The 144179-nt window shown below is 37.8% G+C and overlaps 3 protein-coding genes and 2 long non-coding RNA genes across 10 annotated transcripts; 3 read left to right on the top strand and 2 right to left on the bottom strand.

The window, feature by feature from the left end:
* Positions 1 to 10417: 10417 nt before the first annotated feature.
* Positions 10418 to 21238, top strand: ZNF639 (zinc finger protein 639). Of its 2 annotated transcripts, none has more exons than XM_043594864.1 (6): positions 10418 to 10517; positions 13663 to 13737; positions 14431 to 14499; positions 15500 to 15610; positions 17888 to 18022; positions 18155 to 21238. In XM_043594864.1, the coding sequence occupies exons 3-6, from the start codon at positions 14442 to 14444 to the stop codon at positions 19306 to 19308; spliced, it is 1458 nt and encodes a 485-aa protein (XP_043450799.1). In that variant the 5' UTR covers positions 10418 to 10517; positions 13663 to 13737; positions 14431 to 14441; the 3' UTR covers positions 19309 to 21238. The 2 variants fall into 2 exon arrangements, with proteins under 2 accessions (XP_043450799.1, XP_043450798.1); XM_043594863.1 differs by lacking the exon at positions 10418 to 10517 and adding an exon at positions 10605 to 10716.
* A 14038-nt stretch (positions 21239 to 35276) lies between these two features.
* MFN1 (mitofusin 1) lies at positions 35277 to 70232 on the top strand. Of its 3 annotated transcripts, none has more exons than XM_043594858.1 (18): positions 35277 to 35388; positions 36429 to 36547; positions 39144 to 39279; positions 40119 to 40281; positions 44513 to 44637; positions 45901 to 46009; positions 47447 to 47554; positions 50755 to 50908; positions 51024 to 51091; positions 57442 to 57563; positions 59234 to 59360; positions 59491 to 59595; positions 59872 to 59974; positions 60108 to 60337; positions 62199 to 62351; positions 63146 to 63342; positions 66166 to 66300; positions 68095 to 70232. In XM_043594858.1, exons 2-18 carry the CDS (start codon positions 36436 to 36438, stop codon positions 68174 to 68176), a joined length of 2229 nt encoding a protein of 742 aa, XP_043450793.1. In that variant the 5' UTR covers positions 35277 to 35388; positions 36429 to 36435; the 3' UTR covers positions 68177 to 70232. The 3 variants fall into 3 exon arrangements, with proteins under 3 accessions (XP_043450793.1, XP_043450792.1, XP_043450794.1); XM_043594857.1 differs by lacking the exon at positions 35277 to 35388 and adding an exon at positions 35595 to 35708; XM_043594859.1 differs by lacking the exons at positions 35277 to 35388; positions 39144 to 39279; positions 40119 to 40281 and having other exon boundaries at positions 36436 to 36547.
* Positions 70233 to 72985: 2753 nt separating this feature from the next.
* On the top strand, positions 72986 to 75083 carry LOC122491708. Its single transcript, XR_006299423.1, has 2 exons — positions 72986 to 74224; positions 74465 to 75083. It is a non-coding gene; the product is annotated as an uncharacterized LOC122491708 (long non-coding RNA).
* Positions 75009 to 133191, bottom strand: GNB4 (G protein subunit beta 4). 2 transcript variants are annotated; one of them, XM_043594862.1, is made up of 11 exons: positions 133071 to 133191; positions 131326 to 131684; positions 105042 to 105139; positions 95466 to 95504; positions 94662 to 94768; positions 91641 to 91704; positions 89218 to 89380; positions 88193 to 88259; positions 87884 to 88085; positions 78777 to 78993; positions 75009 to 75282 (listed from the first exon to the last, which is right to left on the bottom strand). In XM_043594862.1, exons 3-11 carry the CDS (start codon positions 105096 to 105098, stop codon positions 75176 to 75178), a joined length of 1023 nt encoding a protein of 340 aa, XP_043450797.1. In that variant the 5' UTR covers positions 105099 to 105139; positions 131326 to 131684; positions 133071 to 133191; the 3' UTR covers positions 75009 to 75175. The 2 variants fall into 2 exon arrangements, with proteins under 2 accessions (XP_043450797.1, XP_043450795.1); XM_043594860.1 differs by lacking the exon at positions 133071 to 133191 and having other exon boundaries at positions 131326 to 131761.
* Positions 133192 to 137225: 4034 nt separating this feature from the next.
* LOC122492377 lies at positions 137226 to 141845 on the bottom strand. 2 transcript variants are annotated; one of them, XR_006299600.1, is made up of 3 exons: positions 141793 to 141845; positions 138812 to 138870; positions 137226 to 137693 (listed from the first exon to the last, which is right to left on the bottom strand). It is a non-coding gene; the product is annotated as an uncharacterized LOC122492377 (long non-coding RNA). The 2 variants fall into 2 exon arrangements; XR_006299599.1 differs by lacking the exon at positions 141793 to 141845 and adding an exon at positions 140820 to 141085.
* Positions 141846 to 144179: the final 2334 nt, after the last annotated feature.

Raw genomic sequence — 144179 nt, 5'->3', positions numbered from 1 at the left:
TGGGTGGTGGTGGAGTGGGGGAGGGCTAACCCCCAAAGGGCTTCTCCATGACAGTGAGAAGGTGAGCTGGCTTAGCTATACATGCTAATAATTCTCTACCCTCTCATCCTTTTAACTTTTGTTTAACATTGGCACATGCCTTGCTCACTCCCAGGCTCAATGAGGGATCTCTGTGGAGGCTCAGGTAAGTAGGGAGCAACCAGGATAAAGGGGGCAGGGACCAGCCAGCCCAACTGCCCCTCCTTCCCTTCTTCATCCCCAACCTGGCCTCGTGCCACCCCTGCTCTTCCCAAGGGAGCAGCTTCCTCCTGTCTTGTGGGGCCTGCTCAGAACCATCTCACATTTGCAGAGAGAGAAGTGGGGTAGATAACCTGCTCTCCTGGATGTTATTTGAGAGGAGCTGAGGAGCTGAGGAGAAGGTGGTGGATGAGGGGAGGAGCCTCTTTCTCTCTCCTCGCCACTTTCTTCTCCTTCCCCATTCCCATCATTCCCCGAGGACAGGAGCCACCCTCCGTTCCCTCACTTCCTTTCTGTCCTGTTTATATCAGAGGTTCTCTACAATTAATTTCTTTGGCCTATTTAAGATGCATATTTATATAGTTCTTAATGGTTTATCTCTCTTATCATTCCCTCTCATTTTTAGAATCCCCAGGCCTCTCTCTGAGCCAAGAAAGTGGCAGGGGAGCCTGAATTTTATGAGGGGAAAGGGCAAAGCAAGACCCTCCTCCAGACCCCCTAGATCTTCCCCACTTCCCGCCCCTCCCCCAGCCCTGGCTCTCCAGATGCAAAGGTTGAAGGCCAGAAACTAGGGCAGCAAGTGAGGTCAGGAAGTCTGTTGCCTTAACGTCCCCTTCCCACAACCAATACACACCCTTGTCCACTCCCAGGTCTTCTTGCTGAAAGACATGGGGGTAAAGAATAAGGGAAAGAGGATTGTTTGGCTTTTGGTTTCTTTCCCCACCGACTTTTCTTTGATCCTTTCCCCACCCCCTACTCTGTCATGATCTCACTTAAGTGGAACACTATATCATAACCCAGAGATTTGTCCCAGCCATGGAGTCATACAGACCCTCTGGTCTCTCTATTCCTGCTGAAGAGTTGTGCTGGAGCCCAGGTGGAGGGAGGGGATATGGGGGTTCAGGCTGTAGGGAATCAAGGGCCCCCTATTCCAACCCCATCTTCCTACTCAACCCACCCCCACCCCCCACTGGGACATTCTCAACATTTTCACACCAAAAAGTGGGAAAATGTTATTTTTAGGTATATTTTATGAATAACTTTCATTATGAATATGGTTGGTAACCATTGTGTATGTTATTAAAGATACAAAATGTTGGGGGAAAAATGAATGCTGTACTTTGTTAGATGCTTTCTGGATCTATTGACAGGATCCTGTGGTTCTTTTCTTTTATTAATGTGGTGTATCACGTCTATTGATTTGTGAATATTGAACCACCCTTGCAACCCAGGAATAAACCCCCATTTGATTTTGGTGAATGATTCTTTTAATGTACTGTTGGATTTGATATGCCAGTATTTTGTTGAGAATTTTTACATCCATTTTCATCATGGATATTGGCCTGTAGTTCTCCTTTTTAGTGCAGTCTTTGTATGGTTTTTAAATCAAGGTAATGCTGGCACTGTAGAATAATTTGGGAAGTTTTCCTTCCATTTCTATTTTTCAGGACAGTTTAAGAAGAATGGGTATTAACTTTTTTAAATGTTTGATAGAATTCCCCTAGGAAGCCATCTGGCCCTGGACTTTTGTTTGTTGGGAGATTTTTTACTATTGATTCAATTTCTTTGCTGGTTTTCAGTCTGTTCAAATTTCCTATTTCTTCCTGTTTCAGTTTTGGTAGTTTATATGTTTCTAGCTTTATCCATTTCTTCCAGATTGCCACTGGACTTTTGTTTGTTGGGAGATTTTTTACTATTGATTCAATTTCTTTGCTGGTTTTCAGTCTGTTCAAATTTCCTATTTCTTCCTGTTTCAGTTTTGGTAGTTTATATGTTTCTAGGTTTATCCATTTCTTCCAGATTACTATTAGCATTAAAATTTTTTATAATATTCTAATTGTTTGTATTTCTGTAGTATTGGTTGTCATCTCTTCTGGGTCCTTTTATTTATTTGGGTCCTTTCTCTTTTCTTTTTGATAAGTCTGGATAGGGGGTTATCAACTTTATTAATTTTTTCAAAGAACCAGCTCCTAGTTTCATTGATCTGTTCTACTCGGTTTTTTGGGTTTTTTTTAAATTTATATATCATCTTTTTCTGCTGTAATATTTATTATTTCCCTTCTTCTGCTGGCTTTAGGCTTCATTTGCTGTTCTTTTTCTATTTCTTTTAAGTGTAAGGTTAGGTTGTATATTTCAGATTTTTCTTGCTTCTTCAGGTAGACCTGTATTGCCATATACTTCCCTCTTATGACTGCTTTTGCTGCATCTCAAAGGTTTTAGACTTGTCATGATTTCATATTTATGTGCTTCTATGTATTTTTTTTTTATTTCTTCTTTAGTTTTCTGGTTAACGCATTCATTCTTTACTAGGATGTTCTTCAACCTCCATGTATTTGTGGTCTTTCCAAACTTTTATTTTGTGTGTGTGGTTTTGACTTCAAAATTTCATTGTGGTTGGAAAATATGCATGGTATGATCTCAATCTTTCTGTATTTGTTGAGGTCTGGTTTGTGACCCAGTATGTGATCTATGCTTCAGAATATCCCATGTGCACATGAAAAGAATGTGTATTTTGCTGCGTTAGGATGAAATGCTCTGAATATCTGTTAAGTCCACCTGGTGAGTGTGTCATTCAAAGTCATTGTTTCCTTGTTGGTTTTCTGCTTAGATTATCTGTCCATTGATATAGGTGGGGTATTATAGTCCCCTACTATTATTGTATTATTATCAATTAATTTATTTGTTTATTAATCATTTTACATATTTAGCTATTCCAAGTTGGAGGCATAAATATTTACAATCGTTAGGTCTTCTTGTTGGATAAATACCTTTATTATGATAAAGTGGTCTTCTTCATCTCTTGTTACAGTCTTTGGTTTAAAATCTAGTTTATCTTGGGGCGCCTGGGTGGCTCAGTCAGTTAAGCGTCTGACTTCTGCTCAGGTCATGATCTCACAGTCCGTGGGTTCGAGCCCTGCGTCGGGCTCTGCTGACAGCTCAGAGCCTGGAGCCTGTTTCAGATTCTGTGTCTCCCTCTTTCTCTGACCCTCCTCTGTTCATGCTCTCTCTCTCTGTCTCAAAAATAAATAAACGTTAAAAAACAAATTTTAAATCTAGTTTATCTGATATAAGTATGGCTACTCCAGCTTTCTTTTGACATCCATTAGCATGATAAATTGTTCTCCATCCCCCCACTTTCAATCTACAGGTGTCTTTCGGTTGAAAATGAGTCTCTTGCAGGCAGCATATAGATACATCTTTCTTGCTTTTTTATCCATTCTGATACCCTATGTCTTTCAATTGGGGCATTTAGTCCATTTACATTCAGACTGATTCTTGCTAGATATAAATTTAGTGCCATCGTATTACCAGTAAAGTCAATGTTTCTGGAGATTTTCTCAGTTCCTTTCTAGTCTTTGTTGCTTTGGGTCTTTCTTTCCCACTTAAAGAGTCACCTATAATATTTCTTGCAGGGCTGATTTAGTGGTCATGAACTCTTTCAGTTTTTGCCTGGAAAACTCTTTATCTCTCCTATTCTGAATGATAGCCATGCTGGATTAAGTATTCTTGGCTGCATATTTTTCCCATTCGGCACACTGAATATATCATGCCACTTCCTTCTGGCCTGCCACATTTCCAAGTAGACATGTGCTTCTTCCCTTATAAGTTAGGGACTTCTTTTGCCTTGCTGCTTTTAGGATTTTTTTTTATCTCTGTATTTTGCAATTTTGATTACAATATGTCTTGGTGTTGGCCTGGTTTTGTTGATTTTGATGGCAGTTCTCTCTGCCTCCTGGATTTGGAAGTCTGTTTCCTTCCCCAGATTAGGGAAGTTTTCAGCTATAATTTCCTCAAATAAACTCCATTTTCTCTCTCTTCTTCTTCTGGGACTTCAATGATACCAATGTTATTACATTTCATGGAGTCACTAAGCTAAACTTGCTTCGATGTTACCCTCTCTTAAGGATCCATATCAATTTTTCTATTTCAGAATGAATTTCACATTTCAAAACACATTTTGGAGGAAAGCTTAAAGTGAGAAGGAATGGGACTAAGTAAATTTTTACTATTAAACATAGTTTGAACACACAAAATGAGCTAAACATTTTACCAATATTTACCTGTGGTACAGATTTCAGACATCCTTTCCTTTTTTCCTTCATTCACACAATAAATATTAAGTGATTACTCTGTGTCAACATTGTGCTAGGCTTCAGGATCTACATTCAACAAGGCAGACTCATTTCTTACCTTCACAAAGCATACAGTCCACTTGGGAAGATGCCACAGAGCTCCTATCCACCCCCTCCCAGAAGTGGTATTTTATGGTGATTAGCATTCATAATGAATAATTATGCATTCAATTTTTTGACTCCCATTGCCAACAAGGAAAACAATGCTATTCATTTTGGGCTAGTCAAAGTCTGAAATAGGTAAGTCATCTGGATATTCCCAATCATCAAAAGCAGCCCCCATGGTTATCATTTGGTATATGGCACCACTTGGTGTGAAATGTGAGAAGTGCTACATGAAAATACTACAAGAAAATTATAGTTCTAATAGATTTACATGGATTTTCAGTGTGACCTGGTAAGACTGCCATAAAAGTAATCAAAAACATAGTTTTGTTTTTTCCCCTCCACAGTGGCTACTATAGTTATCTTACAAATGGTAGGCTTTCATAAATGCTTGTTAATTGAATAAATAATTGAACTTAAAGTCCAAAGACACTCTAATGGAATACAGATTTTAATAGATTCTGTTCTTTGGCCTCAGACCACAATGAAGGGAATGTATAAATTCAGCCCGTATATCAGTCAGTGATTATTGATGAATTAGTGATTCTTCAATAACAATCCCAAAGCTTATCAATTTCATACAACAAAATTTCTTGTTCATGTCATGTCTGTTATGAGTGCTGATAGCTCTTCAGTCAGAGGAAGGGGAGGCTAGGGAAGCAAGTGCTAGAAATGAAATGCTTCCACCTAGAAGTAACACATAACACTTGTACAGACATCTCAATGGCCAATGCACATCATGTGGTTCTACCTAACTTTAAACAGGGCAGGGAGTTTAATCTCCTGTATGCCTGAAAGCAGAGAGCACCAGACATTGGATATTGTGCAACAATAGTAACACCTTCCACAAATCTATACAATCAATGAGTTTTCTTCCTAGGGACAACAAATATACCTATTTACTGGGAAAATGCTTCCTCTTTGTCATCTATTAATCTCAATCTCCCTTAATATGGTTCAGTCTTCAGATCTTTGCAGGTATATATGTCTGAATTTAAATCTATCAAATGGATACAACTCTTGACCTTCATTCCCAGATGCTGTAAAGTCAGTACTCTAGAAAATAAAAAGTGCTGTACAGTATACAAGTTATTATTAATATTATAATAAGGAAGTCTAGTCAGATTTTATCATTCATTAATTTGTTCATTCCATTAAGGAAAAAATAAAGACTAATAGCAGTTGAAGATTCAGCACTGAGTGGAAAAGTTTGATAGCCAAGCAGAGAACTTGATCCAGAATACAGTCTAGGTAGACTCTCAGTGATAAGGTTCAGGGAAGGGAAGATGGAGTGTCTTTTAAAGCTAAAAGACTGTCTCTGTTCCATTTTAAGGAAGCAGAGTGTGAGTGGGCTGACTACGTACATCTGGTTGCTGGTTTTGAAAGCATTGGGCTGGGGCGCCTGGATGGCTCAGTCAGTTGAGTGTCCAACTTCGGCTCAGGTCATGATCTCGTGGTTGGTGAATTCAGGCCTGGGTCGGGCTCTGTGCTGGCAGCTCAGAGCCTGGAACCTGCTTTGTGTTTCCCTCTCTCTCTGCCCCTCTCACACTAGCATTCTCTCTGTCTCTCAAAAATAAATAAACTTACACAAAAAAAGCACTGGACTGGCTGTTTAGAGGACCTCTGTCTCAGTGGTTCAAAATTATGGAGTCCAGTTGTCTCTATTGGGGATGTAAGGTCCCTGACACTAGGCTATGGCATACAGCTGCCTCATGTCTGAGTCATAAGTATGTCACTCGGTCAGGTCTGCACTAGGATCAGCAAGCTAGGTGTCCAGGACAATAAGTTGAATACCTAGATTCTCTACCTGCCCCATCCTTTTAGACCAAGTAAGGCAACCTGTCATATGGTCCCATAACATTTTTCACTTACTTTATATAAGTTATATGGTCCCATAACATTTTTCACTTACTTTATATATTAGTCATCACATTCTAGTGCCATCTAATTGCCTATCTTCCCTACTGTACTATAAAGAGCAGCAAGGCAAGCATTATGTCTATCCGGATCACACTGTATCCCTAGTACCTAGTATAGTGCTGGACCAAAGGTATATGTGCAGTGAATATTTTACCTAAAAAATGAATGAGTTGGGCACCGGGTGGCTTAGTCGGTTAAGCATTTGACTTCTGCTCAGGTCATGATCTCACAGTTCATGGGTTCATGCCCCACATTGGGCTCTGCATTGATGGTGCAGAGCCTGCTTCAGATTCTCTGTCTCCCTCTCTCTCTGGCCCTCCCTACTCTCTCAAAAATAAATAAATATTTAAAAAAAATTTTTTTAACATTTATTTATTTTTGAGAGACAGAGCATGAGCAGGGGAGAGGCAGAGAGAGACGGAGACACAATCCAAAGCAGGCCCTAGGCTTTGAGGTGTCAGCATTCAGCCCGATGCGGGGCTCGAACCCACAAACTGAGATCATGACCTGAGCCAACGTCAGATGCTTAACCGACTGAGCCACCCAGGCACCCCATAAATAAATATTTTTTAAAAAAGAAAACATTTACTTTATTTTTTAATTTAGATCCAAGCTAGTTAACATACAAAAATAAAACACTTTTTTTAATTAAAAATGAATAAGGGTCTATGCAAGACACTGCTAAGCAGGGAGATGGAGCAGACTAGAATATAATACAACCAGAATTCAAAGTCTGTGGAGAAACAATATGATAAACAGGGGTGAAGCCAATGTTTGTGAGAAAGGAAGTTTATGCAAATTGGGGGAGCCAAATTAAGAAAAAGAATATAAAATTATAAATACAAAATGTGATTTAATTTAAATACAAAATTACACAAGAATATAAAATTACAAATACCTCATTTTGGAAGAGGCTCGTGCAATTGAGGGGACTTGAGGCTTAAGCATTATTTCCTTCACAGTAAATGCATCTCTGGTGTAATTGGACCAATGTACCAAATACTGTTGAGTCTCTGAAGAGTGATAAGATATCCCTGCTAGGGAAAGTCAAAGATTTCACAGAATAGATAAACTGTGAGCTTGATCTTACAGACAGAAACAAGGTAAAGAAATTGCTGGTAGAAAAAACATGCTGAACCACACAGGCAAGAAAAGCTAGAGCCTGTCTGTGGAAGAGTGAAAAGCCTATTTGCTAGGATGGGGTTGGGTGGGGAAAGCCTTAGGATAGTGGCTCTCAAAGCATGATCCTAAGGTCAACAACATCAGCAGCACTCAGCTCCAGCCCAGATTTATCCAATGAGAAACTGGGGCTAGTGCACAGAAACTTATAGTATGACAAGACCTGCTAGTGATTCTGATGCAGTTAAAGTTTGAAAACCAATGCCTTAAGAAGTTAATTGAGCATCAGATGAAGCTACTCTTACAAATTTAATTTCAGTCTGCTATCCAAGATGGAGAGAAATGTGAAAAAAGTATTATGACAGAAAGAGGGTGAGAGAGTTCTCTTCATCTCACACCCCAAAATAAATTACAAACTAAAAAGCTAAAGTAAAAAATGCAACTAGATATTGGATAGAAGAAAAGTTTATTTCAGCATAAGGCCAATAATAGAATCTGTAAAGGAAAAGATTAATAGACACGATTTCACAAAAGTTTAAAACATTTGCACCATTAACAAAATTTAAAAGCAAACAACAAACTAGAAAGAAATATATGCAATATATATCTCAGGTAAAAGGCTAAAAATTTCCATTTTCTTTAAAAAGATAAATAGCCTATAAAAAAATGGACAAAGAATACCAACTGCAAATTCTCAAGAGAAATATAAATGGCCAATAAACACGAGAAAACATTCAAGTTCACAAAAAAATATATAAATTAAAATGGAATACTGTATTTTACTTAGCAAATTGGCAAGCATTTTTTAAAATAGAAACAACCTAACCATCCACTATTTAACTGTATGGTTGCTTATAGTAGAATTCCAAGGTGCCATTAACATTAATAGCGTAAAAAATATTCATGCCATATTTGAGTGGGGGGAAAAGCTATTATAGAATAACATAAACAATAATATCCAAATTTTTAAAAACAAATTCTAGATGGATACAGATTTTTTAAAAATGTACAGCTCTTGAGCAAAATGTTACCATTAGTTAGCTCTGGGTTGTAGGATTATGATATCTTTTCCTTTTGTTACTCATAGCTTTCTAATGTCTCTATTATGGAATAAAGATGTATGCCTTTTCTAATCAGGAAAAAATTAAGCTGTGCTACAAATGTGATTTTAAAAAGTTGGAAGAAAGGATGATTCAATAGCCCTTTAGTCAAAATTATAGATCGCAAACTCTACAACTTGGTACTTTTTTGAGATCTGAGGGTTTCATCCCTGCCGCCACCACCCTCCCTTTAAAAGGAAGGAGCGGAAAACGGAGAGGCAAAAAATGAAACTGGAATACATACTCCAGCTAATCAAAGAACATCAAGTAGCCTCTGCCTTGTGATTATGCTAAAGGACATGTAAACATTGTGATGCTCTTATTTACTTCTCTGGTTTAGGGAAAATCATGTGGGTTTGTTTGTTTTGTTTGTTTAAGTAATGCGCTGAAGTGGGGGGGTGGGGTTTTCTCGTACTGCAAAATGTTTTGAAATAAAACTTCAGCCTAAAATGTAATGATTTCGTTTGGCACGAGGCTAAGAGTGAGCAAAACAGTAACTTAAAATGGTCCCATACCACCCCCTTGTGGCTTCCACTGTGTCACATCCGGAAACAGCCCAGCCAGAGGAGAGAAGGAGGCATACTGTTCTTCATAAATTCAACAAACGTGTCCATTCCCTATTCGGTGGCAGGTACTAACTATACTAGGATTAAAAGATACCACTAAATATCTTCTTACTTTATTCAGGCCATGGCTGCATTCGTAAACATTCACTTATTTGGGCAGAGCATACACTTAAAAGTTGAGGTCATAAAAATTGAGCCTCACAAACTGTCTCTTTAAAATAAGGCTTTATCTTCTGGGATACAGCTGGAGGGATCGGAGTAAGGTCTGTGATTATTACTCTCTAGCGTTTGGTTGGGTAGCATGTGGTAATCAGAAAAAGCACAATGGCCATGGATGAAAAGACACAGATTGCGGCCCTAACTATCCGAGTGACCTTGAGCATGTGATAATCCACATGGGCCTCATTCATCTACTTAACAATTATTGTAACCCGGGTGCTGAGGTTACAAAAAGGAATAAAATCTAGTGTCTAGTCCTTTGCTAGACTAATTTGTAAATTGGGACTGACAACTTCAATTTACTATTAAAGATTAAACATATGACCACACTTATACAGAGATCATTTATGAAACCGTGTTCACAAATTTACTTATGCTTGTTCAATTTAATCCTCTCTACATCTGCTCCTAGAAGCTCACAGTCGGAAAAAGAATTAAATAATCAAATCCAATCCCCTATAATTTCACATTCATTCCACCGGGATTTCTCGAATCAAGGCTTCCCACTGAAGCCTAGTAACGACTCATCGATCTTCAAGATTTTCACCTTCTTGCCCTGGTAAACAGCATCACAGCCCTGCGTAGTTCTTTGAAGGGGCCTCGGTAAAACCGTGACTCTGCCGTCTCCCTTTACATACGCAGCAAGCATCTGCCACTCTGGGGGTTGAAATGCCATTTGCCACGCCTAACCCGTCCCAGACCACTCTAGCACGCCCCCTGGAGGAGCCGGGTGGGAAAGGGGCCGCTGGCAAGCTGCGCTTCTCCCACGTCTCTAGGGGCGGGAGAAGGGGCTGAAAGCCCGCCCGGGGCGGGGGGAGTCCCCTTGGTGGCCTCTTCGGGAGCAATTCTAGGGAGTGGAATCACCCGCTCCGCATGAGAGGGGCGGTACCCTGTCCGGAAGAAGCCTGCGGCGGCGCAGAGATGCCAGCAGGGGGCGCGGGCCGATGGGCCACCCCCGGGGCTAAAGGCCGGTGGTCCCTCCCAGGTCTGGAGTGCGGCGTGGCCTCGCAGCCGGATCCCCCCCCCCCCCAGCCCTCCCCCCTCTCACTCTCACCTAGTCACCTCCCCGCCTAGTCGGCGGGCCCCTGAGGTGCGCGGCGCAGGCGCGGAGCGAGGCGGTGAGTGCGGCAGCCAAGCCTGGGCCTGGGGCCTGGCGGGCCGGGCGTGAGGCGCGCGGGAGGGAGAGGGGCTGCCCTGCAGGAGCGCCCGGGAGCGCGAGGGCCACAGTGGCGCGGCCCCTCCTCCCGCGCTTGGGCGCCTTGGCCGCCGCCGCCTCGAAGCTGCGCCTGGGCTGGCCGGACAGGCCCTGGGGTCCCGGTGAGTGTGAGGGAAGAGCGGGCCGGCGGTGTGCGGGCGCAGCCTCCCACGCGAGAGGACATGGAAGACCGGACGGCGTCTTTTAACTGAAACCCTGCCTCCGTTTTATGGCGGGATGCCGGCCCCTCCCCCATCCCGAAGGCAGTTCCCCCTCCCGGGGAGGACGCCTAGGCCCCCTGCGGCTCTTTTCCTTATGGCGCCTTTGGGGCCGGGGTTTGGGAGTCCCCGCTGGTCACCCGGCCCCTGTGGGCCTGGCGCGTGGCACGGGCGTGGAGGCGGCTGGGTCCCGGAGGCTCCTGCGCGGCCCCTCCGACAGTCGTGTCCTACGGCGGCTGGGCTCCCGCCCCGGGTCGTGCGGGGCGGCTTCGAGACCCTCTGGCGGCGCATCCCTTGTTCGCCCCGAGCCACAGCCGCAGAAAGCAGGCGTTGGTTCTGGCGCTCCAGTCTCCGGGCGGTGGCCTCGGCCCCTCGTTAGGGTGCTTATACACCCCTTTGGTTTTCTTTTTCAGCATAACCTGGGACGCAAGTAATTTGAAGCAGTTTCTCTCTTTACAAAGAGATAAAAATTTGTATTTCAGGAAAGACTGACACTCAAGTTGGGCACACAGTTGGTTCTAGTTCAAAGACTCTCCCGAAACATTTTTATGTTTCAATTCTTTTAACATCTGGAGCGTATATACTTATTTTGAAATGAGGCTAGAAAAGAACTTGCTGTTAAAATGCTGTTGTAAAAATAGAGCTTTTGATTGTAAATACTTGCCTTATTTTTTGTATCTGCTAGAGAATATTTACACTGAGTGAAAGGCCTTAAATGTTGATCTTTTTGATACAGGTACTAACTGCCTGTTAATGTGGTGTTTTGTACATTCTTATTGAAAAAAAATGACAGGTGGAAAGAGGCTGATATGTATTTTGTAAGTTGCTTTTAAAAAAAATTGTTTCATGTGTCAAACATGAAACATATACATTTTTACAAAAATGTAAAATGTTTATATATACCTTAACATAGGGAAATGCCTAGATGTCTATACCCCAAAATGCTAATGGTTTTTCTGGGTGAATAGATTCTAGGTGATTTAATTAACTTGGTTTCTAAACCTTTTCTTAATTTTCCTGCAGTGACATGTATTACATGTGCAGTTTAAGTGGAGAAGAGGGAGTGAATGATAAGTTGCATGTGATTCAGAATCTTACCCGTGAGAGGAAGACTAGTGAGCAAATGTTTATGTGACATCTCTGAGTAAAAAGCCAAACTTCTTCATCAGGGTAGTTATGTATACAAAAAGTCCATAAGAATATTTGCTGAAATGAAGGATGGATAGCATTTTTGGTCTTGAGTAGGCATCTTAGCATCCTGCCAAAGCGGGGGAGTCTGATAAATGTTTGGATATTGTTCAGCCCTGAGTAGGAGTCAGACCTTTCCTGATCAGGATGATCCTCTTCCTCTCACCTGAATCCGTGCCAGCTTGCAACATCAATTTTAATGCTATGCTTGGTTTCCTTTCCTTACTTTTTCATTCTTCTGGTTGGAAAGAATTTGAAGTGTATTCTGAAATTGCAAGAAGATACTATAATGTTTGGCTGACAGTTTTAGAGCATTTACAACATGAAGTGTGATGCTCTGGGCTTTTTAAATTTTAGAAGCATACAGAAGAGGTATTAGGAATGAGTCTTGAAATTTTAGTTTATTACATAATCGGAAATTTTTGATTTTTTAAGGCACTTGACTGGGATGTTTGTGGTAGGTGAGGCATGATAGATAGATAGATATAATAGATAGATATTTCTATAAATCTCACTGTTGTCTGTTTCTTTGGGTGATTTCCTTCCCTTCCTCCCGTTGGTGGCTAAGAACTGGAACCAAGATGTAACTTACTGGTAATAGTGATTAGCAATGAAAATTACTTACACAGAGTTAGCTGTTCAGAACTCAGAAGGCATGCTTTTTCATCTCTGGTTCTGCAACTTAGATGACTTGACTTTCCCTGAATCTGTTTCCTCATCAGTAAAATAAGATAGAGAAATGTTCAGTAAACTAAAAAGCACTGTCTTAATACTGTGTTATCACATCACCTGTAGTGCTAATTAATACACCCAGAACCTAGTGAAGCAGCAGACAGCATGTACACTTATCATTAGAAATGAGATGGTCTCACTAATGGTACCAAGTTCTACCTGCTATATATATTGCTTTGATGGTAAGAAAAGCAGCATGTAAAGCTGGCAGAGAAAACTTCAATATCTTTTTCTGACATTCCTTACTTGCCCATTTCTACAGTGAAGGAACACTAACCTGAAATGGAAGAGGTAGTTGTGATTCTGACACTAATCTGTTACTTGAATTGGGGTGATCTCTTTATTTCCCTATTTGTTTTCAAAGCATGTGCTTTAAAATTTGATCTTTATTCAAATTCCAACTCTACCAGTTATTAAGAATTGTCTTTATTTAATCTTACTGTGCTTCAGTTTCCTCATCAATAACAAGGGGTAAATAATTTTGAGAGACTGTTGTACATTTATCATGTTATAGGATTAAATAAGATAAAGTAGGTGCACAACCTATTACGTGATTGGTGCTCAGTAAGTGGTCATTGTTCTTATATTGTTGGATAATCTATAAGGACTTAAACAGTTTGAAGTCTGATTTGGTTTGCTTTCATTCTATTTGCTTTCATTATGGCTGAATAAAGTAGGCTGATTTATATTCCTGTTTTGGTGTTAAAATATAGCTATAGCTTTAGAAGGTAAGTTTATTTCAGAGAAATATGACACATATATATTTATCAATTTTTAGTGTTTATACAGTATATCCAAAAGCTTATTTATACTTGAATTATTTCCATATAATTTTCCAGTTAATTAAAGACCTGGTGCCATTGTATTCTTGAGTCTCAGAAGTGAACTACATTTTTGCTTATATGACTTCTGTTGTGTATTTTGCTACAGGCTATTTTTTTTACCATCTGTGAAAACTTCCCTGTAATTCATTTCTCCTCACCACAGTATTAAGAATTATACCAAGTAAGTGGAATGTGGCAAAACCAATTAGTCAATTTTGTAACAGTCTGTGGAAATTCAATCACTTAATGATGATTTGATTAATTGTTTGAATAAATGATTAATCATTAAATGATTGCTACCTGTTTTGTTCTCAGTAGAGTGTTGAATGTGACCTTACAAGTAAGAAAAGGATTTTTTCTTGAAAATTGTATTCTGAGCTTCTATGTGATGAGTATATTTTTTGAAAGTCAGGAGATAAAGATTTGTGACAATATTTTTTGAAGGCATTATATCCACCTTTAGATTGAAAAGTGTATCAAAATATTCTCAGTTGTAAGAAATGGACTTATTTTATTCTTAACATGGTACCATAAGAGCAATTTTTTTTTAATAAAAGCTAAGAGTACGGCTTATTGTAATTGTCCAGTATTCACAGTTACATCAACATTTGAAATGGATTTCTCAACCTCACCAAGAGAAAAAAAAAAACAAAAAAAAAAACAACGCAGATATTGGTGTCCTACTTTTAAACTTGATCAGAAAAATAAATCCAAAATACAAATGGAGGCATTATTTAACATTTCTCTTAGGAAATAAATTTTCAAGTGGCACACACATTTCTTATTGCCAATAAATTCTTTGGTTAGGTGGAATTTTTATAAAATATTAACAGTCTTTATTTTTGATACTTTTGTTAAATTTTTCCATTTTCAGATTGAAAAGATATGAATGAATATCCTAAAAAAAGAAAAAGGAAGACATTACACCCTTCTCGTTACTCAGGTCAGTAGACTTTTAAAGTTGGGCCATGGATTAATTCCCATACAATTGTATTCTTACCCATTTTCTCATAAATGGATCAGATAACAGTTAAATATCTGGGTCCATTTTCAGGTAAGAGAAAACTTTAAATTCTCTGAATATACATTGTTCATTGTCTACCATGTGCTAGGCACACATCAGAACTTTACAAACATTATTTAATACAATTTAATGATTGATAGATACTTAAAATTAGATACCCAAGGTTGCATGCTTATACAGCATAATTGAGATTTGTCTGTGTGATTCCCAGACTTGTTCTTAAGGCACAACATTAACCTTGGTGGGAGATATTTTGCATGATTGCAGAAAAAAATGTTTTATCCTGTACGTTATTTTCAGAAATGTGAACTTCCATTTTGATTGTGTTATTTTAGATCTTTTGGTTGAGGTTGGCTCTGCTGTCTTGGCAGCAAGAGAGGTCTTAAGAAGAGAAGTCTTTGTGACCACATGTATTTGAGACAGTCTCTAGCATACCTGTTAACCCACCCAAGCTATACATTCTTCATATCTGAGGAAATTAAATCTAGTTCAGCGCTTGCCAGCTCATCCCAGACAAGACTTGAAATGACTCTTCAGAAGCCCTAACTGATCCTCAGACCATTTCCCCTATGCCTTGGGTTTTGTCTTTACTATATGGCAGATCTTGGTAGTTAATTCAATGTTTTTTGCAGTTAGTACATTATCACATATTTATAATTTGTGGAATTCTGACTGTAAGGCAAGTCTATTTTTGTGTGCTTCAAGGTGTTATATTGTAAATTGTGTAATTTGTGGTTCTTTCAAAGCTCAGTTCAGTATCAGGTCTGAAATGTAGAAGCTTTCAGAATTAAGGGAAATGTTAATACTTTATTACAAATATGAAAATTTCAAATATGAAAATATGTTGGATAATGGGATGGCTGTTATTAAGTGTATGTATGTTTACCTGGAATTTGTAAAATTTTGCTCTTATGTTCAGATTCCTCTGGAATAAGCAGAATTGCAGATGGATTCAATGGAATTTTTTCTGATCATTGTTACAGTGTTTGTTCTATGAGACAACCAGACTTAAAATATTTTGACAACAAAGGTATATCTAATATTTTCCAAAATATTCTTTAAGTTGCTTTTATGTATTTGTATTTCTTTGAAAATGTGGGTAAAAATGATGATTTCTAAGTGGGCAAGTGTTTAAATTTGTTTAAATGTAAGGAAACAATTTTTTGTAAGAAAACAAGTATGTGAATTTTTTATTTTTAATGTTATTTCAGACCTATAAATAAAAAGCACATTCTCCTAAGTCCATTTTAGGTGGCTAGGAGTTGATGGCAAAGTGAGACCAATCCAGAGTTGGGAGGATTTATGAAGAAAGGTTAAGAATAGTATTACATACAGTTCTTCCACTTAGCTGTAGTCTAGAGGGCTAATGGAAGGAAGAAACAGGGTGAATGATTTAGTGTTTTTCAATGTTGCATCTTCTATTGAGGCTTTTCTAGAGCATTGGGTAAATGATAACAACTTGCATTTGTTCTTTCTTTGCAACCATCAAAACTGCCAGTTTCCTTGAACTCCTCTCATAGACACAGAAACATAAATTTTTAAAAAACATGAGGCGTTGGAGACATCTGTGTGAACTCCTGTTTGGCTTAATAGAGACATAGATGGTTACATACAGAGATATTTATAGATATGTCTCTGTATATCTGGCAGTGTACACACATTTTTGGTCTGTTAGCTGAGAGGGCCGAAAAGAAATGACACCCCAGTAGGAGTGAGCACACCAGTGCCCAGATTTTGGTTTCTAAAACCATTCTCCAGTAAAAAGAACTGGTACTTAGAGAAATGGCTGATTCTAGTTCTGAAGCAGGAAATATATGAGACTGGAGCATTTTGTAGTGCCAGAAAATAAGGAGGTACTCAAAACACACATACACACACAATACAGGTATGTCAAAGGAACACAGGGGCTGACTGAAAGAGCTCCCAGCAGCCAAAGCTGAAACAATTAGAGAGGAAAAAAAAAAAATAATAATTATAACCCAAAGTATAAAATAAATACACATGAGTTCATACTGATATGACTGATATGACTAAGTAAATAAGAAATAAATCTTTTTTTTTAAGTTTATTTATTTATTTTAAAAGAGAAAGAGAGCATGCATGGGGAGGGGGAGAGAATCCCAAGCAGGCTCTGCACTGTCAGCACAGAGCCTGATGTAGGGCTCAAACTCAGGAACCATGAGTTCATGACCTGAGCTGAAATCAAGAGTCAGATGCTCAACCGACCAAGCCACCCAGGCACCCTCATGTAAGAAAGCAATCTATACAGAAGAATTCCAAGTTATTTATATGAACACTCCTCCCTCAAGGAGGTGGAGCATGATTTCCCACTCCTTAAGTAAGGACTGCAAACAGGGACTTCCTTCCAAAGTAAAAGAGTGACTTTACAGCAGAGAAACCTGCTAAATACTACTTCAACCAGGTAATCAGTCTATAGTAATAAATCATGTTAATAGTGTGTACCCTTTATATGATGTGGTAAAAATGGTAGTTTGCCTCTCTGGTCTACCTCCAGTAACCCATAATCCCAGTCTAATCATGAAAAAAAACAACATTTCATTAATGGGACATCCTACAAAATACCTGACTTGTACTCCTCAAAACTGTCATGATCATCAAAAACAAGGAAAGTCTGAGAAACTGCCACAGCTAACAGAGGCCTAGAGAGAGATGACAACTGAATGTAATGTGGAATCTTAGGATCTTGGAACAGAAAAAGGACATTAGGTAAAAACTAAGGAAATCTGGATAAGTATGGACTTTAGTTAATACCATCTTATCAGTATTGGTTATTAATTGGAACAAATGTACCATCTTTTTGTAAGAGAATAGAGAAACTGAATTCAGGTTATGTGGGAATTCTGCGTACAATCTTCTCAAATTTTTTTTCTGAGAACTTCTAAAAATTTCAAGTCTGTTAAAAACAACACTGACATGATGTTGAAGCCCAGCTTTTTCTATTGACCTGTATTTCAGTTTCCCCATGCTAACTTTAAAACATTGGGGCTGGGCTAAGGGAATAAAGGTTTATTCAAAGTCAGAAATTTAAACTTAAAATTCCTAAGTAACTTTAAAAAGTAGATTGTAGTACAAATGGGGCGCATGGAAGCAAAAGCAGTTGCTTGATTGGACAGATTTTTTGGGTATCTGTGGTATATGGATAACATCTCTTTTCCTGGCTAAATCTAAGTCCTTTAGTTCCTATCAGAATTCAAAATTATATTGAAAATGCTTAGTGCTTTAGTAATAATTAATATTTAATACTTTGGTATAAATAATAAGTATTTTTGCAAATCTCTTTCTACAGATGATGATTCTGATACAGAGACATCAAATGACTTGCCAAAATTTACAGATGGGATCAAGGCCAGAAATAGAAATCAGAACTACCTGGTTCCCAGTCCTGTACTTAGAATTCTAGACCACACTGCCTTTTCTACAGGTTAGGGAAACTAGTTAATCGCATTTATTTATTTTATATACATTAATAAAATGTGTAAAACAAATTTTGTACCAATTATTTATTTAATAGGTCTTATTTAATGATAATAATAGACTTATTACATTTTTTCAGAAAAATCTGCTGATATTGAAATTTGTGATGAAGAGTGTGACTCACCTGAATCAGTCAACCAACAAACTCAAGAAGAGAGTCCTATAGAAGTTCACACCGCTGAAGATGTTCCAATTGCTGCAGAAGTGCATGCAATTTCTGAAGATTATGATATAGAAACAGAAAACAATTCCTCTGAGAGTCTCCAAGACCAAACTGATGAGGAGCCGCCATCTAAACTTTGCAAAATTCTTGACAAGAGCCAAGCTTTGAATGTGACTGCCCAGCAGAAGTGGCCTTTACTGAGAGCTAATAGCAGTGGCCTCTATAAATGTGAACTTTGTGAGTTCAACAGCAAATATTTTTCTGACTTAAAGCAGCATATGATCCTGAAGCATAAGCGTACTGATTCAAATGTATGTCGAGTGTGCAAGGAAAGTTTCTCTACCAACGTGCTTCTGATCGAGCACGCCAAACTGCATGAAGAGGATCCCTACATTTGTAAATACTGTGATTATAAAACAGTGATTTTTGAGAACCTCAGCCAGCACATTGCAGACACCCATTTTAGTGACCACCTTTATTGGTGTGAGCAGTGTGATGTACAGTTCTCCTCAAGCAGTGAACTCTACCTACATTTCCAGGAGCACAGCTGTGATGAACAGTACTTGTGTCAGTTTTGTGAACATGAAACAAATGATCCAGAAGACTTGCATAGCCACGTGGTAAATGAACATGCGTGTAAATTAATTGAGTTAAGTGATAAGTATAACAATGGAGAACATGGACAGTATAGCCTCTTAAGCAAAATTACCTTTGACAAATGTAAAAACTTCTTTGTATGTCAAGTATGTGGTTTTCGGAGTAGACTTCATACAAATGTTAACAGGCATGTTGCTATTGAACATACTAAAATTTTTCCTCATGTTTGTGATGACTGTGGGAAAGGCTTTTCAAGTATGCTAGAATATTGCAAACATTTAAATTCACATTTATCTGAAGGGATCTATTTATGTCAATACTGTGAATATTCAACAGGACAAATTGAAGATCTTAAAATTCATCTAGATTTTAAGCATGCAGCTGACTTACCTCATAAATGTAGTGACTGCTTGATGAGGTTTGGAAATGAGAGGGAATTAATAAGTCACCTTCCAGTCCATGAGACAACTTGATTATTTTCTTTAACTGCCATAATATTAATGTAAAATAATAAATTTGACTTTTGGAGATGTTAAAATAGATGATTTTAAGCAACTTATGAGAATCGTCTTTAACAAGTAAGATTTTTTTTAATTGTCCCATTTTCTTAGCATTGCTACATTTTTCATTACATTTATAATGGTATCCTAAATGTGGTATTTTCAATGCAGGTAGTTCATAGTTTTAACCACTATTGGTGTCGTCTTGTTTCTTACATAAGCTCTGATTTCATGAATTGATGAGAAAGAGATATACTAAAGAAACTAGACCACAGTTTTCCTTCTGTAACCATGAGTGCTATTAACTTTTTTAAACTCAAGACAAGCTCAGTTTTTTATATATAAAGTCATTAAAATGCAACGTAACATACAATTAAGTCCACTGATACTCCCATTAATAAGAACCCAGACTCTCCCTCTTGCATGCCCCATCAGGAATTATCCTCAAGGCTGTCAGTAGACTCTCCATCTGTGTAATTCTTTTAATAACACTAGGAGGCAAATGTTACAATAGGAAGCGAAGATCCAGTTTTGTTGGCAGTCTTTATTTTATTCTGTTTCAACCCCTATCCATGAGTTAAATAATTTAAGATAGGAGTGAGGAGGAACTGGTAAGGGCATTGACAATAAAAAGTAACATTTTATAACTCACAACCTGTTCACAATTTATTTTAAGTTATGCAACAGCAAAGTCAGCCCAAACTTCCGATGTCAAATCATTTATTAACTGAGAAAACCCACTATAGTGGGTATATTAACACTGTAGTGTTAACATAGAATTACGAAGATCTGAGAGATAAGGTGTTCCTGTCCTTTCTTCTTGGCTTGTAGATGGTGGTCTTTATTCATGTGCTGTTCTCTTTGTGTACAAGTCTGTCTCCCAGATTTCCCCTTTTATAAGGTCACCAGTCATAACTGGATTAGTGCTAACGCTGATGATCTTATTTTAACCTAGTAAAGACCTTATCCCCAAATAAGCTCATATTTTGAGGTACTGGGGCTCAGGACTTCAACATATGAATTGGAGGATGGGAGGAAGAGACATAACAACTACAATTCAATAGCAGCTTCTTAAATAGCAGTATCACAAAAATAGAATTTTGTCTATCATTGGACTCTAATAAACACTGCTGCTAACAATATTCTTGTTCAGGAATATTGATACAGTTGAAGAGACCAATTTACAACATATGGTTCTCCCACTACAAGAACCATGGAAATGTAGCCTATTTTGAGAATGGTGGCAGCAACAAGTTTTTTAAAAACCATTTTTATCTCTACAATTGTCATATATTGTATAGTTATATTCCTAGAAACTCATCTGATTGGAACATTCCAGGTAGGGTTACCTGATAGAAATGTTTCTTAGAAGACTTAAAATCATAGTGGTTTAAACAGGCAGGGAATCTTAGAAACCATTTGGTGTAAACCCTCCAGTTTTCTATTGTAGAAATAGGCCAAGGTCACAACATCAGTTGTAGCAGACAGGAGTGGAATCCAAGTTATTTGGCTTCTAGTCTAGTGTTGTTTCCATTACACCATGTTACATTAAGATCTAAGGTTTGTCCTTGGTGTGTTTTCCATGACTACTTGACCTAGCCACTCGGCTACCTTCTTGGTAATTCTGTTTTTATGCTTTTTTGATATACATCCAGCTTCAGGAATTTTATTTTCAGGAAACAAACTTTAAATAAGTAATGCCTTGTTTGTTTGTTTTTTTCCTCAGTTCTGTATTTTACTGCTTTACATTTGATCACATTAGTAATCAAAGTGATTGTAAGGAAACCTCAGGAAATATTAATCCAAGTTTCAGAACCATATATAATTTTGTACTTTTTGATGAATCTGCAGCTTAAGGCCACATCTCACTGACAGTTTGTCCAATAAAAACTTTTTACTTTGACTCAGCTTTCAGATAAGTTGATGACACCACAAATTGCTTGGATAGCTGGTCTATATTTCTAGCTTAAAAAACTTCTTTGTAAAAACAACCCTACTTAAAAAGAAATTTTTCTCGTTACTCTGGGTTTTTTCTCCTCAGAAACAATTCCGCTAATCTCTTTTGTGACTTGAACCACATTTCAAGTCTAAGAATACATAACTGATAATGATGTTTATTAGCACTACAATAGAATTCTTGGCATCAAGAATTCTTGGCAGTAGTGTTGGGCCATTTTTTTTCTTGCTTTTTTTTTTGTCTTCACGTTACTATTAGTTATTACTTATGAAATTCCAAATTTCCCCTGTACTCCAAAATTTGGAAGTGATTGTGCACTACTCAAAAGCTTCTCTTTCTGCCTGCAAATTTGCCAGTTTTACCGTTTAAAATCACCTGTCTTCGGTTTCCTGAATACGTGTCATCACGTATTAACCAGTTTCTCCATTTCACAGGGCCTATAGCCTGTTAGGTGATTGCTGAGTTGTTGGCAGATGTAATATATACAAGTTTTTATTTTTTGGTTGTTGTTTTTTTTTTTTCCAATAGACTAACACTGTCCCTAATTTTTAAATCTGATTTGCAAAGCACTGTATTACTTAATTCCTGGCACTTTACCATTAACCTTACTTTGCTTGTTTTTGTCAGTATAACTACCTTTTGCAAGAAGTTTAATATATTTCCCAAACTACTATGATTAGTTTTTTAGTAGAATTTTTATGTCTAAAAGCACTACAAGCTATAATTTGAAAAAGCTAATAAAAATCAAATGGCCATGGGGTGCCTGAGTGGATCAGTCAGTTAAGCGTCCAACTCTTGATTTCGGCTCAGGTCATGAGTTTGTGAGTTCAAGCCTCGTGTTGGGCTGAGCATGGAGCCTGCTTGGGATATTCTCTGTCTCCCCTTCCCCCCTCCTCTCTCTGTTTCTCCCCCACTCATGTTCATTCTCTCTCTCTCTCTCAAAAAAAAAAAAAAAAAAAAGCCTTAAAAATAAATAAAAAATCAAATGGCCACATTCGGAAAGTAGATTGGCTTACCAAATATCAATACTCGTTAAGAATTTAGGTGAAAACAAGTAGTTAAGGCCAAATGTTAATCCCAGCGGAGAAGCAAATTTGGTTGGTCAGGTTTACCCTACAATTAGTAGTCTCATTCCTATAAATTAAAATAAAATTTGGGGAGGGGCGCCTGGGTGGCGCAGTCCAACTTCAGCCAGGTCACGATCTCACGGTCCGGGAGTTCGAGCCCCGCGTCAGGCTCTGGGCTGATGGCTCGGAGCCTAGAGCCTGTTTCCAATTCTGTGTCTCCCTCTCTCTCTGCCCCTCCTCCGTTCATGCTCTGTCTCTCTCTGTCCCAAAAATAAATAAAAACGTTGAAAAAAAAAATTTTTTTTAAATAAAATAAAATAAAATAAAATAAAATTTGGGGATATATATTTCTTTACCTGTAACTTTCAGTTCTGATGACCAAAGATAGAGTATTTACAAGAATTTTTAGACATGGTACTTCGGTTATGGATTTACATATACTCTTTATATTGGTTTAACTTTCCATAAATTAATCTTTTAAGACAACATTCAAATCTAAGAAGAATGTGTACATTTGTATTGTATAATATAAATTCACAAAGCTTAAAGTTGTCAGGTGCCTGGATGGCTCAGTCATTAAGCATCTGACTTCAACTCAAGTCATGATGTCCGGGTTCATGAGTTTGAGACACACATGGGATGAGCATGAACCCCGCTTCGGGTAAGTCCCGCCTCTCTCTCTCTCTCTCTCTCTCTCTCTCTTTTTCCCTCTTTTTCCCCTGTGGGATTCTCTCTCTCTCTCTCTCTCTCTCTGCTCCCCTTGGCCCCTTGCTCACTTGTGCTCTCTCAAAAAAAAAAAAAAAAAAAAAAACACTAAAAGTTATGATATGTAATTCACATTTATATGAAGTGATATGTTCAATTTGTAAATTTAAAAACTAAAAATTTTAAGAGTAACAGTTGTTTGAAGCCTACTTCCATACAAGTGATGGAAAAATAATTTTCCTGGATAAAGACTTTGCATTTTAAAGCATCAGTTACCACACTTCCTTAAGTTCATTCTCCTTAATAATCTTAGTGTTAAACAGGTAACTACTCAAACCCAAAATAAATCACATTTGTGAAGAGTAATTTCTTCTAAAAAGAAGAAATTTTCTCACTTTGCTACATAGGAATGTTATATTATCTACTAGTATTATTCCCACAGTTAAAGAAGGATGATTATTTAGACAGTTTTTGTTTTTTAAGTAGGCTCCATGCTCCAACACGGGGCTTGAACTCAAGAGATCAAGATCTAAGCTGAGATCAAGAGTGAGATGATTAACCGACTGAGCCACCCAGGCACCACTATTTACACAGTTTTTTTAAAGAATTTCTGTTACCAAAACCTTTAAAATTGTTACTTATTTTTGGTTTTAAAAAAGCAAATGAATATAACTTGGATAGGCTTTCTCTTGCTAAAAATATTGAGCTGAATGACTTATGCCCTGAAATTTTTAATAAAAAGTAGGTTTTGAATGAAAACTCAAAAGTTTTCTAGTTTTTAATCTTACCCAGATAGTGTCCACTACCAAAAAACATTATAGTTGAAACAATTGACACTTTTGTTGCCCTTCTTTTTCAGAGTAACCTGAGACCAAGAATTGGAATCATACCCATCAAATGTAATTTCTGGTGGGTAATTTTTTCTTCTTTAATTCTCTATTTAAAGGCCATTCACCATTCTGTTCTGAATTTTGATTGGCTGAAGTTTGAGAACATTAAATTCTCTTCTGCTGTCTACCCTGTTCGTTTTATTAGGGTTGCCTCTTCTTTTTATGGCCTTATTCCTGTTTCTGAAACATATTCCTCAGACAAAATCTATGGTTAATTACCCTCATCTTTGCAACTCTTACACATCTCCATTTGAGTCTCCAGAAGGTCTAAAAGAGTAAAGTTTTCCCAATGAACAAGGTGAGAGTAAATTTGTTTTCTTTAATTCTTCTATTCCCCTAACTTAAAATAAGTTACTTCCTTCATACCATATACCACATCACTTTTTTCTATACACTATAAATATTTTATATGTTCCAATCTAACAGCTGTTTGGCTGTACTGAATTTATAAATTTCAGCATATCTATCTTGGATTTTATGAAGCAGAATATCATGGCACAGATCTTAATAAATACTTCTTTATGGTTACAAGATTATAGTTAAGTTCCTTATGGCACTGATCAGTTTTGTTTACTGAATAATTAAAATGCTCAGGTAGAGGAACTAACCTAGAATGAAAGAATGTTAGTCTATCTGGGAGGGACCTCAGAGGTCATCTAATCCAAACTCAAAGTGCACAACATATAAACATAATTGTATGTGGTATAAGTTTTATTTTCATGGTTGTAAATTATATGTTAACTATCACATCAAATCTGATTATTAATATTTTTACTTAGGACAAAACTGATTTTTTAAGAAAAAAACAAATTGATTTGAAGAAAAATATGAAGTAAATAATAATGATACATGGGCATGGAAAAAGGAGTGTAGGTGATACATGAAAGACTAAAATTTGAGAATACAAAATCCTGATCTAAGCTTCTTGTTTATAGCTTAGAAAAATGGTTCTCTAATACCATTAGTCAAATGTTTTTTTAAGCTAGAATAAACAAAACTTCTAATTCCCCACTACACTTCAAAAAATTTTCTTTAGAAAAATAAAATGTGCCCTATTTGGGGGGCACTTGGGTGGCTCAGTTGGTTAAGCCTCCAACTTCAGCTCAGGTCATGATCTCATAGTTCATGAGTTCAAGCCCCATGTTGGGCTCTGTGCTGACAGCTCAGAGCCTGGAGCCTGGCTCAGATTCCGTGCCTCCCTCTTACTGACCCTCCCTAACTCATTCTCTCTCTCTCTCTCTGTCTCTCTCTCTCTCTTTCTGTCTCTCTCCTCTGTCCCAAAAAATTAATAAATATTTAAAAAAATTTTTTTAATGTGCCCATTTTTTTCACAAAATGTTATACCAGACACCTAAAGAGAGAAAATGACATATTAGAGAGTACTGGACCAAAGCATATGACTTTGATATTTGATCCCTGTTTGCTAACTATAATTGTGTGACTGTAACCACGGACAGTGGATATAATGTTACTAAATTTTTCTCAAACAGTTCATGGACTCTGCAGCTCCTTAAAAACGTCTATTTCAATACTCTTCAGTTTGACAAATAGCTATAGGATATTTACTATCAAGTTCAGGAATATAAGAATAAATAAACTACGGTTCTTGTCCTCAAAGAGATTTACCACATAAGGTAGAAAACGCTTCTCTGTCACCTTTCTGAAGTCAATTCAGTTAAATACCAAACTGAGTGACTTTTGCACTTCTAAGTATTTTTTTAATGCATGAGACTGTCATAACATTCTTTTATGTGTTGAAGTTTTTTGGGTTTGTTTTGGTTTTCTTTGGGGGTGTGTGGGTGGGTTGAGTTATATACATACACATAGTATACCTGTGATTGAAATACTTCCAAAATATTATCCAGAGTAGCTAAAGTTTATATTCCCATCAGCAGACCACATTTCCCTACATCCTCACCAAAAATTAGTATCATACCACTTTTTAATTTTCTGCAGATCGTAGGGGCATAAAGTAGTACATTATTTTTATTTGAGTTTGCATTATCTGATTGCTAACAAGATTGGAAATGTCCGTATGCTTATGAGACATTTTGGTTTCTTATTTTGTGGACTGCCTCTCCTGGTCGATTTTCAAAAGTTCTTTATAAATTGTAAATATCAGTCCTTTGTTTTCTATATACACTGCAAAAAAAATTCCCAGATTATTATGTTACTAATGTCTTTTGTTGAACAGAAATCTTTAATGTAGATAGATCCATTACATTTTCCCTTTACAAGTTATGCTTTCTGCATTTTGTTTACAGAATCTTCTCTAACCCCAGTGTCATAAAATTATTTTCCTACATTTTCCCCTAATAATTTTCTGGATATACCCTTCATGTCTACATCTGAGTTTCTTTGTGTGTTGGTATGATTCAGGTTGTTTGTTTTTTCATTCAAATGTGACAATTTCCCTAATACTATTTGTTAAATAATGCATCTTCCCCCAGTGATCATGATATCAATTTTATCATATATCAACTCCTCATGGGCATGACTGGTATATGAATCTTTGTACTTATTATATTCCTCTGTTCTAGCAACAGTGTCACAGGCTTTAACAGATACAGGATGCTTAAAATATTAGGGCTTTGCAATATGTCTTTTTTTTGTTGTTGTTATTTTTTATTTATTTATTTATTTATTTATTTATTTTATGAAATTTATTGACAAATTGGTTTCCATACAACACCCAGTGCTCATCCCTAAAGGTGCCCTCCTCAATACCCATCACCCACCCTCTCCTCCCTCCCACCCCCCATCAACCCTCAGTTTGTTCTCAGTTTTTAACAGTCTCTTATGCTTTGGCTCTCTCCCACTCTAACCTCTTTTTTTTTTTTTTTTTTTTTCATTCCCCTCCCCCATGGGTTCCTGTTAAGTTTCTCAGGATCCACATAAGAGTGAAACCATATGGTATCTGTCTTTCTCTGTATGGCTTATTTCACTTAGCATCACACTCTCCAGTTCCATCCACGTTGCTACAAAAGGCCATATTTCATTTTTTCTCATTGCCACGTAATATTCCATTGTGTATATAAACCACAATTTCTTTATCCATTCATCAGTTGATGGACATTTAGGCTCTTTCCATAATTTGGCTATTGTTGAGAGTGCTGCTATGAACATTGGGGTACAAGTGGCCCTATGCATCAGTACTCCTATATCCCTTGGATAAATTCCTAGCAGTGCTATTGCTGGGTCATAGGGTAGGTCTATTTTTAATTTTCTGAGGAACCTCCACACTGCTTTCCAGAGTGGCTGCACCAATTTGCATTCCCACCAACAGTGCAAGAGGGTTCCCGTTTCTCCACATCCTCGCCAGCATCTATAGTCTCCTGATTTGTTCATTTTGGCCACTCTGACTGGCGTGAGGTGATACCTGAGTGTGGTTTTGATTTGTATTTCCCTGATAAGGAGCGACGCTGAACATCTTTTCATGTGCCTGTTGGCCATCCGGATGTCTTCTTTAGAGAAGTGTCTATTCATGTTTTCTGCCCATTTCTTCACTGGGTTATTTGTTTTTCGGGTGTGGAGTTTGGTGAGCTCTTTATAGATTTTGGATACTAGCCCTTTGTCCGATATGTCATTTGAGAATATCTTTTCCCATTCCGTTGGTTGCCTTTTAGTTTTGTTGGTTGTTTCCTTTGCTGTGCAGAAGCTTTTTATCTTCATAAGGTCCCAGTAATTCACTTTTGCTTTTAATTCCCTTGCCTTTGGGGATGTGTCGAGTAAGAGATTGCTACAGCTGAGGTCAGAGAGGTCTTTTCCTGCTTTCTCCTCTAAGGTTTTGATGGTTTCCTGTCTCACATTTAGGTCCTTTATCCATTTTGAGTTTATTTTTGTGAATGGTGTGAGAAAGTGGTCTAGTTTCAACCTTCTGCATGTTGCTGTCCAGTTCTCCCAGCACCATTTGTTAAAGAGGCTGTCTTTTTTCCATTGGATGTTCTTTCCTGCTTTGTCAAAGATGAGTTGGCCATACGTTTGTGGGTCTAGTTCTGGGGTTTCTATTCTATTCCATTGGTCTATGTGTCTGTTTTTGTGCCATGCAATATGTCTTAACATCAGGTAGTGTGAACTTATGTCCTCTACTCTTTTTTTTTTTTTTAATAATCTCTAAACTCAACGTGGTGCTTGAACTCACAACCCCGACATCAAGAGTTGCATGCTCTTCTGACTGAGCCAGCCAAGTGCCCCTCCTCTACTATTCTTTTTGAGAACTTTTTAGTTATTGGTGGACTTTTTTCTTCTTCCGTGTAAATTTAGGATTAGTTCTAATTCCATCTAAAGTCTTGTTGTAATCACATGAAAATTATAAATCATTTTGGAGGGAATTAACATCTTTACAATGTTAAAATCTTTCCTTTTGTAAAAATTGTGTATTTCTCCTCTTATGTCTCTTTTTAACATTCTTTTCAATTTTTTCATAAAGGTCATTTGTAGTTTTTGTAAAGTCAAGGCCTGGATTCTTTACAGTTTGGGTTGCTTTGACATGTTTATTTTCTAACTGGTTATTACAGGTATATAGGAAGGCTTCTGGTTTTTTAACCATTGATTTTGTATACAAATACCTTGTTCAGGTTTTTGCCTTCTTAGTTCTAGTAGCTATCTTTGCTTAATTTGTCATGTAAATAATCATATAATCTGCTATAAATGACATAAATTTAAGGAATTAAATGTCCCTAATAGCTCTTTTTTTCTTATCACAGAATTTGGTAGTAACTTCCACTATTATTACTAATGAGCACCATTATTAATGAGGAGAAGTAGCAATAGCAGGCATTCTTTTTGTTTGTTTCTAGTCTTAGATGTAAGACTCCTAAAGTTTCCCCAGTAAGTATATTTAAAGTATATCTACTATAGGTTTTGGTAGGTAGTTTTATCAGGTGCCTTAGTTTTCTAAGAACTTTTATTGTAAGTAGGTGTTAAACTTAAGCAATGACTTTTTCTGTACCTATTAAGATAAATATGTGAGGTTTCTCCCTTACTCTGCTAATATAAATTACATTGGTTGATTTTCAGATGTTGAATTATCTATGTATTCCTAGGAAAATCCTATTTAGACAAAAACTTTGTTTTATTTTGTTTATTTTGAGAGAGACTGAGAGCATGCGTGGGGGAGGGGCAGAGAGAGAGGGAGAGAGAATCCCAAGCAGGCTTCACACTGTCAGCATAGAGCCCGATGCGGGCCTCGATCCCACAAACTGAGAGACCACGACCTGAGCAGAAATCAAGAGTCAGAAGCTGAACCCACTGAGCCATCTAGGCACCCTAAAAGCTTTTAATCTAATGTTGGATTCAGTTAGCTAACATTTCATAGAGAATGTTTGCCTCTGTGTTCTTAAGTGTAATTTTTCTGGGAAAGCTGGAGGACAACGGGAGGGAGAGTTGCTGAGTCCTGGACGGACGACAGAGCTCAGCTTGGTGGGGAACAAAGGCGCTCTCCAGCGCCATCTTCCTCGCCCATCCCCCAGCCAAAATCCCAAAGGGAACCAGTTCCTGTCAGGGAACTTGCTTAAGTGTAATTTTCCTTACTTATATCGCCTATCCAGTGTGGTATCAAGGTTATCCTTTCTTTTTTTTTAAGTTTATTTATTTATTTTGAGAGAGAGAGAGAGAGAGAACACACAGGCAAGCCAGGGAGGGGCAGAGAGAGAGAGAGGGAGGGAGAGAATCCCAAGCAGGCTCCTTGCTGACAGTGCAGAGCCCTACCCAGGGCTCAATTCCACAAAGCACAACATCATGACCTGAGCAGAAATCAAGAACCGGACACTTAACCAGCTGAGCCACCCAGCTACACTTCAAGGTTATTCTACTCTTCTAAGTGAGTTGGCTGTTTCTTCTCTTCTGTTCTCAGGAAAAAAAAAAAAAAAAAAAAAAATGTTTGAGATAAGATTAATCTCTTTTTAAAAGATTTGGTAAAAAGTCACCTCTAAAATGATCTAGGCCTGGCTTTTAAACACACACACACACTGGAAATTGCCATTTCAGTTTTTTGAATGCTTATTAACTTAGTCAATTTTTCTTTTTTTTCCTTGGGACAATTTTGGTATTTGATGGCTTCCGAGAAATTTTACACTTCATTTAAGTTTTCAAATTTATTGGTATTTATAGTATATATCTGGAGTTATTTCCCCCTTGCTTTCTGTCTTCTCTTGTTTTCGACATTCTCGAAAGTGTGCTCACAAGTAGGGGAGGGGCAGACCGAAGGAGGGAGGGAGAGGGAGAGAGAGAGAGAGAGAATCTGAGAATCTTAAGCAGGCTCCATCCTCAGTGCAGAGTCCAATTGCAAGTTTGATCCCACAACCCTGGGATCATGACCTGAGCCAAAACCCTGAGTCAAACATTCAACTGACTGAGCCACCCAGGCACCCATTTTTTACATTCTTGAACAGATTGGCAGTGGAATGTCAAATTTGTAAGGTTTTTGAACAATTACATTTTAGTTTTTGTTAATCTGTATCTGTTTTAGCCTTTATATATTTTTTCTTCTTTTTAAAAAACTATTTATTTACTTTTGGAGAGAGAGAGAAAACGAGCAGGGGAGGGGCAGAGAGAGAGAGAATCCCAAGCAGGTTCCATGTTCACCGTGGAGCCCAAATGGGGCTTGATCTTAAGACCCCAAGATCACAACCTGAGTGGATATCAAGAGTTGGACACTTAATAGACTGAGCCACCAGGCACCCCAGTTTTTGTCTTCTTTATGTTTACTCTGTTGGTCTTTGCTTACAAAGTCTGCTCCATTAAAAGAAAAGCAATGAGGGGCGCCTGGGTGGCGCAGTCGGTTAAACGTCCGACTTCAGCCAGGTCACGATCTCGCGGTCCGTGAGTTCGAGCCCCGCGTCGGGCTCTGGGCCGATGGCTCAGAACCTGGAGCCTGTTTCCGATTCTGTGTCTCCCTCTCTCTCTGCCCCTCCCCCGTTCATGCTCTGTCTCTCTCTGTCCCAAAAATAAATAAACGTTGAAAAAAAAAAAAAAAATTAAAAAAAAAAAAAAAAAAAAAAAAGAAAAGCAATGAATTAAATTATTGATTACTTATTATATTAATATATTTATTATAATATAATTTATAACAATGTGATTTTTACTTTAAAATACAATAATTAGGGGCACCTGGGTGGCCCAGTTGGTTAAGCATCTGACTTCGGCTCAGGTCATGATCTCACAGTTCATGGGTTCGAGCCCCATATCCCACTCTGTGCTGACAGCTCAGAGCCTGCAGCCTTCTTCATATTCTGTGTCTCTCTCTGTGCCCTTCTCTCTCTCTCTCAAAAATGAATAAACACTAAAAAATTTTTAAATATATATATAATACAATAATTACATTAAGCATGTAATTATTGTTTACAGAACTAATCATGATTTTTACTATGATGATTTTAAAAATTCAAACAATATAAATATAGTGAAAGTTCCCTTTGAGATTCCCTATGCTCAAAAATGATTTTAGTAGTTAAGGATTTCACATAGCTATTAAGTGGCATAGTCTAGACTTGAACTACGGTCTTCAGATTTCAAGTTGCACACTTTACCATTAAAAGATTTCTCCTTAAATAGGTATTTGTTGAATGAACATATGAATAGATCTTAAAAGTGGTAAAGGCTTTCACCCTCCACATGCTGGTTGATGCTTGAAATTCATCCTTAAAATTTCATCCCTCTGGTTAATGCCTTGACACCATTGTAAATTATAGTACTTACGAGCCAGTATTGGTAATAGACATGTATATGTTTTATGAAGAATTTAAAAATATAAACTGTGTGGGGTGCCTGGGTGGCTCAGTGGGTTAGCCTCTGACTCTTGATTTTAGGTCAGGTCATGACTCACAGTAGGTTTGTAAGTTTGAGCCCATGTCAAGCTCTGTGCTGTCAGCATTAGGACTCTCTCCCTCCCTCTCTCTCTCTCTCTCTCAAAATAAATAATTAAACATATAAAAATTTTAAAAATAAACTATGTATTATATTTTCTCATTGTAGAAATACATGCTCAATATAGAAAATGTGAAAACCGAGAAGTACAAAGGAAAAAAAATCACATGTAATATCGTCATCCAGAAGTAAAATATATGTATTACACATAATTTATGAAAATATTTTTATCTACTGGTGAATAAGTCTGTGTAAATATTTTTCTAAAATAATCTTTAATGACTATATCATATTCCATCCTGTCCACATACCATAATTTATCTAAGCCCTCTCCTCTGGGGGAACACTTAAATTGTTCACAATTTTTCATGGTTTTAAATAATATTTTACTCTATATTTCTTTGTACTTTTAAATATATTTATAATATTTGGTTATACATTTCAAGGTTTTTTTGTTTTGTTTTGTTTTGTTTTTTTACTTAAACAATCTCTATGCCAGGGCGCCTGCATGGTTCAGTCGGTTGAGCATCTGACTTCCACTCAGGTCATGATCTCGCGGTTTGTGAGTTCAAGCTCCGCATCAGGCTCTGTGCTGCCAGCTAACCCTGCTTAGGATTCTGTGTCTCCCTGTGTCTCAGCCCCTCCCCTGTTTGCACTCTGTCTCTCAAAAATGAATAAAAACGTTAAAAATTAAAAAAAAAAAAAAAGGGAGGGGGGACCGCCTGGGTGGCTGAGTCAGTTAGGCATCCAACTTTGGCTCAGGTCATGATCTCGCGGTTTGTGAGTTCCAGCTCTGCATCAGGCTCTGTGCTGACAGCTCAGAGCCTGGAGCTTGCTTCAGATTCTGTGTCTCTGTCTCTCTCTGCCCCTCCCCTACTTGTGCTCTGTCTATCAAAAATAAATAAAATGTAAAAAAAAAAAAATTTAAACAATCTCTACACCTAATGTGGAGCTCAAACACAACCCCAAGATCGAGTTGAATGCCCCTACTACTGAGCCAGCCAGGCGCCCCAGTTATATATTTATAGCTAAGTGTCTGTCCACATGTTTACTTTCCTGGGATTGCTACGTCAAAAGGCCTTCACATTATAAATTTTGAATAATTTCCCAAATAGACAATAACATTGTGATAGACAGTTTTACGTGTCAACTTGAATAGACGATGGTACCCAGTTATTCAAACACTAATCTAGATGTTTCTGGGAAAATATTAGTGATTACATCTACAAGTCTTTGATCTTATATGAAGAAGATTATTTGGGGATAATCTGGGTAGGCTTGATCCAACCAGCTAAAAGTCTTTAAGAGGAGAATAGAGGTTTTTCTAGAAAGGAATGGTGCCTGTGGGCTGCAGTATCATCTCCTGCCCAAGAATTTCCATTCTACCCTTATTGATGGCTTGCCCTACATATTTTGGATTTACCTAGCCAGCCGTCACAATCACAGAAGCTAATGCTTTGTGATAAGTTTCTTGCCCTGTGAACCCTGATACACACTGTAACCCTCCTGCCAGAAAAGTATACGACTGCCCTTGGTCATTTACATCATAATGTGAAGTTTTTTACATAAGCAGATCTTTATCTATTGTAGAAATAGAACCTTATTGGAAAACAAATTTTGATAGAGGACAATATAAGGATTCTTAGCAGAATGATTAGCTTACTGTATTTGTGTGTATTTGTTTATGGAGAGGTGAGAAGAGATAAGCGATTAAAAATCATAAAATACTGAAGTCAAATGATTCTAGTTTATTTTGCAATTATGCCTAGGGCTTTAGTATATTATTATTAAAAGCCATTTTTAGTTTGTTTTAATAATTTTTTTAATTTGTATTTTAGAGAGAGATAAAGTGGGAGCAGGGGAGGGGGGAGAGAGAATCTCAAGCAGGCTCCAAGCTCAGCACAGAGCCGATGCCGGGCTTGATCCCACAACCCTGGGATTATGACCTGAGCCAAAATCAAGAGTCGGACACTCAAATGACTGAGCCACCCAGGCGTCCCTAAAATCCATTTTTTAAATGAGAGGTCTCTAATTCCAGCCAGTGGACTGGGCCCTTTAATAAACATTGTCTGTGGAATCTTGGTAGAGTCCACTACCCACAGAGCAACCAAAGTGACCTTTTAAAAGGAAAATCAGATCATATCAGTCCCCACGTTTAAAACAGCTAGCCACTGCACTTACAATAAAATCCAAACTTCAGACCTTGACCTATATGATTTTAAACCTCCTGCATCTCTAAACTTCCCACATTTTCTCTCCCTCTCTGCATCTCAGATATACTGGCCTTTTTTCCTTTCACCCAGCATACCACTCTCCTTTCTATGGGCCTTTGGACTTCCTGTCCCCACTATTTTGGGCACTCTTCCTCCAGATATTCCAAGGATTGGCTTCCTGGGAAAAATCAAGGAAATATTACCTTCTCAGAAAAGATCAACCTATGTGGCTGTTTTTCTCATTTTTCTTCATCTAGTCTATCCTATTGTTTTTTTTCTTTTTCAGAATACTAAGCACGTCTGAAATGATGTAATTTATTTCATTTTTTGATATTCATCTGTTCCAATAGAAGATCAATATTTCTAACTATATTCTCAGCAATATTATAAGGACTTTACATGCTATCGACCCATTTAATTTTCACAACAACCTATAAGGTAAGTATTATTAATTAGTACTCCAGTTTTACAGGTGAAGTGCCTGAGGTTCAGAAAGGTGAAGTGGCTTCACTTGCAAAACTGCATCTCACTAACTCTGGAAAGAAATCTCCAGGACATCTGTTCAGCTATGTACAGACCAGCAGCATCCAAGGATGTTAGAAATGCATGTTCTCAGGCCTCATCTCTGACCCAAAGAATCAGAATGTGCAGTTTAACAAGATCCCCAGGTGATTCTTAAGTATAAAGTTTGAGAAGCACTAGTCACCAATACATCAGTTTCCTAAGTCTCACCTCGAAAGTAATTGAACACACACACACACACACACACACACACAACACAGCTGTACTCCCAGCCCAGAAAGCAATTACACAACAGAAGAGAGTAGTGAAGTGGTGAAAAGGTTTTCCTTTATTGCGGCTAGTACAGCAAGCAGGAATCCCTCATCTGGCAGTCCTAACCCCACGTCATCCCACTTCACCCCAACTCCTTTTAGCTCTCCCTCGCTACGCTAGAAGCCACCCACGCCTAAACTAGACAGAGCTTTGAAGACTTTGAAGGGAGAAGAGACGCAAGGCAGAAATACGGGGGAAATGGAAAACAATTCCGGTAGCATTCCTTAACCTCAACAAGCCCTGCCTTCTGCCCTTAACGAAAATGGCGCTCAGCGTAGATGCACTTCCGGTCACGGAACCAAACAAAATAGGGGAGGACAAGAGACCGGAAGTGACCGCCCTTTTGGCACCCCTCCTACCCCTTCTCCGCCTCCCAGCCCCTCTACGGAGGCTGAGGAGGCCTAAGGGCTGGCACCCCTCCTACCTCTTCTCCGCCTCCCAGCCCCTCTAGGGAGGCTGAGGAGGCCTAGGGGCTGAGGCTGGTCTGCGGTTGGCGGGTGACAAGCCGGAGCCGGGACAGTGTGAGTGCTTCCTGCCTCGGCCGCCGGCCGCTTCACTTCGCTTTGGGTGACCTTCGTGAGGCCAGGGACAGGGGGCGGAGAGTCGCGCGGGCGCTGTGTGACGAGGCGCCGCCGCGGTTCTGCGTGAAAGCAGCTAGCCGGCAGGTCTGCCAACGGGGCCATCGGCCGTGTCGGGCCGGCGGAGCCCGCGAGGCTCGGGCCTGAAGCCCGGGGGCTGGGGAACCCGGTCCGGGGCTGGCGCACGCGGGACAGCGGTGAGGTCCGGCCCTTAGCTCTGTGAGCGGGGCTCCAGCGCCCGGTGTGGAAGGCCTTTCCCCAAGGTAGGTGTTCACACCCGACTGAACCGGCTCGTTGCCCTCACCCCGGTTTTCCCACGCAGCTCCTTCACTCAGTCGTTTCCTGACCCTCTGGAAGGCTCAGCTCTTTTTTCATGGCCACTCCGTTTCATTCCACACGCATACACAGCAGGAAAAGACTGGCGTGTAATCGTTTTTGTTTAGTCTTTTTCGTGAGAAGTTGCCAGAAAAAAATTTGAACTTAAATTCCTTGAAGTTCTTGGTACTTTAGCTGGAAACGTTAATGGTCGCGTTTATTGTGATGAGAGTTTTGTTTTTTTTTTTTTTTAAGTGGCAGTATTACATTATGATCTTGGAATTTTATTTCTTCACTCTGTATCCACCTCCACCCTCTAGAGCTTCAGGTTGAGAAACTTGTTGTTTGTGAACTTGCTCCTTCTTGCTAACCCTGTGCCTTGATGTGCCTAAGAGTCGGGAGTAGTCACAATTTAGCCACAATTAGTTTCATCTTCACCAAAGGGAAATAAAGTAGAAATTGGCAACCAAGGTTTTGTCCAATAGAGTTAACTTATTTTGGTGGAGTATCACAAGTTTAAAACACTTCTCCCCAAAATAAAATTATCTCAAAGTATTTTGGCAGTTTATTTTACTGGGGAATTAATGTGGCAGGAAGGTGTCATTCACTTGCATGTCTTTATCGTATAGTTTAATTTGTGCTTTCTAACTTTTATTTTCTTTCCCCAGTAACATAATGGCGGAAACTGCTTCTCCACTGAAGCACTTTGTGCTGGCTAAGAAGGCAATTACTGCAATCTTTGACCAATTACTGGAGTTTGTTACTGAAGGATCCCATTTTGTTGAAGGTTAGTTTCTCTAAGTTTTTTAAATACTACTGTTGAGAATATATGAAAAATATGAAGGTGGGGCACTTGGGTGGCTCAGTTGGTTAAGCGCTCCATTTCGGCTCATGTCATGATCTCATTGTTTGTCGGTTCAAGCCCCATGTTGGGCTCTGTGCTGACAGCTCAGAACCTGGAGCCCGCTTCAGATTCTGTGTCTCCCTCTCTCTCTGCCCCTCCCCCGCTCATGCTCTGTCTCTCTCTCTCAAAAATAAACATTAAAAACAAAAAAAAATTTTTTAAGAAAATTAGGTGTTTTATCCTTTTCACCCTTAGTTACAGAACGCATATATAAGGCATTGTGTTATAATCTAGGAGAGATGCCATAACAAAACCCATTTTTGCCCTCCATAAGAGGAAGATTAAATGTTATTAATAACAACTTAAGAAATAAGTGCTTGCATGTGAGGTACTATTCTAAGCACTTTATTATATCAATAATGCATTAAATATCAACACTGGAACAGATTTTAATTATAATTATTTTAAAGATGAAGAAACCAAGACACAGAAAATTTAAGCAACTTGCCCAAGAGCACCTAGCTAGTAAATGCCCAGACTTAAAAGTCAGGCAGCCCACATTTAAGCTATTATTCCTCTCTTTTCCCCAAGTCAGCTGTCAGCCTAGATCTCAGAACTATCTTATCTTCTCAAATGAGGCAGGAATTCGGTGGGGAAAGGGCAAAAGAAATCTTCTTTGAGTGTCACTGTTCAAGGTTGGTGAGGAATGTCTTGTTAGGGAATACTGCTTTGGAGAGAACTGTTGAAATATTTTCCGGTTCCTAAGATTACATGACCATCAACGGTACAATGAAAAGGGAGGGATTTTATAAACTTCTCCAGTGACTGGGAGGAAACATTTGGTGGGTTGGTAAAATCAAACTTTGTCCTTGTCCCTCCTAACCCTCCCTCACCAGATTTTTAGCTTGAGCATAGGGATCATGCCTTATTATTGCGTCCTTATCACCAAACCTGACACAATTCAAGTTTTGTTGAATGAGACGGGGAAAAAAGTTATGGTATCGAATCTCTGTTTCCAGTTTTGAAAGAATTTGAGCTGGCACAGTGACTTTTAAATTGTTTTTAAAAAGTTGATAGGTCAGCTATATATACTCAAAACAAAGTTGATGGGAAGTGAAATTAAATGCAATATCTTCTATGTATTGAACCCATTACAGATTGAGCATAATACTAGGAGCTAGTGAACGACAGCTTTATAGTCCGAGTTCAATTTTACTGCTTTTACAATCTCACAGAAAATATCTTGCAAAAAAGAGACAAAAAGATAAATTAGGAAGAACATAGAAGAGAAAGAATAACATGAAAAACAAGGTGAATGTAATGATACTTAAGCCAGTCTCATCTTTATTCACCTAACTGCATATATTTTACTAATGTGCTTGAAAAGGATGATGAGATTTGTAAAAGCTGGAGTTTAATTACATGAGCACTGGGCAAGCTGTGTCAGTGTGTGTGTGTCTCATTAGTACCAGACAGCCAAACGAATCTCCATGTTTTTACCTTTAAAATGAGATAATGAAAATGTAAGTTGTCAGTTCACTGGGGTGAAGTTAATACAACATTGTAAGTCAACTATACTTCAATAAAAAAAGATAAAAAATAGAAAACTGTCTGTAATGGATACTGTAGTAACCACTTAAAATATATATGTAAATGTAAAAGTGTATGTTCCTGAAATATAAACAAAACTAAAAGGCTTCTGCTTTTCAAACCCAAGTTTTTCCACCCACCCCCATCCTTGGAGGACAAGAGGTTATGTCTGGGATGAGCAGTTACCTCTAGCCTGACTGGAGTAGGATATAGTTGGTAATTCTCTTTTTATGTTAAATGAGCTGTTTTGCTCCATTCCTCTGAGAAGACAAGAAGTTTTAAGGTAGCGATGTCTTACCTAGCTTGGAGACCCACTTGAACCATATCTTTATTTTATAGGGGTGGCCATTCACAAACCTCGCTATTTCTTAGTATGTGGATCCCTCTTTTCCCTTTAGTCAGGATGGAACAATAATAGGTAGATAATTAGGTTCTAATTTCTCTGTTCAGAAAAACATTTTTGTCTTAGATGGGTATTTTTGTTTTTGTTTTTTTAGTTTAGTCATTTTGAGTGACAGCGTGCGTGTAAGTGGGTGAGGGGCAGAGAGGGAAGGGGAATGAGAGAACCCCAAGGAGGCTCGACCCCATGAACCATGAGATCATGACCTGAACTAAAATCAGATGCTTAACCGATTGAGCCGCCCAGGTGTCCCTGTCTCAGATGAGTATCTTGTATTTTTGAGACTTAGGTGAATAATAAATACCCTTTGGACTGGGCCCCTATAATTTTTAATAATTTTGAAGCTTTTTTGGGCAGGATTCTTATGACCTGTTGCAATAAAGTATTCACCTTTTGCCAAATATTCAGATAGTATGGCATTTTTACTTTTTAAATGGCCACATTAATACAGAGCAAAGCCAAAATATATGCATATCTTAGCTATTCCTTTGTATAATTCACTTAATGTTCATCTTTACCACTTTTTCTAACACCATTTCAATTTTGTAGCAACATACAAGAATCCAGAACTTGATCAAATAGCTACTGAGGATGATCTGATAGAAATACAGGGTTATAAAAACAAGCTTTCCATCATTGGTGAGGTGCTGTCTCGGAGGCATATGAAAGTGGCATTTTTTGGCAGGTAATCCTTTATTATTTCTCTCAAGGGTAGTTTCCAGAAATCAGGTTTTCTAAGTCCTATCCACAACTTTGTTTCTGATGTTTCAGCAAGGGATGGTTCTCCCCCTTCTCCCTGTAAGAGTTTCTCCTTGTGTTAAATGCTAAAGCTATTAGCATCTAAAAGAATTTGTTCATTTTAGTTCTTGGTATAAAAGGCTTTATGGAGGTCATATTTTTATTTTTTAAGGATGCTCATCTCTAAGAATTGGATTCTTAGCCAAGTCCTAAGCATAGAAATACGGGTTAATGATATGCATAATTTTTTACTTTTTAAAAGTTCTCTTATTACCAGGTATGTCTTCTGAAAGAATTCTCAGCCCCACGATTCCCAGAGAGAGGGAGAGTAGGAAGAGTTATTTGTTAACATAACTGTTGAGAATGACGGTGTGATCTCTGCCACAGCTTATATGTTCATTTAGGAATCATTTGTTAACTTCCTTTGTGCCATGCACTGTATGAGGCACTAGGGATACAAAAACAAATGACTAGGCCCATACTTGTTTGCTCCAATATCATGTGCTATGTATCAACAGAAGCATTTATTTACTCACTAAACTAACTTATAGGCCTTTTAAATCCATCTTGGGGCTTTTTTTTAGCACTTGGGATTTCCTGTACCTAGAATTCCCTTTGCCTTGTTTTATCTATGTCTGGCTCTTTCTCAGTTTTCAAACCTTTCCTAAATGTTATAACCTCAGAAACCTTTCCTGACTGCTGCGTCTAAAGTATTTCTTCTCATTTATTCTCTGAAGTTTTTACTGTTCTATTTTGTCTTCATGATTTTATATATTCATTCTTCAGGACGAGCAGTGGGAAGAGCTCTGTTATCAATGCAATGTTGTGGGATAAAGTCCTCCCTAGTGGGATTGGCCATACAACCAATTGCTTCCTGAGTGTTGAAGGAACTGATGGAGATAAAGCCTATCTTATGACAGAAGGATCAGATGAAAAAAAGAGCGTGAAGGTATAATATTTTGACTGTTAGCAACATAATGTACCTGAAATAATGCCCTTAACTTGTTCTTTTTAAAAATTTTTTTGTAGGATGTCTGCATTGCTAGAGATGGAAGAACTACTGATGTTTTAATTCATAGCTTTTAAAGCCATCACTAATATTTTGAATTCTCTAAAATTCCTTTGCTTCAGAGCTAAATTATTAGAAAAATAAAATATGTCCTTAAAGTAAACTAGAGTTAAAAGTTTATTACATTTTAAAAATAATGTTCTGAAAATAACATTATTGAAGTGTATTGTTGCTGTTTAATCTCATCTACTCTCATCTTTTAAAAGAAAACTTTGTTTAAAAAATTGGGCCTTGGCATGTGTTTGATGCATGTCTGTGTCTTTAGAAACTGTTTTATCTTTGGAGTATTAATAAGCACATTCGTGAATAAATGTAATAGTTTTATCAGATAAGGGTCAGTGACAATTCCCTACTTTTCATAAATTTCTTAAGTAGACTCCATGCCTTACATGGAGCCCAACATAGGGCTTGAACTCACGACCCTGATCTCAAGACCTGAGCTGAGATCAAGAGTTGGATGCATGGGGTGCCTGAGTGGCTCAGTCAGTTAAAGATCCGACTCTTGATTTTGGCTCAGGTCATGATCTCAGTCTCTGGGATCATGCCCACATCAGGCTCCATCCTCTTAATGTTAAGCCTGCTTGGGATTCTCTCTCTCCATCTCTCTCTGCCCCTCCCCTCGCCTACTCTCTCTCAAAATAAATAAACATTAAAAAAAAAAGGGACGCCTGGGTGGCTCAGTCGGTTGAGCGTCCGACTTTGGCTCAGGTCATGATCTTGCTGTTTGTGAGTTCAAGCCCCACGTCAGGCTCCGTACTAAAGCAGCTCTGGAGCCTGCTTCGGATTCTGTGCCTCCCTCTCTCTCTGCCCCTCCCCTGCTCATGCTGTCTGTCTCTGTCTCAAAAATAAATAAAACATTAAAAAAAAATTTTTTTTAATAAATTAAAAAAACATGTTTAACCTACTGAGCCACTCAGGTGCCCCTTTTTTAACAAATTTCTTAAGGAGTTCAGTGCCACTAAGTTCCTTCAGCCGAAAGAAAAAAGTGTTTCTCACTATGATCACTTTCTTTTTTTTTTTTAATGTTTATTTATTTTTGAGACAGGGAGAGACAGAGCATGAACAGGGGAGGGTCAGAGAGAGGGAGACACAGAATCTGAAACAGGCTCCAGGCTCTGAGCTGTCAGCACAGAGCCTGACGCGGGGCTCAAACTCACGGACCGCGAGATCATGACCTGAGCGGAAGTCGGCCACTTAACTGACTGAGCCACCCAGGTGCCCCATCCACTTGTGTCTTAAGATCTCTTCCACAAGTGCAAAAGTTCAGTGTTTAAAGATCCATGCTGTTTTAATTTTTGCAAAACTGAGTTGAATTCATCGGTCTAGTTCTTGTTCTGTGAGTTGTTTGAGCTAGCTTTAGGTAACTTCATCTGTGTAATACTCTTCAGATTAGTTAGAAGGAATAAAGGAGGTGATGTTTGTGAAAATTTTTTTTAATGTTTTATTTGTTATTTATTTTTGAGAGAGAGAGAGACAGAGAGTCTGAAGCAGGCTCCATACTATCAGCACAGAACCTGATGTGGGGCTTGAACTCAAAAGCTGTGAGATCATGACCTGAGCCAAAGTCAGATGCTTAACTGACTGAGCCACCCAGGCACCCCTCTGAAAATATTTTCAAACTTTTAACCCATATAAATGAAGGAATCATTTATTTTGTGATCAAGTTTTTACCAAATCAAAATTCAAACTACCTGTGGCTTTAGATCCTTAAAGTAGTTACCTCCTATTTCTTGGTCTGTGCTCTCTACTTCCAATCCTTCATACTCTTTTCCTCCTCTCCCCTACTCCAAAATTTAAATTTGTTCACCTCAAGCAGTGGCCTGTGTTAAAGTATAGACTTTGAGTTTCATGCTGTAATAGTTTTCCTTAGTAAAAGAAATGCCTGGGGCACGCACCTGTGTCGGACTTCAGCTCAGGTCATGATCTTACAGCTTGTGGGTTCAAGTCCTGCGTCAGGCTCTCTGCTGACGGCGCAGAGCCTGGAGCCTACTTCAGATTTCCTCTCTCTCTCTCTCTCTCAAAAATAAATAAGCATTAAAAAAAAGTAAAAGAAATGCACTAATTACAGCTAATGCTTTATTGCACACTTGCTAAGTACCAAACACTATTCTAAATACCTGCAGTAACTCCAGTCATACCACAACTATATCAGATAGGTGCTTTTTATTATCTTAATTTTATAGACCAGGCATCAAGACATTGGTACACATTTATAATTCTATCAAAAAGTTGATGAAAGCAAACAAAACTAAAACCTAGCTAACATTGTCACTGTGAAGATTCACTTCAACCCTGATCAGGACTATTGTGCCCATTTGAAAATAGATGTTTCCCTTTAAAATTGGATACAAAGCACAGATTAATTGTAAAGATATGTGTGCTGGTGCCCTTTCCTTGAATATTAATTTTACTTAAAAATTTTTTTTAATGTTTATTTTAGAGAGAGTGCGCATGAGCAGGGGAGAGCAGAGAGAGAGAGAGAGAGGGAGACACAGAATTAGAAGCAGGCTCCAGACTCTGAGCTGTCAACACAGAGCTTGACTTGAGGCTCAAACCCATGGACCATGAGATCATGATCTGAGCTGAAGTCAGATGCTTAACTGACTGAGCCACCCAGGTGCCCTGGTGTTTTTAATGGAAAACAAAAAAATTTTTTTTAATGTTTATTTATTTGAGAGAGAGAATGAGACCATGGAAGTGTAGGAGGGGTAGAGGGAGAGGGGGAGGGAAAATCCCAAGCAGGTTCCTCGCTGTCAGTGCAGAGCCTGACACAGGGCTCGATCCCACAAACCATGAGATCATGACCTGAGCGGAAATCAGGAGTTGGGTGCTCAACTGGCTGAGCCACCCAGTCGCCCCTTGAATATTAATTTTATATTAAGCTCTTTGTATTTATTGTGTATTTAACGTGTACACATGAAAGATACTAAAGTAACACATTAATAAATTAGTATATTTCAGAAGTTATCTTGAGAAATAGAAATATTTTAGTGAGTTTAAATGGAAAGAGAAGGTATAGTCATTGATGTTAAACATGCTTATGTGAGTAAGTGACTGCCTGGTGAGAAAAATACTTTATTAAAAGAATGTGTATTGAACTTCTCATATTGCTTTGGGTGTTTTTTCTTTTTAAGTTTATTTATTTTGAGAGAGAGCCAGGGACGGGTAAAGAGAGAGAGGGAGAGAAAATCTCAAGCAGGCTCCACGCTATCAGCGCAGAGCCCAGTGTGAGGCTTGAACCCACAAACCGTGAGATCATAACCTAAGCCAAAACCCGAGAGCCAGATGCTTAACTGATTGACCCACCCAGGTGCCTCACTTTGGTCTTATTATTACTCTGGTGTTTTTAAACTTTTGTTAATAATGATGTTTCTTCTATTTTCACCCCTTATTAAGCAGTACATTTTAGGGGCGCCTGGGTGGCTCAGTTGATTAAGCATCCGACTTCAGCTCAGGTCACTCATGGCTTGTGAGTTCAAGCCCCACAGGGCTCTGTGCTGACCTCAGAGCCTGGAGCCTGCTTCAGATTCTGTGTCCCTCTGCTCCTCCTCCACTCACACTCTGTCTCTCTCAAGAATAAGTTAACATTAAAAAAAATAATTTAAAAAAAAAGGCAATACATTTTAGAAGAGACAGAAAATACTAATGGTATTTCCAAAACTCACATGCTTCCCAAAACCAGTGGAAGTCCTTGCCTTTGGTATAGAGTTAAATGTGTGTTTCTTAGTATTTTGTAAACAAAATGGTTTCATATGTGCTATTTTGACTTCTCTTAATATATTGTGAATTTGTTTTCATATATATAATATCAGCTTCAAGAGTTGCATAGGATTCCATTGCCAGAGGTCATTTGTTGGACATTTAGAATGTTACCAGCTCTGATTATTTGTGCAGAATGATATGAGTAAACTGTTTCAAGGGTACCATTTTTTTTTCTACTTGGTAATTCTAAAACTCATTTTCTCGAGATTGCTGAGATGGTTTTATTTCAAATTACTTAAACTTCTGCTTTTTATACATGTTTTGCAAAAGTGAACGCCCCAAATCATAGTGTTTTTTATTGAATTTTATTATAAGCACAGTTTTGTATTTTCTTTCCCTTCTACTTTAGACAGTTAATCAGCTGGCCCATGCCCTTCATATGGATAAAGACTTGAAAGCTGGCTGTCTTGTGCATGTATTTTGGCCAAAGGCAAAATGTGCCCTCTTGAGAGATGACCTGGTTTTAGTGGACAGGTAAAATTACATACATATGAATTGGTTTTCTCCTTTAAAGATTCAAATAATACTGCTTGTTTTAGCATGTAACACATAAAAATTTAAGTGCTCAATTGCTGCTCATTTGCTAGATTGTTAAAGAACACATAAGGTGTTGGTTTTGTTTTTTATTGGTTACATAAAGTGCCAGTTTCCCAGTCTAATTCTATTACAAGAAATTTCAAGGATAGCCACTTTGTTTTCCCCCTCTATATTGACTAGTTTGGATAAATAGCTGGACCTTGCAGACTGTCTAATTCTAAATAACTAGAGAGATAAAGATAACTCTGATAGGTAAAGTTTTTAACTAGTAATAAATTCATTCTTGAGACCAAGTTTCCCAAAATAACTTTCCTGGACAGTTCACATAACTTTTCATGGTTCAAGAATTAAGTACTTTGGGAATTTTTTTTCAACTCTGCTGATTAGTCTTCATTTACTATGTGTTTTTGCTACATTGGTGTTTAGTAAAATGATAATGTATATCTAAGCAATGTCCTACCAAAAAAGGTTGTTAAATGATTTTTTTAAAGTTTTGGTATGCTCTTTTGTTTTCTTCAGTTAAAATTTTAGCATTCTCTGGAAACCATATTGGTTCTGGTGATGAGCTTTTAATTTTGCTTTATTTCATGACCAGACTGTATCCATGACCCCCGCCTGTCATCTTGCCACCTTGTTACAGGGATACATCAAACCAGTGTATGGACAGTTGCGTTATAATTTTTATGGTATCAATTATATATTAAACTTATGCCTAGCAGAGGGTGTTTTATTCTTTATGCTCACGAGCACTGAAGTATTTACTGAGCTGTACTGGACATGGGTGCTTGCACCTTCATTTTTGTTACCTATTTACCTGTTTTTTTTCAGTACTTATTTTTCATCCTTTCAGAGCATAAAGATTTGAAAGATTGTAATAGTGACCATGTTACTTGCTTTATCAAAAATTACAAGGTTGTCTTTAGTAAGTAAAATTTTTTAGCACTTGTTGTTAATTGGCTAGGCTCTGAGAGTTCCTTGTCAGCAGAATAAATATAGAAGTTTATAAAACAGAGACTGAGCTTGCCACAAATGCTCTCTTATACATGAGAAAGTAAATCTCTTAGGCTTTGTGCTGAAAACTGATAGAAATAGTTTTTAGACTTCAAACAATTTATAAAAGTTAAAAGAATTCTTTCTATAATCACATTTTCTTTTTAAAAAATATTGTTATATAATACAAGTTTATCTTATTTCCATTAGTCCGGGTACAGATGTCACTACAGAGCTGGATAGCTGGATTGATAAATTTTGCTTAGATGCTGATGTCTTCGTTTTGGTTGCAAACTCTGAATCAACACTAATGAACACGGTAGGATTTAATCATTATTATGTTTGAATGGTAGGAAATGAAATGGTGTCTGTTAATTCTGAAAAGTAAGGGAAATCGAGATCCTGGATTCGAAAGAAGCTCTGGTATCAAGGGAGAGCAAAGGAGTTTGTGTTTCCATGGGACTGAAGAGCTGATTGTGGTCTTGAGTGTTCCCAGAGTATCATTGGGAATCTAGGGCATGATGGCTCTAGTTGCTAGTAAATCTTTATATTCAAGGTGTGATACATGTATGTTGTTGACATTGATTGTGGTTATTTGCCAGTTTCGGAAGGAATGGGCACCAGAATTGTTAGGATGATGACTTAAGCCTTTTGAATAATGTTTAACACTCCCACCTCACCACTGCCCCCCAACCCTCATGTCTGGCAGACAAGGCTTTTCATATTTTTAGTTTTGTCAGCCTTTTCCAGCTTTACCCATGTACACACTAGGTTCCAGCTTACCTATATGCATTCTAAAGTGCTGTCAGACTTCACAGATTTTTGAGGATGTCTAGAGCCAGACTCATCCCAAATAAACTCGAGTTTATAGGTATCTAATATCCAAACCTATAGTATGATTTTCTTAAAATTGTTATTCCTGGAAAGTATATAAATGGGCAAAGATCATTTATAACCTAGGTGTTACCAGCCAGACCTCTGTTTTGTCACTGTTAGTTGTGTGCCCTCCAATAATCTGTTATCACATAGACCAGGCTACTCTGACAGCACAGACAGTTTATAGTCTGATGATTAAAAAAACAGATCTATGTTTAAAATCTTTGTCAGAGTAACTCCATTATTTGGGTAAACAAACTTTGATGTACATTCTGACTTCTCCGTCTTTGTTTATGCTCTTCTTTGCACACAGTTCTCCTGCTCCCAGCTTCTCATCTTTCAGAAAGCCATTGTCAGTACTTTTAAGCTCTTTATCTTTATCACCACTTTCTTAATGGAGCTTTTTCTAATTCTAGCTAGATAGGGTGTCTCTTCTTTGTATAAGCATAGCATGTATTTGCAGCATTTATGGCACATACCTTTCTCTGTTGTTTATTATGATGTACACAGGTCTTAAATTGTTATTAATTTACTTAGTCTAAACATTAAAAGAGATTTGAGGTAGCTTTTTGAAAATATATAATGTTTATATCCAGCGGTACCTATTGTATTCGGCAAATAGTAGAGACAGATAAATATCTGTTAAATTGAATTTCAGAAAAGACTCATGGCAAGGGCAGAAAATCTTCACTTTTGCCTTCTTACAATATTCTCACCTTTGAGAATCTTAATGTTCAGAGTGCTTTGGGATCCTTTATCAGTGGGCATTAATCACTGTTGTCTAAATGGTTCAAACTTTTAGATTAGAGCTTCAGTTATAAATGTAAATATAAAATAGCTGTTAAAAGTGAACATAACACTGGTATTTGATGTTTTATAGGAAAAGCAGTTTTTTCACAAGGTAAATGAGCGACTTTCCAAACCTAACATTTTCATTTTGAATAATCGTTGGGATGCCTCTGCATCAGAGCCAGAATATATGGAAGATGTAAGTTTTTTTTTTAAGTTTTGAAATATAGTAATGTACACTGTTATCTGAGAAAACAGTATACCTTATATAATAAAGCATCATAAGCAGCTGTTCTCTTACTTGAGAAAAGACTGTAATTATAGAAACCCTGAAGTGGATACGTGATAGAAACCAGAATATTAAGAATAATATTTTTCCTTTGAAGGAAAAGTCTGTTATAGAAGTACCATGTAATCATTTTAGATCTTGAAACTTTGTTACAATTTTTTATTAAAGTATAACATACCAGAAAAGTATACAGATCATAAGTGTCCAACTCAAGAAGCAGAACATTCGCAGCACTTCAGAATGCACCCCCTCCATCCTCCAGCAGGGATGAGCACTTAACCATGACTTCTAATGCCCTTGATTAATTTTTTGGTTATTCAGCTTTATGTAATGGAATCATATATAGTATCTACTTTTGTGTCCAGTTTTCTTCTGCTCAACGTTACATTTGTGATATGTGTCCATACCTTTGTGCATAAAGTGCATTTCATTACTGTATATTTCAGCCTATAAATAACTACGTTTGAAATTTATTCATTCTGCTAGTGATGGCCATTTGGGTAAATTTCCTGAATGTAGCTGTTATGAATAATGCTTCTGTGCACATTCTTATATATGTCTTCTTGGTGCACACAGGTTTATATTTCTGTTGGATATATACCAGTGGTTCTCAGTGTGAAGGATTGGGCATATTTGATCCCCAGGGAATATTTGGCCCATGTCTGAAGACTTTTTTTTTTAATGTTTACTTTTGAAGGAGAGAGAGAGCACAAGCAGAGGAGAGGCAGAGAGAGGGAGATACTGAATCTGAAGCAGGTTCCAGGCTCTGAGCTGTCACAGGCACAGAGCCTGACGTGGGACTCAGACTTACATGCCATGAGGTCATGACCTGAGCTGAAGTTGGACGCTTAACCGACTGAGCCACCCAGGCTCCCCTGAAGACATTTTTGGTTGTCACAGCTCAGGGACTATGCTACTGGCATCTCCTACTGGAGGCTAGGGGTGCTGTTAAAAGTCCCGTAACACAGATCAGCCCCTCCCAACCAAAGATTTATCTGATTCAAAATGTCATTACTGCAGAGATCAGTAATCTGTGAGTATATATCTAGGAGTAGAATCGGTGGATTGCATGTAAATATGCTGTTTCAGTAAACACAGCCCGAGTTTTGTAAAGTGCTTGTACCAGCTTATACTCCCAAGCAGTTTGAGAGTTCCAGGTGATTTATATTCTTGCCAACACTTGGTATTTTTGTTTTTGTTTTAAATTTTAGTCATGGTGGTGATTTTAGAAACTGCTTTTTTTCTTTTAAAAAAAAAATTATAATGTTTATTTTAGAGAGAGAGAGAAAAAAAAAACATGAGTGGGGAGGGATGGAGGAGCCACAGAATCTGAAGCGGGCTCCAGGCTCTGAGCTGTCAGCACAGAGCCCGATGCGGGGCTCGAACCCACAAGCTGTGAGATCATGACCTGAGCTGAAGTCAGATGCTCAACCCACTGAGCCACCCGGGCACCCCTAGAAACTCCTTTTTAAAAACAATAGTGCATCTGGTATTTGGTCTGTGATCTATAAAAAATATTTAATTTACTTGATATTTCTTTTTCTGATTTTAATCATAGTTTATGTTTATTTATAAAAATAGAAAATGCATAAAAAATTAAAATTTACACTGTCCCATCACTGTTCACGTGTTAGATTATTTGCTTTCATTCTTTTCCCCCACCCCCAGAATTGGAATTTTGTTTAATATGAAGCTTTATATCCTTATTTATTTATTTTTGTTTCATGTTTGTTTAATTTTTAGAGAGTGTGTGTTTTGGGGGGGTGGATGCTGAGTGGTGAGGGGAGGCATAGAGAGAGAGGGGAGACACAGAATCTGAAGCAGGCTCTACACTGTCAGCACAGAGCCTGATGCGGGGCTCAAACTCACGAACCGTGAGATCATGCTGTGAGCCCAAAGTCGGGTGCTTAACCGACTGAGCCATCCAGGTGCCCCATATATCCTGCTTTTATTAACTGTTGTATGATTATACTCTTTTCAAATTGGGGTTTCATTTAATCAGAGAATTAGGAAATATCCCCAGGTTCTTTTCCATTCCTATTTAGCTTATTTTTTTAAAATGTTTATTTATTTTTGAGAGAGACACACACAGAGTGTGAGCAAGGGAGGGGCAGAGAGAGGGAGACACAGAATCTGAAGCAGGCTCCAAGCTCTGAGCTGTCAGCACAGAGCCCAACATGGGACTCGAACTCACCAACTATGCTATCATGACCTCAGCTGAAGTTGGACACTAAACCAACTGAGCCACACAGGTGCCCCTTAGCTTAGTTTTTATTAAGTCTTAAGATAGAGATTTCTTATCGTAGCCACAATGCTAAAGGCTAGTACTAAACCCTAATTAGTTTCTAACCCTTAGCCCTATTTTTTTTTATTTTTAATTTTTTTAAAGTTTTATTTAAGTAATCTCTATGCCTCCATGGGGCTTGAATTCATGACTCTGAGAGCAAGTGTTGCATGCTCTACTGACTGAGCCAGCCAGATGCCCCTCGTAGTCCTAATTTTAATTACCCAAGTGCTAATCTTAATCCTAACATTGCAGCTCTAATCCCTATCTGATGCATTCTCCCCAAATTTCTCATTTTTTTTAAGAAAAAGAGACCATTTGTGTTCTGATTTCACAATAAAAATGTCTTCATTATAGCAAATTAATTGTACTTATATTCTGATATCAAACTTTAATAGCTTCATTGTAGAACATTTGGAAAATGAGCATAAGGAAGAAATAAAATGCCACCTGTGCCTGCATGCCACCTATTAATTTTCACATATGTATACACGTATCATTTTTTGTAGTATAGTCATATACATCATTAATACAATAAGAACTCTTTCCTATGGCAGTAAGTATTAATATTTGTCTATAATATGTTTTGTAATGGCTGCATATTTGGTGGTCCATCAGAATTTCAAATGGTCAAGGAAGGATCTTTAAGAGAAAAAATCTGTCAGCAAGTTTAAAACTTCATTTATTAGAATTTTTGGATTTGTTAAGTATATGGAAACTATTACTATAATATCACTATGAACGGAGTTTAGTATTATAGGCCTGTAGCTGTCAGCTATATTGTTGTTTAATTACTCGAATTATTTTAGTACCTTGTTTTCTCTAGGTACGTAGACAGCACATGGAAAGATGCCTGCATTTCTTGGTGGAGGAGCTTAAAGTTGTGGATCCTTTGGAGGCACAGAATCGTATCTTCTTTGTTTCTGCAAAGGAAGTTCTTACTGCTAGAAAGCACAAAGCACAGGGGATGCCAGAAGGTGGTATGTATTATTATGGATTGTCTTTCGAAATACAAGTATAGTTATTGAAACAGCATGCTAGAAATCTTAATGTTGCTGTATACTAGGTTTTAAACTCTTTACATAAATATTATAGGTGGGGCACTTGCTGAAGGATTCCAGGCAAGATTACAGGAGTTTCAGAATTTTGAACAAATTTTTGAGGTAGGAATTTTGCAAATGTATTGACTAATACAAAACCCTAGCATTGGTTGGAGAATGATCATAACCTTCTGTTTTTAGTGTTTATCTTTGTCAAATAACCTTTGCTGTTATTTAGTATAGTTTCTGCCACAGCAAGTGAAACAAGTTTGAAGAAAGGAAGTCCCTGCAAAATGGATGATCCGTAAGAATTTAAAACTAAAGATTGTAATTTCTTATTTTTCTTATATATTTGTATTTAAATGAGAAACTATTTTCTAATATTGTATGTGTTGTGCAATGAGTGAAATTCTCTTTATTCAATAATTTGAGGCAAGATTAAATAAATGTAATTGCCGTTGGGGTGGATAATAGAGCAAAGTGAAGATCATCTTTTTTCTTCTGTACCATACAGTTTATAGACAGAGAATGTAGTTAATGTCACATTAAGATACAGGTCTTGTACCTTAGGAATCCTGTGGTAGGAACACCTGGGGCACATAACTAATGCGTTTGCAGCATTGGGGAGGAAGGATACTGTCTTAATATTTTGGTGTTTTATTCAAAGACATTAAAACTCATCCTACATTTGACTGAAAAGTTCTTTAGATGTTTATCTTCTAAACTCTTATTTAGGTGTTAATCTTCTAAACTTTTATTTAGCCCTATTTGATCCAGCTCTGCTTAGATTGCATATCCCCTTCTCACCCATGAATGAACACAAAGACTTCAGAACTGAAAAAACTTGCATCTGCAGTTATTCTTCCTTATAAGTAATAACAGCTTTAATAGTAAGGATGTGAATGTTGAACGTGTTCGGCAGAATTTTTTTAACTAAACATTTATTTGCTCACTATCCCCCATCTTTAATTTGGTGAGTTGGAGACAGACTATTAAGTAGATGAAGACAAAATATTTAAGAAGGAAAGCCCACCAGTAGTTATCAGAGGCTCCTGGGTTATCAGCATATGTCCTCCCAAGCTAAGCTATAGATTACATGAAGTCCCAATCACTCAGACCATTGTTTATATTCTTTCCCTTTCACTTTCACAAGAGATTCAGTGCTCTCCTTACTCTTTAGATCAGTTATTTCATCCATGGGGAAAATATTGGGAAGAGGATCTGTTGTTCTATCTCTTTGGTCTTACTGACCTTTTCTTTCTTCTGTGTGTATGTCATTTATTTCTCCTTTCAAATCATACTGTTCTGTTATGCATTTGTAATGTTTTTCATATTGATTCCTGCTACCCAGACAGAATATCTCCTTGAAGAGGTGGGAATGAGAAGAATAAAAGCTGTGCTGTAGAGCACTAGTTCCTAAACCTTGGCTGATCATGAGAATCACATTAGGTGCCTTAGAGAACTGCAGACTACTGAATTATCCCAGAGACCGATCCAGTGGGGCTAGGATGGACCTAGGAATCCGTAAATATTCAAAGCTCCTCAAGGGATTGGAATAACCAGACAGACCTAGGAATTTTTCTTTTTAATGTTTTTAGAAGAAACTTGGCAGTTTGTTACAATGGTTCACTGGGAATATAAAAATTATGTATGAAAAAACTATGCACGAGCTTTTACATAAAGTAGAGGACATCAGACTTTAGACTTTGAAATTTTTGTTCAGTTAAAAGTATGATAGATTTAATATGAGAATCAGCTAGAAATTATTTGAACTTACCTAAAGAAATAATCAGATGGACAAAAAATTGTTTTGGTGGCCAAAGCATTTTTTGGTGATTACATTGACAATTCTTTTCAGCTTTTTTCCCAGAGCTAACGTTTGTTACTTCTTAAATCAATTTTGGTAATTTATGACTTCTATAAATCGGTGTATTTCTGAGAATTTATAACTTCGTAGTATAAAATTGTTCATTTTTAAAACTTTTATATTCTTTGATACATACACATGTATATATATTTTTTCAAATATTTATTTATTTGTTTATTTTTGAGAGAGAGCACAAGCAGGGAAGGGGCAGAGAGAGAGAGAGACAGAATGCAAAGCAGTTTCCAGGCTCTGAGCTGTCAGCACAGAGCCGCCATGGGCTCGAACCCATGAACTGTGACATTGCGACCTGAGCAGAAGTCAGACATTTAATAGACTGAGCCACCCAGGTGCCCCAATGAGTATATATTTTAACTTTAATTTGTCAGTGATTTAACTGCTCTGCTTTATCCTCCAACAACCCAGCCCCAGCCCTTGGTTAATTTTTCCATTCATAAACAGCATTTTTTGGTTTTTATTTAAGTTCTATATTAATCTTTAACCATAGTTTCCTTCTGCTTTTTTTATACTTTTTTTTTTTTTAAGTGGAATTGTTTTTTGCTTTTTGTTCTTTAGGAAAGAATTTAGGGCTGTGAATTTGTGATGTAACATTGGGTGTATTCCATGGATTTCAGTATCCAGTTTTCATTGTTTAGTGATTTTTTTTAGTTATACTTGTTGGTATTTCCTATTCATTACAGGAGTTGTTAAGAATCAGATGTTTTGAGGGGCACCTGGGTGGCTCAGTCGGTTAAGCGGCCGACTTCGACTCAGGTCACGATCTCACGGTCCGTGAGTTTGAGCCCCGCGTCAGGCTCTGTGCTGACAGCTCAGAGCCTGGAGCCTGTTTCAGATTCTGTGTCTCCCTCTCTCTGACCCTCCCCCGTTCATGCTCTGTCTCTCTCTGTCTCAAAAATAGATAAACATTAAAAAAAAGATTTAAAAAAAAAAGAAAAAAAAATTTTTAATTAAAAAAAAGAATCAGATGTTTTGATTCTTTTCGTCTAATTTATGGTGATATCTTAGTTTCTATGCATTGTGGTCACAGAATATGGCTTTTATATACATTTTCTCTTTGTTTTTGAATTCACTTTTTTTTTTGGAAATCTTTAGAAAATTATTTTTGTGGAAAGAAAAATTGTACCAAGTTAATCATTTTTAGCAATCTGATTCTTGCCACAGACTTTTTGAGATTCCCTTGTTTCCAAAGTATCAAAAAACCTTAGGAACATTTATTTAGAGTATCAAGTAAAATAAGGCCTGAAAATTAAACCACTTAAAATCAATCAAGGAAATCAATGTTAATTCTGTCAGTATGTTTTCTTATTGTTTTAAACCTGTATTTGAGCAAGTGTATATTCTAAAGATGATTTAGACATCTGAATTTCTTTGTTCAAATATTTGGCCATTCTTAATAGTTTGGTTATAAGATAGAAAAGAGGTATGTATAAAATAACTCTTTTATAAAATGTTAATGAATTTATTGTAAAGGACATTTCTGGGACAACTGGTAAGATTTGAAAATTGACCGTGTGCTAGGTTGATAGTATTGACCCAATGATAATGTTCTGAACACACTAATTATTTTGTGGTTGTATAGGAAAATGACCCAATTCTTTGGGACATATGTTAATATATTTAGTAGTAAAGCTGTGATGTCTGCAAAGAACAGTCAAATTGTTGAGTAGAAACAATATGTATAAAAATACATGTGTATTTCTATGTATAGACATATATCTATATGGAGAGAGGGGAAAGGTAAACAAATGGGGCTGATTGTTAACACTTGGAATGTTTACTTGAAAGGCATAGTGTGTTATTAGTGTTTTTTCTTGTGTAGTCCTCTTAGTTAAAAGTATTTCAAAATAATAAGTTGGGAGTGATGAATAGCATATTATTATGAACATTTGCAGTCTGTTACAGGGATTTGACAAATTTGTATGTCCTAATGACAAATATTAATATTTACAAATGTGTAATTATAATTGACTACCAGCTGGCTTCTTAAGATGTTATTAGAAAGTTAGAAAACTATCTTAACTGATATTAGGATTATTGTTTTGGTTCCAGATCTTTAATAAGTTTTAAGATAATCTACAGGATACTCTGACAAGATAGAATTTAAATTGGTTTGGTGTAGTATTTTAACCTTCTCCTTGGAAAATTAGTGTTCCTGATAAAGTAAGTCTGGAAACTGCTGCTTACTGTATATGTTCCCTATGGGGATTCATAAGCATATTAATGTAGCAAGGGTTCTGAGAAATAATACACTGAAAAACCCTGTATTTAAATTAGCATTTCCCACACTTCAGAATAGAATATTTCTTTTGCAGGTTGGCTTGGTATTTTTCTGATCAGGAGGAGCATCAGTGTAGGATACTTCTTAATTGGAAGAAGATTTCCTGCTTTTTTCTTTATATTTATTCATGATTATATGTTTTCAAATCAAGGAATGACTTTTATATTGCCTAATAACTTTTGGAAATATTTTCTTTCTGGTCTAGCTCTAATACTGTGCTGTTATCTACAAATTTTGAGTCTTCATTGCTGATATCTAGATCTGCTTCATCGAGGAACATAGAATTTCTTTTAACCTTTTTTTCTTTTAAAAATATTTTTATGCTTTTATCAAAATTTTTGTGGCAGTTTGTGAATTTATGAGATACAGTTATTTAAAGAAAAAGCTTTGATTCAGTTAAAAATAAGCAGTTTATACTTTTAAACACTTAATATTGTGTAGTTATTGGTGGGTTTTCTAGGTGCAGGGGAGGGGGAAATCCCCCCCTCCCCAACTTCCTTCAACTAATCTATTCAGGATTAGTGATGTTGAGTGATGTGTAAATAAGCTTACCCATGAACAAAACTTAGGCTATGCGGTGAAGGAAAGTAATGGGCTTTGAGTTAAGGCTTTATAAACAGTTAACTAAATGAATTACCCTCATGTATCCTTTGGCTAAAGAAGTAAATCTCTTTTATTTTTCATATCTCAAAGTACTGAAAAGGACACCTAAACTGGCAAAAGAAATTTTAAAAATGTTCTCTGTCTTAGTGAAACAGATAATCACTTCAGAGATGTGAAGGCTAACCATAGGTTATAAATAATATATTGAGTGAATGTTTAACATACTAATGATTCCAAGATGACAGATACTAGAGTATTAAGTGAATACCTTTTAAAGTTTGAAAGCTATTTTGACAGAAGATAGTAATTACTACAGTTTTACTACTGGTTACATATAAAAAGAGGTTCAAGAAGATGAATTCATGGAAATTACGGAGATATATACAAGATTTTGAAAAATTCCTCACAGAAAATAAACGTGGCTGCCTACAAAACATCTATGTCAGTTATTGCTGCTGTGACCCAGACAAGCATTTCTTGATGGTTCAAAGACCAGATAGCCTTTCTCTGTAAACTCTCGTAGTTGTTTTTAAATGTTATTTCAGTACAGAATTTGACTTTCTATGAGGTAAAAATGAAAGGACAATTTTAATATGATAATTTTGCTAACATTTAATGATGAATCACAGTAAATATTTTAAATAACAAGTAGCATGCACATTGAAATTGAAACAAAATTGAAACAAATTTTACAGTATAAATGTATCCATTACTATATGTGATGCATTCTAACGTATTCTGTTTTAAAAAAACACTGGTCATGAAACAGATTTGTACAGTAAATGATTTATTAGCTACAATTAGCTTGAAGGTGAAACAAATGAGATAGGGCATCATTGGGACCTGTGTACACAAACTGTAGACCAAGGGCATTAACAGGGATTGTCTCTGAAATAGCTGTAAATATTTTCCTTTTTCTTTTAAAATTTTTTAAATGCTTATTATTTATTTTTGAGAGAGAGAGAGAGAGTGAGCGGGAGGGACAGAGAGAGAGGGAGACACAGAACCTGAAGCAGGCTCAGGCTCTGAGGTGTCAGCACAGACCCTGACACAGAGTTCAAACTCTCAAACCGTGAGATCATGACCTGAGCCGAAGTCAGACATGTAACCACTGAGCCGCCCAGGCGCCCCGTTTTTTTTTTTAAATAATTTAAAATATTATTTAGGTTGTTTGTTGCTAAAGAATATCTTTCAAGTTGTTCAAGTTTTAATTGGTAGAATTCCTTTATAATAAATAACCTTATTTGAAACATGTCATTCAACTCATTTCTTAAAATGTAGAATTCTAATTCATAACTCAGTTAAGAACTTTATTAGGTTATCTGTTGTAAGCATGAGAAAAATCAAGATAGAATAGAAGTAGATTAAAGGTAATCAGATAAAATTAGTAATTTTAACAGAGAAGCTTTAAACATTGAAAACAATACCCTGCTTATTTATTTATTTTTAAAAATAGTCAAAAAAACCATTGCACATTACTGTGTAAAATTACACAAAGATACGAACTTGCTGTTAATGGCCCTTTTTACTTTTGATTCCTTGTAGTTTTTTTAGCCTTTGTTATTTTAACTTGTGTTTATCATGCATTTACTTTCTGCCTTTATTTATGTTTTGGTTAATGTTACATACAGCAAGTTTTTGTGTTTAAATTCCTGAAAATGTTGGGATGGAATTACAGTAATGTGTTATGGCTTGGGCCCCTCGCAGGAGTGTATCTCGCAGTCAGCAGTGAGAACAAAGTTTGAACAGCACACTATCAGAGCTAAACAGATACTAGATACTGTGAAAATCATAATGGATTCAGTAAACGTGGCAGCAGCAGAGAAAAGGTAGGAATTCACCTTATTGCAAAATAAAAGCCATTTTGTATCAATATGAATTCCTTAGACTAAGGTTTTAAATTGTTATATTTTAAGTACTTTCATACTAAAGTCATCAATTTACTTGCATGTTTTAAAATGAATATTTGAAATTATATTTATTCTACAACCTTGCATACATCATTTACATTCCTTGGATCTCAGTATTCTCATGAGTAAAATCATAACATATTTCATAGTTTACAATATCTTTAAAGCAGTGGAAGAACCATTTCTTCAAGAGGAATTTTTTGAAGAAGTCCAAAAAAGAGGTGACCCTCTTTTTTGTTAACATTCAACCTATGACCAATTTTTCATATATTCATACACTGATACCTTGAAATGCCTCTTTGATGCCAGTTGTGGTTTTTTTCATTAACTGGTAAACAAACAAGGTGATATTACCTGCCGGCCAGAGTCAGTTTGGTAAGCACTACCCTATATGTCGTATTGTACTGTGCTGTTATTCCATTTATTATCTTATAAAGACAAAAATGAATGCATGAAATTGCCAACATTATTGAAGAAAAGGGTAGTTCTCACAAAGTTGGTACACTTGAAACAAAGATGATGTTATTAGATATGATGATAGTTAACAGTGTTCAGCCTTAATTATACCATCAGTGGGTTTCAGCCAAAGAAAGGAAAGTTATAAAGCATCAAAGATTAAGTTAAAGATGACATTAAATTGGGAATTTTTAAAAGCATTTGATCTTACTGGGAAGACAAACACTTATACCTAAATCTATTGCCTAATGTTGACACTTTTAGTGGAATGCATTATGTACAGAATTAGAGATTTTCCAGCACATAAAACACAAGACTGAGAACTCAGGCTGATCTCAGGCCCTGCCCACTGTTTCTGTATGGGGTTGTGTTGCCGTTTACACCCCTTTCAGCTCAATTGCTTTATTATAGTAGCCAAAGTGAGTATTTGGTCCACCAATTGACCTTAATATTACTAATTTTAAAAATACAGGACATTGAACTAAACATGCCACAAAGAAGATGTGATTTGAGGATGTTTTGTATCATCGTGTCTTGGGAACTCTTAGCTAAAGATAATTTAAAAGTGTCTCAGGTCTTTGTTTTCCTATACCATCTGGTAGTTGACGAATCTCTATAAAAGCCAGATAGTAGATATTTTAAGCTTTGTGGGTCATCTGTTTCTTTTGCAGCTACTCAGTTTTTCAGTTTTAGAGCAAAGGTAGCCATGTATGAATGGTCATAGCTATATCCTAAGAAAACCTTAACAAAAACTAGCAGCTGGCTGGGTTTGGCTTTCAGGATGTCATTTGGTAACCCTTGTTTATTAAATGAAGTCAGTACTGAGTTTTGTTTTATTTTGACTGTTCATATCTGTGTTTGGAGAATCCTTCCTAATTCTTAGTTGGGGGGAGGGTGGATTCTTTGTGGGATTCAGATACTTCATGGGCAGAGAGACAAAGTAGTTTATATCCAGTCTTCTATAAATATTTTAAGATGAAATATTATTTGAATCCTTTTAGATGTTGAAAATACAGGATTATTTTTCTTGTATCATGCTAACAGATTGTTCAGTGCATAAGTGAGTACCCTCACTTAATTGCTTTGGGACTTTAATATATCCTAAGAATTAATTACTCTTCATACTATAATAGGGTTTATTCAATGGAAGAGAGGGAAGATCAAATTGATAGACTGGACTTTATCCGAAACCAGATGAACCTTTTAACACTGGATGTTAAGAAAAAAATCAGGGAGGTTACAGAGGAGGTGGCAAACAAGGTGGGTTGGTGAATTTATGATTAAAATTTCTGGGAAGGGGGCACCTGGCTGGCTCAGTGGGTGGGGTATTCAATTTAGTTTTTGGAGTAATTGGTAATCTTGTTTAATTTTTTTAACTTCATATTTTCAGGTGTCATGTGCAATGACAGATGAAATTTGCCGACTGTCTGTGTTGGTTGATGAATTTTGTTCAGAGTTTCATCCTACTCCAAGTGTATTGAAAGTATATAAAAATGTAAGTTAAATTGTATTTAAAGTTATTTAGATACAGTTTCCTCACCTTATTGTACATTTATATTTAGTGGTATAGCATCTTCATGGCAACCAGCTTATGATTAAAGTGTTACACCTCCTGTGTACTCTTGTGATAATTACACTACTATGTATACAGAACACGCAGAAAAGGTATCCTCTAAGAATAAGATTTAGCATTTACTACATTTTTAAAGTTTTTGTAAAATCTATGTATGTTCTAGAGAAAAAATAATGGGCACATTTATCATGTTAACAGGAGTTAAATAAGCACATAGAAGATGGCATGGGAAGAAATTTAGCCGATCGGTGCACAAGCGAAGTCAATGCTTCAATGCTTCAATCCCAGCAAGAAATTATTGGTAATATTTGTATCTACAAGTTTATGTGTATTTTTTTATTTCATTGGTAAAGGGTTTATTTTCCTTTAGGTTTTTTATACAACATAAAACATTATTTACTGTCATTTCTTAAATATAATTTTGTTTTGTCTAGAAAATTTGAAGCCATTACTTCCAGCTGGTATACAAAATAAACTACATACACTGATTCCTTGCAAGAAATTTGATCTCAGCTATGACCTAAATTGCCATAAGTTATGTTCAGATTTTCAAGAGGATATTGTATTTCGTTTTTCCCTGGGCTGGTCTTCCCTTGTCCATCGTTTCCTGGGCCCGACGAATGCTCAGAGGGTGCTGCTAGGATTATCAGAGCCCATCTTCCAGGTATCCTTTTTTTTCTCTTTTTTTTGAGCAAGCTTTTTATTTGATTATTGCTCTACTACACAGTTATGTATGTTTGATTCTATGAGTTGAGATTCTCCTTTTTATTTTGCTTATGTGATTTTCCCTAATAGAACTTCCTGTGTCTAATTTGCATATTTATGATTTAATGTCTGTCAAATAGAGCCATTTCTGAATTAGGCAGACTATGCAAAGGGAGAGGTAATCCCAGCGTTTTCATCCAGTATTGTTGTAGGTTGTTCCACATTTGTTTTTGAAATGGGTTTTTATTTTCTCAGAAGTTTTTGTTTTCAAATAAAATTGAAGTTTTGACTTCAAATAAATTAGATTAATACAAACATTTTTTTAAAAAGTTTTGAATCTGTCAATTTGATAATTTTTCAGAAAATTTATGGAGTTGTAAAACCATCACCACAATGTAGTCGTAGAACCTGTCACCTTCAAATGGTACCGTTGTGCCCATTTGTAGTCCATCAATCATTCCTACCTTCAGCCCTATTGCTAGTTAGCTTTGTAACTATCATATTTTGCCCTTTCTGGACATTTCCTATAAATGGAGTCATTAAAAATGTGGCATTTTGGGACTGGCATCTTTCACTTAGCATAGTATTTTCAAGATTCATCATCATGGTACATGAATGTTGTAGCATATATAAATATTCCATTTTTAATGGCTGAATAATATTCCATTACAGATACCACACATTTTATTCATCCATCAGTTGATGGACACTTGAGTTGTTTGTACTTGTTAGCTACTGTGAATTATGATGCTCTTGAACACTCATGTACTATTTTTTTTTTTTTTAGCATTTATTTATTTTTGAGAGATCATGAGTGGGAGAGAGGCAGAGAGGGAGGGAGACACAGAATCTGAAGCAGGCTCCAGGCTCTGAGCTGTCAGCACAGAGCCCGATGTGGGGCTCAAGCCCACAAACTGTGAGATCATGACCTGAGCTGAAGTTGGATGCTTAACCGACTGAGCCACCCATGTGCCCCTCATGTACTGTTTTTATGTGGACATCTGTTTTCATTTCTCTTGAGTATATACCTAGGAATGAAATTGCTGGGCCAATCGGTAACTCCATGTTTAACTTTCTGAGGAACTGCCAAACTGTTTTCCAAATCAGCTACGCTATTTTCTGTTACCAGCTGTTTCTCAACATTCTCATCAAGACTTGTTATTGTCCATCTTTTTTATTCAGTGGGTGTGAAATGGTATCTCATGTACCATTGATTTGTATTTCCCTAATGACTAAAGAGTTTGAACATCTTTTCATGTGCTTATATTAGCCATTTGTATATCTTATTTTGTGAAATGTCTATTCAGATCATTTGCCCATTTTTAAATTGGGTTATTTGGCTTCTTAGTAACTTGCAGGAGTTCTGTATATATTCTCTAGATAGAAGTCCTTTGTCAGATGATATCCAAATAAGTTTTTTTTAGTCTGTGACTTGGCTTTTAAGCCATTTTCTTATGGTGTATTTTGAAGTGTAGAAGATTTTAATTTTTAAGCCCAATTTTTTTTGAGGATGTGTTTTTGGTGTGAGAATTTTTAAATAAGGTTTTAATTCCTCTTGAGGGTTGAGGGCCTACTATAGTGTGAAATATAGTGTGAAAATTCATTATTTGTCGTGATATCATTGGTTCAATATTGGTCACAGAAAATAATTTTCAGGCCATTTTTATTTTCTTAATGTATTTATTGGGAACTCATTGGAGTCATTCTTTTTATAGATTTACTACTGTAATTATAAAAGAAATACAATAGAACTTTATAAATGTAACTGTACCATTTGTAGTGGTTTAATTATAATAATCCTTTTTCCCCAACCTTACCAGCTCCCCAGATCTTTAGCTTCTACTCCCACTGCTCCGACTAATCCAGCAACGCCAGACAATGCATCACAGGAAGAACTCATGGTTACCTTAATAACGGGATTAGCTTCTCTCACATCTAGAACTTCTATGGGCATCATCGTTGTTGGAGGGGTGGTAAGAAGTCCTTTTTAGTATAATTAAAATTGGAATTTGTGCAGAGCTTTTTGTTAGATGATGAAAAGAAAGGTATATTTACTTTTATTTCCAGGATCTATAAAATGACATGAAAAGTTGTTGGTTAAATTAGTGAATAAAGAGGAGTTTCACAGGTCTAATCTTTAGTTTTTAAAACTATATATTTTAAAATTTAACTATAGTTGACCTATAATATTGTATTAGTTCTAGGCATACAACATAATGATTTCATAAAAGCGGATATTGCAAAATGATTTCCACAGTATAAATTTTTACCAAATACTTCTTTAGGGAGAAAAATACCACCAACTAACTAGTCCTTTAAACAGTGCTTATTTTCACATTACAGCACATAAAGAAATGATATTTGTACATTGGTGTAATAAGAATGATCCAGGTTCCTTATCTAGCCTTCTCTGAATACCAAAGGGATCTGCCTTCAAGTATTAAAGATTATTAAATATTAGTAGTGGTACATATATGTAAAATATTTTTTCACATCATGAACAATATGAGTTTACTTGTTTTGGTTTTTTAAAATCTGTGACCTAAAAAAAAAAAAAAAATTCACATCCATTTTTGAGATGACATTAGATCAATTTACCAAATAAATGTCTGGCGGATTATAAAAGTTCTTGTCTGATATTTGTTTAAAAAATGGATTTGAGTCAAAGGTCTTTAGGGAGCTGATGAGTTTGCTAAAATGCCTTAATATATAATGCCCCTAATGGTGATTTTCTTTCTCAAAGTAGCCTATGAATTTATCTTTACAGATTTGGAAAACTGTAGGCTGGAAACTCATATCTGTTTCATTGAGTATGTATGGAGCTTTGTATCTTTATGAAAGGCTGACCTGGACCACGCGTGCTAAGGAGAGAGCCTTTAAACAGCAGTTTGTGAACTATGCAACTGAAAAACTGCAGATGATTGTCAGCTTCACGAGTGCAAACTGTAGCCATCAAGTACAACAGTAAGTTGGAAGATGTGTCTTTGTTTCCTTTTTTTTTTTTTTAATTATTGAACTATGACATACATGTAAAAAATGCACAAAAGTACTGCTCAAGGAACTATCACAATGTGAACACACTTTGTAATCACCACCAAGGTGAAAAAATCGAATGATACCAACCAAGTAGGTTCAAAAATGCGTAATGACAAGTGTAATTTATTTTTACTGTCACAGCCCAGGTTTACAAGTTTAAAGGCATAACTCTTTTATTTTTTTATTTTTATTTTTAAAAGATTTTTTTTAATCTTTATTTTTGAGAGAGACAGAGTGAGAGCGGGGGAGGGGCAGAGAGAGAGGGAGACTCAGAATCCAAAGCAGGCTCCAGGCTCTGAGCTGTCAGCACAGAGCCTGATAGGGGCTCAAACTCATGGACCATGAGATCATGACCTGAGCCGAAGTCGGACGCTTAACCGACAGAGCCACCCAGGCGCCCCTAAAGGCATAACTCTTAGAACTCAAGGGAATTTTATTATAATAATACTGGTGTCCACTAATTTCTTTTATGTGTCTTAAAATTTGTTTCATTGATCTAGTAAAAATATATAGAACTCAAATTAAATCAATGCAAAATAGCCAATTTTTGGATGCTACTGAGACCTAAATTAAAAAGTTCTCTGAGCTGAAGATGATTGTAGTTTAGTGAAGGAAATAACATGTACATAATTATAATAAGTGAAAAGTGGTAAGTAAGCCTCATAATGTGAGGCTTTAGAATCTTAAATCAGGAAAGCTAGTGGGTCAATAAGGGTTTCCTACAAGGTAGCCAGAATAGAATAAAAAGATGTAGGCAGAGAGAACACCCCAAAGCAAAGAAAGGGATAAAGAAGTGTGTTCAGAAACATGAGAAAATTTCGATGTGACAGATATGTATATCAGAGGGGTACATTTGAATATAAACCTAACACTAGGACAGGAGCTTAGATAATTAGAAGTCTGGGGAGAGATGTCATTAACGTTTAGCTCTAGAACAAATAACTGCAGTGGTGTGGCATATAGAACGGTTTAGATTAAGGAGACAAGAATTGCAAGGAGATTAAACTTTCAGACACAAGGTCAAAGCCCGTACTAACATAGAGCTGTAGAGAATGGAAACAGGGCACAGATTTGAGATAACTGAATATTACCAAATATTTATTGAACTCCTGTTTTATACAGTAGTTTTCATTTTATTTATATTAAGGAAGATCTTTTCTCTAATAAAGATACCTAGACCTCCAAAAGAAATCATCTCAGGTCACATATGTAAAAATAAAGTTAAGCTTTCCATTCATTTGGTCTTCATTAATTGCCTACCGTGTGCTAATAATTCTGCTAGAGGGGGTTGTGGGAAATAAAAAGTTAGAGATAACTTGATCCTCTTTCTTAGAAGACTTTACATTCTAATGGAAGCAGCCTCAAATAATTATTCAGTTAATATGAGCTAAATATTAATGCAATATGAAATAATGCAAGATGCTTAATTTGTCTAATATTGATTTATGGTAGAATGGGGTGAGAATGGAGAGAAAAAAGGCCATAGGAAAGATGAATATGCACAGGAGAATAGTTGCAAAGAAAAGTCAGTTAATCATATTCCAGAGGTACACACCTACTAGACATCCTTCCTGTTGCAAAAATATGTTTGCCAAAGCTAACAGATTAGCACACAAATTGAGCCATTTGGTTGTAGGAACATGGTTAATATTGCTATGATTTAAAGTTTTTGTTTTGGGGGCGCCTGGGTGGCACAGTCGGTTAAGCGTCCAACTTCAGCCAGGTCACGATCTTGCGGTCCGGGAGTTCAAGCCCCGCGTCGGGCTCTGGGCTGATGGCTCAGAGCCTGGAGCCTGTTTCCGATTCTGTGTCTCCCTCTCTCTCTGCCCCTCCCCCGTTCATGCTCTGTCTCTCTCTGTCCCAAAAATAAATAAACGTTGAAGAAAAAAAATTTTTTTTAAAATAAAGTTTTTGTTTTGTTGTTGAGGTGCCTGGGTAGCTCAGTCGGTTAAGCATCTGACTTGATCAGCTCAGTTCCTGATCTTGTGGTTCACAGGTTTGAGCTCCGCATTGGGCTCTGTGCTGACAGCTCAGAGCCTGGAGCCTGTTTCAGATCCTGTGTCTCCCTCTCTTCCCCACTTGCAATCTGTCTCAAAAATAAAATAGACATGGGGCGCCTGGGTGGCGCAGTCGGTTAAGCATCCGACTTCAGCCAGGTCACGATCTCACGGTCCGGGAGTTCGAGCCCCGCGTCGGGCTCTGGGCTGATGGCTCAGAGCCTGGAGCCTGTTTCCGATTCTGTGTCTCCCTCTCTCTCTGCCCCTCCCCCCGTTCATGCTCTGTCTCTCTCTGTCCCAAAAATAAATGTTGAAAAAAAAATGTTTAAAAAAAAAAATAAAATAGACATTAAAAAAATAGTGTTTTTTGTGCAAGTCACAAAAGCTCATGAAGTTTTCTTGCCTGTTCTCAGTAATTTATTTCTGTAGGCAAAGGACTCGTAAGTCTTACTGTGTTTCTGAGGAAATATACCCATCTTTTGCCTTTTTATAGCTTATTCATATTCACAACCATATAGTAGAGGTTCATACTGCCTATTGAGCATTTGTCTTGAGGCCAGATGAAATTAAGCCTACAGTGGTATTAAGCCTTAGTGCCATATCCTCCCTTATGCCATTCCTAACAGTGTTCTTTGATACCTTACACTTTACGTATATTTTAAACTTGTGATCTTTTTATATAAGCTTTAAATTAAAGCTTCATTCATTTTCAAAGACATGCATGACTGCTGAAAACATCATTTTTTCTTTTAAGGGAAATGGCAACCACTTTTGCTCGCCTGTGCCAACAAGTTGATATTACACAAAGACATCTGGAAGAAGAAATTGCTAGATTATCCAAAGAAATAGATCAACTGGAGAAAATACAAAGCAATTCAAAGTTCTTAAGGTATTTGAACATTTTTCTTGATAATATGAATGTTTATTGGTCTCATTACCTAAATATAATTATATTAAAACTTTCTGCATTGGCTTAATTATTATATTCCATCCATATTTAATTCCATATGTTTTGCATTTTCAGTGAAAGCTAATTTCAACAAGAAAAAACAAATCTGAATTAGAAGGAATTTTTTAGGTCTTTATCTAGATAGAACTTTATGTTGAGCTATATTAATCCCCGTTCATAACAGATGTTCTAAAATTAAAAAGTGTGAGTTTTTAGTCCTGTATATCCAAGACCCATAACTTCCATTCTCATTGGGGGATGTGGATGTGCTTAAAATTTGAAGCAACAAGAGTAAACAAGATATCCTAATATGTGGAATTCTGGTTTAATATGATTTATCATGGATTCTGTGGGGTCTAACTAAAGTTTGCTTTTGGGGACCTGACCAGAAGTGTTGTTGGTAGTCCTGACATTCAGCTTTTACCAATTAGCTGGCTCACCTATGAGTATCATTAAGCATCATTTAATTCCTGCTGCTACTTATCAGGGCTTGTGTTACATAAAATGCCCATATAAGAGCAGCCTGCAATGTCTCCAAATCATAGAGGCTGTCCTTGTGAGCTGAATTTTGGGACATAAACACCTGTGGTCATGTCTATCCATGGTGTCTTAATCTGATCAGCAGTTACATTGTTATTGCACCTTGGCTTCATAATCTCTGCAAAAGATGACGGCCTATCACTTAGACCCCAGCCTCTTTTCATACACACACACACACACACACACACACACACACTCCCACTCCCAAGTAAATTTCATTTATCCCATTGCAGCTCTTTTAAGTTAGATCATCCCAAATACAGCCTTTAGTAAAACTATATCCAGTAGTTGTTTTTTTTTTATTTAGGTTTTTTTTTTTTAGTAGTGTTTCATCTTGTAAAACAAATGATACTATTGGCACTTGCTGTAGCTTTTTGATTTTTGTAGGACTTAAGCATGAATAATTTTTATGTGCTAATCCTTTTTCTAAATAAATCCCATATTTAGAATCCCCACTGTTACTAATTAGGCTCCGCAATTCAGATAGAATTTAAGTTACCTAATTAAAAGACAATTGCCTGAAGAAGCATACAGTGTAGTTCATGTGTCCATTAACTTATATGACCTTGACTATATGCCCCCAGCAACAAGACCAAGAGAGAAAAGCTCACCCAAGTATGTGTGTGTGTGCCCTGGCATGGTATGAGAATGGGAGGCAAATCTGTGTTCTTCTACTTCCTAGTAGAAGTTCTTCTAGTTCCTGTTTTCATCTCATTAGGGTATTTGGCTGCATCAAGTATGATTCTAGTATGTAAAAAGATTTTTGGTATACACAGTCCTTTGACATCTGACACCTACTTTATGTATACATAAAACCCGTTCTATACATTGTTTAACTTAAAGGGAATTCAGGGACAATTATGATTCTGTGACTTAGGATATAACTCCCATGTAAAGTAATAGGACTCCATGGTCTCTTAATGCTTTTCATTCTTTCTTAGTCAGGTTTTTAGTTTTTATTTCAGTATACCTTTTTAAGTTCTGGACATTGGATTCTGCGTTTACAGCAAAGCCATAGTAGCACACATACGTACTCTAAAAAGGTTGATAATATTTTAATAGGAGTTCAGATACATGTAGTAGCACCTGACTAGTGATTTTTTGTTTTGTTTTGAAGATTGGATGGAATGCATTTCTTTCTCACTGGCCTTTATGATAATTAGATTGGTATTTTTATTCATTTTTTTAAATTAGAAATAAAGCCGTTCAACTTGAAAATGAGCTGGAGAATTTTACTAAGCAGTTTCTACATTCAAGCAATGAAGAAGAATCTTAACAGTAGAGATTGCTTTGGTGATCATCATAGGAGAAAATGGAACTCGGAAGATTGGGACAGTTTTTTTTATGAAATGACTTTAAATATGAATTATACTAACTGTACCTAAGTAGCAAATCCTTGTGTAGATTCTGATAATGATCTATCTCAGGGTGTTTGCATTTCTGAAGAGTATTATATGAGGTCTTTTTAATTTTAATTTTGGGTAAAGAAAAGGCTAAATTGTGTTTAAAATGAATTAGTTAAAAGCAACAGAACCAACTATGTGACCCCTGAGGGGTGGGGCCTTGTTCTTAATTAGGGCTCTCTTTGTTTTTGATTCTGAAAAAAACTCTGCTTCCTGGCATCCAGGAGTTAGAGAATGCTCATTTCATCTTTTCTCAAAACTAATTTTTGATGCCTACTTTAATGGGAATAGTCATTTTTTTCTTTTATAAACTGCATTGCTCTATCAAGGAGAGTGGAATGTTCTTGAGTGTATTGTTTATGCAAGTTACAATCACTTTTGCCATCCTGGCAGGTATGTAAACCACTAATAAATACACTGTTTTTACTCTTTTTTCCCATTAAAATGGATGTAAAATAGTATAAAGGTTTGTTATTATAGTCTCTTATAAAAGTATAAAAATTTCTGGGTCTGAATAGTTGCCTGATCTGTTTCTAAAGAAACATTTTCAGTTTCAACTATGATTACAGCGAGGAAACCTTTCTATCTCAGTTTTAGGAGCAAAGTTTGAAGTGATAAAAATAGCCAAAGATACGGGAGCTCTGACTTTTGGGTGGTTATATTCCTGTACCAATGCCGTTGTTCTTCAGAAGGTACTTGCGGAGGATACTCCTGGATTGTCCCCCCGGGTGGCTTTACTTTTATTTAATTGTATGAATTTGCCAGGGCACTGTTAATATTACTGTACTTTTTAACTTAATGAAATGTTCGTGAGTTCAAGTATTGTCTGTTTCTGTGTAAAAACTAATTTAAACTTATATGGAAACGTGAAAAAATGACATTCTAGGGCTTTGCTACACAAAATGTAGCCTTGAGGATCATCAAAGCAGCAGCATCTAGATGCTTGTTAGATGCATAATGGCTGCATTTGGCAAGGGATACTTTCTCCTTTTCCGTAGAGGGATAACCTGTTAGGCTCTTTTATTCTTAATACTATTTCCTTTCTTGTGCCTTTAAGGCTTCTGGATGCTACTCAGTCTTTTCATAACAGGTGCAGCACTATTTTTCAGGATATCTTAAGGAGAAAATAATATTCTTTAGGCCACAGAAGCCTTTCAAAAATGTTTTTATGCAGAGCAGATACTAGGATGCACTATTCAAATCCAAATACTAGTTTATAGCTTGTTGCTTTATAACCAAAAATAGTACAGGCTGCCAACAAATGGGATTAGGTAACAAATTCCACATGAAAAACTAATGTCTAAGATTCTGGGTACTGCTAATTTAGGTTACAAGTTCAAGACCTTAATCTTTATATGAAAAGTACTTGAACTTTTGACACAGTGTAGTTTGGTATCACCTCATTAGTATGGTACCGTGCCTGTCAAAGTTTGACCTCTGGATTATCTGTGTATCACTTGTGAACTAAAAAATACATATTGCAGGGTCTCACCCCAGACCTGTTAAATCCAGGACTAGGTTTGGAAACCAGCCATCTGTTTTAACAAGCCCTCCACGTGATCCTGATGCACACTAAAGTTGGGGTAATACTGGAATAGTGGTTCTGGTATAGTCAATTTATAGTAAGTTTTCCATCACTAGTTTGAATGCATTTCCACCTGATCAAGTTTGAAAATGCATGAATGTTGGAAACAGAACACTAAAATAATGAAACTCAACCTTTACGCCTGGAGATAAGTGCATCTATGACTAAGCCCGTGAATTATACAGAAATTATGTATTTCACAGCTGTAGTTCAAAGTTATTGCACATACTTGATTACTATGTACGTTTGCGAGATTATTTATAAACTTTGTATAACCTTAAACTTTTTATAGAACTACATTTTTATAAGTATGCAAGGTGAAAATAAAACTTGTTTGCCTGATAGTTGATAAATGTAACATTTTTACTGGCATTAGTGAGTTTTAATCTTAAGTTTTGCAGTAGGGCTATAGGTATCTTGGGTCATGGCTCATGTGCCTAGCCAAGTACTCAACTCCCTCCAACGGTGTGGAGATGAAATGACAACAGTGAATACTTTCATCTACATCCTATAAGCAATCAACTGGTTAATAAGCTGGCATTCATAAGGCAGTAAAGTGAAGTACATTTATTCCTTGCTTCCAGCAGCCTATTTTTCATTTCATAATTGCCAATGTTTAGATAAAGGGAAAAAGGCTGAGCATGAAATGACTGGGCTTGGAGTTTACTTCTGAGACTTAAGTTTTAGTGTGATTTTTAAAATTAAAACATGCTGTATGCAGTCTGGTTAAAAGCACTTTATTGATTACAATATCAATTCACAGCAATATTTCACAGAGCTACTGTACAAATAAAGGAATGAATCACTGTGCAAGAAAAGATCCAAGAATACTATTAAATCATGGTACAAGTCCATAGTTTGGTTTAAAGCTTTTATAAGAGCTTTAATCTACGTTCACCTTTCCCCAAGTCATACTACTGACATTCAGAGTCAATTCGCTACGAGTTTGTAGAATCCATTGTAAGTGGGAAAAAATAATCAGCTTTAAAAACCCACTTATTTGTGGATGCCTTTGGATAAGAATACACAAATCCAAGTGTTCAAATGCTTCTTTGAAAACAATAGAATAGAGCACCATTGTGTAAAAGACAAAAAGGCTTGAAATATCCACCAAGTATCACTGAAATTCCATTAAGTAAAAAATAAATACTACATGATGTAAGATTTTGTTGGGAACACTTAAAACCAGTTGAAACACATAACCAGTTTTTTCATGATGCTGCATTATAACTATTTTATAGGATCAGTAATTGGATTTAAGGAAAAAAGACTCAGGAAATTTTATCAACATGCAAATTGGCTAAATACAAGGTGTACCATCAATCTGTGACTAACTTTTAAAAAATACATCGCTAGCTTAGACATTCAACTACAAACCATCTTAATGAGTACCTATTGTAACCAATATTTTTAAATACACCACTGAATTTAAGACAATTCAAAATGAACAACGGGAGAAACACTAGTAAATATGAAACAGTTCACCTTTTACTTTAAATTTCTCACAAGAAAGACGGTCTATCCTTGTGCATGTTTTAAATTCTCACAGGAGATACGACAGTTTAAAATTTTGCTTTCCACAATGGCAAAGGGGAAATTTGAAGCTGAACATAGTACTTACTTTAAAAGCAAAAATTTTTAAGCCTTATACTTACACCCTAAAGATTCTAGAAATATTGTTAAAATGATAGGCCAATTTAGAAGATTGTTTAATCAGTTTCCGTAAGTTTAAATGTCAACAGATAAGCCGTAACTGTTCAATATGTGAAACATTCAACAGTAATCAGAGCATAAATTTCCCTGAATGTTTTCACTTTTAAAAAGGTTAAAATCTTATTAAATCTAAGACCTCAATAGTGTTGGACAAAGTCAGTTATAATATTGGCACAGTATATTTTAGAAATTAAAGTTTCATTGTCACCTGGAGAAGTCAAGATCCATTTCTCTTAATAGGTTAACTTTAAAATGGCTCAACACATTCAGAAGCACCTACATCCATTGTGTCTAGGAGACTAGTTTACTATCATCGCAGTATGGGTTCAGCTGCGTCTAAATTACTAAATTAAAATAAGAATTGTCTATTAGACTCTTAAGATTAAAATATTAAACCCAGATTTTTGCCTCTGAAGATAAAACTCAATATGGTGCATGTAACCATGGGATTACAACTATAAAAATCTGAGCTAGGGAGGGACCTTGGACATTCAGTCTAAACCTCTAATTCAGCTGCCAAAAATGAGGCCTGTCCATCAAAGTAGAGAGGCCCTTACTATCAGCTTTTGGGATGATTTGCTGAACCACATGGCAATCATGCTAACTTTTTTTTAGAAAAGAATGTGCTCTTAAAATATTCTTGCAATGGGGCACCTGGATGGCTCAGTGTGTTGAGCATCTGCCTCTTGATTTAGGCTCAGGTCATGATCCCAGGGTCATGGGATCAAGCTCTGTGTCAGGCTCTGTGCTGAGCATGGAACCTAAGATTCTCAAAAAAAAAAAAAAAAAAAAAAAAATTCTTGCCAGATCTGAAAAAAACACTCTTTATGAGGTGATTCATGAGGAGTCTACAAATAAAAATGCTGAGGCATATTATGTTTAAATGCTTCTTATAAGGTAAAAGGAAATTAATAGGCACCAAATAAATGCAACATTCTTGATCGAATTCTTTAAAACTGTATTTGGACATAATTTTAGTCTTGAACTAAAATTTATACAGTGCCTCTATATACTATGTTATTCTTAACTGGTTATAGGAAGTCTTACGCACAGCACTTAAATAGACCACCAGCTGAACTTGAGCTTCAGTAAACAAATATGTTTAGCAACTGGAACCTATATTACTGGAGAGCAAAGGTTTAACTAGAAAGTTAATGTGGTAATGAGGTCACCATTTGGTCATTATGTAGAAACCACAACAGTGGTTGGTTTTTAGTTGCCTAGTACATATTTAATTATGGGAGCTGCTTTTAAATTAATCTACCCAAGATTTTTTAAATCATTCTATCAACATGTTTAAGACCATGGAAGTAGGCTGTGCCTCTGACGAAAGTATCTTGTTATTAAATTTCAAAGTAGAAGAGATACTTCTCATACATATATATATATATATATATATATATATGTGTTACTTTGCACATGGCAGAAATGCTTTCTTGAATAGGATTTTGGAATGAATTGCTGAACTACATGGCAGACCCTCACCTTTTGGGGAAATGAGTACATTCCTTTCAAATTCTCTTGCCTTATCTCAAAGAACTGCTCTTTATGAAATGACAGTTCACAAACATTAACTGCAAAAGGTTCATAGAAATCTTATGTGTTTATAAATATACATTCATGCCTGCCATCTACAATGTATTTTTTTGGTCCTGTATCATAATCTTCCTGTATCCATTTTCCTTTTTATTATTATCAGCTGCTCTTAAAACTGATACATTATAGCTGATTCACTTACTAGCACATTCACAATATAAAAATGAAAATTCACAAGTACAGTTTGGGAATATTTAGGTTAGGGTTACAGGTGATGAAAAGTTGAGACCTGTCTCAACAGTAACAGATGCAGTTCACTAAATCACAAAACAATGCACTTCTATATATCAGAATAACCCATGACTTCACCATCAAGCAAGACTAACAATCTTCTATTGTCATTTAGCTTCCTTTATAGAAGAAAATCCAAGGGGAAAAGTATCTTTGTTTAAATTTGACGTGAGGGAGGGGCGGGCAGGCCTTCTAGTAACAGACACATTATACCATTTACGAACAGAGGAACTGCTTACTATTTTCCTCTGATTCCTTAAAGAGCTGCTCTTAGAATTTTTCTTTTGGCTTTCAAGTGGAGTCACTTGGATCTAAGCATTCTTTGAGGCAAAAATCACTTAGAAACCAGTATTTTGTGCCAAAAGAAGAAGTACTACAGAAAAGCAAAAAGCTTTAATATTTCTTTCAAATTTAAGTCACAGAAAATTTATATCAATTCAGATTTTGTATTATCTGAACATAAATTCATAAAGCCACTTTGTTACACTACACAATTAGAACTAATCAAGTCTAGTGACTGATTAGATTTTACACTTCTTTCAACAATATAATGTCATCACATTATTTCCTATCTACGTGTAGGTCAATGGAGTACACTGGGGAAAACTCTTCAGATTCAAGGACAGTCCAATCGTTCATCAATCTGAAATAATGAGTGTACCTACAAACTCAGTTCTAGAATATCAAATTCTAGATAAGTAAGCCCAACTATTTAGAGGTCTACTGAAAGTGTTTTGGTCATAACCACATTTTTAAAATGTCAATAATTTTTATGCAATTACTGCTATTAATATAGGTGTTTCTGGGGCGCCTGGGTGGCGCAGTCGGTTAAGCGTCCGACTTCAGCCAGGTCACGATCTCGCGGCCCGTGAGTTCGAGCCCCACGTCAGGCTCTGGGCTGATGGCTCAGAGCCTGGAGCCTGTTTCCGATTCTGTGTCTCCCTCTCTCTCTGCCCCTCCCCCGTTCATGCTCTGTCTCTCTCTGTCCCAAAAATAAATAAATGTTGAAAAAAAAAATTAAAAAAAAAATATATAGGAGTTTCTTATGTATGTCTAAAATTTCAGAATGAAATCTTGATTCCCTGGCCTTCAGATTATCTCCCCCTCCAAGGACTGAAAACAAGCACTTCTTTAAATTCACAGGATGGCCAAGGATGCACCAGAAACTACTGATACTCAAAAGGGTCTCCCCTCAGAAGTACCTAAGCCTGCTAGTATACTTAAACATTAGGCAACCAAATGTCTTTTACATCAAAAAGGAAGGTCAGACTTCAAGAAGACTTTCTTCAAATACAGCACACATACATCTGGAATCACTTCCATCTATCACTGTGCCTACTTCCTCCATTACAGAACTCAAAAATGTGATATTCTTATGTATAGAAAGTTAAAAATGTAGTTCTTAAAAAAAATGCAAACACACAAACATGATAGACTGCTATAATGTGTACATTCTGTCCTACACAAAGAAAATAAAGAATCTGAGTACAAGCAAAAATTCATCAAAGTTAAATTAGCTCAACTCAAATTAATGCACTGGTCCTTTTGATCTCAGCAAGCACCCTTGCCTTTTTTTTTTTCCACTTTTTTGTTTTATAGTTTACTGAAAGCTTCTTTTTGTATATAATTATCTCAATAGAAAAATCTTCACCTGCAAATATAAGGTAGAATTTTCTTCTCACAGCTATAGGCTGTAGCACTGATTTCTCCAGATAGCAACGGAGAACAGAAAAACCTGCACATGCTATTAATTCCAGATTCTAAGAAAACTGTCCCAAGAGCCTGTTGCCACAGCCATGCCATCATCTGTTACACCTAAACAGCTGACCCGGTTATCGTGACCAGCAAGAACACCTGAAAAAACAAAAAGTTCAGTAAAAAAAATTAGCAACAGACAAGTTTCAGAATTAAACAACTATGTGCATAAAGATCTAAGAGGGTATTTAAAACCTAAATGGGGAGACTTGGTCCCAGGGGTAAGCTACATATGTGTACAAAATACAATTCTTTCCGTTATGTGAATTTTTGACATGTACGTTGGCTCATGCTTTTATCACTTCTGTAAAGTGATCTTATAATCATGCTTATATCTAAAACAGATTATATTTTACATTTCTAGTAAGTTCATGATACTCCAGATGCTGCCATTGCTCTACGCTATTTTCAACAAAAACAAAATTCCAAAGGAAGTTCAGTGAAGTAGCCTTTCACAAGAACAGAAAGAATGTAAGAACACAGGATGCCTGGGTGGCTCAGTCAGTTAAACCCTTGATATCTGTGTTGGGCATGGAGACTGCTTTAGAGTCTCTCCCCCGCCCCTCAAAAAAAAAAAAAAAAAAAAAGGAGGGGGTGTGGGAAATGTAAGAATGAAATTGCCTGACATTACCACTTCCAAAAATACCAACACAGTTTATATATTTTCGTTGTTAAACAGCAAACACTGCAATATTTGGTTATAACTTTGTGAAACCAACACATCTAGTTTTAGTTTTGTCTATTAAAGTTAAATTCATTTGAATAAATACAGTTAAATTTATCTGCTATTCACATCACCACATGGGCTATTCCCAAATAATTGGGAGGAAAATGAGAAATGTGAAGATGTAGAAGAAAAATTGGAATATATCAAATTCAAGATTTTTTCTTTACTGTGTTTGAGTCTGCAGGATCTCTATACAATGAAGCATTATCATTTTCCCCCAACTTCAGGAACAGAAGTTCATCCTTTCTTAACTCCTAATATTCTCTGTAGTACTTCCAGTATGGCAATGTTTAGCAATGGGCAAATTTACAATTACAGGTTAAAATTACAAAAAACAAACAGTGACTAAATAGTCCAAGTCACGTTGGAAAGAAAAATGAATTAGCAATTCACAAGTCACCATTCAATTTTACTGTGAAAGTATACAGTTGAGCCCACTTGAAACCAAGCAGCTGTAAGCAAAGCAACACTCAAACTCAAATATAGGCTAAAACATGGAAAAGAAACAGATTTTAAATTTTGTTATGGATACTAACTGATTCAACCCAGGCAAAACGCCTAATACCTCTTGAAAAAGTAATTGGCTTTGGACAAGAGTATCTCCAAATTTCTACAGGCAGAATGTGAAACTGTGAACTTTTCTGCCATCTCTTAGGAAAGGTTGTTATGTAGAAAGTTATTCACGGGAATGTTAACATTGCCCCTACTCCCTCGGAAGTCTCAACAACTGTATAGGAGTTTAAAGGTAAGAATACAAACCCACAAGGACAGGACCGAGCCGGCAGTGGTAACAAAACTATACGCTACATGGTAGTACTGTGTTAGTGGACCCCAAACAAAATGCTGAGTTCAAAGCAAATGCTGTGGTATGCCGAGAAATCAATTCACACCGCGGAACCTCTACAAGGGTTACATGCTAGTGGAACCAGCCATCTCTGGAAACAGAAAGGGGCAAAGATGGGGAAAGAAACTAAGACTACATGAGAAAGTGTTCAGGAATCGGACATCGCAGGTCTCTACTCTGAGTCAGCTGACTGATCATCTTGTACCAGGGCATAAACCTAGAGACTTATTTGATAGAAAAAGAGAGAGATGATCTCTTAACAAGAAGAAAATGGATCTACTCCAAGATCTATTAAAACCAGCAAAAAGTTGGGGCGGCTGGGTGGCTCAGTCGGTTGAGCGTCTAACTTCAGCTCAGGACATGATCTCATGGTCTGGGAGTTCGAGCCCCGCATCAGGCTCTGTGATGCCAGCTCAGAGCCTGGAGCCTGCTTCGGATTTGGTGTCTCCCTCTCTCTGCCCCTCCCCTGCTCACACCTCTTTCTCTCAAAAGTAAATAAACATTAAAAAAATTTTTTTTTTAAAAACCAGCAAAAAGTTTGATGATTAATAAGTATATCAAAGCTAAGAATATAAGCCAAAAAATTAACGTAACCTAATATACACCAAGTGTATATTGCTCTGCAATAGGTACTGTTTAAAAAGTCCTAATCAGGTAAACAAACACTGAATGATGGGAAGGATGTGGCTGTGGTGGGAGGAGCGATGTTAAAGCTGAACCCTCAACAGAGCATGCCATGAAGTTTAAAAAAAAAAAAAAAAAAAAATCATGACCCAATGGAATTGTTGTTTTTAAACTTCTAAGCATTTAGGGCCACCTGGGTGGCTCACTCAGGCGTCCGACTTCAGCTCAGGTCATGATCTCACCATTTGTGAGTTCGAGCCCCACATTGGGCTCTGCTGACAGCCCAGAGCCTGGAGCCTGCTTCGGATTCTGGGTCTCCCTCTCTCTCTGCCCTCCACCTGCTCACACTGTCTCTCTCTCTCTTAAAAATAAATAAACATTAAAAAAAAAATTAAAAGAAAAAAAGTCTTTAGCTTTAAAACAAACAAAACAAACTTCTAAGCATTTGGGGCACCTGGGTGGCTCAGTCAGTTAAGTGTCAGACTCTTGGTTTCAGCTCAGGTCATGATCTCATGGTTCAGTAGATCAAGCCCTGCATTGGGCTCCACAACCAACAGTGTGGAGGCTGTTTGGGATTCTCTCTCTGCCCCTCCCCTGCTCTCTCAACAAATAAATATTTTAAGAAGATAGCCTTATAGCTATTCGCTGTTGAGAGTTCAGCCTTAACATCACTCCTCCCACTGCTCCCTCATGTGGATACTAAATAATCCACACTGGAGGGTGCACATGTGTGTGTGCGCGCACACACACATCAAATAAAAGCGATACAGGCATGTTACTTAAAGATATAGAAATGAATACTTAGGAGCTACCTTTGGGAACAGAAAATGTGGGTTGAGGGCCAGAGGGCTGCTGTTTTGGGAACAAACCATGTACTTATTTGGTTCCATAGCATAATTTTGATTCTAAAAATATACACAATACCACTCTGTGTAAGTTGTTATTAATGACAGTCCCTAGGAGGACTTGATACTTTCACTAATATTCTGGAAGCTGCAGGGGAGAACTCAGAGCATGGGGCTAAGGGAAGAGAGTGCAGATCTAGGTTGTGTCCCAGACAGGATCTGCTCAGAAGGAAGATGATTCAGAGCAGTTAGTTTCCTGTTAGGTTAGAAGAAACTGTAATTTGGAAAACACCACGCTGAATTATATTCACTATTTCTCTTTAGAGCAAAACTCACCAAACAAGAAGCTACTACAGAACTAGATGTTACTCTTCAGAAAACAGGAATATAAATATGGTTTATGGGCTGGAAACGCACTCACAGGACAAGGACCATGAATGAGAACTGCCAGGTCATCATTCCCCACAGCTCTAAGGAGAGTCCAGGCCTCGACAACTGATAGGAACCTCATTTCCTAACAAAATCAAAACCTACTGTGGACTTCTTTACTAACCTGCACGATCTCCTTTTAGCGTGTCCCACACGTTACAATTGAAGTCATCATAACCAGCTAACAGGAGGCGCCCACTTTTTGAGAAAGCTACAGAGGTGATTCCACAGATAATATTGTCGTGAGAATACAGCAGTAATTCTTGGTCTGCACGGAGGTCAAAAAGCCGGCAAGTGGCATCATCAGAGCCAGTGGCAAAGGCATATCCATTTGGGAAAAACTAGAAAGAAAAGGAACATTTATTCTGTAAAAGTACACAAAAACCACGTGCTATGGTGGGATGACAGACTCTGGGTAAAACAGACCTAGATTTGAATTCCAACTTGGCTTCTGACCAGGTGAAAAGCTATTGGGCCCTGAAAATTCTTTTTTTTTTTTAATTTTTTTTTTTTTTTTAACGTTTATTTTTTATTTTTGGGACAGCGAGAGACAGAGCATGAACGGGGGAGGGGCAGAGAGAGAGGGAGACACAGAATCGGAAACAGGCTCCAGGCTCTGAGCCATCAGCCCAGAGCCCGACGCGGGGCTCGAACTCACGGACCGCGAGATCGTGACCTGGCTGAAGTCGGACGCTTAACCGACTGCGCCACCCAGGCGCCCCGGGCCCTGAAAATTCTTAAACACTTTGGGCCTTAGTTTCAGAGTGTTGGTTAGGATTGAATGAACTAACATGCAAGGTACATGGTTTAGCACATACCAAGTATTCAGTAAATGCTGGCTCTGTTCCTCCTCCATATGGCTTATTAAAAGATTTAAATCGAACATTACTATTTGTAGAATTTATGTATGTGTACTCTTCAACATTCCAAAATCCCATTAGGAGAAATAAATAGGAAACGTTTTAGAGCAAAGAACATAAATCATCCCAGCTAGGCTAGGCATAAAGTTAAGCTAGTTAGAAAGCTATGCATTATTAGTTTGTAAATCCCTTTTTCTCAAAACCGGCACTACTCAACGTTTTTTTTGTTTTGTTTTGTTTTTTACAAAGGCTTTTTTCATATACCTGTTGGTCATCTGTATTACTTTCATTAACTGACTTTTCATGATCTTTGCTTATTTTAACTATGCCGTTAGTACTTGAAGGAATTAGATGAATATAAATTTTGTTTTTTGCAAACATTTTACAGTTTGTTTATAGTTTTTTTTAAATATAAAGCAATGTTTTTTTAGCAATATTCATTTTTATGTAGTCAAGTTCATCTTTCGAGATTTCCATTATTTTTATGAATAAAGTCCTTTCTCAGGATTACCTGATATTCAATTTTCTAATTTTTAAAAATAATTTTTCACATCTTAATTTTTATCCATCTGGAATTTGATATACAGCATTCAGTATAAGGATCTAACTTAATTTTCTTAAAAGTCAAGCAATTGTCCAGCTACTGACTAAATAATTTTACTGATTTTGTTGTTACACCTTTAATTCACTAAACTCTTATATACACAAAAACATTAGTTCTGTCTTTCTTGTACTTCTACCACATGGTTTTTTTTAATCATAACTTAATAAATTTTTCTATCTGGTATGGCAAAATACTCATATTACTCTGATTCAAATCATTTTATTTTCTCCTTTTTTCTCTCCCCCCGCCTGAATTTCACAGATATTTGATCAAATTTCTTTTCTTCATATTCCTCTGACTCATCTCAAAAAAAATCCACTTGGGTTTAAACTGAAATTTGTATTAAGCCTAAAAATTAGTTTGAGGAATAAATGATTGGTTTACAATATGCAGTCTTCTCATTCAGTAATAGGGAATTTTATTTACTTTTTAAATGTTTATTTTTGAGTGAGTGAGCGAGCAGTGGAGGGGCAGAGAGAGAGAAGGAACAAGCAGGCTCTTTGCTGTCAGTGAGGACCCCAACACAGGGCTCTATTTTACAAACCATGAGATCACAATCTAAGCTGAAATCAAGAGTCTGATGCTTAACTGACTGAGCCACTCAGGTGGCCCTTATTATTATTTTTAAGATTTTACATAATTTCTACACCCAACATGGGGCTCAAACTCACAACCCCAAGATCAAGTGTCACATGCTCCAAATGAGCCAGTCAGGTGCCCCATGAATATGGAATGTAAAAACCCTCACACTCCCAGATGATGGTGGAGGAAGGGAGTGCTAACAGGTTAACAGGTTCTCAGAAATCAAGTACTTGTATTTTAACAGTAATGTGAAACACTTCACCAAACCCTTACTGCTAGAGGCTAATGGTTTTGACCACTTCCTTCCATTCTACCAGCTAGCAAGATCCTCTGTGTTGTTCCTTTGCTGGAAGTTCAGCAATGCCATTTGCATACATTTATCAGCATGTATGGATTCAACCCTGTTCTCTACCACAGACCAAAACCGAAGCTATAGGGCCTGCACTAAAGGACGCCTAGTGGAGAACACCCAATCAAGACGACCCTTTTGGCTCCGTGTTTGGGGGCCACAGCATGCCAACATTCTATGTTCAAGAGACAGGATGACCAGCCATCCCATTTTGCACAGGATAGTCTCTGTTTATGCCCTTCTCCCTGGCAAAATTAATAACTGCACTTTTTCACACTGAAAATTTCACATTTCCCAGTTTGGATGATATATGCTCACTCTACCAATACAATGAACTAGTTTTAACTGCTCTCAGAGCTACAGGAAATTAGCCCTTAGGTAAGATAGCCTTTAGAACGACAGGAAATATATAGATTTAAATGCATCTGACAGATTTAATATACACTCAAAAGTGTGTGTGATGTTGGCAGTTCATTTAAGGTGGGTTTTGTGGTGGGGGTTGTTTTTAAATGGCAGAGAAGAGCTTTCTAGTACTGAATTCTTTGTTTTTTAAGAATGGGTGTTTGGCGGCACCTTGGGTGGCTCAGTCGGTTAAGCATCAGACTTTGGCCTTGGCTCAGGTCATGGTCTCAAGGTTCCTGAAATCAAGCCCTGCACTGACTGGGCTCTGCACTAACAGTGCAGACCTGCCTGGGATTCTCTCTCTCCCTCTCTCTCTGCCTGCCTCTCCCCCACTTTCTCTTTCAAAATAAATAAATAAATAAACTTAAAAAAAAAAAAACAAAAATAATGGGTGTTTGCTTTTTATCAGCCAGCTTTCAGTATCCAGAATACTGACAAACTGATATTAGGAAATATATTAACAAAAATTTCCATAATAAATCATTCTTTTTTAAAAATTTTTTAATGTCTCAAAAATAATGAGACACAGAGAGACAGAGCATGAGCAGGGGAGGGGAGGGGCAGAGAGAGAGGGAGACACAGAATCTGAAGCAGACTCCATGCTGAGAGGTCAGCACAGAGCCCAACACAGGGTTCGAACTCACGGACTGTGAGATCAGGACCTGAGCCGAAGTCGAAGTCGGACGCTTAACCGACTGAGCCACTCAGGCGCCCCATTAAATCATTCATATAACTAATTTTTACTTAATATTTTTCTTCTTACTTTGACACATTTTTGGATTTGATTTGCTATAATTTCTCCTAAGATGGTTTTATCTAGTTTTAAGGGGTACCCAGTCTTGTGTTTTGGTGTAAGGGTTATGCTAGTTTGTCTGACACAATAAACTGGAAAACTTTGACCCTTTTTCTGTGTTTAGGAACAGATTTAATAGTGCTCAAATTTTCTGTTCCTTCAAATGAAGTATGAATTATTTGCCTAAAACATACATGGGTCTGTAAGTTTTTTTAAAGCTATTTTTTTGTTGAAGAAAATTATCAAGCTATGCAAGTTTTTACTTATTGAGACAGTTTTTGGAAAACTATTTAGAATGACCATAAGTTATACAGTATATATTTTAAGATTTTCAAAGTCTTTAAAAATTTTTTTAAATAAAACAAAATCTTTTATCTGTGAGTAATATAACCTTTACTATAGTATCTTCATTTTGTATATCTGCAATTTTTATCCTTTTCCTCTTAAGTTTACTAGAGATTTAGGGAGCAAAGTCTTAAATTATTGAATTTTAAAATTTTCTAATAGTTTTCTATTTTTGAAATTTTCTAAATGTTCATTCAAATATTCATTGAGCACCTACTGTTCTGAGTGCTAGTCAGGTGATATACAGAAGTCAACAAAACGGACAAAAATCTGTCTCCGTGGAGCTTATATTCTTGTGAAGCATACTATAAACACAAAAAGTAAAAAAACAAGCATGTTAGATAGGTACTAAGGAGAAAAAAAATAAAGCAGGAAAAGGGAAAGGGAGCATGGGCAAAAGCTTAGAGTGTCCAGGGAAGGTTTTACTGAGAAGTACTTAGTAAATACACCTCCCCTTGCCCCGTAGGAGGTGAACAATGGGCTTCTGCTGGGAAGACTGAGGGAGGGGGGAAGCTAGAAGGTGACAGCCCCCATGGGGGATGTGTGGGGGTGGGGGGGCAAGGAGGCCAGCGTGACTGAGGCAGAGGGAGGACTGGGCAGATTGCAGGAAGAGGTAGGCAGCATGGGTAATTGGTGATCATAGGCCCACAAGCCCTACCTAACAGGCTGATATAAACCCCTTGGGACAGTTTTCCAGATTTTAGAAAAGTAATATGCTGTGTATAAAATTCCACTGGGTCCTGAAGTAGTGCACTGTAATAAATAAACACAACGGTGTGTATTGAGTGAGCAACACGGTCAGACTAAGTGGGGTAAGTAGAGACTACATACAAATAGCTCTTTGTCCTTCCAGTGAGGTTCTGCCACAGAGTAAGTCTACACTAAACTGAAGGGAAAGAATGTCTTTCAGAACTTTGCAGATGTGACAGGTGCAGCTGCTCCAGGGCTGGATGGACTGCAGGTAAGGGGCAGAGGGTAGATCATGGAGAGCCTGTTGGTTCAGGTAAAGGCTCTCACTTCAATCTGTATTTCTGCTTTTCTCTTTACCAGCTCCTTCCTCTCACCCTCCTGGTGTGAACTGTTCTTTTTCCTTTTTCCGAAGTCCTGAGCTATTCAACCTCAGGTTTATTCTTTCTTTTGTGGCCTACTATGTGAATGGTTATCCGTATGGTGCAGAGTGAAGTAAGTGTATTCAGTCAACATTATTAGACTGTATTATTTAATCCTTAGGGTTTTTTTCTTGACTACCTAGGATATCAATACCTCAAAGTTGTATACAAAACTCTCTTACGCAATGGTGTTTTGGGTTCATTTCTCCCTTCATTTCTAATGGTTTTGGCTTTACGGGCATTTCAGTGTTATGGCTTCCCTACAGACCATCTCTTATTAACATAAAACTCCTTTAACTTTTGTTTCAATTTTATTTTGTTTAATAGAAATATAGTAATATTACTAACATTTCTTTTAGTTTAAGGTGTGCCCACTTTTTCATTTTTACTGTTAGCCATCCTGGGCCATTTTGTTTTAGATGTAGCTCTTGTAAACACAGAGTATGACTTACTCTGTATCTTTTAATAGTGGCAACCATACACATGTATTGCCCTGAGTTATTCATATTTGGTCTTAATCTCGTATCCTATGTCATATTTACTGGAATTTTTCTCCCTACATTAAATATGACCTCTGATACTTAAAATTCTTGGTTCACAATATTTCTCCCTCAACACTCAGTGGATATTGTTCAGAAGCCTTTAGGCACTGTCTATTAGGGAAAAGTGTGAGGCTAGCCTGATTTTTTTTTTTTTGGTATCTAGGTAATCTACTTTTTCATTTTGAATATTTCTAGGATTTTTTGGTCCTTATGGTTTGATATTTTAAATTCAAGAGGATGGTTCTATGTTGGTCTTTTAAAATTACTTTCAAGTACTTGGCAAGCCCCTCAAAATTGGTTTCTTTCTTCAGCTCACTTTATGCTTAAAAAATTATTTTTTGGCTATACTTCTGCTTTCAGCCAAAATGGAGTAATGCTGATCACATTTACCCCTATGCTGAAAAAAAGCAATTGAAATGGACAACATATATGAAACATGGTTCTAAAGACACTGGATATGAGTCAACAAAGAAGAGTGGTCCCTGAGAGACAAGACACAAATGAGGTAAACTCCATAACTGACCCCCCCTTCCTGCCTGGAGAGTTTACAGGTCATAGTGCCAGGAAGGGGAACCCAGATGAAGCCTGCTGATGTCCCAGAGTTGAGGAGACGGAGCTAGGCATCCAGGGAGTCCAAGGCAGCTAGAGTTCACAGGCCAGAGCACCAGAGAGGACAATGCTTGGTAGACAGAAAAGTCAGGAGATGATGAGGGGCCTCTCAGGTACTCAGCTGAAAACTGATCACAGGTGTGTGAGGAAACTATTCAAGCAGGGGAGACACCCATAAAGATAACAGGAAACTGATGCCCATGCAGGGCCAGGAATGATGCTTGTCCAACTGTAGCAAGAGGGAAAACCTCATAATTCACTGGGAAGAGGGAGGTTTTCCCTCACTGGTGGGGCAAACTTAAGCATACACAAAATGCTGCTCTGGTCCCACCTAACAAAACTGAAATGTAAGGCCTGAAAGGATCACACTATTTCCAAGTAACTATAGCCTAAAACAAAGCAATATTTATATAAATAAAAAAATATCCAGCACCCAATAAGGTAAAATTTACAATGTCTGGCTGGCATCTAATGAAAATCAGACATGCCCTCCCCTACTTATGCTCTGTCTCTCTCAAAAATAAACACTAAAAAGAAATTTTAAAAGGGGGGAGGGGCGCCTGGGTAACTCAGTCAGTTAAGTGTCCAACTTCAGATCAGTCATGGTCTCACATAAGTTCAAGCCCCACATTGGGCTCTGTGCCGACAGCTCAGAGCCTGGAGCTTGCTTCAGATTCTATGTCTCCTTCTCTCTCTCTGCCCCCCCCCCCTCACTTTCTGTCTCTCTCGCTCTCAAAAATAAGTAAACATTAAAAAAAAAAATTAAAAAAGAAAATCAGACATACAAAAAAGAAGCTATGACCCACAATTAGAAAAATCATTCAGCTGACACAAACCCAAAAATGTCATGGATTAACAGAGAAGGATGCAAGCAATGTCTGAGATTAAAACGTACACCATATGGGCTTAATGGCAGATTAGACACAGCAGAAGAGTAGCGACCTGGAAGACCTAGCAACAGAAACTATCCAGAGTGAAAAACAGCGAAAAAGAAGGCTGAAAAATAAAAGTAACACAGCAGAAGCGAACTGTAGGAACACTTCAACTGTCTTAATATATATGTATTTGGAGCCCCCAAGGGAGAGGAGACGAAAAATATATTTGAATGATAATGGCTGAAAATTTTCCGATTTTGACGAAAATTGTAACCCACAGATCCAGACACAAGAAATGTGAAGAACATTACACAAGATACATCATAATAAAGTTGCTTAACCAAAAGAGAAAATATTAAAAGCAGCCAGAGAAAAACAAAGGACACACTGTGTAGAGACCAAATATAAGCATGAAAGCACATTTCATATCAGTACCAACATGGAAAACAATGGAATAACATCTTTACGGTATCAAAAGAAAAAAAAAAGTGAAAATACCTTTAAAAAATAATGGCAAAATAAAAAAAAAAAAACTGTTTTAACGATTTTAAGTTAATCTGCACACCCAACACGGGACTCGAACTCACAACCCTGGGTTCACAGGTCACACGCTCTTCTGACTGAGCCAGCCAGGCACCCCAAAAATATTTTAGACATACAGAAGCCAAAGGACTTTAGCAGATTTACACTATAAGAAATGTTAAAGGAAGCCCTTCAAGAAGAAGGAAAATAGATGAAAATCTGAATCTATAAACAAGACTGAAAACAGAAAATGGTAGCTATGTAAGTAAACAAAGACTTTATTTTTAAATGTCCCTTAAAGAGTATCAGCTCCTCAAAGCAAAAGCAGTTATCAATGTACTGTGGAGTTTAAAATATATAAAAGTAAAATTACAACAACTGCACAAAGGCTGCGGGGGGAAATGGGAGTGTTGTTATTACTCAACCATCAAAAAGAATGAAATCTTGGGATGCCAGGGTAGCTGGGTCAGTTAAGTGTCCGACCCTCGATTTCTTTATTGCAGCTCAGGTCATGATCTCATGGTTCATGGAAATACAGCCCCAGTTTGTGCTCTTGCTCTTTCTCCTTCCCTCCCTCCCTCTTTCTCTCTGCCCCTTCCCCAGTTGTGCACATGTGCTCTAAATAAATATATAAACATTAAAAAATAAATAAATAATGAAATCTTACCATTTGCAATGACGTAGTGGAACTAGAGTGTATTATGCTAAGCAAAATAAGTCAGAGAAAGACAAATACCAGATGATTTCACTCATATGTCAAATTTAAGAAACAAAATAGATGGAGGCACCTGGGTGGCTCAGTCAGTTAAGCATCTGACTTCAGCTCAGGTCATGATCCTGTGGTTCACGAGTTCAAGCCCTGCATTGGGCTCTGTGCTGACAGCTCAGAGCCTGGAGCCTGCTTCAGATTGTGTCTCCCTTTCTTTCTGCCCTTCCCCTGCTCACACTCTGTCTCTCTCAAAAATAAATAAACATTTAAAAAACAGACAAAATAGATGAACAGAGGGGAAGAAAAGGAAAAATGAAATAAAAAAAAAAAAAAAACAGAGGGAAGCAAACCATAAGAGACTCTTAACTATAGAGAACAAACTGAGGTAGCTGGAAGGTAGGTGGGTTGGGGGATGAGCTAAATGGGTGATGGGAATTAAGGAGGGTGCTTGTTATGATGCACACTGGGTATTGTATGTAACTAATGAATCACTAAATTCTACTCCTGAGGGGCACCTGCTTGGCTCAGTCACTTAAACATCCAACTTCAGCTCAGGTCACGATCTCAACGGTTTGTGAGTTCCAGCCCCACGTCAGGTTTTGCGCTGTTAGTGCAGAACCTGCTTCAGATTCTGTTTCCCTCTCTGCCCCTCCCTGGCTTGCTCTCTCGCTCTTAAAAAAGAAAAAATTTTTAAAAATTGCAATCATAGTACTTTTGGAAATCCTAGTCACATCTATACAGTTTGGCATCTGACATACATAGAGTAATTGTAACTACATATGACTAGTTCATTCTCATAGGCACTGGGTACTTATTTGAGCTTAAACTACTTGTGGTTACCCATTTGGAGTTTTTGTTGTTAAAATCATGTTGTAGACTTCAACAGTTTAAATGCACAATAAATTTTCCTTAGAAATTCTATTTACTTACACTGACAGCATTAATATCTGACACATGTCCAGTGAAAGACTGTCTACACATTCCATCTCGAATATCCCATAATTTTGAAGAGGCATCACAAGCACCAGAAACAAAAGTCCTCATGTCAGGACTCAGAGAAAGACTCATCACATCTCCAGAATGCCCAGTGAATGTGGTGGTCTGCTGGGCAGTTTCAATATCCCACAAAGCACTATAATAAAAAATAAATTATAATAATGACAATTATATCTTGTTCTTATGTTAGTTCCTACTACCACCCTCAACCCCCAAATCAGTATTCTTGTGGGCCACACTTACCAAGTTGTATCTCCTGAACTTGTGACAATTTGGCTGTCATCTAAAAATCGACAGCAGGACAAGTAGCCTACAAGCATGAAAGCAACACGTTTTAGGTTGGCTGTGGTTCATGAACTCAATTACCATGTGAAATAGTAATACTATAGATTTTTTTAAATCAATACACGGGCAACAAGTGTTAGTATAATCTGTAGTTCTACTTTTAGTTACTTCAAGTTCTATACTGTCTGCAACTAAATTGTATCAAAAGCTCTGATATTTACTATGTCAATGGCATCTTATTGGATGCTCTGAGAATTATAATTAAGGCAAGAGTCCCTTCTGTCTACTAGAATTACCTGAGAGATTCCTTTACACAAATATCTATCATCTATGACAGACTGGGCTGAGTACATAGGGAAATCCTTCAACAATACTGTGAGAAATTAGACCCACCTCAGGGAAGGCTTCATGGGGGGGGGGGGGGGGGAAGAGTGGGTCATGTGAATGCTCAGAATTCACCAGTATTTCAAATATGGAAAAGGCAAAAAAATGACATTAGAGATTTTTGTAAAAAAACACGGTCAAGGATTCAGAGAGGCAGAAACCTGGTGCGTGGAAATAAATTCCTTATTAACACCACTAAGCAAATGCTATACACTACTGTATACACACTCGGGTGTACATATTGGCAAATAAAGCAATGCATTATCACATTTTTAAGTGTTTTACACTGTGTATCTAATACATACTTCCAGTTACATAACTAAGTACAGATGCCAAAATCCCATCATTGTTAGATGGTTGTAGAGAAAACAGAAAGTTATTTTGCTTTCTTTTTATGTTTTTATTAAAGTTATGGTCATCATTTGTATAAGTATAAAGTATGTGTGTTCCTGATTCATAGTAATTTCTACTCTCACTTGATTGACACTCAACCTTCAGCAGCCAGGCACAATCTGTCACTCATTCCCCTTGATCGGTTTGGTTCATTCTTTAGGAGTCCTCCTACTTGGAAGGAAAGGACACTACTTAGTGAAGCTCACCTGTATGACCTGGTAACTCTCGGCTCACTCTCACGTTTCCCTCTCTGGTTTTTAAGTTATATATAGAGCAGATGTTGTCCAGTCCTCCACATGCAACATAATTACCAGAGGGGGCATAGGCACAGGTCATCACCCAGGAGGACCTCAGAGGAATAGCATGCATCTGTACAACAAATATAACACACAAAAACTGTTACCAAGATTACAAAAACAGTCCACTTTTCAAACCTATTTACAATGAAGCAAATATTACTAAAAATTAAATGCATCTAAAAATAAGCTGAGGGGCACCTGGGTGGCTTAGCATGGTTAAGCATCTGGCTCTTGATTTCGGCTCAGGCCATGACCTCAACATCATGGAATCAAGCCCTCCATCTGGTTCCATGCTGAGCATGGAGCCTGAGATTCTCTCTCACTCTCCCTTTGTACCTCCCCCACTCAACGCCTGCTCTAAAATAAATAAATAAATAAAAATAAACTGAATTAAAAATGCAATGGTTTACGTGAACAATGAAAAATACTAATACATACTAAAATACCTATTTTTTTCCGTATTAACCTCAATTCATTCAGATTTAAGTGTTCTCATCAGAAATTCTCTTGGGGTACCTGGGTGGCTCAGTCAGTAAGGGTCCAACTCTTGATTTCGGCTCAGGTCATGATCTCACGGTTCAGGAGCTAGAGCCCTGTGGTGGGGTCTGCACTGACAGCACGGAGCCTGCTTGGGATTCTCTCTCTCTCTGACCCTCCCCTAATCGCATGCACACACACACACTCTCTCTCTCTCTCTCTGTCTCTGTCTCTCTCTCAATAAATTAATTAACAAATAAACATTAAAAAATATTATTTTAAAAGAAGCAAGGACACAGGATGTTTCAATATCAATCTACCCATTCAAAACTTTAAATGCAAAATGTTAAAGAATAAAATTCTTTGTTTTGGCAATAACACTCAAAAGAGGAATTTCCTCCACTATAGCACCGAACGACACAAGTCTCAGAAGCAATTAAAATGGCTCTTCCATGAAAAGATGGCAGTATGTCCTTCTAATAATAGGATATATACTCTGTGCTCAAATTCAAAAAATGGTAATAGTTTGCACTGATCTGCCTACACCATTCTGGTGCCTTGTTACCCAATACCAATTATTTCCAAGTAGGTGGCAAAATTTAGTGTATATGGGAATAGCAAGGCTAAATAGTCCAGAGAATCAACACATTGTATTATTACTATTATGTTCTTATTTAAATCTAAAATATCTTTAAAACTCTATTTTTGTTCTAGGAAAATATAGTTGAAAGACATGCTGGATGGGCTGATTAATATAGAAAAACTGTTAGAAATCTGTCTTGCTAGCTTTAAAATCTCAACCAGACTGAAGCTGTTTGCTTCACAAAACTGTACTTTTAAAACTTTAGTAAAAATAGTGATATAAGTATATATAGAATCTAACAGGTATTTGATGTAAATTTTCCTGAAGCTTTTCCCCTACCACTCCACACTTTTTCATCAAGGATTCCTTCCAATGGACAAAACAGCAAGACCCCCTGGGGTCTGCCAAAAGATGGGAAGAAGTTGTAATCTAGAAGATGTAATCCACCTCTAATCTACTGCATCTTCTGAGCACTCCAGAAACGAAAATCAATGCCTAGAGTACCAAAGAAAGGGTTCACAGTAGCATTCTGGCACACCCACAACTAGAAACAAAAATCTCAGGGTCATTGCCACATTAGGAAATGGGAATTAAAAAAAAAAAAAAAAAAAAATCATTTACAGGGGCACCTGTCTGGCTAAGTCAGAAGAGCATATAACTATTATTAACTTTTTTTTTTTAATTTTTTTTTTTAACATTTATTTATTTTTGAGACAGAGACACAGCATGAACGGGGGAGGGGCAGAGAGAGAGGGAGACACAGAATCGGAAGCAGGCTCCAGGCTCCGAGCCATCAGCCCAGAGCCCGACGCGGGGCTCGAACTCGTGGACCGCGAGATCGTGACCTGAGCAGAAGTAGGACGCCCAACTGACTGAGCCCTACTTATTTATTTTTTAAGAGCATCCAACTTTTGATCTCGAGGTCATGAATTCGAGCCCCACATTGGGTGTAGAAATTACTGAAATAAATAAAACTTAAATAAAATTTAAAAATCACATATTTAAAACTGATGCACATTCTTTTCTAATATTCAAATACAAAATATGAGACTCAAGTAAAACACACTGAACAATATTCCTGCGGTTGTCCTTGGGAAAGGGCTTAATATTAAAAACAAACACTAAGCCCAAAGAGAGGAACTAGATTAAAACAGAGAAAATAAATTTATCTTTGAAGGAAATTAAAGTCTGAAGTAACAAATAAAGGAAAAAACTGTTGGACACCAAGCCAAATAAAAGGTTATTTAATCACTCTCTTAAGAAATCCTACCTTATTTGTTGTATAGCTATCCCAAATAATTAATTTTCCATCTTGAGAAGCACTGACGAGTAACCTATAGGAACAAACACAAAAATAATTTGACACTTAGAAGAAAAAAATAGTTTAGTCATGCACTGCATTAATGTATAACACTTCAGAAAAGAAAAATACAATTTTTCTAGTTAAAAACTTGATACCAGAAAATATCATGTCAAATTTATTCTGCATGCCAAAGTTTTCAATAAATACAATTGAGTAAAATTTAAACATTTTAAAAATGTCTCTGGTTACGATTAAACTTTTTTTTTTTTAATGATTCAACTTTTTTATTGCAACATTCTAGTTCCTATTCAAGATTCTGAAGATATTAGCTTACTGATTATTTACAGACTTTAAAGACAACAGAGTAGATATAAGCCTAACAACCATATTTCACTTCATATAAAAATCTCAACTAAGAGCCTGTGAATGCAACGCAGAATTACAGGTGTGGTGCAGGATATGCCACCCGCCCTTGAGGTCTCTAGCATCTAGCAGAGAAGATACTTACACATGTTCACAATAAATTAAGTGCAAATTGTCAGAGGGGTGGTATATAATCAACGCCACAGAAAAACAGAAGAGGGCCAAATAAGTGCTGGTTGAGTTAATCAAGTAGTCTTGCTAAAAATGCACGATGAAAAATGGAATTCTGAGAGCTAAAGGCAGAGAAAAGTCTATATTCTGTGAGGAGGCTATGTTCAATGACAAAAGGTAGAAAAATACAGTGTTTCAAGAACTGTGAATTTTCCAGTTGCAGAGAGTGTGTGAGAAATGGGTATAACAGGTGAGAAAAGCAGACTGGGCTTCAACTGCAGAAGGCTTTGTTTGCTGGCTAAATAAGAACTCTAAGTAACTATTAGTTATTGAACTTCTTGTTTTCCTTTGGAAATTTTTCACTATGGTATAAAATTTAAAAGATACAAAAAAAAAAAAAATCCAGTGACAAAAAGTCACCTTCCTATCCCTGTCACCAACCCACCCAGATCCCTCCTTCCCCACAGGTATATAACATTAGCAGGATTTTATGTAGCAACTGCAGCAAATCCTTTATGAAAGGGAAGATCTAACTTTAGGACGCAAGACAGAACCAGAAATAGATTCTGTAAAAATCAATTGTCATCTGGAGCACCTGGGTGGCTCAGAAGGTTAAGCGTCCAACTCTTGATTTCAGCTCTGGTCATGATCTCATGGTTTGTGACATTGAGCCCTGCATCAGGCTCTGCACTGACAGCAGGGAACCTGCTTGGGATTCATTCTCATTTTTCTCTCTAAATAAACTTAAAAAAAAAAAATCAATTGGCATCATCAGCATCGTGGTGAGAAGAACTATTAAGTGATGAACTGATAAAGACAGGTTCCTTGATGTTTTTCTATGAAGAGTAATAGTCTTGAGAAATTCTGAGGAAAGTAATTTATTCAAGTAATTATTTCAAGTGATTATATTTTGAGTGAAAAGTTCGCTGCAGCAATGGGCAGACTTTTTTTTTTATCTTAAACTTCTTTAAGAAAAACAGTAAAACATTCGGCCTAACTTTATGCCACCTGTCCATTATTTATTTTTCCCCCTCCTAGGAGGCATTTTTTTTTTTTTTTTTTTTTTTTTTTTGTAGAGAGAGTGACAGAGTGACAGAGACACAACACAGAGAATCTTAAGCAGGCTCCACACTCAGCACAGAGCCCAGAGCCTGATGTGCGGCTTGATCTCACGACTCTGAGATCACGACCTGGGCTGGAATTGAGAGGCGATTGTTTAACCAACTGAGTCATCCAGTCACCCCATAGGAGGCACATTTCTATAATACTGTACCCAGGGGCACCTGGGTGGCTCAGTCAGTTGGGTGTCTGACTTCAGCTTGGGTCATGATCTCACAGTCCGTGGGTTCGAGCCCCACATCGGGCTCTGTGCTGGCAGCTCAGATCCTGGAGCCTGCTTCGGATTCTGTGTCTCCCTCTCTCTCTGCCCCTCCCCTGCTCATGTTCTGTCTCTGTCTCAAAAATAAAAACATTAAAAAAATAATAATAAATATAATACTGTACCCAAGTATCCCATTTACACTGAGATATGCCAAGAAACAGGAAGACACCTGAAGTAGGCACAACCTTTTTAGTTTCTCCTGGGAAAGCATAAATGTGCAGCTTCTATTAAAAAATAATTTCTTGGGGCACCTGGGTGGCTCAGTTAGCTAAGCGCCTAACTCTTGATTTCAGCTCAGGTCATGATCCCATGGTTTGTGAGATCCAGCCCTGCATCAGGCTCACACTAACAGCATGGAGCCTGCTTGGGATTCACTCTCTCCCTCTCCCTCTGCCCCTCCTCTGCTCACGCACGCGCTCTCAAAATAAGTAAACTTAAGGAAATAATTTTTTAGTTGGGATTTTCCCAATGAGATTAATCAAAGAAACAAGTCAACCACTATGGCAGCAGGCCGATCTGCAATTGTAGTTACTCTGTAAGCCTATGACCAACCATCCAATGCAAACCAGACAGCAGCCATGTATGTGTGCACACATACACATGCACTTGCATACTGGGGTAGGGAAACAGAAGATGTATGAGTGTACTTATATTATGTAATTCCATCTTTTGTGATTTTTAGGTAGTAATTATAGCAATATACAGTAACTTGTACATAGCAATAATATTCAAATATTGCCTATTAACTGAAATTAAGATCAATATACAATGAAGCTGCCTTTAGCACATTAAGAAAAACAGTAATAATAATACACTGCAAAGAAAAGAAATCCTAACCATTTTACATGGATCATCTGATAAAGGAGATTTTTCAGAGGGAAACTTATTTTCCCTATTAAAGGCTTCAAAACATTTAAAGTGGCAATGAATGATTTTTAGTAAAAGCCAAATGTTCATATTTGAAGCATTTTCTATAAACACCTCATAACATTACTTGTTTTAAAACAAAGAAAATGCAAATGAGGAATCTTAATGAAAATAATTCCAATAGTTGGATGATGCCAGGTACAAACCTTGAATCGTATCCCCAATGCATCGCATAGATTTTAGCTAGGTGACCCCTCAGCGTACGTCTCGTTCGCATCTGTATTCGACCCACGGAATCCATATTTGATGTGATCTTTAGAAAGCACCAAGAATGTTATTCTCTACCTTAGATGTAGCTCAGAAAATAAGGTAGAAACAATAGGCATAAGACATAAAACAAACTGATAGCAACTGAAGGTAGTTTAAATAATTCCAGAGTCATTATAGATATAGGATCAGTAAATTGAAGAAAAAGTATGATTTGAAGTTATCCTATTGGCACACCTTCCAGTGAGAATATCTACTACAGACTATCAACTTTTAAAAAGAATAGACATACCTCCCAACTTTAGTAAAAAAAAAAAGCAACAAGTAAAAATCAAATGATCAAATGAAACATGTATAATTTTAACGGTCTATAGGAAAGCAAGCTTTAGCATACATTTCCTTAATAAAAATTATCAGTATTAGTTAAGCTAATGAAACCTTCCTAAGAGTTTATGTAAAAAAAAAAAAAAAGTTAATCAGGGCATATCAAAACGAGTCAGAAGCTAACCTAAAAAATACATATGAATCTACATGTTTTTATACTATTTATTTTTCCAGTCTTCTATTTTAACAAGTAAGCTTTAAATAGCATATATACAGCATCTGACAAATTACAAAGTGTTTTTAAATAGAGATCTCATTTTTTTCAATTAAATACTCATAAATACCATCTACATGTCATTTGTATCAGTGTTAAGCTATTTCATGTGAATTACTAAAACGAAGAAAAAAAATAACTTTACCTGAATAAGTGTTGCATCATTACATGCTTTCCTGGCATCCTGAAAGATGATTATAATACATTTAAACATAGAAATCTCTGAATAGGATTTAAAATGCTATTTTTCATTGAAAATGTAGACTTACAAATATACCTTTTACTGTACCACATAATCTTCACTTAAAATTCAGTGGTCAGTACATTCACAATGTTGTGCAACTGCCACCATCAATTCCAGAACATTTATCATTAAAACAAACAAAAAAACCCTGTGCTTCCCAATTCCCTCATCCCTTGATAATCACTAGTTTACTTTCTATCTCTATGGACTGCCTATTCTGGACATTTCATATAAATGGAATCCTAGAATATGACCTTTTGTCTGGCTTCTTTCACTTAATGTAGGTTTTCAGAGTACCTCCATATTGTGGTGCATCAGTACTTCATTTCTTTTTATGGCTGAGTAATATTCCACTGTATGGATTTATCCCACTGTTTATCCATTAACTGATGGACATTTACGTTTCCATTTTTTGGTTTTTAATGAATAACGATACTGTGGACATTCACATACAAGTTGTGTGTACACGTTTTCAATTCTTCTGGGTATATACCTAGGAATGGCAGGTGATATGCTAACTCTAATTTTTTAATCAAATGTCAAATTGTTTTTATCACAGCAGCTGTACCATTTTACATTCCAACCAGGAATGTATTAGGAGCTTTCCAATTTCTTCACATCCTCACCAATACTGTTCTCTTTATTATTATAGACATTTTCATGGTTGTGAAGTAGTAGTATCTTACTATAGTTTTTATTTGCATTTCCCTAATGATTAGTAATGGTGAGCATCTGCACATATGCTCATTGGCCATTTGTAGATCTTTGGAGAAATGTCTATTCAAATCCTTTGCCCATTTTTTTTTAATTTTTTTAATGTTTATTTATTATTGAAAGACAGAGTCAGAGCGTGAGCAGGGGAGGGGCAGAGAGAGAGGGAGACACAGAATATGAAGCAGGCTCTAGGCTCCGAGCTGTCAGCACAGAGCCCAACACGGGGCTCAAACCGCGAGATCTCACAAACCGCGAGATCATGACCTGAGCTGAAGTCAGACATTTAACTGACTGAGCCACCCAGGCGTCCCCCCTTTGCCCATTTTTCAATTATGTTATTGTTGAGTTGTAGGAGTTCTTTATATACATTCTGGGTACTAGACCTTTATCAGATATAGGATTTGCAACTATTCTACAGAATATAGTATTCTATACTATAAATTATTCTCACATTCTGTAGACTGTCTTTTCATTTTCTTCATTACTGTCCTTACATACAAGTTTTTCATTTTGATCAAGTCTGATTTATCGACTTCTTCCGTTGCTTAGGCTTTCAGTGTCATATTCAACTGCTGCCAGGGGCACCTGGGTGGCTCAGTTGGTTAAACGTCTGACTTTGGCTCAGGTCATGACCTCACGGTTTGTGAGTTCAAGCCCTGCATCAGGCTCTGTGCTGACAGCTCAAAGCCTGGAGCCTGCTTCAGATTCTGTGTCTCCCTCTCTGCCCCTCCTCCACTCATGCACGCTCGCTGTCTCAAAATAAATAACAAAAACATTAAAATTTAAACTATTGCCTAATCCAAGGTCACAAAGATTAACAGCTATACTTAGTTCTAAGAATTTTATACTTTTAGCGTTTATATTTAGGTACCATTTTCAGTTAATTTTTGTAAATGGTTTGAGGTAGGAGTCCAAATTCATTCTACTGCATGTGGATACCCAGTTGTTCCAGCACCATCTGTTGGAAAGACTATTCTTTCTCTCAAATGGCCTTGTTATCCTCGTTGAAAATCAATCGGCCCTAGATAAATGGGTTCATTTAAGGACTCTCAATTCTATTCCATTGCGCAAATATACTTTTGGTTTATGATTAAAAGATTTTAAATTGTATCCCCATGAGTAAAAATGAACTAGGTTGGTTTAATAAGCCCATAGTATCCTGAGTTATATTTATTACTAAGCTTCAGCAAAAAGGTTCAGGGTTCCCTTTTGGTTTGTTCTGGCATTTAGAAGTTGAGGTGATGGGAAGGATATTTATAGCATAACCCAGGTCATTTCAGAAGTATTTTTTAATGTCTACAACACATCTTTAAAATGCTTAGTATCTATATACAGCATACTTGTAATTAGGAATAAAATATTTTAGCTCCAATATGAAGATAGGATACATCAAGAAAATAATTTATGTTAATAAGGAACAGCTGATACTGAGTCACATCTATATTTTTATATTAATAGCAAGGCCCTTCTATGTAAGCAGATGTTTATGCTTAAGCATTATATGATAGCATTTCAAAATGACCTTAAATCTGAAGGAAATTATCAAAAAGAAGATGGTGAAACAGGAATCAATATGACAAAATAACATTTACTAAGCAACAAAATGTTTTCAAAGGAGTTTCCCAACAAATTTAGAGGATTCATATACATGGGAAAATAAGAAGCACAATTCTTCCTACTAGACTTGAAACTGCTTTTTCCTCTCAAAAATTAGGGTAGTATCCTCTTTCAACTGCTTTTCCCTACTGAGCTTAGTCGACTCCTGTGCAAAGAGGCAGCACATGGTACTTGCTGAATAAATGCCCCAAATGGACAACTTGTTCTAGTCAGCCAAGGGGAAAATGCCTGCCTCTGCTTGCAGCAAAGACCAGATGGAACACAGGATCCTTTTAGTTGCCCTTTCAACTTATTTATAATACTTAGAATATCTCTATGTAAGGATGTTCTTAAGCAGTTACACAAACACGATTTGATTCTCTCATTCGTAGTCAAATTGTGGGCTGAGAAACTTCATTTGGCAAGGAATAATTTAGTCCATTTTCCGACAATGAAAAGAATTTCCAGAAAGGATAGTGATGGCCTGAGCCATGTTCCAAAAATGGTAGAGTCCAAGACTATATTCTAAAAACAGGGTTCTCTGATTTTAAGCTTTATGAAAATCCTTGCTTAGGTTGTCTTTCTTAATTCAGTCATTCAGTAAAAAAAAAAAAATCCATTGAACATTGTGTCAGGTACTATTCTGGGCACCACAGTTACAGCAGCAGACAATACAAAAATCCTGGCCCTCCTACAGGGCTTGTAATATTAACAGCACAATTAAACTGCACATTAAAATTACTAAATAGTGCAAATCAGTAGAAATCAAAATGTTGGAATATAAGCATACTACAAATAACAGTTACTTGCCAATCACGCAAAGACTCTATTCACATTCAGAGAACTTACTCTTATGAACACTTATCCATTATAAAACTGAATATAAAATTATTCCAAATAAAGGCTGAAATTCATATTGTCTACCATAATACAAGACATCTTTGTACAAGAGAAAAGCGATATATTTCCCACTCCAAGTAACAAAGGAAAAATCTGTTTTTCTGTTTTTTAATTGTTTTTTAATTTAAAATAAATCATATTGCATAAAATTGCATACATTTCTATTGTGTCATGTGTTTATACCATACTTAAATATACTGTTAGCTAATATTTCTAGAAGTGAGGGGGAAAGCAAGAGGGAAGGTCTTTAAATATAACATGTCATGATTTTGTCACTTTACATACATGTGGTTACTTGAAATCACAGGAGATGATTCAGTGTGCACCTGCACCCATGCAATTGTGTTTGGGAGGCTGGTGAGATATAAAGGGGATTAAGGCACAGAATTCTCCAACCAAGTACAAGTAGCAGAGGCAAATGTGCACAAGGAGCTATATAAAACAAGGCCAGCTGTGATCAGCCCTATAACACAAGTCCAAAGTGCTACAGGAGTAAGGCCTTCCCATTTATTAGTAAGTTCTTTCCAGGTCATTCCATTTAATCGTCTCCACCAACCTTTGCTTTACAGCAAAGCTACCAAGCATCAAAGAAGTTAAACTTGCTCAAGGCCACAGAATAATTAAAATGTGAACCCACGCACTTTCTACCACACCATGAGGCCTTCCAATAAATGGGAGAATAAATCCAACTGGAGGACTCTGGTGAGTCTTTTCAGATGATGGGGACTCAATGAACTGGAGCCATAGGAGCAAAACTGGAGCAAAGATAGCATAATTCTAGGCAAAGGAAACAACTTGTAAAAGAGCGATAAACTGGGAAAGAGCAATGCACGTTCAGAAACTGGCCACCAGAAATATATGGCTACGACACAGGATGTAGAGCAGGATGTTGGTACAGACTGCAGAGCTGGGAGGCAGTGCAGCAGTGGTGTTGGGGCACAGGCTCTGGCACCAAAATATACCTGAACTGAATCCTGAATCTGGACTTCAAAAAATCTGGACGAGCAGTTATGTTACCTTGGCAAATTTCCAGAAAGGATCAGTTTCCTCAGCTGTAAAACAAAGCAACACCATCTACCTCACAGGGTTGCTATGAGGATTAAGTGAGATCAACATGTGACCGTGTGCCTGGCCAATCATTCCAGACGAGGACACCACAAGAAAATTACAGGTCACTACCTCTGATGAACACAGATGTAAAACCTCAATAAAATATTAGCAAACCAAATTCAACAATACATTAAAGCAATCACACACCATAATCAAGTCGGACTTATATCAGGGATGCAAGGATGGCTCAACATCCACAAATCAATGTGACATAGTACATTAACAAAATGAAAGATAAAAACTGTATGATCATCTCAGTAGATGAAGAAAAGGCATTTGACAAAATGCAGCATCCATTTATGATAAAAACCCTCAACAAAGGTGGGTATAAAGGAAATGTACCTCAACATAATAAAGGTCATAAAGGACAAGCTGATAACATCATACTCAACAATGAAAAGCTGAAAGCTTTTCCTCTAACATCAGGAACAAGACAAGGATGCCCACACTTCCCACTTTAATGTTACTGGAAGTCCTTGCCGGAGCAATTAGGCAAGAAAAAGGAAATAAAAGCATCCAAATTGGAAAGGAAGAAATAAAGCTGTCACTATCTGCAGATGATATGATATTATATATAGGAAACCCTAAAGACTTTACTAATAAACCATTAGAAATAAATTCAGTAAAGCTGCAAGACATACAAAACATACAAGAATCTATTGTGTTCCTATACACATATAATTAACTGTCAGAAAGATATCAAGGGAACAATCCCACTTACAACTGCATCAAAAGGAATAAAATACCTAGGGATAAATTTAACCAAGGAGGTGAAAGACCTGTGTATTGAAAATAGAAAAAATGAAATAAACTAAAGACACAAATCAATGGAAAGCCATTCTATTCTAGTGGATTGAAGGAATATTGTTAAAATGTCCATACTACTCAAAACAAGCTATAGATGCAATGTAATCCCTATCAAAATTCCACAAAATACATTTTCCACAAAAATACAAATAATCCTAAAATCTGTATGGCTATTTAGGGTCTTTTGTGGTTTCAAAGAAAATTTGAGACAAAAGAACAAAACTGGAGGCATCATGCTCTCTGATTTCAAATTACGTTACAAAGCCACAGTAACCAAACAGTATGGTATTGGCATAAAAATGAACATATGAATCAAAAGAACAGAGAAACCAGGAATATACCCATGCATATGTGGTCAATTTATGACAACAGGGGAAAGATGGTCTCTTCAATAGTGTTGGAAAAACTGGAGAGCCACAAGCAGAAGAATGAAACTGTACCACTTACACCATACACAAAAATAAATCCAAGACGGGTTAAACACTTGAATACCTGAAACCATAAAATCCCTAGAAGAAAACATAGGTGGTAAGCTCCTTGACATCTGTCTTGGTGATGATTTTTTGGATTGGACACCCAAAGCAATGACAACAAAAGCAAAAATAAACAAGTGGGTCTATATCAAACCAAAAAGCTTCTGCACAGCAAAGGAAACCATCAATAAAATGAAAAAGCAACCTACTGGAAGGGAGAGAATATTTGTAAATCCTGTATCTGATAGGGGGTTAAGATCCAAAACAAAGAACTTGGACAACTCAAAAGCAAAACAATCCAATTTAAAAAAATGGAAAAATATACCATGCCCATGGATTGAAAGAATACTGTTAAAATGCCCATACTACCCAAAGCGATCTACAGATTCAATGCAATCCCCAGGCAAACACTAATAGCATTTTTCACAGAACCAGAACAAATTATCCTAAAATCCGTATGGAACCACAAAAGACCCTGAATAGCCAAAGCTGAATAGCCAATCTGAGAAAGAACAAAGCTGGAGGTATCACAATTCCAGATTTCAAACCATACTACTAAGTCACAGTAATCAAAACAGTATGGTACTGACACAACAATAGACACACAGATCAACAGAACAGGACAGAGCCCTGAAATATATGTATGTTTATATGGCCAATTAGTCTATGACAAAGGATGCAATGGGGGGGGGGGGGGGTGGTGACAGTCCTTAAATAAATGGAGTTAGGAAAACTGGACATTTACATGCAAAAGAATGAAACTGGACCACTTTACACCACAAACAAAAATAAACTCAAAATGGAGTAAAGACCTAAACATGAGACCTGAAACCATAAAACATAAAACACCTTAAAAAAAAAAAAAAAAAGAATAACCAGGGGTGCCTGGGTGGTTCAGTTGGTTAAGCACTCAACTTTGGCTCAGGTCATGGTCTTGTGGTGAGTCTGAGCCCCATGTTTGGCTGTGTGCTGAAAGCTCAGAGCCTAGGGCCTGCTTCAGATTCTGTGTCTCCCTGTCTCTTCCCCTCCCCGCCTCATGCTCTGTGTCTGTCTGTCTGTCTGTCTGTCTCTCTCTCTCTCAAACAACAAAAAACCTTAGCAACGTATTTTTGAATAGGTCTCCTCAGGCAAGGGAAACAAAAGCAAAATAAACTATTGTAACTACACTAAAATAAAAAGCTTTTGCACAGTAAAAGAAACCATCAACAAAACAGTAAGGCAACCTACTAAATAAGAGAAAATATTTGCAAATGATCTGTCCCATAAGGGGTTAATGTCCAAACTATATAAAGAATTGATATAACTCAACACCAAAAAAACACAATCTGATCAAAAAATGGGCAGAGATTCACTACAACGTGGATGGAACTGGAGGGTATTATGCTAAGTAAAATAAGAGAAATACAAATATATGTTTCCACTCATATGTGGAATTTGAGAAACTTAACAGAAGACCATGGGGAATGGGAAGGGGAAAAAATAGCTTCAAACAGCGAGGGAGGCAAACTATAAGAGACTCTTAAACACAGAGAACAAACTGAAGGTAATGGGGGATGAACAGAGAAGAGGGGAAAATGGGTTATGGACACTGAGGAGGGCACTTGTTGGTACGAGCACTGGGTATTGTATGTAAGCGATGAATCATGGGAATCTACTCCCGGAAGCCAAGAGCACACTGTATACTATACACGGATGTTAGCCAACTTGACAATAAATGATTTAAAAAAAAAAAAAAAAAAAAAAAGGCAGCTGACCTGGATAGACATTTTTCCAGAGAAGACATACAAGATGGCCAAAAGACACACAAAAAGGTGCTCAACATAACTAATCATCATGGAAATGCAAATCAAAACCCCCATGAAATATTGCCTCACACCTGTTAGAATGGCAAGTATCAAAAAGACAAGAAATAACAAGCGTTGGCAAGGATATGGAAAAAAGGGAACCCTTGTGCACAGCTGATGGGAATGTGAATTGGTGCAGCCACTATGGAAAACAATAGGGAGGTTCCTCAACAAAATTAAAAATAAAATTACCATATGATCCAGCAATTCAACTTCTGGTATTTATCAGAACAAAAATACTAACTCAAAAAGATATATGCACACCCATATTCGTTGCAGCACTATTTACATAGCTAGGACATGGAAACACCCTAAGTGTCCATCAATAAAAGAGTAAATAAAGAAAATGTACATATGCACAGGAATAGTATTCCGCCATAAAAAAAAAATCTTGGGCGCCTGGGGCGCTCAATCAGTGAAGCATCCGACTCTTGGTCTCAGGGTCAGGAGTTCAAGCCCTGTGTTGGGCTCTGCACTGGGACTGAAGCTTACTTAAAACAGCAAGCGAGAGCGAGCGAGATCTTGCCATTTCCAACAACATGAGTAGACCCTGTCGGCATTATGCTAAGTGAAACAAGTCAGACAAAAAACAAATACCGTATGATCTCCCTTACATTTAATAAAAATTTAAAAAAATTTTAAAAAAGCCAAGTTCATATACAGAGAATAGAATTTTTTAAATGACATAGTTGGTCATGTGACTATGTGCTTAGCCAAGGAGTCAGTCCTGTTCAGCATGTGGAGCAAGTGATACCAAGAAGAGATCACTGAGAATTCATTCTGGTGTTGGCAACATCATCTAATTTACAGATTATTCTATGAAGCCTTCGTTCATCATCACAGGCAAAATACATCCCTTCTTTGTTTGGACAGCTTTATTCAAACATCTACACTATCAAACTCAGAGTTCTTAGTCACATCCAAATTCACTTCCTTGAATTCCTGGCAGTAACATTTGGTTATAATTTCAATCCAATCAGAAACAATGTTTTCTTTGCGCATGTTCTTCAGCCACCCCTGTTTTTCCTGCTCCTTTCCTCTCTTCTCTTGTTAATATCCTTCTATAGATCCTGTGCCTGTTCCTTTCTTCTTACTCTTCACTTTCAAACCAGAAGACTTCTTCTGAAACAGCCATCGCAAAAGGTTCAGAGCAGGGGCAGCAGGGTGGAGGGGAGCAGTCAGCAGTGTTCCAAGTTATTAGGGATTCTCCTCACTTCGCGCTGAAGTTCTTCATTTGTATCTGTTTCAGCCTTTGCTTTCCCTGCAAAAAGTAGGCAGCGCCAGGCTACAACTCAGTCTCTTTCCTCCACCCTGCTCACTAAGAGGCTTCCTAAACATGAAGGAATATAGACACGCCATCGTTTATCTCTGCTCCTTGATACTCCTCTGTCCAGGAAACATCTGTTTCCACTGTTCCCAAGAGGATTACTGGTGTTGTTGCTGAGGAGTGCTCCCCACTTTGCAGAAACCCTTTCTCTGGAGGCTTCTCACACCCTGATGCATCACTCCGTTTGACTCTTGGTGTGAAATCCTAAGTGTCTTTTAATTTTGTTTTAAGATGGAACTTTATTAAGATCTTTGCTGTTTTGAGTTGATTTCCAAGAGTGAAAGATGACAGACACACGTCTTTATTATGCCACTAATAATTTTTAATGTTTTTCTGTAATGTTTTAGAGTTTCCTATTTTTCTAGTGTATTACAATTGCAATGTGATAATACCTGCCTCATCGTATTGCATCAAAAATTAAACTACAATTCCAGGTATGTAACTAAGAAGAGAATGATGTTTGCCTTTCAGCAGGAATTCCATATATAATATTAACTTCTTAGGGACACAGAGGCCATAGGTCCACAGAGATATTTTTCAAGAATAATTTTTATAGAATACTTCAGAGGTAGGATAAAAACAAATTGACCATTTCAAGCCTTATAGATTTAATATATGTAGACTGATGAAATAATGAACAAATTTTATTCATTGTTGGTACTGAATAAAAGTGTTAAAATTTCAAAACGAGAAACTTTGTTCTTACCTGGATCTGATTCCGAAGTTGTTCAGCTTCCTGCCTCAACTGTTCCAGTTCACTCATCCTTTAACTTGTTTACCTCAGAAATTAAGAAGTGAAAGCAACTGTCAAAACAAAACAAAAACAGTGACAGAGACTGATTTAGTTGTCCATTTACATATTAATCTACTTTCAGGGGTGCCTGGGTGGCTCAGTTGGTTAAGCTCAGACTCTTGATTTCAGCTCAGGTCATGATCTCAGGGGTTCCTGGGATAGAACTGTTAGCACAGAGCCTCTTGGGATTCTCTCTCTCCCTTTCTCTATGCCCCTCCCCTGCTAGAGCATGCACACTCTCTCCCAAAATAAATAACTTAAAAAAAAAAAAGGTAATTATAAAAATAAAAATAAAAAGACTAAATTACAGATCATTAGTACTAGAATACAGACCAGTAAGAAGTACTTTACAATATGTCAGAGGGCACCAATAGTTATCCCCACATACATGTCTAATCAGCACCTCAAAGTTCATACTTCAAAGCTGAACCCCACTCTACCCCCAGGTCTTCCCTGTCTCCGTAAATGAAAGTTCAGTCCTTCCAACTGTTTCAGCCAAAAACCTGGGAGCCATCCTTAACTTCTGTTTCTTTCACACCCTATATGTAATCCATCAGCAAAGCAAAAATATTCTTCAGAAAAGAATATTTAGGATCTGACCAACTCTGATTACCTCCACCTTGACTACCTCAGTCTAAGCCACAACCATCTAACTTGGTCTCCTTTCTACTGTGGATGACCACTTCCCAATCTATTCTAAACACAGCAATCAAGTGATTTTTTTTTTTTTTACATTTATTTTTGAGAGACAGAGACAGAGCACAAGTGGGGGAGGGGCAGAGATAGGAGACACAGAATCCAAAGCACGCTCCAGGCTCCGAGCTGTCAGCACAGAGCCAGATGAGAGGCTCGAACTCACGAACCATGAGATCATGACCTGAGCCGAAGTCAGACGCTTAACTGACTGAGCCACCCAGGTGCCCCCCAAGTGATCCTTTAAAACACAAGTCTCCCGGGGTGCATGGGTGGCTCAGCAGGTTAAGCATCCAACTTCGGCTCAGGTTATAATCTCATGGTTTGTGAGTTCAAGCCCCACATCAGGCTCTGAGAGTGCAGAGCCTGCCTGGGATCCTCTTCTCTCTGCCCCTCCCCCATTCTCTCTCAAAACAAACTTTTTAAAAAAATCAAAATAAACTTAAAAAAAAAAAAAACAACCCACAAGTCTCTCTTCTGCTTTAAGTCTTACAATGGTTTTCCATTCCCATTCTGAGGAAAACCTAACTCTCTACCTTAACCTACAAAGCTCTACACAACCTCTCACACACATCTCTCTGACCTTATCAATCACACCATCCCCTCACTCTGCTCCAGCCACTCTGAAGATTTCTTGACGTCCTTTGAACACACTAACTAGGATCTGGCCTCAGTGTTTTTTGCTTTTTGTTTAAGTTTGTTTTTGAGGTAGGGGGGTGGAGGGCAGAGAGAGAGGGAGACAGACTATCCAAAGCAGGCTCTGCACTGTAAGGAAAGAGCCTGATGTGGGGCTCCAACTCATGAACCATGAGACCATGATCTGAGCCAACGTCGGACACTTAACCAACTGAGCCACCCAGGGGCCCCAGCCTCAGTGTCTTTATATTTGCTCTTTCCTGGGTCTGAAATGCTCTTATTCCTGGTATTTTCATTGCTTGCTCTTGGATTTTTGTTCAAACGTTACCCCCTCAGAGGGATCTTTACTGACAGCACATATGTACGTGCCTTATCCTATAACATCACTTAACGCTGCCACCCAGCATGTATTTGCTTATTTGTCGTCCATTTCCTCGTGGTAGAATGAAAGCTCCTTTGAGGCAGGAACCTTGTTCACTTTATTTTTTCTCTACATCCCTAGCATGCAAGACACTCCTCCAGTAAATTAACTTCAAATAGAAAAATTTTCCTTTATTTATTAAGCTAAGTATTTAGGATGCATCACAGAACCACAAGGCAAGAATATTACCACCTCAGCACAAAACTAGAAGCTGAAAACTGATAGTATTCTTTCTCTACCTGTCCTGTTTTTCTCTTCATATTTTTGTTTTTCTTCTTTCTACAAAATAACTTTTTTCTGCTTCTCCAAGCGCAAGACCCAGTTTGTGTTTCCTCAGGTCAAAATTAGAGCCCCAAAAGACTATCCCAACCCCAAACTCCCATAAGAGAGACTCTGATTCCCATAAGAGAAAATTTGTTTCTGGTGTCTACCCTTCATTCACTTCAACTGTAGTATATCTGTTTATTTTTCAGGGTTAATTTTAAGTTTATTTTGTCAAACTAACAAAGTAATCTATTGGGATTGACTGGAATGGCATTAAACTGTAAATACATTTGAGAAGAGCTGACATCCTTCTAATATTCCATTTCCAATTTACTTTTGTAATATACTTCTCCATTATCTAAATTTTCAGCAAATTTGGGTAACTTTCTTTGTAAGTCTTAACCATTTCATGACAAAGTCCTACTGTTTAATAATTTAGTATGTTCCTCAGAGACTACCAGACTGACTGGATTACAGCCAATCTGGAATATCATTCTGCCTAACTGAAGGTAAGTAGCATTCATAGGTTCTTTAAATTCACAACCTTAACTGCCCATGCTGGATCATACCAAAGATATCGCTGGCCCCCAAATCCTAAAAACTCTGGTTCTGATGCTTCTTCATTTCCTGAGTTCCAGAAACTCCTAAGCAAGTAAAATTGGTGTAAATCTTGCTTACTGAGTTGCTAATGTACTCAAAAGGAGTACCAAGGAGCTCTAACAGATCTCATTAGTTACAGGGTATTCAAAGCCACTTTTTACCCACTCACTACTGCCTTTCCACCCAAAGCCACCCACACACAAATGACCCTTTACAGAAGAGCTTATCTCCAACTGTAAACACAAAGAGTTAGGGGGGCCCCAGAAAAAGACCAACAGACATGGCTTTCTTAAAAAGTCATTTGAGGGGCGCCTGGGTGGCGCAGTCGGTTAAGCGTCCGACTTCAGCCACGTCACGATCTCGCGGTCCGGGAGTTCGAGCCCCGCGTCGGGCTCTGGGCTGATGGCTCAGAGCCTGGAGCCTGTTTCCGATTCTGTGTCTCCCTCTCTCTCTGCCCCTCCCCTGTTCACGCTCTGTCTCTCTCTGTCCCAAAAATAAATAAACGTTGAAAAAAAAAATTTTTTAAAGTCATTTGAGGCCCCCAGACATCTCAGGAAAGAATGTGAGAACAGCCATTATCAGGCCAGGTGACCCGACCCACATTCTAGAGTTAACTTTGCAAGATCTACACCCCTTTGAGCATTCAGATATCAGTCCAACTGGAGCCAGAGAAATGATAGAGGCAGAGGTCAGCACTACCATTCCTTGTGACTTTGACCTGGACCTAGTTACCTTAAGATGACATTTGCCCCAACTCCATGCTGTATTTCCCACTGCCTAAACCCCTTCATGAATATGTACTCACCCTCAGCTTAAAATGTCCTCAATTTTGTCAGTCAGGGAGACACTGCTTTGGGGAAGAAACAAACAAAGGTATTCTCCTTTACTTATGACAAGTAAAACCCTTCCTTTTCCTGTTCTTTGGTTGTGTGTTTTGGCTCAACATTCATCAAGAGGCAAATCCAGTTTCAGGTAACAAGGCTAGTAGCATGTGGCAAGGGCTACTCAGAACAGACTATGGTATGTACCAAATGAATGAGATTTTCTAGCCTGGGTGTCCAAAAGGATGGAGGTACCATGAACAGGAATGACAAAAAGCAGTTCCCTCATCACCACCACTCTGTGGATGGGTTACTTTTGGGAGAGGCCATGGTCCCTGGACATCCCTACACATTTCTCCTGGGTGAGCCAAAATGTAAGGCCCTAGTCACTTTCAACTGGGCCATTTCTCAGGGATGTATTCGGGGTGAGCAACCTTGAGGGATGACACAATGTCTCCTCAACCCCAAGACACAGCAGGCTTGCTTCCACCTAACTGTAAAATCAGTCAATTCCGCAAGCTCAGTGTTTCTGGGCTGTGACACAAACCCCACTGTATGTGTGGCATCCATCTAGCCCCACCTGTGTTAACCTCATAGAAACTGAAGACATGGGGAAATTAACACAAACCAACACCAGGATATGCTACTTGTTGTGCTGTGAGTAAGGTGGTCCTTGGTCTCTGACCAAGGAGTCTCTGTGGTCAGCTAGCATCCATGAAACAGGAATAGGCTAACTGACCGTCCTGCAAGTACTTAAAATCCCAGACACTTTCAAGTCCTTGAGTCCTCGAAGGAGAAGTTCATAAGAGACATAAGGAGTCCAGTGTGAAACACAGTGAGTTTGTGGTACCTCTTGAGATATATTGACATATAATATAATGTAGTTACTGTAGAAGTTTTAAAGAATGTGATTTCTACATTGCAATATGATTACCAAGGAGTTAACTACCCTATCACACAATTACCATCTTTTCTTTGTAAAGACAACATGTGAGATCGAGACTCTTAGCAACTTTGAAGTATATGACACAGTGCAGTTGACTGTAGTCACTAGGCTGTGCATTAGACCCCCAGAGCTTATTCATCTGCTACTTGCAAACTGCATTTTCCTCCTTATACGGATTAGGTTCCAGATCCAGCACTTGATCAACAATCTTGCCAGCACCCTTGTTTCCCCACCCTTTTATTCTGTCATACTCAACAGACAAAAATCACAACCTTCATAAACCCAACTACCTACTTTCTTTCAGCCAGTACTGAAGTGACCAAACATTGATCGAAAAAGTCAAACGGCATATTAGTGACACTACAAATTCATTTTACTCAAATGGGCCCTCAAAACCACCCAACAGCCTATGCAGCTTTTTATCACTTCCACTCTTACTATCAACTATTTCAGTTCCTTTGAACTCTTTAAGCTTTTGACCTTTCATACCCCCTCTTGCAGATGACTGCCTTCTACATCACAGAGAAAGCAGAAGCCATCAGACATGAACTCTTTCCATTTTCTACTACTAAATATATAAAACCACACAAACATAACTGACTCATCACATTCTCTTTCCCCTCTCTTAAGACAGAGCAAGTGACTTTTCGGTCATTTGGTCCAATTCTTCCACCTATGATTTAAATCCTATCTATCATCTTTTCAGTAATGTTACACTTCTGATGATCTCTTCTAGAATATTCATGCTCTCATTTTTCCTCCGTTTTTTTAGTCTTGTAGGATGATTTTCAAACACAGAAAAAGGTAAAGATATTAGTTATAATGGACACCCATGATACCCACCACGTGATTTACAAGTTGCTAATGTTGTTGTATTTACTTTACCTTATTTTTGCTGAAGTTATTACAAACATCAAGACGTTTCACTCTGAAATACGTCAGCATATATCTCCAAAAATATTAGGACATTTTTCTATTTAACCATAATAACTAATCAATCTACCAAAATTAATAGTAATTAATTAGGAGCTAATACCTAGTCCATTTTCAAATCTCCCCGATTATTCCACCACTATCTTACATCTGATTTATTCAAAACAGGATCCAACTAAGGACTATGTAGTACATTTGGCTACGTCTCAAGTCTCTCCCATCTAAAAGTATCCACCACCTGCTTTCTTTTTTTCCCCTAGAATACTGACTTACTGGAGAGAATGAGCCACTGTCCTATACAGTGACTCACATTCTGTTTACTTCCTTATGTTATTGTTGAACTTCTTTCTCTATCTTCTATCCTGCCAATCGACTGGAAGTTAGAGCTACATGCTAGATGATACTCAAGTTCAATGTGTCTGGCAGGAATACTTCCAGGTAACACTGCAGACTTCATATTATATCAGAATGAACTTAATAAAAGCTAAGATTAGTCAGTATATTTAGGTGTTAACAGCTTAGCTTATTGTAAGGTTGTAATTCCTCACTTTTACCTAGCAAACCACCACCTGTGGGTAACCTTTCACTTTCAATTGGATCCTTTCTATCAGGGTTAAACATGCCCAAGTCTCTCCTTAAAAAAAAAGGGGGGGGGGGGGAGGAGAGAAAGACCAAACACCTTGATTGACATTTCACTATCACTCATACTCCTCTTCCTGTCCTTCATTAAGAACTCTCAAAGAGAGCTGCCTATACATAACCCCATTTCTTCACAGGAAATATAAATTCTCCAGCCTCACTCATGCCCAGCCAACTTCAGGTAAGATTAAGCAGTCATCATGGAAAAGGCAGGGGCAGTTATAAGGCAAGGGACTGTGTTGGAAAGGTTTCTAAGAGGCAAAATCAGAGTCCTTGTGATGTTTGTACCAAATGAAAGCTAGCAGAATATGCCACCCCAAATATGGCCTAAGGATGTGGCATAGGATTATTCTCAGAAACAGCAAACTAAGGAGAAACTGAAAACAAAAGAGAAGTCACCCCTCTGAAATGGAAATGTACATTTATAAAGAAAATTTCCATTTGTAAGGGTGTCTCCCTCTCCTACTAGGAAGAAAAAGAGGACTCTATCACCAGAAAATCTTAACCGACGGAGAACACACCGGCTTAAATCTGCACAACAAATCTTACCCTTGTTTACCCTTGCTTTTCCTGATAACCTCCAGGATTCGGCCCCTCCCCATCCACTCCCACCGGTACTCTTGGTACACTTTCTTTGGTCATTAGCTGAAGATGGTATTTAAGCTGGTGCCTTGGGCTATCTAAGGGAGTTTTTCCCTGGGAATCTCCCTCGTATACCAGAGAAATACGTGTTCACAAACTTGTTTTTCTCATTTATCTTTTACCGCAGGGGGTCTCGGTCAAGAACTCAGAAGGGTAAAGGGAAAATTATTCTTCCTCCCCTACAGAGAAGACCATAAATTTTTTCTGGATGCCTAAAAAGAAATGTTCAAGCTGCCTTCCCCCCTCTTCCACATCTGCTGCTAAAAGGAAGAACTAATTTTTCACTTTTTATTTTTTTAACATTTTTATTTATTTTTGAGAGACAGAGACAGAGCGAGCGGGGGAGGGGCAGAGAGAAAGGGAGAGACCGAATCGGAAGCAGGCTCCAGGCTCTGAGCTGTCAGCACTGAGCCCGATGCAGGCTTGAACCCACCACCTGAGCCGAAGTGGGACGCCTAACCACTGAGCCACCCAGGTGCCCCATAATTTTTCACTCTTTAAAGCCAACTTATTAGTTCTGTCACTAAGGAGAAAGGATTATTTTGATTACACAAGCTTTCTGTTGATCTTTTCTTCTCACAGGACAATTGCTGGATTCCTGAGAATACCAATAAAGAGAAGATCTAGCATAAACTAGATTATAAACTACTTCCATACAAGCCTAGAGGCTGACTGGGGTTAAAAATGAATCAATAAGACACCCCAAATCCTACTACATTATGTTTTGAAAGGCTAAAGGACAACCTAAGTGGTCGGTCTGTATATTGATTACGGCTGTAAAAGTTCTGAATTCTTGAGAACAATACTGTTGCATCAGGTACAATTTAGTAAGTAGCTCCCTCAAACTATAGATCTAAAGCCAAGTAAGTCTTCAAGGGCACATATTTGACTATAACAACAGAGTCATCCAACCACTTGCTGGCCCTCCTGCAGTTACTTTACAGCCACAGTTAATAACAAATCAAGGAAATGGCAAAATATTTTTTTTTAATTGTGAATTCAACCTGAGGGTTGGGGGAAGGGGATATGAAAAGTAATGGCAGAGGAAAGAAAACCAGTAAAATAAAACAGTCACACACAACTAAAGAAATTCTCCATTGGGATGGCCAGGCCAACTGCCACATAAACTAACTCCAAATCTTCCTTAAAGTTTAAAATAATCAAGAATCCAACCTGAGAAGTAAACCAAAACATACTCTTTCACTGATCAGACCTTACATGAATTAATGACCAAAAAATGGAAGTGATTATAGACAGAAAGTAAGGTTTTCATCTACGCTGGTCATGTGCCTAACAGAAAACCGAGTAGGACTTCTGAGGACTCAGATGTAGTGAACAGCCCCAAAGCTGAAGGCAGAGACAACAATTATGCTACATTTTCTTTTTGGAGATAGAGTAGGGGAGAGGTGGAGAGAGAGAGACAGACAGACTCCGCAGTGTCACCACGGAGCCAGAGCCCGATGTGGGGCTCAGACTCACGAACTGAACTGTCAGATCACGATGTGAGCCAAAGTCTGACGCGTAACCGACTAAGCCACCCAGGCGCCTCTATGCTGTTTTTTAAAGCTTCTAACATATGAAAGCAGAATCAACCTCAAGGCTTACTGAATAGCCCAACGGTCTGTGGCACACCACCACTACCCACAACACAACTTTACACAATAATTCTTACAATGATCCATGCATATAAGAAGGCTAAGAAGAGGAGAAACGGTCAGCTAGAAGGGTTAGCATCTTCTGTTGTGTAAGGACAGTGTATTCATGATGAGAAGAGTTTCTCTTCTACGGAGGAGGGGGAACCAAGCCACAGATAGGGAAAAGATAATTAGAAGCTAAAATTAAGATAAAGGATTAGCGTCTAGAGTTTAAAGGCAATTCTCCAAACTAAGAAAAAAAGATCAATGATCCAATTGAAAAATGTACAAAGATACGAATCAGCAAATCACAATAGGAAAAACTGTGGAAGCCAATATACAAATGAAAAGATATTCAACCTCAGTAATCAGGGCAATGCATATAAAAAACTATTTCATATCTATCAGATTGATAAAATTTTATCTCAACCCAGAATTGGCAAGGTTGGGGGGAAATGCTAACTCCATTCAGGTGGGAAAACTCTAGGGAAGCAATTTGGCCAATATCTAGCAAAGGTGATGTCTATCTTTCAATCTGACCATTCCATTTCTGAGGGCACCTGGCTAGCTCAGTTGGTAGAATATGCCACTCCTGATCTGGAGTGGTGAGTTCGAGCCCCACACTGGGTATGGAGTTTACTTAAAGGAAAAAGAAAAAAAGATTTAATTCCATTTCTGGGTATAGAAGCCCTAAAAGAAACTCAAGTACATGTGCTCATGTTGCTCAAGAGTTGGGTTCATACAGTACTACTTGTAATAGCAATAAACTAAAACACGAATGCCAACCAACAGGAGAATGGATAATTATAGTGTTTTCATGTTGAATTCTATTGCAATGAAAACAAATGAACTACAGTTGTATACAATATAGATTAATCTGAACAATATCATGTGAGTAGGGGGAAGCAAGTTCCAGAAGACACATGCCAGCATTATACTTTTTATAAAACTCAAAAACAACTAAAACTAAGAAATACATTGTTTAGGAATGCATACATATGTAATAAAAGTTTTTCAAGGTAATGATAAAACAGTACAAGGGAGAAGCACCCAAGTACAGCAGTTACAAGTGATTGTTAATTTTTGAATTCCTGATTTGGGTATTTGCTTTACAGGTATTTATGTTTATCAATAAGCAACCAAATTTAAATATATAAAAGTAAGTCACACATGGATCCACAATAAATATTTTATAGTTAATCGAACTCTTGCACTAATTAAACAAGGAGGCTATTAGACTGAGGTGGTTCTAATACAGTAGAATACTATGTAAGCAATCCAAAACTAAGCCTGTAATTGTCTCAAGGTTAAGAAGTCAAAACCTAAGGACAACCAATCGCAGCCAACTAGGCCTTCCAAAGAGGGAAACCACAGAAGCTAATCAACTATTCAAATAGTTTTGTTTTGCTTCCAGCTCTATAAAAATCTTGCCCTACCACTGCCCAAACTAAATCGATTTTTGCTTTAAAAAAGTCTTAAAATATTTAATATGCCTCAGTTTATCTTTTACCATACCCCAAGTCCAATGGCAACCATAGTATAAGTGGAAGGACATAAAGACAAAAAGAGGGGCACGTGGCTGGCTCAGTCATAAAAGTGTGCGACTCTTCATCAGGGTCATGAGTTTGAGCCCCATATGGGGCATAGAGCTTACCTAATTTTTTTTTTTTTTAAAGCCAAAGATAAACTGAGGCTCAGACAGGTTAAATAACTTGCTTATTAAGATTAGAGGCACAGTTGGGAACTGAATCCAAGTATGGAACCCAGGATCTCAACTACCCTACCACACTGCCTCTTTTCAAAGGGCATCTCGTTAGACTTCTCTGAATATGACTGATGACACTCCCTTTTTATGCACTTTACTGCTACGGCTTTCATCACCCCAACTTCCTAGATCCTCCTTATACTTCACTCACTATTCTTTTTCTGTCTTTTTGTGGACTCCTTCCACCCCCATTCACCATCTTCAATACTTTGGTTTCCCAGGGTCTATCTTTAGCCAACTGGTCAAGAAATTTCCCTCCTGGGAGGAAGGAAAGATAGAGGAATATGAGATAATCTATGAGCCAACTACATTCCTTTACAAAACAAACAACACAACACAACACACACACACACACACCAAGAACAAAACACACAAACAAAAAACATCAGAAGGGTAGAATGTAATTCTCAATTTCACCAATGGGGATTTTTTTACGCTAGGTCACACTGGAGCTATTCATTACAATCTCTGAAGTAGTACTGAAAATGCAGACTAAAGCAATTTTAAACTAATAATTCAATCGAAATTAGTTTAATATAAGCACAGTGTCTTTCAGTTACCATAACTTCTTGACCAAGTTCTTTTCAACATGAACAACGGATTCATTTAACACAACTGAAATTATTCTATAGTGAAAGCATTGTATGTTGAGAAGAAAGCAGCATATTGGTTATCTTTTTAAAAGTTCAGCTGTGCCAGTTACACATACTCAAAAAATACTAATGAGTCACTGTATCCAAGCCAATTTATTAAATAAATCGAAAAAAAAATAGTTGTATAATTCAAACAACCTTCCCTCCCCACTTCTTAAAATGTCCACAGAATTTTTACTAAAGCAAGGCATTATGTAGCCTGTACAATTATACTGCTATGCTGGTGAACAACCATCTTCATCTCTATGAGACAAGGAAATATGAGTATTTTTTAGCTACTAATATTTTTCATACTAAACATGAAAGCTCATAAGGCATGAAAGAATATTTTAAATTGTACTTAAATTTAAGCATAAAACTACTTTTGCTTACCATGTCTATTCGTCAGAAAAATTCAAGGCTGCTATTATAATTCTCTAATGTTCTACTTTTCTCTTTGTAGTCTTTATAATTCCTATACTTTGTAAAGCTAAAAAACAACTACAACAACAAAACCCAACCCTAAACCCATAATCAATTAGGTAAGGTATTCAAAGCTTTTATGATCATTCTTACCATGGAATTTAAAAACACACTTGCAGGGCACCTGGGTGGCTTAGTTGGGTAAGCAGACCACTCTTGATTTGGCTCAGGTCATGATCTTGTGGTTCATGAGTTCAAGCCCTGCTTCAACCTCTGCATTGACAGTGCGGAGCCCGTTTGGGATTCTGTCTCTCCCTCTCTCTGCCCCTCGCTCTCTCAAAAAACAACAACAAAACATACTTGCCTATCCACCCCAAGTATTCCAAATACAGATCTTCCCATGTGGCTTTTACAAGAAGTTAGCCAAAAACCTGGAGCTGCATGGGGCAAATGGATGGATACAACAGAAAAACTGAAGTGAAAGCTAACGTTAGAGCTGCTGAAACTGTAGCACGGGCATCAAGGTTTTGTTTTGTTTTGTTTTGCTAGCAAATTTCTCATCGCAATTAAGTGCCCCCAAAGTAAAGAATTCCACCTCTTGAGAACTGAAGGTGGTCTGTTTTGTCTATGTTCCAGAAAATAAGATGCCACTCTTCAGTCTGTTTCCCTTCACCTAGCGGTATGTTGTGCCACAGCTCATTCTTTCACCAAACGTTTACTGAATGCCTATCATGTACAATGAGTACACATGAGTAGGACAGTTCCCCAGTTCACAGTTAAGCAGGAAAAAGACATTTATGCGCATGCTTACATGGGTCCGTAACCCATTACCCTAAGCTGAAGCACCAGGTGTTTCAGATTTGGAAGTTTTCAGATTTTAAAAAGGTGTGTCCATATACTGCATAACATACCAATGGGACTCTGAGGCAGCACCTCATATAATCAAGGAGTATTTCTGCAACAAAACAAACACATTCATGGGGCACCTGGGTGGCTCTGATGGTTAAGTGTACAACTTCAGCTCAGGTCATGATCTCACGGTTTTTGAGTTTGAGCCCCATGTCTGGCTCTGCACTGACAGCTCAGAGCCAGGAGCCTGCTTCAGATTCTGTGTCTCCCTCTCCCTCTCTCTCTCTCTCTCTGCCCCATCCCGCTCATGCTCTGTCTCTCGCTCTCAAAAAATAAATAAAACATTTTTAAAAATTAAAAAAAAAATAAGCACACTCACAACTAGGGGGGAAAAACAGACTAGCAAGTTTCATGTTCAGGCCATGTTGTGGCACAAAATGAGTCCAAATCACATAAAATTTTGCCACTAAACAATTTATGAAAAAACAAAACAAAGAAACACTGCAGTTTTCAAAGCATTTTGGATCTCCAAATTATGGATAAGAGACTACTGACCTATAGTATATAAGGGGAAGATTACCTGGCACAAAGTTAGGACAACCCCAGAACTGAGGAGTTAGTAGGAGTTAGCCAACCAAGAGATGGCATTTATTGAGCACTATGTGCCATGCACTGTTCAAAACTCTTCATAGTAACTCATTTGAGCACTTCAAATTGACCTCAGTAGGTAGGGGTTAATATCATCCCCATCCTACAGATGAGGAAACTACATGTTATAGAGGTTACGGCGCTTACCCAAGTTCATACAACCTAATAGAGCTTGCTGACTCACTCACATTATACTTACTGTGTGATCCCAGAAATTGCTTAACAGCTCTGAGTCTTGATTTCCTCTTCGGTACAGTGGAGATACCCCATGGGATTGTTTTGGGAATTAAATATACACATTCACAAAATGCCCTTGGATATTTAAGTAAGGGCTAATTTGCCCAGCAAGGGAAATATACAAAGACACTCTAACCAGAAACACTACTCAGGCCCATATCTTTATCTGGATCAACAGATATAATACAAAATACTTGAAACAAAAGAGAAAAATACAATTATTACCAGAAAGAATTTTTGTCATGGGCTCAGCATCTCAGTTATGCTGCAACATAACCACTTTGTTTTCTCCGTAACTCCTTGAGAAGCACTGAAGATCCCTCCCTGGAAACTCTATTCTCTATATAGTCTCTATAGTCTAGAGACTATATTCTTCTGTCTGCCAGGAGAAAACATTATCCCTATCCCCTACTATATACACCAAGACACTCTAATGAGTGCGGAGGAGAGAAAAAAGCTTCAAGGTGGCAAACAGGGTAAGAGAGAAAACATCCATTCACATGAAGGCCTTTCTCAAACTACACCCACCTTGTGAAGACATCAATTCCTGGCACACCCCAGCATGCTGCCTACCCCCACCCTAATGCCTTGATTCTTAGACTGAAGCTGTTAATGTTATATATACCTTTCAGGTGCGTGAGGAAAGAAACGTGGTTAATAACCACTAATTAACTAAATAGCCCAAGCCGTGGTTCTCAAAGTGTGGGGACCAGAAGCATCAGCAGCACTGGGGAACTTGCTAGAAACACAAATTTTTAGGCCCTTTCCCACTCTGAGGGTGGAGCTTGGTGTTCAGTGCTCAACAAGCACTCCAGGTGTTTCTGGTGCCTCCTAGAGTTTGAGAGCCACAAGTTTAAACTCTTGTTTACCTAGGAAATCAATCTAAAACCATTTGATTGGATGAAAGTTCAAGAATGTGTTCGTTCATGCATTAAGAAGTTCCTAAAAATGCTAAATGGCATTTATACTATCTTCCTGGTCAAACAAAACATCTAAATGCTTTAAAAAAATATATTTGTTGGAATACATAATTATAGAAAAAAATCATTCCCATTCTTATCAGTTTTTTAATTTTTTTTTCAACGTTTATTTATTTTTGGGACAGAGAGAGACAGAGCATGAACGGGGGAGGGGCAGAGAGAGAGGAAGACACAGAATCGGAAACAGGCTCCAGGCTCCGAGCCATCAGCCCAGAGCCTGACGAGGGGCTCGAACTCCCAGACCGCGAGATCGTGACCTGGCTGAAGTCGGATGCTTAACCGACTGCGCCACCCAGGCGCCCCTCTTATCAGTTTTTAAATAGAGCAGACTTATTTCCCATATCTGAATGGTGAAAATTTTTTGATTTTTTTTTTTCTGAGGAATGGCTTAAGAATGGGAAGAGAGAAAAAAGAGAGACAAGGTCCCATATAAATTTCCTATTTTTCAAATACAACTTAACCATGCCTTTACAAAGAAATCATTAACGATTCCTTGATGTATTTCAGGTGTTAGCTTCCCTTTCCTCAAGGGAAATAATGTATCTAGCAATAACCTGATTTTTTTTAATTTTGGCAGCCACTGCCTTCTTTAAAACAATCCACCTGTAGTTGGTCTTGCTTTACTCTTTAAGAAATAGAAGAATGATGGGGCGCCTGGGTGGCGCAGTCAGTTAAGCGTCCGACTTCAGCCACGTCACGATCTCGCGGTCCGTGAGTTTGAGCCCGGCGTCGGGCTCTGGGCTGATGGCTCAGAGCCTGGAGCCTGTTTCCGATTCTGTGTCTCCCTCTCTCTCTGCCCCTCACCCGTTCATGCTCTGTCTCTCTCTGTCCCAAAAATAAATAAACGTTGAAAAAAAAAAAAAAAAAAAGAAATAGAAGAATGAAATAAACTCAAGAGTTGGAAGGATGGCTTAGGAACCAGCTATCTTCTATCAGGAAATACCCATAACACCTGAAAAAAGAGATACTTGAAAAGTTTTTATTTTTTTATTTATTTTTTTTAAAATTTTTTTTAACGTTTATTTATTTTTGAGACAGAGAGAGACAGAGCATGAGTGGGGGAGGGTCACAGAGAGAGGGAGACACAGAATCTGAAACAGGCTCCAGGCTCTGAGCTGTCAGCACAGAGCCCGATGCGGGGCTTGAACCCACGGACCGTGAGATCACGACCTGAGCCGAAGTCGGACGCTTAACTGACCAAGCGGGTAGGTGCCCCGAAAAGTTTTTAATCTTCGTTGAAGTAACAAAGTATGTGAAAAAGACCCCCTGTGTTTCATGTACCTCTGGAATTAATTTAAAAAGGGCCTTAGATGCTCAAATGCCAAACGAAGCTTTTATGGCTTTTTGTTTGTTTGTTTTAAGAACTTGTGATTAAATTTTCTTAAGTCACAACAAGATCAGGCCACACCTAGTCATAAATCAATCAACAAGAAAACAAATTCTTCATCCAAGTATCATAAACAGATGCACTGAGGTGAACACTTTGGATAAGAATCAGGGGGTCTGTCATTGAACAGGATTTGTCATCTTGGTAGAAATCTAAACTGAAGTAGTAAATTCCATGACCCAATAAAATGTCATGAATGAAAGGAAAAAAAATGGATAGGAATTCATGGAATTAAAAACAGACTTTGTTTCATTCCCATACATTTTTACATTTGTGTTATAAATTAAATACGTGTGACACCTGTAGTGTTTTAGACTATTTGCCATTTATAAAAGCTGAGTGTTTAATCATAAATTCCTTGGGTTTAATTTTTAAATTACAAATTATACAAAGTATCCTTTAAATCAAGGAAAAGGGAAGGAGTCTTTGAGACAAAGGTAGTAACAAAGCTTATAATAATATCAGCTATTACATGAAAACCTAATGTAGAGTGTATGTTTTAAATATAGAGTGGATATTTTTCCATTCTTTTAGTATATCTTACATTCATATACAGAAAGAAAATGGAAGCTTTAAGTAAGTTTAGCTTTTTTCCAGTCAACATTTGGGGAAAACCTTTCAAAAGGTTTTTCTTCCTGCATTATTCCTATTATTTTTAGCTATAATTCTAAAACACGTAAGAAATGAACACTGTCCCGACCTACTGTCAATCCAACTCATGTGATTCATTCTTCTACTCAAGAAACATGTATTTAACACCTACTTACATTAGGTACAGGCACTGACCCACCGCAATCAGGAAAGTTCATCTTCTCATGAGAAAGGTAAGTAATAATCATTATATCAGGATGTAAGGGTGGAAACAGCACATATTTAGGATGTTATGTCACCAAAATTGAATGTTTCCTGAGAATATGGCTGAACTCACCACAATAAGTTCCCTTAAACTGAAACCGTTTTTAGTATGCTTATATTTTTAGCTGTACTACCTCTTAAAGCAACAAGTTCTATAAATTCACTGGCAGCTATGTAAAATGGCAGGGAATTTCCTTTTACTTAGTCTAAAAGGACTTCTCTAAGTCCTACCATTTCTAAGTTGAGACGCCTCTGGTTTTAGTGTTTTTAAGATTCTGAACCAAACATTAGGAAAATAAATTATGTAAATCATAACTTTTTCAGACTATCTTTTCTCTTATGACTTCACTCAAGTATTATTACCCCTTGGATTTTTTTTATAGGACCATGTATGGTTCATCTCCGTATCACTACATCACACAGTCTTAGACCAGAAACCCCTTATATTTACCAGAATTGGTTATGTATTACTCTTGGTTATATCTAAAAAATGTTTAAATGAATCCTACCACTAAAGGATGAAAATATGACAACTGTGGGGGCACCTGGGTGGCTCAGTCTGTTGAGCATCTGACTCTTGATTTCAGCTCAGGTCATGATCCCTGGGCCATGGGATAGAGCCCCATGTTGGGCTCAGTGCTAAGCACGGAACCTGCTTGAGATTCTCTCTCCCCCTCTGCCCCTCCCCTGCACAGTGGCCTGTGCAGGCTCTTTCTCTCTCCCTCTAAAAATAATAAAAAACTTTGACTGACTTTGCAAATCAAATTGATTTAAAATAAATATGACAACTGCGGCGATCAGCATTTCATCCAACAAATGTAAGTGCCCAACAGGCATCATGATCTAGCTTATTTGCTAATTTGGCTTCACAGGACAAAATGTGATGTGCAACTAACATATTCATGGAAAGATAGCTATAATTCTATGTGTTCACAGCTTTAGTAAAAGTAAAATATGTTTTTTAAAAAAGCAAAATTAGGGGCACCTGGGTGGCTCAGTGGGTTGAGTGTCCAACTTCAGTTCAGGTTACCATCTTGCATTTCACAGGTTCAAGCCCCACATTAGGCTCTGTGCTGACAGCTCAGCCTGGAGCCTGCTTCGGATTCTGTGTCTCCCTCTCTCTGCCCCTCCCCCATTTGCACTCTGTCCCCCTCTCTCTCTCTTAAATATAAGTAAACATTAAAAAAAAATTTTAAACTGGGGCACCTGGGTGGCTCAGTCGGTTAAGCGTTCGACTTCAGCCCAGGTCATGATCTCATGGTTCATAAGTTTGAGCCTTGCATCAGGCTCTGTGCTGACAGCTTGGAGCCTGGAGCCTGCTTTGGATTCTGTGTCTCCCTCTCTCTCCGCCCCTCCCCAGTGCATGCTCACACTCGTCTGTCAAAAATAAATAAACTTAATTAAAAAAAATTTTTTTGATAAAAAATTAAAAAGTAAAATTATCTTAAAGTTACCAATAAGTGGAAATAGAGTACAACACTCAATGTCTTTCTTTCAGTACAGTTTTCATTCTTTCTAACACAAAGCCATAATGCCTAGGCACAAAGTAAAACTTTTTTTTAATAATTAAAAAGCAAATACACCTATGTGGTATTGGTCTGAGAGGAACAGATATCCACGAATGCTACTTCAGGATCACACTTTATTTACAAAAACATTATATGATTGCTTTCCTGGGTTTATACTAACAGCTAATAACCCACACTAGCTATTCGTGATTCCACTCCATCCTCAACTCCCTCCAGGACCACTAATGTTCTCAAAATCCATCAATACATCTTATCTCTCCCAAGCGGCTTGAACAGTGTTTCCCTTTTTTTTTTTTTTTTTTTTTTTTTACATTTAGACACATTTAGTTTTATTCTATTGCTCTGATTCTCCTACTAATGTTTTCATCCTGCAACACTCACTATCACATATACCAATATAGCTCACTCTTCAGCAGCATTAAGGAAACACGCATTACTCCTGATGTTTCATCATCCCTTCACAACATGTCTCACCATCATCTCTAAAAACTTTACAAGGATTGTTTCCTCACTGAAAGTTAGCACAAAACCATGGGTGAAATTTACGTATGAACATGTCTCCCCTTCTTTATATCCTAAGTCACAGAGGAGTATTTCTCTGTTTTTAAGTATTTTTTTCCCCAAAAGCTTCCCTAGTGGCACATTAATTAATGAAATAATGAAATCCCTTGTTGATAAATTTTAGTTCCCATAAAGGTTAACATATAACCATAAAAATTAATATCTAAGGTTTAAAAATTTTAAATATCAACTGTTTTTGCTTTTCATATCATGGACACAAGACCACATTTTTTTTTTTAATATTTACTTATTTAAGTAATCTCTACATCCAATGAGGGGCTCGAACTCACAACCCCAACATCAAGAATCACATGCTCTTCCAACTGAGCCAGTCAGGCACTCCATTACCACATTTTCTCAAAAATTTTATTCCTTCCCCCACAACAGCTTCCCCAGAGACCCAATTCAAAAGTAATGTACATAATGAAGATCCCTTGTTGATGAATTTCAATTTCAATGTCTACCATTTTTCCATTAAGCACATAATTTAATTTACAGAAGTCTAGCAAATAAAAAATGTTTAAATTACTTCCTTATAAAAACCTGGTCACTATAAGCCTTGTTAAGTATCCTACATACAATGTATAATCTATGCTAGTTAGACAACAAAGTCTCATTCTGCTTAAACTGCATTACTGGATTTTTAATTTCACATAACCAAATAGTTAAAGCCCAATTTTCATTCGTTAAGCAATTCCAGGGTAATGGTGTGTAGGTGGGGAACTCATAAAAATTGAAGGGGAAAAAATGAGTCAAGCCATTGCTAAATGTTACCATAACAAAAGTATCAGAAATTCTTATACACAAGCCAAGAGACAAATAGCTCTTTGAGCACAAGAACCACTGTCTTCATCTTTGTCTATTCCAAAGTAGTGTTCTCATTCTATGTGGTACAGATTCTATCAATTTCTCCATAGCTAAAAAACTAGATGATGAAGAAGAAACAGTAAGACTTCTAAAAACACAGTAAGAATGAATGTTTAAGGACAGTCACTATCCAATTGTTTATATAACAAAAAATTGCAAAAAAAATTACAAACATAAAACAGCAAAGCAGATGTGACATAACCATACAATGAAATATTATGTAGCTGTTTAAGATGAGAACATCAGAGCTCTAAATACTTGCAAAGATGCCAGTACTAATGACACCCCTGAACAAATGCTCCCTTCTGGGGTTCCAACTGTAAGATAAGCGTTTCAGTGGGTGTTTGCCCTTAATATATTAAGTTAATATATTAAGTTTTCTTGGTAAAAACTATACAGCCCAGGAAACAACCCTGCAAAGCCAAAATGGGGAAGGGGGCAGTAATTTAAGCTGTGTATTGCCTTAAATATTAAAGATGGACATTAAGAGAAACTTTAAATTTACATTATTTTAGCAAGTCAGTAGCACACGGGTGTTAAAATCATTTAATGTGATTGCTACTTCAAAACAAATTAAATAAGATATAATTTTCAGCAATTCTAGAAGGCTCTCCACAATGCATACTGGAAAAATGGTATTGAGGAACATATATTGTTCATCACAGCACAATAGGAAGGCTGTGGTGAAGCATAAATATTAAGAGTGCTGCCTCTAGTCTAGACTGCTTCTAGTCCCTCTAGTGTTGGGGTTTGAATACTGGCTTCTCCATTGGTATATGTTACTGACATACAGAAAAGTCAAAAGATGAACTGAAATTAATATTAATATTACTAAAAGTGGAAAAATATTAAAAATATTTTAATAGAACGAAGTATATTTAAACAGGAATTATGTTAAGTAATCAAAACATTTTGGAGATAAATAGGTTTTTTTCTTCATCCTAGATATCTCTTGAAATCCAAATATTGCCGTTTCTTGTCAATCTTTCCAATATTAATAGGTGAATTGAGAGACTTATCAAAAATTAAAATTTTTTACATCTTTGTAATTTAGAAGTTAATTATCCAGTTTGTAGTCAAGGTTCTTCACTTTTTGTTTCTTCCTAGTAAAACCTATTGTTCTCCTCTGCTGGTTATCTGTGTTACCTCCACCAGAGGGCAGACAAAAGGAAGGTGAAGCTGAGAAACAAAACTGACAACTTGATAACTTCCAGAGAAGCTAAGCAGTATCACCAAGAAACTTCAAACAGCACTAACATTACAGGATTCTCTGAGACAGTCTTCTCCATTTGAAATAGTATTAAATTAAAAAAAAGTTGGCAAATATTAATCTATGCATTTATTCATTCATTCAACAAATACCTGAGTTCTAACCACATGCCAGGCACATTCCAGGCTCTAGGGATTTAGCAGTCAACAAAACAAACAAAAGGCCCTGTTGTCATGGAGCTTTATTCTATATCTGTCTAGGAAACAGATAATAAAGCACATAAATAAACAACAATTTCAAGTACAGATAAGTACTATGCAAGAGAAAAGAAACTGCAAGAAGTTAGTGACAAGGAAGGCTATTTTTAAATAAATTAATCTGTAAAGTCTGAATAAAATGATCAAATGAGCCATGCCTTAAATGGGAGAACAGCATTCCAGGAAGAATATACAGTAAATGCAAAGGTCCTGAGGCAGAAACTAACCTGGCATGCAGAATCAACAGCAGAGATGATAGGCTAGAGGGGAGTACACAAAGCAGAAGAGATTAGGCCGGTGGGCATGTAATCATGTAGGCCTCCAGACCACAGTAAAACTTCAGACTTTATCTAACAGCAATTGGTTCTGCTGACTGAGACTGGAAGCAGAAAGACCAGTTAGGGGCTACTGCTGTAGTCCAGGAGAGGGAAGATGGTGGTTTGAGGCAAGGGTAGTGGCAGTAGAAATAAAATACAGCCAAATTTGAAATAATATTTAAGTCACAACCCATCATAGTTGCCAATGGAGGAATAGATGTAGGATGAGTGAAACAGGAGAATTAAAGAGAACTCTTAGGATTGTTAGCCTAAGTGGCTGGGTAGATGATGACACCAGTTACTGAGGAGATTACATAGCCAGTGAAGCAGGATGAAAATCAGTGTCCCAGAAGCCAAGGGAAAAATGCTTCAATAGGAAGAAGTTATCTATCACCTGAGTTAAATGCAGCCGAGAGATCTAATGTAGAAGCACTGACATTGCTGGTGACCTTGAGAAGAATGGCCTCTTCTCAGCACAGGAAGGATAAAGTCTCTCTGGAACGAATTCAGAACAAGAGGGGAGTTGAGGAGCAGATACAGCTTACATGGACTCCTTCAAAAATGTTTTTGTTGTTTTGGGACACAAAGTAACTTTATTATTTTTTGAAGTTTTATTTTTAACATTCCATTTTTTTTAATTTAAAACATAAAGTTGAAAAAAGTAAAGAGAAAAAACAGACGAACATTAAGGGAAGGGAAACAAAAATAATTTAAAAACAGGGAGGGGGACAAAACAGAAGAGACTCATAAATATGGAGAACAAACTGAGAGTTACTGGAGGGGTTGTTGGGGGGGGGGGGACGGGCTAAATGGGTAAAGGGGCACTAAGGAATCTAGTCCTGAAATCATTGTTGCACTATATGCTAATTTGGAGGTAAATTTTAACAAAGAAAAAATAAAATTAAAAAAAAAGAAAAAGAAAAAAGTAATATAGTGAATACTCTTAGACTCTTCACCTTGATTCAGTAATTGTTAATATTTGCCATGTTTGCTTTATCAAGTTCCTTCTTCATATATAATAATTCTTACTGCTCATCCGTTTGAGAGTAAATTGAAGATACTTTGGCCATTTAGTCCTAAATAATTCACTGTGTATCTTCTAAGAACAAGGACACTGTCTTACATAACCACAGCACAATTATCATATTCAGGAAACTTAACAGTGATGCAATACTATTATTTAATATTTGGTACATACTCAAATTTTGCCAATGTCCTGATAATAGTCTTAGATCAACTGGATTTTCCAATCCAAGATCCAATCCAGGATTATGCACTGGATTTTACTGTCAGGTCTCTTAAACTTCCTTTAATCTGCAACAGTTCCTTTGCCTTTGTCTTTTTATGATATTAACATACTGGAAAAGCACAAGCTAGTTACTCTGTAGAATGGCCCTCAATTAAGGTTCCTCAATTGTTTCCTCTACATAGATTTTGATTATGCACTTTAGAAAAATACTGATGTCCCCAGTCCAAGCACACCAGGAAGAATCTGTTTATCCCACTATTGGTGATATTAACACTGATCGCTTCACTGAGATGGTGTCTGCCAGACTTCTGTACTGTGAAGTTATTGCTTTTCCCCTTGGTCATTAACCTCTAGAGAGACCACTAGAAACTGTATTAATATCCTTTCCCCATCAAACTTTCTCCATTAGTAACATTTGCCTGAATCAACGTGACCATGGTGGTTACAAGCTAGTCACTTTATGAATTCTCTTGCTCCTTCTACATTTTTATTGGCAGTCTACTTGAGAGTGCTTTCCCCTTTCCCTTATTTATTACGAACTTGTGGGTCCTTATTTTATTCCATAGGTTACAATCCATTACTATCATTATTCATTTCGAGGCTCAAATTTTCCCAGATTTAGCCGTTCAAGCTATTTCCTATGTCCTTTTGATATGCCACCACCATTTTGGAGAACAACTCCTTACTTTGTGTTCTAGGCTCGTCTTCTACTTTCCCTGCCCCAGCCCTGGAACCAGCCACTTAGATATGGGCACTACTTGTGCTCACTGCTACTAGGGTGCCATTCTGTCTACACCTGTTCATCAGGCAGAGCTAGGAAATATATGATAACTCTAATTCCAACCCAACACCAGAGAGTGTTTCACTGTCTTCTTCCACTCCATATCTTTATTTCCCTTCTCCCACAGTGTAAACCCTACCTCAAAAAATATCAATGAATTTACTCATTTGCTCACTCCTACAGCACATACAAAATAGTTCAAGAACTGCTTTTTTTCCTACCACCATAAAAAACCAGTTTGCTATACCAGGTTCAAGTTGGTTTTGTTGTTGTTGTTTTGCAGTCCTTTCTATCTTTAGATTAAGGGTAGACAGTCCAAGTGTTGTGTTAAAGACTTACTTGGATTTTTCTTTTCTTCACAGAGTTCATGTTATTCACTGAAATATAGCTGGTTCATTTGTTGCTGTTTATATTCAATTTTGGAGGTTTTTGCTTTCAACCTTGTTAATTTTATTTTTGAACATATAAAACATAAACAAGTTTCCAAAACTCAAAACTATACAAAAAGATATAATTGCCACAGTGCTGTTCCCTCCACTGCCTTCTACTCAGTTCCTACCCACCCCCTGTAGATGACTAATTACGTTCTGGTTATCCTTGCCTGTATTTATTTTTGTTCTATCAAAAAATTATGCTTTCTCAAAAAAAAAAAAAAATTATGCCTTCTCAAAGTGGAGCCAGAGAAGTGGGGCAGAATACTGGATCAAGAAAATAATTTTAAGATGAGAGACATAACAGAATGTTTGTATAATGATATAAATGATTCTGCAGAAACTGAATTGAAATTGTAGTAGAGACAGGATAACTGCAGGGGTAAACATCTATCAAAATATCATCTGGCTTAATTTGAGGAATCTCAGAGGGTTCCCATAGTCCAAAACAGATTGCCATACTGTTTATAACCTTCCAAAATAGTTGTATCTACAGCTCTAGAAACCCCACATTAATAGGGGGTTATTATTTTGGAAGAATCATCAAGCTTTCACCACCTATTAATGTCGACAGGAGAAAATCTGCCCTCGAAAGAGGGAGGTCTTGAACCCTGAGCCAGACATTTAACCAGGAATAAAGAAGTGAGAAGAGAATGGTTGACATGAGAATCTGTATAACAACACAGACGGATAGTAATGATAATGCTAGAAAAACAAATCTGTATCTCTGGCATGTCTTGGAAAATTTACAAATATGCTAACGAGTAATTGAGGGTCATTCCTCATGTCCTGGCACTAAGTCAATGTGGCACAGAGGAAAGAACGTGGACTTCAGATTCAGAGAGGTCTGGCCTTGTATCCCAGATGAGTTACTTAACAGCTACATCGACCATCAGCGGTTACTTAACATCTCAGGGGCACAGTTTCCTTACCTTTAGAACTGAATAATGTCCCCTTTGCCAAGTTCATGTAAGACATAAAAAGAAAAATGTACAGCATCACCCCCTGGACCAGAAGAAATGTCAAATAAATAGTTCCTATAATAAATACAGGCAAAACCAGTCAGCAAGGTAAAGAAACTAGTGACACAGTGCACTTTAGTAACATGCCTGAAAAAAAATCAGAAATCACACCATCTCAGGCAGTACTTGCTAAGGGCAGAAAAATGTCCGATACTTTGTTCCAATTCTCAATTTTCAAAATGTCCCAGAATCTATTTTTAAAGTGTAAAAATATGTGCTGACATACTAAAGCGCCAATGACTTTAAAGAAACAATTCTGGGGAGATGTTGATCAAATGGTACAAACTTCCAGTTATAAGAAAGTTCTGGGGATGCATGGTACCGCATGATTACTATGGTTAACACTGTATTCTATACTTGAAAGTTGCTAAACACACACACATACACACATAGGTAATTATGGAAGGTGATGGATGTGTTAACTAACCTTACTATGGTCACCATTTTGCAATACATGAGTATCAAGTCAACACGCTGACTATCTTAAACTTATACCATGTTAGATGTCAATTATATCTCAGTAAAGCTGGAAAAAATAATAAAAGTAATTCTACAGATTAACAAAGACCGATGACTCAGAATAACCACCAAAATAATGCCTATGGCTCACAAAGAGATGAACCTGAATGTATTGCAAGCCACATTAACCAATTTTATAATTTTATAAATGTGTATGCACAAGAGGGTTAACCACGTTCAATAAAACGGTATTTTAAAAGTTTCCATTTCAGTTTCAAATTCATCTGCAAACCAAAATGCAACATGGAAAATCTTAAAATGATCTTTAGCCAAATACTGAAATACACAATAAACCTTCAGAGCCTAGGATCAGTAATAAACAAAAAGCCCCACACTAAAGAGTCTGAAAATGTACAATGGAAAAGACACTCAAAGCATACAATTTTATGTATCCAAACCGTCCTTTTCCTCCACGTCTAGAAATGACTTCCCTTTCATCTTAAATAAGCAGTGTGTGCTCGGTGTTCTAGGAAAATGTACTCTAAGGTCACAATCTCAGTTTGCAACACTAAGAAGGAATGATAATAAAGCGTTCTGACCAACAATTAAATCTCGAATGTCTTAAGAAAACTTCCCAGTAGGGTGCTTTATCCAAACGCCGCCGAGCTATTCAGTCCGTGGCCGAAAGAGAGAAAGATGTATCCACATCCTCTACTAAAAGAGAAAGGGAAGGAGTGGGAGAAAAGGGGGAGAAAGAGAGAGAGGCAAGATAACAAAGCATCGCTTCTATAAACAAATTCAAGTCTGTTTTTTAAACTTTTGGAAATTCAGTCTTGCCTTACCGTATAGCAATAAATATCAAAGTAGTAGGCAATCATTTATGTTTTGAAACAGAAAAAGAATGTGGAGAGAAAAGAAAAACATTTTACCATGTTCAGAATTTACAAGAATTCCTATCCACTACCCCCTCCCCAATAATGGACATATCATTTCCAAAATAAATTTAACACGAAACCACTAGTCTCATTTTTAGCACTAAGCGGAAAACTTTTATGAGCTTTCCCAGAGCTCTCCACCCAATAACCCTTCTGGGCAGTCCCGAATAACCGCTATTTTCGGGGCAACCACGAGCTCGCGCTCTGAGTCCCCCTGAGGGGCCTCAGGGCGTGGGGAGGGAGCTGGGGGGTCTGGGGGTCTGGAGGCCAGGGACTAATGGGCCGCTCCCTCGCTTCCCAGAGCGAGCGGTACGAGCCCCCCAGGAAGTGCCCGAGGCGGCGGCCGAGGGGCTGGCCCCCGCGCGGCAGCAGAGCGCGACCAAGGCGCGCCCGCCCCGTCCCTCCCGGGCAGGCTCCGGCAGCCCGGGACGCCCGAGCCGGCCAGCCCCGCGCCACCGGCCGGCGGCGTTCCGCTGGGACGGGGGCCCCGCGGCGCCTCACGCCCCCTGCGGGAAGCCCGGGGCCCCCGCGTGGGGCGCACACACGAACTGCAGCTCGCGCGATCGCCGCCTACCTGAAAGGAGTTGGGCTCCGCGTCGACCGGCCGCTGCTGGGTCCGCGGGGCGCTCAGCAGCCCCCCGTGCGCGGAGCCGGCGTGCAGAGCGCAGCGCACCGCCGAGACCAGCGCCGCCGAGATCCGCCGGCCACACCCAGGCCCGCACCGCCCAGCAGCCAACTCCGCGGCGCGCCGGGGCCGGGGCGGAGACGTGGCTCGAGGCGCGAGGCGCGAGGCACGAGGCGCGCGGGCCCGCTGGGGACGCGCCGCGGCCACGCGCACACCCAGGAGCGCGCGCCGCCCGGGCGGGGGACGGGGGGCGAAGGCGGCGGGTGCCGCGCGCAGCTTCTGCTTCCTATTTTCTCTCTCGTTTCCTGCTAGAAGAAGAAGAAAAACATTAATTCCCAGGCAGTTTCGTTTTCTTGTCGTTGTGGCGCCTGGACGCCGGAGCACACTTCTGAGTTGCGCCCGAGTGGTGTGGCCGGTTTCCTTCCTGGCACCATAGAAGCCTCACTTTGCTCTTGGCAGGATGGGGGGCGGGGGGGGGGGGGGGGGCGCTGACTTAGAAGACCCCAAGTCCCCGTTAGGTTTAACAGTCTGGAATTCTCCGTGTAAGAAAGTCAACTGGAGTCCAGAGTCCTACAAAATTGCATTGCAAGCCCAGCTCTACCGTCGCTGGGCGGTTGATCGTGTACATCTCAGGTAGTCAGCTTGGTCATTGGCAAAATAGGGATAGTGATACCTGCCTCATAAAGGTGCTGACATACTAAATGAGGCACCGTTTGCACAGAGCCTGCCTCCAAATAAATGATCAATACTTGGAAGTTATTGTTACTATCGTCACTGATGAAAGTAGGCCTTTCAGATAACCCTGGCAAGTCGCTCATCTCGGCGTGAGTTAAAACATCACACAAAGCATCTCAACCGACTCCCCCCCCCCCCCCATTTCTCCGGGTGTTTTAGGTTTAAAATGTCATAAAATGAATGCAACTATCCAATTTGCTTCCTCTGAAGTCAGTACCGCCCGGGAGCAGTTTTCCTTTCCCCACCCCCATCTTTCTTCTGAGTTAATTCCAGTTTGACAGACTGTTGCTATAGCATTCCTTCTCTGACGTCAAACAATTTAAAGAAACCGCCCTGGGTAACGAACACTGCAGAGGAGTTCTTTGTGGAGTTTCTGTGCTGGAGAAAGGCTTGAACAATGTAAAAGAACTTTAACACCTCCGCAGCCTTCCATTCCTTCCTCCAGGGCAGCTTCCCACTATCACCTGGAATAAATCTTTTAGTACCTTAAAAGACATGATGCCATGCTAAGCACAGGCCGAGTGCAACTCTGGAGAAAATGTGGCCGTTTGGTATAAAACCCAGACCATGACAAAAATGGAAACTGTCATAAGTGCTGGGATTATGAAATTATTGGTGTTCCCCACCCCCACCCCGATTTTCATTTTCCCTTACGTGGGGTGCTTTTTCCACTTAGAAGAGGAGAAATGTCAAATATTCTACATATCAAAATGTCAGAAAAATTGATGGAGACCTGAATGGTTTGCATCTCTCACAGTTTGCTTTAATGATTAAATCCTGAGCTTTATTGTGGTCATTTTTAGAAGAAAATAAAGGGAAATTATTTAAGGAGCTCTGTTATACACCAGTCTCTCTGCTTTCTTGTATTGTGCTTAGTTCTCATAGGGACTTTGCAATGTGCACTTTATCCCCATTTTACAGATAAGGAAACTAAGGCTCAGTGAGATTAAGGAATTTACCTAGAGTCCCAGGAGAAGGGGCAGAGCCTACATGGAACCCAGATTGGATTGACTTCGAAGTCCACTTTCCTCAGATATTTTCTGTCTTGTTCTTGTGCACTGGAACTTAAGAGACATTCTAGACCTTGAGAGGACATTGAGTTAAGTTTATTCATTGAAAAACAAGTTGCTGGTGTTTAGGAAAACCTGATGGAAAGTATTGAGATACTCTATTCCAGAAAAGATTAGGGGAAACATAAATCAACAACTACAACTACAACAATCAACAAGTACAATAAGTCCTAACTACAAAAACCTGAAAAGATATAACAAGAATTTAACTGACCTTTGTTTGAAGATTTGAGAATTAATTACACAAAATGATGACTTTGACCTTTTTGAAAATTTGATATGGACAGAGAAATTACTAGAAGAATAAAGTCCAAGTACGAAAAAGGAAAGTTGAATTGTTACCCAAACTAGCCCACTTCCAAGAATATTACATTTCTGTTTTGCCACATCTGCTGCATATTTTTTTGAAAAGAACACTTAATTGTTAAAGGACAAGCCTGTATTGCAAATCTGAAAGTGGAACTGATGAAAAGAATTTCATTACCAGGAATAATTTCCTAAGAGTACACTAAAGCATCTAAGTGGCCTAGCAATTGGTAATATTACAAATGATAATGTAATCCATGTCGAAAGCAAGAGAGAGTTGGGGAGGAGGAGAGAGAGAGAGAAGGGAAAGAAGAAAAAAAGAAAAGAAAGAACGAACGAACAGAAAAGAGGGAAGGTCATGTTAATACTTTTGAAGACTGCTGATTTGTTTAGACAATTGCAGTGATATATCCTGCTTGTAATGCTTAAACCCAGTACTCTTGTGTTTAGGTGCCACTGGGTGATATTTAGATTTCTAACGTATTAGGCTCATGTTCTCAAATTTTACTCTATTAAAAGAGGATGATGGGGTCCCGGCTAGAGAACCTTTGAAGATAAAACCCGTTTCATCCTTGTATTCTTTCAAAAAAAAAAAAAATTTTTTTTATGTTTATTCATTTCCTGAGAGAAAGACAGTACAAGCAGGGGAGGGGCAGAGAGAAAGGGAGACCCAGAATCCAAAGCAGGCTCCAGGCTCTGAGCTGTCAGCACAGAGCCCCACACGGGGCTCAAACCCACAAGCTGTGAGATCATGACCTGAGCCGAAGTCTGATGCTTAACCGACTGAGCCACCCAGGCACCCAACATCCTTGTATTCTGAGTAGTGTTTAATAGAATACCTTACATGTAGTTGGTACTCAGGGAACAAATGAATGAAGGAACTTGATCACTTTGGTTTACTCAAATAATCTTCATACCTAACCCCAGCCCCCTGCCCTATTCAGAATCGTAGAAAGGGAGACAGTGATCATTATTTTTCTGGGAGTTGAATTTCAGTTACTTCTGCAGGGCGTTTTGCTCTTCTGTTATCAAGTTCAGAGAAGCTCTGCTCTTGGTCCTATGTTGAATGAATCTGAATCTGGCTCTCAGCGAACCACCCTAAAATTCACAGTGTCCTGGCTTTACAACCTACACTTTTAAATGATACCTTAGAAATCATCTGTTTTTTTTTCTGAACCTACTTTGTTCTCAATGACAAGTGCATTATGAAGAACAGAGCCATCAAAGTGTAAAATATGCCAGTACTGCTTTGTTGTATGGGTTGTATGCATTTCAATCCTTTGGTATTCAAGATGAGGCCAAATTTTATTCATGCACTATCCTTTATAGAACTAAAGTAACAGGTTTTCTTCCAACAACAACCAAATGGGTTTTAAAATATTAAATGAAAATTGTCTAACAGGATCCACAATAGATTTCCTCAAGGATATGAGAAGTTATTCTGTAGTCTATTCTATAAGAAGTTTATGTGTTATTTCACACATCCTTGATCCCAAATGGTTATGTCTAAATACTTCCCTTTCTCTCATGTGCATTTCCATCTCAGATCTTTTTACAGTTTATATTTTGAGACTGAGTTTGCTGTATTCTTCTGACACTCCCGATATAAATCAGTTATAGCTCTTGCTAAGTTTATTTACTTTTGAGAGGGGGGGGAGGGGTAGCGAGAGGGGGACAGAGAACCCAAAAGTGGGCTCTGTGCTGACAACAGAGAGCCTGATGTGAGGCTCCAACTCAGAAACCGCAAGATCATGACCTGAGCTGAAGTCGGACCTTCAACCGACTGAGCCACCCAGGTGCCCCAGTTCTTGCATCTTTCTGCTTGGATTCTTTAATGGTAGTTGGAGTCCACAATCTGCATGCTCATCGGTGACCTTAGGAGAGCGCTGTACTTAATTAATGATGTCTGTCACACGCATGAGAGGGGCAAGGAGAAGCAGATCCTGTGGTTCAGATCTCTGGAATCTGTTATTGGGAAGGGACAGGCAGTGTGAAAAGAACACTAAACTGCATGTCAGAAGACTTGATTCAGAGTTTTGGCTCTGGTACAAAATATCTGTGTGACCTTGAGCAGATCACAACCCGCCTTCACTCTCTTATTCAAATGTAAGATGAACATGTATATAACCTCACTGATCAGTCATGCATTCTTTTCCTCTAAGCCTCATCCCATCCCAGGAATGCCAGGAAGGCATTCTCATCTGTTGATGTTGATTAATAACATTCTATTAGCTATCTATTACCATGTAAAAATCCACCCCAAAATTTAGTGGATTAGAACAACAACAATCATTTACTTTGCTCATGAATAGCCAACTTAGGACTTGGCTGACACACTCTTCTCTGCTCTAGACCGTTTACCTAGTTTGATTTTATTTTCAAGATGGCTCTCATAAGGCTGGCAAGTTGGTACTGGCTACTGGTTGGAAGATGAGCCTGTGCTGTGGACAAAGACCTCCGTTCTTCTCACATAAGCTTTTCCGTGGCATACTGGGAAGTCCTCACAATACACTGGCTGGGTTCTAAGAGCAAGTGTTCTAAGGGAACAGGAGAAAGAGCATAGCATTTCTATGACTTAGCTTCAGGAAGCACACACTGCAGCTTTCTCAATACTCTCTTGATGTACACAATCTCAAATTGAAGTGATAGGGACACAGACCTCTTGATGGAGGAGTAGCAAGGTTCTAGAAAAGCACGTAGGCTGACACATATTGTTGCAGCCATTTTTGGAAATATAGTCTGCCACAAACAAGCATATTTGCTAACCCTGGATTAATCTATGAGTCTCACAGTCTAAGAATCTTGTTTTTCCATTCCTTCTTCCTATTTAGCATTGACTTTATTTATGCTAATATACTCTGCCTGATAGATATTTCAAACAAGGGAAAATACCTTGCTTTTCTTGTTAATTTGTTTAGCATTGCTTTCTTGTTTTAATTTTAATTTTTAAAATTATCACACTATAAAATTGGCCTCTTTCTTTTGGTATACAGTTCTATGATTTTATTTTATTTTATTTTATTTTATTTTATTTTATTTTATTTTATTTTTTTAAAGTTTATCTATTTTTGGCAGAGACAGAGTGCAACCATGAGCTGGGGAGAGGCAGAGAAAGAGGAAGACACAGAACGTGAAGCGGCTACAGGCTCCACACTGTCAGCACAGAGCCCGATGCGGGGCTCGAGCTCACAAATTGTGAGATCATGACCTGGGCCAAAGTCAGACGCTTAACTGACTGAGCCACCCAGGCGCCCCTCCATGATTTTAAACACAAGTACAGATTCATGTAACCACCTCTACAATCAGTATGCAAAATAGTTCCATCACCCTCAAAAAACTTCCATTATTGTTGTTGTTGTTATTACTATTATTCGTGGCTCACCTCCCTCCCCTAACTCCCAGCAATCTTTGATCTGTCCTCCATGCCTACAGTTTTGTCTTTTCAGGAGTATTATGTAGGGGTGCCTGAGTGGCTCAGTCAGTTAAACATCCTACTCTTGATCTCAGGTCAGGTCTTGACCTCAGGGTCATGAATTCAAGCCCTGCATTGGGCTCCGTGTGAAACCTACTTAAAAAAAAAAAAAAAATATATATATATATATACACACACACACACACACACACACACACACATTATATAATATATAGATACATTATATAATGTAAATGGAATCATACAGTATGAAAACTTTGAGACTGACTTATTTCACTATAATGTGTTGTTCTTCCTCGTTGCTGAATAGTATTCCATGGTATGAAGGTACAACACTTTGTTTATCCATTCACCTACTCAAGGATATTCAGGATGTTTTCCAGTTTGGGGCAATTATGAATAGTGTCTATAAACATTAATGTGCAGGCTTTTATATTAACATGTTTTCATTTCTCTAGGTAACTGTGAGTGGGATTGTTGGGTTATATGCTTAGTATAGGCTTAACCTTAGACTGCAAAATCATTTTCCAGAGTGGATCATTCATTTTTCATTCTCACCAGCCATGTATGGGAGTTCCAGATGCTCTTGAGTCCTTGCCAGCACTTGATATTGTCAGTTTATATTCCTTTTAAATGTTGCCATTCAAATAAGTGTGGAGTGGTATCTCCTGATAGTGGTTTGTTTTGTATCTTCTTCACCGTCACATATGCATGCTATCTCCTGCCTTTTCCTGTCCTGATCCATTCCATGCATTTCTGTCAAATTAATGTTCCTGAAACACAACACTGATTAGATCCCTTTTTGGCTCAAAGACTGTACAATGGTTCCAATTATTCACTGAATGGAATATACCTTCCTTGCCCTGGCATGCAAGGCCTTACTTAATCTGGCTCCAACCTACCTCTCCAGGCCCATCTTTTACTACTCTACTCTATTTTTCACTCCATCCAGTCCTTGTGCTCTTCAGAGAGTAGGTTCTTTGCCTTTTTATCTTTCTCATTGCTATTCCCCAGACTGAGTCTTCCATCCTTCCTTCAGTATCTTTCAAGAACCAAAAATAGAAGGAGACTGTCCTTGCCCTTCTGTGCCTGGGGTACTACTATGCAATGCTATGTACTCTGTCTCAGACACTCTTCCCAGGCTCTTAGAGGACCCTCCTGCCTGGGAAGGTCAGCAAAGCCAGGAGTGGACAGGTATCTGGCTACGGAATGGGGCTCCTTTACTCATAGAGACCAACAACTTTCCAAAAGATTCTATTGGGTGCCCCTCCCTTGGAAAGGGGAGAGAAACCAAAGTAGAGAGGGGTTAATCTCTCTTCCTGAGGCTGCATGCATTTGCCTCAGGACATTTCCTTCCCCAAACCCATTCCGCCTTTAACCAATGTCTGAACACTGGAAGGCAAAGAATGAATATATAGTAACGATACTCTGTCTTAGAAGTTCTCGGGGAGATTTTTGAAACATTTTTGAGATATGAGTTTAATGATATGGTAATTTTTCAAGTGACTTTCTGCTAAAGCATGAAGAGTTCTGATAGCTGTCAACAATATGTCACTTCCCTTTAACACTGGAAGCTGAGAAAGAATAATTTAACAACATTAATAATATTCTGTTGGAAACAATTGCTTTGGTTTGATACTAAGTCACTTTGCCTGGACTTTAGGAGGTTAAAAAAAAAGTTGAAAAGAAATTCCATAAATCAATTATTGCTCTAAACATTTTTAGTTAGTGGTAGAAACATCATTCCTAGTATCAGTAACAACAAACATTAATGAACCTGTACTTTAGAACAAATCTCTAAGAGTAAGGGAATGACTTTGAACTTGCTTGCTTGCTCCAAGGAATATTTAAGAGAAAAAAGGAGTGGAGTTATGAGTTCAAACTTCCTTACCCGTCTTCTCTAAGTAGACCAGGATATCCAAACCATGTTTCCACCAGCGCTTATAAATTCTAAGGAAATCAAGTGAAACTGTTAATGATAGCAAATTCAGTTCAGGTCAAGTGTGTGATGTATTCAAGTCACATTTACATAGTTTCCTTCTTGTATAATTATGCCCATAATTACTGTGTCTAGAACATAACATATTATTTTGTATGATCTAGAGGTTTGCAATTGCATGACTATTTTATGCCAAAAATCTCATTCTTAGAGGACTCAGATCTTATCACTATATCCACAGTCTTAGCACAGCACCTGTGCATAGTAGGAATCCATTATTGTTTTGCAATGAAGGAAGGAAGGAAGGAAGGAAGGAAGGAAGGAAGGAAGGAAGGAAGGAGAGTGCTAAGGGGAGGGCACTGGGAGCATCATTCATTCATTCATTTGTAAGTAATGAGTTATCAGACGAAAAGATATCTCCATAGCTATTTGGGAATGAATAGAATCAGGCTAACAACATGCTTCAGTCAACATCAATGCTTCTAGAAGCTGCACTCTTCTCCTGGCAGGTGAGATGGTCAAGTGGGGGGGGGGGGGGGTGGAAGTAAGGCACAAGTTCTAAGGCTTGGAATAGTTTTTACACTTCCCCTTCACTCTGAGGTAACATATGAACACTAAACTACCTTTACAGCTTACTTTTCTTTCTGATGTCATTTTAGTTCTTTAAAAATTTTTTCAAATGTTTTTGTTTATTTTTGAGACAGAGAGAGACAGAACATGAGAAGGGGAGGGGCAGAGAGAGGGGAGAGACACAGAATCTAAAGTGGGTTCCAGGCTCTTAGCTGTCAGCACAGAGTCCGACGTGGGGCTCAAACTCACAAAGTGTGAGATCATGACCTGAGCTGGTCGGACGCTCAACTGACTGAGCCACCCAGGCACCCCTCATTTTAGTTCTTAATGTGGGGAAGGGCAAGGGGACTGCTCTAACATTTTGTCATCCTAATGACTGCTGCTAATAAGGGCTTCTGGAGCAATTCTCTCTCCTCAGGGACCAAGCATGGGAGAAAGCTACTGGGCAAAAGCCAGCTTCTGTTCTCATAGCATGTGCTGAGTGCACTAATGGGTGTGATATCATTACCTGTTTCTAAGTGCTCTGTGGGAAAGCCCAGCCCTTTGATTTGAGACAGAATATTAGCAGGGTACTGATGGTTTAAACAAAATTGCTTTTCTCCTCTTTACCTATGGGGGGGTGGGGGGTGGGGAATAGCAACAACTGGAACAAAATATTGAAAATAAATGTCTAAAGTGCTCTAGGAACAAGGCAGAGGTAAGACTTTTCCCAATAGAAACTATTGTCGTTGGAACAGACATAATGCAGTATTTCCTCTTTGATATCTTTTAGGTTTATAAACATTTACTGAGTATTCAGGAGCTGGCACTTCACATTGTTTACCTTATTTACTATCATAACCAGTTTATGAGGAAATGTTATTCTCCTCTTGCAAAGGAGGCTCAGAGAGTAGAATCTTCCCCAAGGTCCTGAGGCAGCACCAGAGGGTGGCCATGCTTCTTACCCCTCCCTTATCCCCATCTCCAACAGCCCTTAAAGCTACTCTGGTAACTTTACAATCTAAAACAAAAGGTTTATGCAGATGTTATGGAAATGTAGCTTCTAAACATGCCCCTCCTTCTGCAATACCCTAGCCTCTGAGACCCTCCTGTATCCAATCAAACATCTAATAAATGGCAGGCGTTGACATAGGGGCCAAAACTTTCTGGCTTAATTCTTGGGTGTGTTCCTGTCCCTGCTTTTAGGAGCCTCCCCTCCAAGCAGTAACACAACTGCTTTCACTTAGGTTTCATTTTGAATATTCCATTTCCTTCTGAATAAATCAGAGCAAAACTTCTGGCTAATGAATGCCTCAAGTTTTTCTCTCCCTTCAGTTGTAGCTCATAAATAAAACCTGGCAGGTGGAGAATTTAACCACTCCACCCTCATCCAACTTGCCCCAACACTTACCCAAGTCCCAGAGACTTCACAAATTCTTTCAATTTGGGAACATCAACTTCTTCGCTACTCCTTTTTGGCCCTCCCTTATCAGGATTAGCTACTTACTGCTCTTCCTGTTTTGCTTCAACTGAAATAAACTTGAGCTCTTATCCCACCCGTCAGATAGATTTCCTAGCTTAAAAGCTTTGAATAAGAAGGACATTGATCCTACCTTTCCTGCAAAGTGGCATTACTGCTTATTACTGATGTTTGTACTGCTCCATATTACTTTTGAGAATTTCATGGACTTTCTCACTGCAGATGAGTCAGTGTTTTGGAATTGGCATCTCCTCAAGTAACAAGATTGATTGCCTCATTTTTTAAATCTCATTTTTTTCAAAGAAAATTCTAGTCCAACTTACTAATTTAAAAAAAATTTTTTTTAACGTTTATTTATTTTTGAGACAGAGAGAGACAGAGCATGAACGGGGGAGGGTCAGAGAGAGAGGGAAACACAGAATCCGAAACAGGCTCCAGGCTCTGAGCAGGTCAGCACAGAGCCCGATGTGGGGCTCGAATGCACAGACCACGAGATTATGACCTGAGCGGAAGTCGGCCACCCAACCGACTGAGCCACCCAGGCGCCCCCCAACTTACTAATTTAAAAAAAAAAAATCTGATTTCGGGGGCGCCTGGGTGGCTCAGTCGGTTGAGCGACCGACTTGGGCTCAGGTCATGATCTCATGGTTTGTGAGTTCAAGCCCCGTGTCGGGCTCTGTGCTGACAGCTCGGAGCCCAGAGTCTGCTTCTGATTCTGTGTCTCCCTCTCTCTCTGCCCCTCCCCCGCTTATGTTCTGTCTCGCTCTGTCTCAGAAATAAATAAACATTAAACAAATTTTTTTTAAAAATCTGATTTCGTTACAATCAAACCCAGAATTCAATTAACTAGCATTTACATGATTAGCCTTGCTCAAAGGTAAGTATATTTTCTGTAGAGACTGACCAGTGGGGCAGCTGCACAAATCTCTGCAAGAAGGTTCCTCTTCTTTGGTGACAATGAGTCAGATTTGTATTAACTCAGAAATGAATTTAAGGAGAAAAAAAAAAGAACTTTGTCATCTAATGAGTAACTGTTTCATCTTGGTTTAGTTGATAAAGCAGTAGCTCTAAAAATAAAACTTACTGTAGATTTGTTCTTTTCTCTTTTATGTTAAAAACCAAACTCTTTAACTTTGCCTTTCTGCACATCTAAATAATATACAATTTTTTTAAATGACTCTAAGTATTAGTAGTTGGAAGAAACTGCTTGGTTTGGGAATGGTGTGCTAATTCGTTAGGTCCACATATTAGCTGAAATATACATTTCAAGGACGTTTTAAATGTCCCCAATTGAAATGTTTGCCAAGAAATCAGACATATTTGTTTTGTTTTGTTTTCCTCATTGACAATGATTGCCTAAAAATCTACCCTGGACCAACTGAAAACATAATAACTTTCCACATCTTTTTCTTCCTCATCCTACAGATACCATAGCATTTTGTAAATTCTAATGGCAGTTATTAAATTCTGCCCCTTTTGAAGTTGTTTGTTTGATTGTATAAAAAGTGATTGTGTGAGAAGAGTCTTATATAGAGTCTTATATAAACCAAGTCTGAACCACCTTTGTATCCTTTGTGGAACCAAACAGAGTTTTCTGACTTTTACTGCCCTAATCCATCTACTATCCTATTGTCAAATTTATTTTCCTAAAGTTCAGCTCTGCTTAAGTAACTTCTTGGATAAGAATCTACAACAATTTCAGGTTGTTTACTGAATTATATGCTCCTGCCTCACCTGGTATGTGTAACCTTCCATTATCTGGCCCTAACCTGTCCTTTCCAGCTTTGTCTCTATGGTATTTTCCATTGAAACTTGGCTCTTCCTACTTCTGAGAATAGGTCCTGGGATTTCCCATTTTTCTCGTGCTTTCTCACCAACTAGAACGCCTCACCTCGTACAGAGACCCATGCACAAAGCCATGCCTGATCCTCCCAATTGAAAAAAATCTTTCCTTGATTCTGATCTTTGCAGCACCTTGTTTATACCACTCTTGGGTACTTACATCATACTGCCCACTTTGGGTTAAATTATAATAACCTGTGGAATTGTTTTATCTCTCTGATTTGAGAGTAAGCCTGGTATGCTTGAAAGAACGTGAGCTATGAGGTTGGAAAACTCTAAGTTCAGACAATGCCTCTCATTTATGGGCTGTGTGACTTTGGACAAGTAACCTACCTTTCTGAGCTTTTTTATTATTTTTTTTAATCTATATAAAATAATTGATTCACTTCCCCTTTCTCATGCATTGAGTTATTATAAGTAAAAAGAAGATTCTTTCTACCTAACCCAATCTCACTTGTAAGTAGCAAAAAAGTAATCAAGTTGGAACAGAGTAAACAGAGGCTAATGAATAAAAAGAGACAGAAAGCTTGTACTGAAAGTGTAAGAATTGCCAAAAAATGATGAGTTAAAGGAGTTTAACTGAGAAAAGAAAGAGCAGAAGAAGAGATTTTTTTTTTTCCTTCAGTTTCTTGAAGGAGTTTTATTAGTGGATAGTATATTCACTGAGTCAGGGAGCAATATCTCTCGTCACTCAAAGCAACAAAGCCCCTGGAAATCAAATAGAAGTCAAGCTCACTTCTCTCTAAAGCTGTCCATCCTGTACTATGTCTTTCAGAAATAAAATATTGAAAAGAAACAGTGTCATCCCAGCATATTGTGGGAGATTGGCTATTTTGCCTTCTAAAACAGAAGAAATTTATCATATTTTTGAGGACAATTTCCCGAAATAAATTTGCCATTGCTTCTGCAGGAGGGGAAAAGAATTAATGTGCACATTAGTAATATTGTTACTCAAAGTGGTCTGTGGAGTTTGTTATACATTCAGAATCACAGACCCTGACCCGCAACTTACAGAGTAGAATCTACATTTTAAAGAGATACCTAGTGGGGCACCTTATTGGCTCAGTCAGAAGAGCATGGGACTCTTGATCTTGGAGTCAAGCCCCACATTGGGTGGGGCAATTAGAGACTACTTAAATAAATATTATGAAAATAAGCAAAAAGATATTAAGAAACCATAAATAAAATGAAAAGGCAACTTACTGATAGGAGAAAATATTTACAAATCATATATCTGATAAGGGGTTAATATACAAAATACATAAAGTAATCAAAAACCTAATACAAAAAACCATCCAAACTACTTGATTGAAAAATGGGCAACAGATATGAATACACGTTTTTCCAGAGAAGATATATAGATGGCTAACAGGTAAATGAAAATGTACTTGGGGCGCCTGAGTTGGTGAAGCATCAGACTTTTGATTGCAGCTCAGGTCATGATCTCAC

Source organism: Prionailurus bengalensis, chromosome C2 (genome assembly GCF_016509475.1).
Source record: "Prionailurus bengalensis isolate Pbe53 chromosome C2, Fcat_Pben_1.1_paternal_pri, whole genome shotgun sequence".
In the NCBI taxonomy this organism is placed as follows: domain Eukaryota; kingdom Metazoa; phylum Chordata; class Mammalia; order Carnivora; family Felidae; genus Prionailurus; species Prionailurus bengalensis.
This window is presented reverse-complemented; position numbering and strand designations above follow the sequence as displayed.

What these genes read in the sequence shown, in the direction of transcription:
- ZNF639 (XM_043594864.1), top strand. Translation starts at nt 14,442, where the DNA reads ATGAATGAATATCCTAAAAAAAGAAAAAGGAAGACATTACACCCTTCT. An exon ending in ACACCCTTCTCGTTACTCAG is followed by an intron (nt 14,500 to 15,499) that starts GTCAGTAGACTT and finishes TCTTATGTTCAG; the next exon opens with ATTCCTCTGGAATAAGCAGA. An exon ending in AAAATATTTTGACAACAAAG is followed by an intron (nt 15,611 to 17,887) that starts GTATATCTAATA and finishes CTCTTTCTACAG; the next exon opens with ATGATGATTCTGATACAGAG.
- MFN1 (XM_043594858.1), top strand. Translation starts at nt 36,436, where the DNA reads ATGGCGGAAACTGCTTCTCCACTGAAGCACTTTGTGCTGGCTAAGAAG. An exon ending in GACCTGGTTTTAGTGGACAG is followed by an intron (nt 44,638 to 45,900) that starts GTAAAATTACAT and finishes TATTTCCATTAG; the next exon opens with TCCGGGTACAGATGTCACTA. An exon ending in ATTTTGAACAAATTTTTGAG is followed by an intron (nt 51,092 to 57,441) that starts GTAGGAATTTTG and finishes GGCCCCTCGCAG; the next exon opens with GAGTGTATCTCGCAGTCAGC.
- GNB4 (XM_043594862.1), bottom strand. Translation starts at nt 105,098, where the DNA reads ATGAGTGAACTGGAACAGTTGAGGCAGGAAGCTGAACAACTTCGGAAT. An exon ending in AACTTCGGAATCAGATCCAG is followed by an intron (nt 95,505 to 105,041) that starts GTAAGAACAAAG and finishes ATCATCTTTCAG; the next exon opens with GATGCCAGGAAAGCATGTAA. An exon ending in AGAGTTACCAGGTCATACAG is followed by an intron (nt 88,260 to 89,217) that starts GTGAGCTTCACT and finishes TCATGCTTGTAG; the next exon opens with GCTACTTGTCCTGCTGTCGA.